The 111197-nt window shown below is 46.3% G+C and overlaps 8 protein-coding genes across 17 annotated transcripts; 6 read left to right on the plus strand and 2 right to left on the minus strand.

The window, feature by feature from the left end:
- The first annotated feature begins 206 nt into the window (after window positions 1-206).
- LOC117901047 lies at window positions 207-12253 on the plus strand. 4 transcript variants are annotated; one of them, XM_034811654.1, is made up of 19 exons: window positions 207-1144; window positions 1258-1304; window positions 1844-1981; window positions 2038-2219; window positions 2272-2451; window positions 2991-3128; window positions 3443-3517; window positions 3579-3853; window positions 3915-4227; window positions 4285-5785; window positions 5843-6069; window positions 6131-6309; window positions 6705-8333; window positions 8392-8526; window positions 9834-10246; window positions 10305-10510; window positions 10571-10734; window positions 10792-10933; window positions 10993-12253. In XM_034811654.1, exons 1-19 carry the CDS (start codon window positions 1054-1056, stop codon window positions 11042-11044), a joined length of 6087 nt encoding a protein of 2028 aa, XP_034667545.1. In that variant the 5' UTR covers window positions 207-1053; the 3' UTR covers window positions 11045-12253. The 4 variants fall into 4 exon arrangements, with proteins under 4 accessions (XP_034667545.1, XP_034667547.1, XP_034667548.1 ...); XM_034811656.1 differs by having other exon boundaries at window positions 6131-6255; window positions 10993-11133; XM_034811657.1 differs by lacking the exon at window positions 2991-3128 and having other exon boundaries at window positions 10993-11133.
- Window positions 12254-14617: 2364 nt separating this feature from the next.
- LOC117902401 (protein bowel) lies at window positions 14618-28810 on the plus strand. Of its 2 annotated transcripts, none has more exons than XM_034813737.1 (4): window positions 14618-14699; window positions 15438-15751; window positions 24749-25603; window positions 26763-28810. In XM_034813737.1, the coding sequence occupies exons 3-4, from the start codon at window positions 24777-24779 to the stop codon at window positions 28159-28161; spliced, it is 2226 nt and encodes a 741-aa protein (XP_034669628.1). In that variant the 5' UTR covers window positions 14618-14699; window positions 15438-15751; window positions 24749-24776; the 3' UTR covers window positions 28162-28810. The 2 variants fall into 2 exon arrangements, with proteins under 2 accessions (XP_034669628.1, XP_034669629.1); XM_034813738.1 differs by having other exon boundaries at window positions 15438-15748; window positions 24747-25603.
- LOC117902402 (proteasome subunit alpha type-3-like) lies at window positions 19468-20656 on the minus strand. The gene is made up of 3 exons (XM_034813739.1): window positions 20585-20656; window positions 19947-20515; window positions 19468-19889 (listed from the first exon to the last, which is right to left on the minus strand). Exons 1-3 carry the CDS (start codon window positions 20612-20614, stop codon window positions 19781-19783), a joined length of 708 nt encoding a protein of 235 aa, XP_034669630.1. The 5' UTR covers window positions 20615-20656; the 3' UTR covers window positions 19468-19780.
- Window positions 28811-30297: 1487 nt separating the features above from the next.
- On the plus strand, window positions 30298-46709 carry LOC117902400 (protein bark beetle). 4 transcript variants are annotated; one of them, XM_034813733.1, is made up of 12 exons: window positions 30298-30412; window positions 34635-35308; window positions 36778-36956; window positions 37016-43275; window positions 43331-43542; window positions 43597-43952; window positions 44016-44141; window positions 44333-44356; window positions 44421-44518; window positions 44582-44952; window positions 45020-45244; window positions 45336-46709. In XM_034813733.1, the coding sequence occupies exons 2-12, from the start codon at window positions 34766-34768 to the stop codon at window positions 46404-46406; spliced, it is 9465 nt and encodes a 3154-aa protein (XP_034669624.1). In that variant the 5' UTR covers window positions 30298-30412; window positions 34635-34765; the 3' UTR covers window positions 46407-46709. The 4 variants fall into 4 exon arrangements, with proteins under 4 accessions (XP_034669624.1, XP_034669623.1, XP_034669626.1 ...); XM_034813732.1 differs by having other exon boundaries at window positions 30304-30406; XM_034813734.1 differs by lacking the exon at window positions 30298-30412 and adding an exon at window positions 33752-33783.
- Window positions 46710-47145: 436 nt separating this feature from the next.
- LOC117901083 lies at window positions 47146-53941 on the plus strand. 3 transcript variants are annotated; one of them, XM_034811707.1, is made up of 4 exons: window positions 47146-47295; window positions 52061-52148; window positions 52564-52889; window positions 52958-53941. In XM_034811707.1, the coding sequence occupies exons 2-4, from the start codon at window positions 52139-52141 to the stop codon at window positions 53660-53662; spliced, it is 1041 nt and encodes a 346-aa protein (XP_034667598.1). In that variant the 5' UTR covers window positions 47146-47295; window positions 52061-52138; the 3' UTR covers window positions 53663-53941. The 3 variants fall into 3 exon arrangements, with proteins under 3 accessions (XP_034667598.1, XP_034667596.1, XP_034667595.1); XM_034811705.1 differs by lacking the exon at window positions 47146-47295 and adding an exon at window positions 47966-48179; XM_034811704.1 differs by lacking the exon at window positions 47146-47295 and adding an exon at window positions 51747-51982.
- Window positions 53942-56499: 2558 nt separating this feature from the next.
- On the minus strand, window positions 56500-59363 carry LOC117900783. The gene is made up of 4 exons (XM_034811264.1): window positions 59241-59363; window positions 58452-59165; window positions 57375-58398; window positions 56500-57316 (listed from the first exon to the last, which is right to left on the minus strand). Exons 1-4 carry the CDS (start codon window positions 59280-59282, stop codon window positions 56796-56798), a joined length of 2301 nt encoding a protein of 766 aa, XP_034667155.1. The 5' UTR covers window positions 59283-59363; the 3' UTR covers window positions 56500-56795.
- A 16608-nt stretch (window positions 59364-75971) lies between these two features.
- Window positions 75972-77355, plus strand: LOC117900365 (fork head domain transcription factor slp1). The gene has a single exon (XM_034810713.1). It carries the CDS (start codon window positions 76058-76060, stop codon window positions 77099-77101), a length of 1044 nt encoding a protein of 347 aa, XP_034666604.1. The 5' UTR covers window positions 75972-76057; the 3' UTR covers window positions 77102-77355.
- A 10141-nt stretch (window positions 77356-87496) lies between these two features.
- Window positions 87497-89382, plus strand: LOC117901857 (fork head domain transcription factor slp2). Its single transcript, XM_034812811.1, has one exon. The coding sequence runs from the start codon at window positions 87759-87761 to the stop codon at window positions 89142-89144; it is 1386 nt and encodes a 461-aa protein (XP_034668702.1). The 5' UTR covers window positions 87497-87758; the 3' UTR covers window positions 89145-89382.
- The last annotated feature ends 21815 nt before the right edge of the window (window positions 89383-111197 follow it).

Raw genomic sequence — 111197 nt, forward strand, 5'->3', positions numbered from 1 at the left:
CGCTTTTGCAGTCGCTGCTGCCACGCACCCCACAGATGCCGAACATCTGTTTAATGTTTGCCTCGCTTCCAGCAGGAGTCTCTCGCTCTCTCTGCGAGCGGAGAGTCCAGACTCTCTCCAGACTCTCTCTCGCACACTCTCCTGCTCTCGTGTGCGTCGCGTATGCGAGACGTTATCCTGCGAGTGCCCAGCCGCACATTTCGTTTCAGTTCCAGCATCAACGCCGCGGCGCACGGAGCCTGTTTTTTGGATACAATTTGCCATTCCGTAACGCTGTGTCGTCTGTCGGGGGTTACCTAAAGCCACACGCAGCGCACCACACACACACACACACACACGCACACATACACAAGAAAAACCTTTACACGCAAAAAAGCAAAGGACTACGATATGGAAATAGCTCCAGATATAAGGAGAATTTAAACCCAAAAAACTACCAAGGAAAACGCACTTTTTGGTCCAAGCAAAAGACAACAGCAGCAGCAGCAGAAGCAAAGGAAAATCTACCGGAAAACGGAGTCCAAATTCTTGTCGGTGCTTTTTCGCGACGGTTCCCCCTTTTTTTTTTGGGCAGCCAACGCGAAAATCGATTGCTGACGAGGACGAGGACTGCCTTGCATAAGTCCACAGGGGAGATAAGTGTACAAAAGGCAGAAGCAGCAAGAAGCATCCACAAAAAAAAGGATAACAACTCAAATGAAACCATTCAAGTCGAAGACAACGAAGCGCAGAACTTGTAGGAATTAAGTTTTCATTTTAATTATCAATATTGATGCCACGATGCTCAGGACGACTGCGAAGATGCCTCAGATGATGATGTTGCAGGAGGAGCAGCAGCAGCTGAAGCGAGAGATTTCCAACAATTGACAGCAGAAATAACAACAGCAACGACAACGAAGAAGATTTTACACACATCTCTACATAGATTTCGATTTGTCTACGCTCTCTCCGTGTGTGTGTGTGTGTGTGTGTGCCTGCCCTTGTTTCGCTTTTCCTTTTCCTTTCCTTTTTGCTTTTCTTTCATTTCTTTGACTTGTGTTTGTTTCGCTGAAAATGGATATTGCCTTGCGTGGCACGGGCACAGCATCAACGACTGGAACTGGCACTGGCACAGGCACAGTCGCAGGTCCTCGCAGCGGCACTGGTAAGTCCTTGAGTTGCCCACTAAAACATGGCCCATAATCACATATTTTATGTGTGTTTTACGCCATGTTTTATGTACTTCTCTCTCTCTGAGAAATTGCACTTCATTTGCAGGTCTCCATCATGCTGTGTCATTGGGCAACATTGAGGTCTCCGCCAAGGTACGTAACGTGTGCCACACGCAGGCAATTAATTTGTGGCAGAGTGGGAAATCACAAGTGGCAATTGGCTGGAGGCAGGGGGAGCTACTGCCACTGCCATTTGCGGATGATTGACACAATTATTTCGATGGAAATCTTACTTCGGGAGTCAAGCAAAACGCTTGAAAGGGAACTGGGGAAAAGGAGTGGATGGGTAGAAGCAGGTTGGAAAGGATTAGCAAAGCAACGCAATGAAGCCCTTGAAATGGCAGTTGAGTCATTAAAAGAGATTATAAATGAAGGGAATAAATGGAGCTAAGGTCAGGGATTGTGGAAGAGCAAGTGCAGAAGTCTTTGTGGAAAAAGAACTGTGAAAAGGCAGAGAGAAAGAGTTAAAGATGGAGTATGACAGAAAAGAATGAAAAGTGCTTGGAAAATAATCAAATTAAGACACAAACTTCGGAGTAGTTCAAAAGAAATGCCAGAAATATGCGAAGAAATCCCTCTCGATAATTTTCCCTCAAAAATGAGTAACTAAAACTCACTCTAAATTCTCGCAGGCCACCTACTCCAGCCACATGGATCGCAGCTATGACTCCGAGGATGAAAACACAGGCCGAAGACGACTGCGTCACACGCTTTCCACCGAGCTACAACCACGCGCCAGCGTCTACTCGCGCGGGGATATCAGGGAACAGGTGAGCAACAAGCTTTAACTATTTCTTATAAATATTTATATATATTTCTCTCACAGTACTGCCTCACAGATCGACAGCTGCACAGCATAGAGCAGCGTCCGCGACGAGAACGCTTCTTTGGTTGCCTTTCGCGACGCGGACAGACGCAGTCGGGCAGCTTTCTGGGCGGCTGTGTGGGTCGTCGCGTGCCCTCCGATGAGAACTTGGCAGCCTACGCGCCCTTCGAGAAGTATCCACGGTGAGTAGAACTACACAAATGAAGGGAAAAGTATTTAAATTCCCTTGATTAGATATCAAAACAACTACACGGACACACACGAATTGGATAGTTCCTATTTTCGACGACAGCCAGCCTCGATACTGAGCACGGGCAAGTCGAGTGAGCCGGATCTGGGCGGCAGATACACCTGGATAGGACAGCAGCCGCAGCAGCAAAGCAACAACAATAGCGAGTACCGAACGAATCATAGGTATGTGCTCCGATATGCTGATGACTGAACAGAAAACATAAACAAAAATAAATTAAAATCGAAAAACTGTTAAAAACTGCTATGCCACCAACTGTCTCGCTAGATCATGCTTTCACACTGTCTCGCACTATCCGTAGACTCGTAACTCTCTACCATAGCTCCACTGTAACCCTCGTATGTATCGTATGACTATCGCTTGCCAATGCTTGCCCCCCAACAGACAAACTCCTTCAGCGCTTTCCACTCTTTCTAATCACAAATCCATTTTGCTCGCCGCTCGCTTTTTGCTTCCCAAAAAAACAACAACAACAACAACAAATATTCAATAACTTCTGCCCGAAACCTGAGAACTAAAAATGCTGTATAAAAAATACCTTTTTTCGTATACTCTTTCGTTATTCATTCACCTATCCCTTCTCTACCCAAAAATCAATCGAAAAACCAAAAAAACGACTGTAAAAAAACCAAAATTCCAACCCACAAATACTAAAAAAATAAAAAACAAAACCAAAAAAAATGATGTAACAAAATGTGTAAAGGGCAACTTGTTGTACAGCACCACTTGAATCCTTTTACCAGGATGTTTTGCTACGGAATTATTATGTCGAGCTTTGCGCTCCACCAAATCCTACACCACCAACATCACACACCAATCAAATCGCTAATCTAAATGTTTGGTATGTAAAGTGATCCTAAAAACTAACAAAAAACTAAATACTTAAATTAAACAATAGCTAAAAAGAAGAAAAAGAACAAAAACCAAAAGAAACTCTAATTAAACCATAAAGAAAAGTGCGCTAAAAATATTTTAATTTTATGTTCTGTGTCTGCACGTGATCGAAAAGCAAATGAGTAAAAAAAAGAGAGCAAAATATAGTTGAAAATTAAAGTTGAATATAAAAACGAAATGTAAATAATAGTCCCACGAGCAAGCAACAAATGGGAAGAGTTGTGCTAATAGTTCTTTGTGTGCGATTTACTTACTCCACAGCTCGTATCACTGCCCCACATATGCCACGATGCCACACACACATCATCATCAGCAGCAGCAGCAGCAGGCGGCAAGGTAACCCACGGATCGACCCACTATATAGAATCATTTTTAATCCTTAGACTTTCTCCTGCAGAACCAAACACGTGAGCTTTGCTCGCTCGCACACGCTGACCAGCTTCGATAATGTCAACGCGGGTTTTCGCTCCTCGGGCCGCTTGAAGTCGGCCAGCAGCCAGGAGCGTCTGATTGGTGGCAAGAAGCCCATCATTGCCTCTGGCTCCATGTACGAGACACTGCAGCCCACTGCACAGAGCTCCACGCTGCCCAAAACGTGGCTGCCACCGCCGGTGCAACTGCAAACCTGTCAGCATCATCATGCGCCCATTCATCTGCATCAGCCATTGGGGGGTAAGCAGCCATCGATCAATCAATGATGATTATTATTCAACACTTTTCTCTCTTCCGCTAGACAACATGCTGGGCCTCATCATACCACAGCCGCTGCCGCTGGCCCTGCCGCCGCCCAGTCCTGAGGTTCTGATTGTGGAGAAAAAGTTTCGCAATGCGATGAAAACTCAGGCCACACAAACGGAGGCGGCGGCGCGACGGCAGGCGGGGTACAGCACCCAAGTCCTGTCACTGAGTCCCAGGCCGCCACATCGCATTAAGGTGGTGTCCCAGGGAGCACAAACCAATGGCCTGCAGAATGGCAAGAAGCTGACAAAGAGTCTCTCGGAGATACCCAATGGCAAGGAGGCGCAGGCGCAGCATTATCAACAGGGGTGAGGCATAGATAGCCCATCCAAGTTCATCGATCTAACGAACTCTTCCCCTTGCAGCATAATCTACCCACATGAAATGATCTACCGCACCCAATCGCAGGATGTGACGCCGCTGCAAACCCTCTCGGATGCCCAGAACAATATTATGTACTACAAGCCACCGCCGCCGCTGCTCGATCCCCACAGCTATGGCCTGGGCATGGAGCACTTGAGCCGGGCAGGACGTCCCTCTGCGGCGGAGCAGAACGTGGAGTATGTGAATGTGAATGCCGCAGCTGTGGCACTCAACGAGAGCTTCGACTACGAGAGCAACAGCTTGCCGCGGCGCACGCGCACCGAGACGGATTATTACTCGAACAGTTTGCCCCGACGAGCGGACACCCTGCACGGACACATAACGGAGGTTGTGGAACTGGACTTTACGCGTCCGCACCTGCTGCCGCCGCCCAGTGAGTACTGCAAGAACGACGACGAGCCGGAGGATGTGGAGGAGTACTACGACGATGAGGAGGAGGAGGATGGCCCCTCGCATCCACACGAAACGGAGAGCTACAGCTCGGAGGTGTGCATGGAGCAGGCGGCGCGTCGCATGTCCATGCTGCCACAGATGATGGACTCCCCGTTCCGCAGGGACGATCTGCGGCGCCAGTCCATGCCGGTCTATGGCCAGACGGAGAAGCTCATCGACGGCTTTGGGCCGCGCACATCCTTCCGGCGGCGCGACAAGGTGAGCTGCTTCCCGGATGAGCCGCAGGCAGGCGGCGGGCTGCGACGCGATGAGCAGGAGATTTTCATTGACTTCAAGCCGCACGTGTCCCCGAAGCCCAGTCCCAAGCTGCAGCTGAAGCACCGGAAGCAGCACAAGGCGGAGATTGCCATGCGGAAGATGCAGCAGCAGCGGATGGCCCAGGCCGCTGCTTTGACTCTTCCCAAGCTGAAGTCAGTCGAGGTTGAGGCCAGAAAAGTTGAGCTTGTGCCCAGCGACGAGGACGAGGAGGAGGACGACGAACAGGAGCAGGACCCCGAGGAGGATGACGAGGAGGAGGCCGAATCGGAGCGGAATCGCACGGAGAACGAGCATCCCGAGGATGAGGATCCCATCTATGAGAACATAATCCCCTGTGGCTGCAAGGTGGAGCCACCAGCAGCACCACCGCCACTCATCCTGGAGGACATTCAGGACAAGCGCTCGCAATTCCGCAAGCGTTCCGTCAGCCTGGACGATGATTATGCCGCTGCCGCGGGCATCTTTCCAGCGCCTGGACCTGGTCTACGTCTGCCCTCCACCCCAGCCAGTCCCTGCCGCGAGGAGCTGCTGCTGGCCAATGTCTCAACTTATCCCTCCTCAGACTCGCTGGCCAACGACACGACACGCGATCACTCCGATGGCATTTGGAACGAGTCGCAGGTCACCGTGCTGACCGCCGATCAGCACATCTCCGATGGCTCCTACAGCTCCAATCTGCTGCTGACGCCCTCATCGAAGCGCAAGAACCTGCTGCTGCAGCATCAGCAGAGGAGTTCCGTGGATACGGATGCCTTGGATTTTGAGGAACAGGTGGGACGCAGGAGAGTTGGTTTGGGAGTAATTGCTGATCTTTGTTTCATCTTTTAGAGCCCCACCTATGGCCTACAGACACTGCCAAAGATCATCAAGACGCCGACGCCAACCACTTCCAGGCCTGCCTCCACGCTGCCGCTGGTGCCGCCGCCAGCCATAGCCGTGACCCCATCCAGCATGGACTCTGCCTCGCCGCTGCTCAAGCGTGCCATGATGCCCCGGAGCTCCGTGCCAGATGCGCGGCAGCTCATGTATCCGAGTGGACCAGCAGGGAGACAAAGGTAAGCCACACCCAAGAGCTCAGTCTTGCTTTTGTTAAGCAAAGTTCTCCTCCCCTTGCAGACACTCGGATGCCTCATTTCTGCCCATGGCTGTGCCGGATTATGCTCGCAGTGCGGACATCTCCGAGTGCAGCACGAATACAGATGAGTATGCCACCTGTACGGATAACTCGAAGCGTACTCCAGGTATTAAGACACCGCCGACAACGACCAGTTCATCGTCCGCGACACAAGTGCCAGGTTTGGGAGAGACACTCAAAAGTATTCTCTGTGTGTGTGTGTGTGTGTAAATGTCCTGTAAGCATCATCAATGTTGTGTGCAGCCTTGTTCCATTCAGCAGAAAGTCAAAACCAATCAATCAATCAATCAACCAAAATGAAAAGTATTTTGTGAACCACCAATCACCGCTCTCACCGCTTACAGATCCTTAGAACTAGTTCTAGTGTTAAACAGCCTATTAGCTCTCTCTCTCTCTCTCTCTCTCTCTATAAATCTCTCTCTCTCTCTCTCTGTCTCTCTAGTTTGTTGTTGTTGCCTGTTGCCTTGCTCGCAATGCTTTTAGCTGTGAAAAACCTCAAAAAATATCTACCGAAACTTTTGTTAAATTCCCATTTCTGCTCTTTCCTCTCCACAGTTTCCACTCAGAGCTCGCAGCTGGATAAGACCCATGCGGGCAGCTCCTTCGAGAGTGCCAGCTCGTTGTACTCCATGCGGGAGGATCTGCTGCACGATGGTTCGTCAGAGAAGGAGAAGCAGATGAGAGTGTCGCAGACGTCGCTCAAGTCCCCCATGGGTGGCTCGGTGGCAGAGCTGACCAGAAAGTCGCCTTCGCATTCGATCAGCAGCACCACCTCCTCGGGCAGTTGTCAGGTTATCAAATCGCCAGCTAAGGAAACACAGTCCAAACCCCAACCACAGTCGATGGCCAGTTCCACTAGCCAGCAAATCAAAGTCACAGATGCAGCGGCAGAGACCGCGGCTATGGCGAAGCCCAAACCCGAATCCATATCCGAGGATGAGCGCAGCGAGGTGCGTTATTCCTCCTCCGGCTACTACGAGAGTCCACACGAGGAGGACGACGAGGAGCAGGTCACAACCACCTGCAAGGCTCGCCGCCTCCGGCACGAGGACAACAAGCGGCGCAAGACCAGCATGAAGCTGGACATTGAGAAGGAGAACATGCGCGCCCTCACCAGTCCCATCAAGAAGTCGCTCGCGGGCAAGCAGTCGCTGCAGTCCCCGGAGCAGCACAGCGCTGGCGCACTGGAGAATGGAAGTCCCAGCAAGATCAAACGTTTCCGTCCCAAGATACGGCGACAGCTGCGCAAGAGCTCCAGGGAGGATGTGCTGGCAGCGGCAGCGGCACGCAGGACGAGGCCCACAATTTACGGACTTAGCAGCGCCAGTGGGGATACGGAACTGCTGCTGGATGGCAGCATGACCACCACAGTGGGTCCCAGTCCCAGGCCGAGCATTGTGCCCACCACGGCAGCCATAACGACGGAAACCACCACCACCACAGTCATTGGCGTGGCACCACCGCCGCCGCAGGAGAAGGAGCTGCTGCAGGACCACGAGAAGATGAAGAAGCCTCAGCCACAACCACAGCCACACAGCTGTGCCACGCCCACATCGCTGCTGTCGCCGAAACTGCCCACTGTAAGCAGCACTCACTCCAAGTCCGCCTCGGAGGCGACGGGCCAGCTGAAAGCCAAATCCATCGAGTCGCTGCGCTCGGTGTCGCCCGGCTCCGATTCGGTTTTCTACAGCGAAGCCGATGGCACGGCGGCCAGTGCCACGGATCAGGGCCACTGCCACCACTGTGGCAAGGAGATGGAGGGCAAGCAGCAGGAGCTGGTGGGAGACTCTGTGGAGTCCATACCCTACATCGAGCAGGAGGCGGACATTGTGAAGCCTCCGTCGGACTTTGCCGACTCTCCCGTGACCACGAAAACCACTCAGCGGCTGTACAAGAAAATGGACAAGCGTTTCCGCTCCGAGGAGCGCTATCACGCCGGGGAGCGGGGCAGGCACTACAAGACACGCCAGGAGAACATCAGAGCCAAGAGCGAGGAGCGTGGCCGAGCGCCCAGTCTGCCCAACACTCCTGTGCTACGTCCCGCTGGCTCCAGTCCCTGCGTGCTGCCCGATATCAGCACGGAACCGAACCAGCATATCATCTACAAGGGCCACTACGACGAAGGCAGATACACGCGGCTCACGGATGATGATTTGTGGACGCAGCTGGATCATCAGTGTTTCGGTGAGAGGAAATCCTAAACGAACTTTGACTGTGGATGCTAAGTTGTTCTCTCCCACAGATCGTTCGCGCGAGCGTCGTGCCTCCACAGAGTCCGAGAAGGGGTTCCATGCCAAGTACCAGGTGATACTCCATCGTCTTGTTCAACGCCGCTGCACGCTGGAGATGTATCATCGGCAGAAGAACAACAATTTCCGTAAGTGAAAACAAAGTAAACAAAACACACGGGAGAAACAGTTACATTGCTGACTGCATTCGGAGAGCGAGCTGCGCCTGTTCGCACACGCAATGAAAAAACAGTTACAAAAGAGAAGCGCAAGAATCGGTCTGTGCTTGAGCGAAGAACGAAATGAGCAAAGAGAGACTCGATCGCCTCTTTTCGTAATGTGTCCGTAGAAGAGAGGATTTATTTAGAGTTATTTGCGAGCTGTTGCTGTGTCGCGGCTGATGTTACAGTTTACTCTCCCACACTCTTCGCTGCACTTTGTTGCTTTAATCTTTAGACACCCTGTTTCAAGCACACACTGCTCCTGTTCGCACACGCAATGAAAAAACAGTTACAAAAGAGAAGCGCAAGAATCGGTCTGTGCTTGAGCGAAGAACGAAATGAGCAAAGAGAGACTCGATCGCCTCTTTTCGTAATGTGTCCGTAGAAGAGAGGATTTATTTACAGTTATTTGCGAGCTGTTGCTGTGTCGCGGCTGATGTTACAGTTTACTCTCCCACACTCTTCGCTGCACTTTGTTGCTTTAATCTTGAGACACCCTGTTTCAAGCACACACTTTGGACACCCTTTTCTGTGTACAACCAAACAATATTCTAATTTTGGCACAACGTGCGCGCTGCGAGAGAGGCGAGCCATTGGCCAGAGCGGGAGAACTTTTCATAGATAATGAATGGTCGGTCGGTCGGTCGATGGCGCTCCGAATTTTCATGACCGGCACTTGGCATAGAGACAGACAGATAAACATATGCTGCAGCACCATTGGACCGAACCCGTAAAAAATAAACTACACACTCGTAGTAGTTTTTTGTGTCTAGTTGTGGTGCGTGCTTTGTTGTGTGCCGACCGTAAAAACGCTGCCCAAATGTGAAATAAAAGTGCGAAAAATTGTGAGAGATTATTACCAAGGCTAAATTCGATATTTACACAAAATCTTAGTTCCAATGATTGGTGGGTAAACAGTGGAGCAGCGGCGCCATGCGCATGGTTTAAGGCCATGATTGTTTAAGCCTTTTTGTTTTCGTTTGTGCCACAGAATTAATAGCGTCTAATTCCACGCCGGATTCCGTGCGTCGCAAGTTGGAGGAGGTCTTAAAGCTAATGCTTTTGGTATGGGCACGTGAAAGTTTTGTGATATCAAAGCTAAGCAACGGCACGAGTGGTAAATAGCGAACGGAACAGATTCCGGAAATAAAATCACACAAATCAAACAAATCTCTTTCGCCATATACATATGTATATAAATTCTCTTGATTATATTTCTCTCTCCTCTCACGCAGGCGTGGACAAAACCGTTGTGGTGAAGAGCGATTCGGGTGAATTTGGTTTCCGCATCCATGGCTCAAAGCCCGTCGTTGTGGCTGCCATTGAGCCGGAGACGCCAGCGGAGAGTTCTGGCCTGGAGGTGGGCGACATTATTATATCGGTTAATGGCGTCCAGGTGCTGGACAAACATCACACAGAGGTCGTGAAGATTGCCCACGATGGCTGCGAGAAACTGGAGCTACAGGTGGCCCGCACCATTGGCGTCCTCATGCACGAGCAGCTGGAGCCCCCCAGCGAGCCCATCTTCAGCGGTTATTTGTGGCGCCAGAGCGGACAGGCCAAGGGGGCGCCCAATGCCAAGAAGTGGGTGAGACGTTGGTTCTCCTTGCGGCCAGACAATTGTCTGTATTACTACAAAACGGAAGATGTAAGTGGAATCCTTGGCAGAGTTTGATGGAACATATTCATAATTAATGTTTTTCCAGGACTCCCAGCCCGTTGGTGCCATGATCATGGCCAAGCACACTGTGGATCTGTGCCCCGTGGACATCGGTAAGCCTTTTGCCTTCAAAGTGGACGCTGGCGAGGGCATACCCATGTACGTGGCCGCCGACTCGGATGACTTGGCCAACAGATGGCTGAATCTGCTGCGCCAGGCTGCCGCCCAGGATAATCAGTGGCTGGACAAGAGGTGTGTGGGTTACTGATCTTTGAGGCTGGGCTCGTTTCTCACATCATTTTCCCCTCACAGTGCGCGCTGCTTGTACCAGGCTCCGACCAGCATTCAGCGGCCCGATTGCTTTGGCTATTTGCTGAAATTGGGCTCAAGGTGGTGCGGCTGGTCGAAACGCTATTGTGTACTTAAGGATGCCTGCCTCTATTTTTACCAAGATGCTAATAGCAAGAGTGCATTCGGTGAGTCAACCACAGCACGATACACGGACAGCCAGACAATTAATTGAATTTCTTTAGGAATGGCCTGCTTGCACGGCTATAAGGTGGCCTCAATGTCCACAAATGCGTCCGGCAAGAAGAATTCATTCGAGATAATACCACCAGAAACGAAATTGCGTCACTATTATTTTTGCACTGAAAGCGAAATGGATAAGAAGCGGTAACAACACTTGAGATAATCCCTATATCCATTGTGTAATTATTATGTATTCCTTTTAGCTGGATATCCGCCTTGGAGTACTCCATTGACCGCTGGATTAAGTCCGGGTAACTAAGGTTAAAAACGCGCTCCAGATCGGTCTTGGGCAGCCGTCGAAAGCGTCGAAGTTTTAGCTACTTCATGGATTAAAATTGATAGAAAAACAAAACACAAAAACCAAAAAACGATTTTCAAACATTGTTCGACACTAGTACGGGTACTACATTACATTACATTACATTACATACATAAATACATACATTTACATAGAGTGTAAGCCAAGGAAAAAACCACAATTAGTTATAGTCGATAGATGATTGCTTAGTCCAAGGAATTTAGTCGGTCATTCAAAGCGGGTTTGAAACTATTTTGAACATAAATGAATACAATTGAATTTTTGGTGTGTATTCTTACAACAAAAATAATATATCTATATACACATAAAAATACTTATGTTTAGTGAGGTTGTCATGTCATACACATATACATAAATATTATAGTATATTTAGCCGCGAGAAATGAGAGAAAATGATCGTACAGCAGACCAAAATTGATTGTCTAATGTATATAGGAATTCGTATAGAAAATTGAAAGTGTTTAGGTATTCAAAGGCTCAAAGTTTAGATAAATGTCTATTTACAGAAAAAGCGTAAACTAGAGACCAAAAAATTCGAAATTACGACAAATGCAAATTAATGCGAAATTTCAAATAAGTATAATGGAAAATAGTTATTGTTACAAATCGAATCCACAATGATTTGCTATGCTTTCCCATATTCCCTTCCCCAAAATAGATTCAAATTATAAATTGCTTAGTTAGACACGCTCAAATATTATGATAAAGATTTTGTATAAGCTTTGACTTTGTTTTTTGATAAGTTGAGGTCTTTTAGGATGACAGAGACATTTCCACAAGCCACACATCACACATACTAATTCATTGTAGAACAAACAATAATTATATAGAATATGTATATTAAATGCATTCAGAATCCAGTAGTTACTTTGTCATTTAAAGATATGATCTTTAAAATGCTGATTTCCCTTTTTTTGGGTTCAGTGTTCGTATGAGTGAAAAAGCTTCATTTTTAGTAACCAAACAAAATAAATACAATATATATTTTGTATATTTTAAATAGAGATTTCCACGATAATAAATGTATGCATTATGATTATATTATATTATATACAACACATACAAAATATACAAGCAGAGACAGCCATTTTATGTTGAAAAAACAAAAAACAACCAAAGACAACAACCAAACAGAAATGAAGCAAAAAGAAAACTAAATAAGAGCTTTAATTATTAAATAAAGAATATACCAAGAACAAATGACAAATGCGTGTACTGCTGACAGCCCCCAGGGGATTTGAAATGCACCTAAATATCATTAATTAGGCTCAACGATCCCATTCCCAGCCCCCCATTCGATTCGATGCGATCCCAGGGCCCAACCCAAAACGATCTTGTGCCGTGCTCCTACCTGCCTGCCTGCCTCCTACCTGCCGCTAATGTCGGGCCAACGAAGCATTTCAAATGCGATCAATGAACCTGTTGCCGGCCCCCACACTCTAGCACTCTTTCCCCACAGCACAGCCGAACAGACAGAGAGGCAGACAGACAGACACCCAGTTGGCCACATGTTTTACACAATTTTCAAGTAATTTATTTTAAAATCGTAAAGCGATGCAAAATATGCACACAGCGCAAAGTAGAGGAACCAACCGTAATGCAATGGAGATATCAGTTGTGGCATACCCTGTAGATTTCATTCTTCTGCATTTTGGCTACATCTTTAAATGTGCATCAGTAGATATTGATCATAGGATTAGCCTATTGGGTCAATATGACACTTAGTTGCTCATGTTCATACATAATTCGGTTCGCTGAGTCTTGCTTCTTCCTGTTATAAGCACACATCTCTTCAACTCCTATATACCCTTCTAATCTACATTCAGTCACTGGGTATCAAAGCAGCAGCAGGCACACAACGGCAGCAGCAGCAGCAGCAACAGTTGCTGATGGGGGAAGTCAACGACTAGCATAACAATTCGCTCGCCCTATGAGGCGGCTACCGTTTTCTCTTCTCTTCCCCTTCTTTAACTACTTCTTCGTTCGACTGCTGCCGCTGTTGTTATTGCTTCTGCTGTTACTTCTGCTGCTGCTGCTTTGGTTCACCGTTTACTGTTTTGCTATTTCTCGAGCAGCAGCAACAAAAACATTTTAGTTCCACTGTGCGCTGTGCACTGCCTTAATTACAGGCACAGCAGCCGCTGCCTCTACCTCCACCCCTGCTTCCACCTTTGTCTCTCTGTTTTTCGGGTTTTTCTTTTCGGTGTGCGCTGGCAATCATCACCATCATTATCATTATCGTGATCATGACGAACGTTACTCCCTCTCTTTTCGGACGCACATACTCCCTCTGTATTTTTGGACCACAAACTGAAGCCGGCCAGCAGCTCACCTCAGAAGCAATGCCAGCGAAGACCCTGACTGTTTTTTTGGGTCTTTTGTTTCCTTCTTTCCTTTTACCACTTGACCGCATTGATGCTGTTGCCTCGAGAGATGAGAGGTTGCACAAGACGTTGCCAGATTGTTGTACGCAAAACAGTTAGATGGGATATAGTAGATCCTATCATAGGTATGTATGATGATCTACAAAAAGAAGAGCCTGTTTTTATCCCGGGGTTAAGTTCTACTGCCAAACACTTGAAAGCTTTTTTATTTTTAAACTTTTCGCAAGGTAAGTCCAGACATCGTATAAAGAAACTATTTACAACCCTTTCCCAGAGTACCTTAGTAGGTACTTTTGTTGATCTCGGAAAATTAAATGATTATAGCGTCTAGATGGAAACCCAACCCCTCCATTCACCAGTACTTCAGGCAATCTTCGTCTCCGATCAACCGATAATATAACCAATAAATATTCATAAATACACCTTGTTGGAAGTGAATCATTTCTTTACAACCCTCTTTTGTGCAAGGAAGGAAGCCTTATCTTCCTTTTTTGGCCAAAATAAATTCCGATTAGTCATTCCCCCAACCATAATCACACATCACACGTCTATAAAAAACAACAAAAAAACTGCCCCTTCAAATGAGTGAACAATAAATGGAGAGGACTACCCGAATTACACCCTCTCCAGTGACCGGAACAGAACCCCTTTACTGCCCCTGCCTCTAACGACCATGAAGCCAAAGCAATCTGGCAACACTCGGTCGGTGCACCACCAGTCAGTCTCCATGCTACCCTCCGTCGCACCCTCCAACGAGCAGAAAAAAAATAAAAATAAGAAGGCAGTCGGTAGTCGGTAGTCGTCGGACGGTAAACTGGTAGCGCTCTAACTGACAATAACTCGTCGTACGAATGCACGTTCCACGCTCCGTAATATCTGTCCGCCCGCTCTGTCCAAGTGTCCGTCCAGCAGCGTGCGACTGGCGGACGGTTTGGGATTTTTGCTTCTTACTGGTTTTTCTCATAGCTACTACCGCGGCTATCGATCGTACCTTTTTCTCTCCCTACTCGTTGGATTTCTGTGTGTGGAGAGTAAACACAGATACAGTTCTCTCAGTATCTCTCTGAGAGCTACTCTCTCTCTCTCTCTGAACGTGTTCCGATCCCTCGTAGCTAGTTTTTTGTGGCTCATTCTTCGACTGTTGATCGTGGTTAAAGCACCTGCGCGCGGATACGTGTTCCACCGGAAAAAAAGTGAACTGCATTTTGTATGTCTTTTTCTCTCTCTCTCTTACCATATCTATCTATCTTTTTCTCTCTGCTTGTGTGTGTGTGAGTGTGTTGCGTGGATGAGTGAACTTGTTGCACAGAGAAAAGCGCTTTTCAACTGCAACTGTTGCCGCTGCGCTCGGCTCCTCGCAGCACCGCCGCTCCTCTCTAGCTCGCGTTGTGTGTGGGAAGAGTTTGGGGACTACTTGAGGAGCGAATTGGTAGCTGCACTGGCTTCAGCTCCTATTTCAAACAAAATGTAGAAAAACACATTTCAGCTGCCGTGTATCTTTCGGTCTGGTTGTGTTCGTTTCGAGTTCGGTTCGGTTCATTTCGTCGCGATCGCTGTGGGGTTCGTTCGGTTCGGGTTTTTGTGGATACGAAAGATACTTTTGTATCTGCCTGTGTGTGTGTGTTGTTGTACGTGGTTTCGGTCGCCGCCAGTCGGCCCCATCTACGTGGTTTTGTGGTAGCTGACTGCCGTTGATGCTGCTGCTCCCGTAACACCCCCTGACTGCCCGCCCCCCACACACCGCCGCCACCGCCAGCGTCTTTCCCTTTGGGGTACTGGGGGACCGTGATCGTGCCGTGATTTGTATCTCCAAAGAGCCCAGCATTTGTGTGCGTGTTTCGAGACGTGTTCGTGCGTGCGTGTGTTGGCTTTGGCATGGAAATGTTTAACGAAAAACCACAAAGATATCATTTGTTAATAATATCTACTATCTTTTATATTATAGAAAATTCTGTGGAAATGCAAACCAATTTCCCATTGAAGTGAACTAAAAATAAACACCCAAAAGAAATTTCCTGAAACTAAATCAAGTTCTGTACGGAAGTTCAATGCGAAAATTTCTTCGTCAATCATAAAACAATGCCAAGCATTTTAGAGCTTAAAAACTAACAAGAAATACCATAAAAAACCCACAAAAAAACTTGTTCAAACTACTTCGGATACTTGGGAGCTAAGCCACCAACCACCAGCATCATCATCATCATCGGAGCCAGCAGCATTTGAAAGCTTGTAGAGCCTGAGGCTTTCTTCCCCCAAAAGGTAAGACGGAGTACCAACCCAGACGACAGGCCCTGCCCACTAATATGAACACTGAAATTCCTTAGTAGTTGCTGTGTTTTTTTGGTTGTTTTTCTTAGCTGTTTCTTAGGGCCAGCTAATTATTTTCCGTTTTATTTTTGTGTTTTTGCGTTGGCCAAAACCAAAAGCCAGCGAGTGGCCAAACCAACGAGTAAATAGCGAGAGAGAAAACCTGCTCCCAAAGAGGCAGACAGAGAAAGAGAGGTAGAGCGAGAGAGAGAGACAACGTTGGAGGCAACTGTCGACCGTCTGCCGCAGCGGCTTCCACTACAACTGCATGTGCCACTGTCATTGCCACCGAACTCAGTGTGGTGCCACAGCAGCAGCAGCAGCAGCAGCAGCAGCGCTCTGCCCCAGCCACAGCCACAGCCCCAGCGTTTCCCCCATTGACAGCGCCGCTGTCTGTGGCGCTCACCCGGCTCTGGGCCCTGGCTTTGGACCGGGCTCGGGGCTCGGGCTCTGACTCGCGTTCGGGCCTGGCCCGGACTCGAAAAAACCTTCGCTTGGAATTCTTTGGTTGTTTTTTTTCTTCCACTGCTCTGTAAACCAGTTCACTTGTAGCCAGTGCCAGTGGCCAGTGGCTCTCTCTCTCTCTCCCTCTCTGTGTTCCATCGTGCTCGTTTCGGATCCGGTTTTAATACCTTTGGTTATTCGTGGGCTGCAAGGGTATGCCGTGTTTGCGTAGATCTGTGCATTAGGCAAAAGGAATTGATTCCCAAGAAATATAAGTACATTTTATTCCTAATCAGCATTAAGACTTAATCATGGATCTGTCATATTTTCTGTGTTATCCACAATTTGAATTGATTATAAAATGTACCAAACAAATTATCTGCATTAGCGGGTATCTGATAGTCCGAATATCAGGAGCTATAGCCATCTCTCACTGGTTTGGGTTTGGTTGTTGTTGTATTTTTTTTTGGTTTTGGTTTTGTTCGTGGTCGCGGTCTTGGCTTGCTCTGCTCTGCCCTGCCATCCATCCCCAGCCCTGGCTTCAGTTTCAGTTTGCCGCGCGCTTTAATTGTTCAGAACGTGTGTCCAAAGAGGAAACGCAATTGCCGCAAGCTTCTGTTGGGTACGGCTCGCTTCAGATTCAGATTCGGATTCGGTCTGTGGCTCCAGCCTCCAGACTCCGCTACAGATTCAGACTCCCAGCCCCAACCTCAGCTTCAAATTCATTCCCAGCCTCAACCTCAGCTTCAGATTCAAGCTCCCAGCCCCAGCTGCGGCTTCATCTTTGCTTCAGTTTCGGACCCCGATCATCATCATCATCATCGTCATCTACATCTCTTGATTTCTTTTAAATGCTTTACTTTTTTTTCCCCATCTTCGGTTTTCCTCCTTTTTTTATATTTTCTCTTTTTCTTGTAGTAAAACGCCTCCCGCGCTCTCACAGTCGGGTTTTTTTTAAACATTTTTTTTGTTAAGGTTTTCTTGTTGTTGGCTTGCGGTTCTATAAAGTTATTGGCTTTTGTTTCGCTTCAGTGGAGGAGATCTATTTTGAATGTTCATTGTGTCTGGTTTATGGGCCATTTGGTGTGTGTCCAAAACAGATTTTTAGCATAAGAATGGACCGAGCCATAACATTTTATTGCATTTTACCTCTTTGGGTGGGTTTTTCTTTCATTTCGATCTTCGGTTGCCAGTTTAAGTTTTTTTTTTTTCTTCTCTTGGCTATTCGGTTGCAACTGCTTCAGTAGGGGGAAATCTGCTTAATTGCCTTTTGGCAGGAAAATCGAAATTAATTAAAAGACGTTACAAAATCGTGATTAAAAAAACAGACAGACAGACAGACGAAATCCATAAAGCGACTGGAACAATGGTCACTCAATTGATCGTTTGGTTTTTTTTTTTTTTCCATATTCGAAGAGAGGAGACACGGCAGACACGCCTCGGCTGTGGCACGTGTCTATAATTCACTTGATCGATTCAATTTATTCGATGTTCTTCTGCTTGGAGGACAGTCGTAAACTTTGAACAGAAAATTAAATGCTGTCTGGTGGGAATATGAATAGTTACAGGTTTTTGCTAGGGCCACAAGATTGATCATTCAAGATCATTTTTGGGCATTTCATTTGGAAGAAAATATATGCTAGACTTATGTATCTTTTGGTTACATCTTTAGTCTAAACGTTGCCCAAAATTATTAACATAAATTTCATTATATAAATAGGAATAACCTCGCATAGAAATCGCCAGACAAAAGAGTGTCTGGAAAAAGTAGCAAAAGAATCTTAAGAACTCTATTGATGGGTGAAATTGTTTGAATGGATTTCGAGTTCGAGTGAAAAGAGCAGCACAAAGCAGCCAAAGGAAATGTATGAAGAGATCCGCTTAGCAAGCAGCAAAGTAGATTACAGAAAATGGGTGTCGGCTTAGACAACTTCTCGAAGTCAGACTTAAGTCAAGTGTGCATCAATTGGCAGAGCGTTGACAGTAAGAATCAATCAATGGGAATTAAAACTAAAAATACATTTTAGAGTTTCTGCAAATAGCTCTTGGCTGGAACCATCTTTCCTTTTAGAAATAACAAAGCTGATGTCATAAGTTTAAAGCATTTTCAATTTCGACTAACGACAGTATCAATCCTGGTAAACGCAGACTGCAGCTGCGTTCCCGAACCCATAAAACTTCATTAGCAGTTGTCCATTTTCCCACTCCGCCCCACCCATCAGGCAGGCAGCCACAAAACATGGCCGCGAAATTAGCAAAGCTTTTAAATTAATGGCCAGCGCACACATAGAGCCGCAGAGCAGTTGGGTTTGGGGTGGGGAAAGCACTCCAAATGTGTAAATCTTATGGATATTAATCAAGAAAATTATATAGACAAGGCAGTGGGCTCAGAAAACCAAGCAGATCGGAGGCAGTGGCAGTGCGCAGAGCGCAGAGCGCCTCAGAAAAATAGCAGCAGAGATCGGAGGCAGGAACTTGTTTTTCCATCTCCCTGCTGCTGCTGCTGCTGGAGCTGCTGCTGCTGCTGCTGGGACCTGTACACAAGGCAATGATTATGCTAGATTTTTAATAGCTTTGACTATAATCTGTGATGCCAGAGCATTCCCCCCACCATCCTCCAGCAGCAGCCTTCTAGCCGAAAGGGTTTCCAGATTAACGCATGTGAAGTGCAGGTCTCTCTTCCCTCTGCTTCGACTATAATTATAAGTCTGCCGCGCTGCCTCTGCCCCCCGTCTCCTCTCTCTCTCTGCTTGTTGTATCTTTTTGGTTCGTTTCGTTTTCTTGATTATTAGCTACCTCGACACACACACACAGAGAGAGAAAAACGTATCCCGAAGGGATTAAAAAATGCTTGCCCAAGAGCATTCCTTCGTGACCCTTTTCTCCCCCGACCACTGGCCTGGTCCGTCCCTTCTTCATGGGTTGTCTGTCGTTGTTTGTTGTTGCTGTTGTTGGTATTTTGTAAGCAAACTAAAGTGCATATACTTAGAGCTCTCTCAACTCAGAAGATATTCGGCTGAACTACAGGGATACCCTGCATGCTGATCGTGGAGAAAGCTGCACACGAAATGTGAACACTTGATAGAATATTGCTCTAGCCACTTTTCTCATGTCATTGTCAAAGTTAGCACCCATTTTATCCCAAGCAGTTAAGCATAGGAAAACAATCGCCACTCTTCGCAGATGATTGTTAAAGCTAACACCAATTTATTTGAGAGTTATTCCTGGCTGCTTTTTATGGTTATAACTTATAAGGATGTTAAAGTCACGTTTTAGCAGAACATAAAGTTGTATTAGCTGTTAAACAGAGTTACGTCTGCGCAGTTAAGGAAATGTTTCTGAATTTATGGAAAGTAATTTAACTAAAATTACATGCACAAATATGTATATGGGGAAAACACGCAACGTTCAAGATAGCTGCAGATTTCAGTGCGTAAATATTTCGTGTAATGCAGCAGCGCACTTCTGTTGGTTTGCATATTTTTGTTGTGTGGCTTTCAAGTGTGATTCTGGCAGTGATCTTTCTGCTCTACTTTTTTACTGCTGTATCAATCTGTATTCAAATTTTCCTTTGGTTTGACCACCGACTATGCCCACATCCAAGCGAAAGTTTTTGTCATTGCGTTTATCATGAACGCCGTGAATGCTGAAAGTACAAGAGAGCCATCAATATTCGAGTCATAGGAGACAAAGGGTAACACACATTTCAGCAGCCGCTTTGACCAGCTGATCCGTAGGGAAATCCTTAAACTCAAACTTCTCCATTTCGCTTAGGGCCTGCTCTGAGCCCTGGCCAAAGGAGCAACAAAAGTGTCCCGTGGTGGTGCCTGATGGCTCAATTTTGTAGAGTCTCGGTCCATTTTTGTTATCCCAACTTGCCATCATAATGCTAAGTGCAAAGGGACGAACGGCGCTGTACAGAGTGTAGGCATGCAGGAAGCTGTCCACGCGTTCGCAGAGCAGCTCCAGGGTAATGCCTCGCTCATACTTTTGCCGATAGCTCGCGGCCTCCTGGCGGGCGCGATCCACCAAGATGTTGCAGTCGCCCAGCAGCCCACCGACGGCCATGCCAATGTTGCCATCTATATTGAAAATGCGCTGATTGGCATCCTTTTCAAATAATTTGTTTATGTTTAAGTTCTCAACGGCTATAAGCACAGAATCCTTGCCACAAACGCCAATGACAGTGCCACTATTGTCAGCAGCTCTGGCGGCATATTCGAGCTGCAGGAGACGACCATTTGGCGCGTACTGACTGGCGCACAGATCAAACTGCCAGTGGGGAATGCATTTGAGTAAGGGATATTTATGATTATTTAAGGAGATTTTTCTTGTACTCACACCAGCGCCTTTGGAATATTCATCCGACATTTTAAGACTAAAACTTTAAGTGAACGACAATGAGCAAATGATTGACAAGTTGGAGGCTTTAGCTTTGACAGCAATATCTTAGATATGTGTTGGAAGTGTTTCATTTCCTTTGCCTAACCGAATATACCCTTTCCACACCTCGACGCATCGACATTGCCGAACGCACCATCGTAGGGTAGAGTAGACCACCATCATCATCATCAGGGACAAAACTTAGCGTCTACTCTGCTGCCACCAGCACTCCTCTGACCCTCCTCCATACACTATTTATTCCCCTCTCTCTCTCTCTCTCTGTTTCTCTGTTTCTGGGTTTTCTATACAAACATCAAATCCGTTTGCGCAGTGTCCATGTGTGCCCGAGCCTGCGTGTGTGTTGGTGTTTGTTTGTATATTTTTCTGCTTTTTTTTTATCAACGCAACCAAGAAGAAACCTTTCCACTGGGCCCTGGCTCGAGGTCTGGCCTGGCCTCAGATGTGTGTTTACACAAAAACCCAGCAAACGACGCGATCCCGGACCCAGAGACCAGACACAGAGTGAGGCAGCAGCAGTGGCAGCAGCAGCAGCAGCAGCAGCAGCAGCACCAACAGAAAGAAAGAGGGAAAAAAAGTGGCAGCCAAATTGCTCCTCGATATCTTTTATTTTCCTGCAGCAGCAGTTGGGTCTTCTGGCGGGTTTTTATTATATGTGTGCATATGCCCGCGTACCGTCCATACCCTCAGATACTCTCCCATACACACACACACACACACACACAAAAGATACAATATTTAAGCCTTTGGCTTCATTTGGTGGGCAACGCAACCGTTTGCGCAAACGTTTCTGGGCCCAGACCCAGACCCTCTGTCTGTGTATGTCTACAGAGAGCTATGGATGTATCTGTAACTCTCTCTCTCTCTCTCTCTCTCTCCCTCTCTCTCCCTTTGCTGTACTCGCACTACGTGCCGTCGCTTTTGCTGATGATGTCCATTATTTACATTAACTTTATTTGTTTTTCTTATTTGGCTTGACGTTTTTTCAAAAGTGCCGATGTTTCAAAAAGATAATGAACGCCTGGAAATCGTACATACATTGTATGTACACACACTCACAGTGGGGCAGGGGGATGGGGCAGGGGAAGTATCGGTCAGACGACAGTCATAAATGCAAAAGTGAGATACCTAGAAAAAAATAATAAAGTACAAAACCCCAAAACGGGTTACACATTTTCGAGGTTTTCGAGGAGGCTACCAGAAAATGCTACGTGAGATTATCGCCCTGCCCTGCCCAGAGATATGATGGGCAATCGCTCATCTCTGGAGGAGGGGGAGGAGTAGTGCTCGCTGATTAGATCAGCATTCTGCTTGTGTGTGTGTGTGTGTGGTGTGTGTGTGTGTGTGTGGGGGGATTTATTGGATAATAAAGAGATCAGATAAGTTTTTTTTTATGAAATTCAATCTAGGCAGACAGAAAGGAGAATATTGGTTATTGGTTCCATTAATCAAACACTAAATGAATTAGTTAATTAATAACTTTTACCAGTTGGGATTAGTTGGGAATGTGCTAATGAAGATAAAAGAGATAATTTTTCAATATTATGATTAAATGTTAGTTAGATGAAAAGTTCACTGATCTTCGCATAAACGCATTCTAATTATTACCATAAACCAGCCAAATTCCCTGCTTAGCCACTCCCCTGCTCCCAATATCCACTTCCTCCAGTCACTTCTGATAAAGCCATTAACCATAATAAGAGCAGACTTATCCCAGTCATGATGTCAACTACTTTATAGGGCTAATCTGACAGCGCACTCTTCAGTCAGTCAGTCAGTCTGACAATGCCAAAAATCATTTCTAAAGATAAGAAAAGATTTCCATGGCTAGTCACCGCCTAAGAGGAACGGTAACTCCAACAATGGGGCGCCTCTTCAACTGTCCCAAGAGATCCAAAGCTGAAAGAAATCTAATCTGTGGAGCAGCCCAAACTCCGAAGAGCGCTGTGGATGGAGGTTACCTGAGCTATGATGTTCACTGCTTTGGGTTGGGGTTTGGATGGATGTCGGTGATCATGACGCTGCAGCATTTTGCATTACGATCCACTTTGCCAGACAGAGAATGATTCTGGCAAAATGATAAGCAAAACTGTCATTGCACACAGGGACCCAGGAGACAGTGGAGACTCCGGTAGAAGAGTCATTCGCTGTGCTTTTGCGCAACTGGTTTTATATTTAAATGAGGCTTAAGCAAAACGGCAGAGACAAGAAGCGAAGAGTTGGTTGTTGGTAGTGACTATTTAAATACCCTGTGGAATAAAGTTTATCCTTTTCTTTATGGAAACAGCAGCAGTAATAAGTATTTCGAGTGATAGCTACTGGAGTTTAATTACTTTTTTTCGCTGTATGATCAACTCATGCGATCCCATACAAACCGCAGTACCCTTCCCATAAGAGCATAAAATCCCCAAGCGTCTGAAGTAGTTGGGTTGGGCGGAGGGGGGTTATAAAGCGGGCAACAAATTTTATGGTTCAGCCATCATTATGATCATCATTATCTGCATTATTATTTTGTTATTATCGTGATGATCACGTTTCCCAGTGCTCCCTCCGCCGCCGCCGCCAGCTGCTGCTGCTGCTGCTGCTCCACCAATCTCCTTCTCCTCTTTCTACTTCTCCTCTTTTGCTGCTGCTCCTCTGCCGCTGCCACTGCCGCTGCGGCTCGGCACTCAGAAGTCGCTCCTGTTGCGTAAATCCAGTAAGCAGTCGGTCGAGGTGGTGGGTTCGGAGTCATTTACCAAAGCAAAGCGGACGGCACGGGCACGGGCAACTTGGGCCGCGACTCGACTAGAGTTTTTCTATCTTTGTGTCTGTGTGAGTGTACCTCTCTCTCTCACACTCTCTGGGTGTGTGTGTGTGTTTATATCATTACTACTGTGCTGTGCTGCTGCTGCTGCTGGCTCTCCTCTATGGAGGTAGTAGTCAGGTTTTTTTAGACGCACAATCTTATCTAACCTGCCAGCAGCACCGACAACTGCGACTCGTTTTCAGTTTAGTTTCACTCGCCATCGACTTTGCCGTCGCCGCTGCCTGCCTGCCGTTCCTGATAATAATTTAACTTCAACAAAATTCATAAGAAATAACAACAACTAAAATCCAAGTACAACAGCCCACGCGTAACGCGAATGTGATGAAATCTTTGAATACCCTGTGATAAAAACAAAAACTGTGCAAACATATGGGTAATGCTTCTTGGATGTGAATCAGGCGGATGTAAAGTGTCAGATGGATCAAGTGTGTGCTTAAAGTGCCATTAAATGTACAAAATCTCCTGATGTATGGATAAGATTCAGTTTATTGCGTGATAAGAAGTGCAAAAAACAAATTTGAAGATCTTAGAACGTATAAAACCAGAGTTACAATGGGATCTGATAAGGGAGAGACCTTTATGATTTTTGTGAATAATCAAGGGAACAAGATATACGGAGATAATATATATTTAAGCAGTGTAGGTCAGAGAAGAGAAGAGTTAAGTGAGGTTTAGTTTGGTTTACTTGAAGGAAACGAGTGGGTGAGGAAATAATTATAATTTATATTCAATAAGGAAGGTAAAAAATGCAGTTTGAGGATTATAGTTACACCAGAAGTCAAGTTACTTTGGGCTTGTGTGAATAAATTTACGAATATGTAAGCCGAATATAAATAAATCGATGTTTTACCTGCCAAGAAGTCATGATACAAAATTTGAGCAATCTCAATTCTACAGCAGCTGAGTTACTTGAGGATGGTAGCTTTGTTTCAAGAGATATCTCTGCAAAACATATCCAATTTGTGTTCTTAGCAATAATGACACACACATAGTAAATTTCAGCGCTTTGGCTACCACAGAAGCTGAGTTACGCTTGGTTAAATCACATAAAAAACTCTCAAAAGAAAAGAACCCACTCCGATTCCCCTTGCGCTTATCATGCTCTGATATACCCTATGTGTATGGCTCATAAAAATACACCGCAAAATAGCTGTTTATTGCACTTGAAACGTAATTAAGATAAGCCCCATTCCCCTTCCCCTTCCCATTTTGCGTCAATTAACACGGCGCAAAGTTTTAGCTAATTGTTATTTACCACCCACTCAACCCCCTTTCTATCTCTATCTGTCTTACAGTTCTAACGGAATGTGAAAAGCCTCCATTATGCCCACGGAAAGCTCATCCAGCGATGTCGGTGGCGGCGGCGGAGGAGGGGGCGCCATACCCATGCTACGACCCTCACGCATGGACCAGTTCATGTCCACGGTGGCTGCAGCTGCAGCGGCAGCAGGCGGTGGCGCCTCGGATGGCTCGAGTGGAGGCGGCGACTCGCGGAGCTCATCGGCCAGCAGGATCTCGGCGGCAGCAGCCGCCTACGAAACACAATTGGCCTACCAGCAGCATCTGGCCGCGGCCGGACTGCATCCTGGTCCACCGCCACACCATCGCGAGATCTCCGCCTTTGTGCCCGTGCTGCCCACGCGACAGGCACTGGAGGCCAAGGCGCGGGCCGGGAGCAACTCCAACTACGAGATCATTGCCATGATGGCCGACAAGCGGAAGGAGTTGGCCCTGAGGGAGGCGGCCGCTGCGGCTGCCATGCTGGGACGTGGTGGCCCGGGGGGTGGTCCACAAGGTCCGCCACCCGGTGTCCTGTACGCACCGCCACCCCCACCGCCATATCTAACCGGGCCCGGGCCCTCGCCCACGGGTGCGGGCAGCTTTCCCTTCCCACCGGGTGCCGCCGCAGCAGGACTCTTTCCCCCTGGCCTGGGGCCGGGCATGCATGCCGGTCTGGATCGTCGCCTGTTGCGTGCACCCGGTCGCGCCTCGAGGCCCAAGAAGCAGTTCATCTGCAAGTTCTGCAACCGACAGTTCACCAAGTCCTACAATCTGCTGATCCACGAGCGGACACACACCGACGAGCGACCCTACTCCTGTGATATTTGCGGCAAGGCGTTCCGGCGACAGGATCACTTGAGGGATCACAGGTGAGATTCGGAACAGAGAGAGACTGTGTAGTCGGGGGGAGTGTCTGCATTGGTAATTGCTGTCATGCCCACAGAAATAATGGTTCCAGTAGTGGTGGGGGCTGGGGCTGCTGCTCGAATGTGGGAATACCCTAACGTGGTAGCAAAAGGCAGAGCAGAGACGCCGAAGAATGAAGCTGATGCTGGAGATGCTTAGATGGGAATGAGTAGAGGGTTGGAATGGAATGAAAATATACTCTTTTAGATCTTAACTTTGTGATATTAACATTGGGATTATTATAAGAAGTTTCTGATTTGACTTTATCCCTACCACAAGTTTAACTGATGATAGATTTATCGAGTGGCAGATACTTTCCTCTAAGTTTTGTTACTTAAATTCCGTTTTTATTTACTAGAATTTCAATTGACGAAAACACAACTAATCAGCCACCAAAAAGAGCATCTGTCGTGTACCTCCATCGTTGTCCGAGTGCCACACTTGACGCTGGATCTCCATACAGCAAAGCAAAGTTAATTAACTTTGTTGGTTTTCCGTTTGGGGTTTTCGACCAGCGTCGCAGAGTCGGGAGGGAGGGAGGCAGGGAGTGTAGGATTTAGGCAGCTCTGAGAGACCTCAAGTGTCGGCCTGTCCGAGCGGAGGAGCGGAGGAGCGTGGAGCGTTCTGTCTTTTGATCGTTCGGTATCGGTCCATTTGTCGTTTGTTTGCTTTCTGCCGCGGGGCTAATTCCCTCTCCGCTCTTTCGGGCTGCGCGTCGAGCATCAAAGCAGAAGAGGCCAGGCAGCAGGCAGCAGAAACGAGAAGAATCTGGAGATCGTGGAGAACCTGTTTTTTCGGTCTCTGAAGCAGCAACAGCAATGGGCAACAGCAGCTGCTGATGGTTTAGGTTGAGGCTGGGGACAGCGACTGTGGGACTGTGGAGACCGCGGACTGGGGCGGCTTATGTCCAACAACAAGTGGACGCCATTGCCAAGATGGCGGCCATAAACATAAAAGAAATAATACCCAGCAATAATATCAGTGGGAGAGCAGTTGTCTGGCGGAGCAGAGATAACTGTCAAATGGAGCTACCAACTTGGGGCTTGGTAGCCGCCACACACGCCCACGCATTCCATTCCTCAATGTCTCACCTTGCCTTCCCTTCTCTTGTGTTTTCTGCAGGTACATCCACTCCAAGGAGAAGCCATTCAAGTGCACCGAATGCGGCAAGGGCTTCTGCCAGTCGCGCACTCTGGCGGTGCACAAGATCCTGCACATGGAGGAGTCGCCGCACAAGTGTCCCGTGTGCAGCAGGAGCTTCAACCAGCGCTCCAACCTGAAGACCCATCTGCTGACCCACACGGACCACAAGCCCTACGAGTGCTCCTCCTGTGGCAAGGTCTTCCGCCGCAACTGCGATCTGCGGCGACACGCGCTGACCCATGCCGTGGGCGAGGTTAGCTCTGGGGACTATGTGGACGTCGGGGAGGAGGATGAGGCACGTCATCTCAGTGGGGATGAAGAAGACTCCCTGCTGGAGGTGGACTCCCCGCGGCAGAGTCCTGTCCACAATCTAAGCGAATCCGCAACGAATGGGGAGAAGGATGAGGCGGAGCGCATGCGTCTGAAGCGGAAGGCGCCCATCGATCAGGAGGAGAGCGACGAGGAGTTCGATGACTACGATGAGGAGGAGGAGCTGCAGGAGGCAGCAGGCAGTTTTCCCAGGGAAGAACTGCGCGAGGAAGACGACGACTTTGAGGCCGAGGATGAGGTGCAGCCAGAGGTGGCTCTGGTGGCGCCAAGACAAACATCAGCAGCTCCAGCTGCTGCCACAGCTACGACGACTGGGAAGCCGGAGCGTCAGGGTGTCACCCACTGCCATCACGAGGGTGGAGAGACCTACACCATGCGACCACATGGCGAGAAGCAGCAGGAGGAGCCATTGTCGCTGCCACCCAATGGACCACCGCCACCGCCCGGGTTTGTGGCCAATCTGAGGTATGCAGGAGGCGCACCACCACCTGTTGTGCCGCCCCCACCGCACCTGCAGCCACATCCACATCTCCTGCCACCCAATGGAGATCCCTATCTGCCGATACTCCACGTGCGTCGGGATCTGCACCACAAGAGCCTCAATCTGAGCAAGGGTGCTCCGGTCCCAACACCCGCCACACCGCCCACCATCATCACCCAACCACCGGAGACGAGTAAGCCACCGAATCAGCCGCTGCACTCGCCCCACGAGGCAATGCCCAGCTTCCTGGGCTCCATACCCATGCGCAAGAGGATCCTGCCGCCGCCAACGATCGATCTGATGGATCATCATCCCCATCCTCATCATCATGCCCATCATCAGCGTGCGTATCTGGAGAATCAGAGCATCTATGCCCTGAACATGTCACGGCATCCGCCACGCCAGCTGCTGGGCAAACCCCCCAGCACCGAGACGAGTGGCGCAGCCACAGAGAAGGGTCCACCTGCGGTGCAGTCGGTACAGTCCGTGGTGGCACCACCGCCAGTTGCACCTCCTCCCGCTCCCCGACGCACGGGCTTCAGCATTGAGGACATCATGAGACGCTGAAGATCGTTTTTAGTACACTATGACAAGCTTGATTCCCCCGGGGGACTGCATTCCTATACCCCCTGAACGCTATTTTAGAGACAAGTGAACTTTTTAGTACATTTTTAGTACAATAAACCCGCTAGACTAGGGCCTAAACATAGTGCTTAACTAACTGTTGTTGCATTTTATAGCCAAGTATGAATATCCACAGCCTAAATATACATCGATTTAGCTCAGTTTTAGTGCGAGAGTCTATCGATAAGTAATCGATTTAATCGGCCAACACTAAGTGTTTGCTGTACCAACATTTCCTTTCCAAGCGAGTGAATTCCAACCTTTAATTTATGTTTCTTTTTAGCATCTAAGATTAAGCTTAATGAGTGAATAAAATAAAGATGTAAACAAAATCGTTCGGCGATTTTGTCTGTAGGGAAAAAAATGGTTGAAAGTAAAAGTTGTCTAAGTGAAAAATCAAAAAACAAAAGCGGAAAACAACATTCCAGTTGCAGATTTTTGTCTAAATTAAGTTTAAAATTTAAGCGTAGATTTTAAGGATTTTTTGTAGTAGCCTTAGAGAGTATCCACAGCATTCCATTCCATGGTCTTCCTTGAATTTTAAATGATTTTATTCAAACTATTTCAAATAAAGTTTGCCTATTATGAAAGAGATCTCTCTATGGGTTTGTTATCGGGACTCGGGGATCAAGTGAGTCACAAGAGCGTACGCGTACACGCGCATAAAGGCCATCAATCACAGTCCGCAGCCACACATCAGACTTCATAAAAAAATAATAATACTTCAGGCACGTTTTCGCATAGGTCTTTCCCGACTCTGCCCCTCTAGACACGACACTTTGCGGTTTTTGTGGCAACGCCTTTAACATTGGACTCCACTCTCCGCTGTCGAATCGATTCGATTCCAAGGCAAGCCAAGAGCAAGGGAGGAGGCACCTAGCACACATCACACATAAACAAGCACAAGTACGCCACTCAAACACGTAGAAAGTTCAATTAAAATGCCACGTAAATTGTCGTCATCGTCATTCAAAACCAAAATGAAGTTGCAATGTGGATTTCCTGGAAATCTGTTGGTTGCCCTGATGATGGCCGCCCATCACTCTGATGACATCAATTTCTGGCTCAACTATAAAATAATTCCAAGTTTCTCTTCTGCCGGAGATGATATCATATCATGCGGGGTCCATGAGGAGCACGTGATTTGAGTGCAGAAATCTTTACCCCGCAACAAAACTGTGAGAACATTTGAAAAAAAGTTTAAAGTTCCCGGCAGACTTTTTAATGGGGTTTATGAGTGCTGAATTTTTAAGCGGAGTTTGCTGAAAGTTTGATTATTATTATCGCTTTTAAAATTGTAATTGGTATAAAATTATTATTGCGCGAAAAACAGTTTAAAAGTCCTGAGAACCGTTTTCGTTCCATCTATACGTTACAATCCACATTAGCCTCAGTCACGGTCCTCACTACGTTTCGCCGCTCGAAAGTATGCAACAGTTTCACATAATTTATGTAGTGCCAAAATCAAACGCTATGGCGCCACTGTAAAGCAAAGAATTCTGTTATCGAAATCGATGTTAATATTTGAAAAATGTTATCCGTTGCAATCAGCAAAATTTAAAAAAATAAAGAAGAAATATTATAAATCTAGGCAGCATTTTATGCGTTTATTGCTGCTGTAATTAATTAAACATAATGCTCACTTTTTGCTTAAAATTGTATTTAACTGGTTTGTAGATACACATAAGACACGCCTTGTCCTTCCATGTGTCTGCCCCATAAGAATTTTACTTACAGCCACCAAAAATGCTAACAATGCAACAGGTAGAACCCCTGATTCTGTAACGAATCCCACCAAAAGCTGCTTTGCCGCTGCGACTGTTACTGGTTGCTGCTTGCTGATACTTTACTGCCACTGCGGTTGCCACTGATGACATTTCGGCCAAGGTAACTCGAGAGCAGAACGCCAGCAACCTCTCTCACCTCAAACCTCAAGCCCATTAACATTTTGCGCTCTGGCTTTGGTACGAAAGCTTCGCTGGCGTCTCTCACGGCGACTCAGCGTGCTCAGCGACGCTCTGGACAGCTCTAGACAGCTCTCCATGCAGCTCTCCCAGCCAGCCCCCAATTCAAAAGGTGTACGACGGCGCGGCCGAGAAGACGTGTGCGCTCTGGACATATTGATCTCAACGGTGCTTTTCATTGTATTAGTCTGTCGCGTATACGTATACGCGAGCTGTGCGCAAGTGTAAGTGTGAGTGTGAGCAAAAGATCGCTGCTGACCGCGCCTTAAACGTCAAAGCGAACAGCGTCGCTCGCCAAAGCCCACAAATCTCATCGAAATTGTGAATAAAAATACAAAATAATGAATTAAAAGTGGCTAAACTGGATGCATTTGCAACAAATTGAAGAAAATATTCAGTGCACACATGTGAAAAAGCGTTAAAGCTTCCAAAAAGTGAGGTTGTGTTGGTGCTGGCTTGGCCAAAAAGTGTTACCAAACACATACACACACACACACAGCCATATACGAGTGCGCGGAGTACACAAAGAAAACATACAAGAGGGAGAAAAAAATAAACGCAAGGCGGCGGGTTCTCTGGCCAAAAGAGATTGGGTTCTTGGCTTTTGGTTTTCGAGATATTTTCGGAGGGGAACACTATGGATTGTTAGAGCGCAGATGCAGAGTGGAGTGGGTCTCGGATCAGCCATGTGTAAAGATTGCTTGGAAGCTTCAAACCGCCAACTTCAACTTCGAATTCTGGTGTGCTGCCAACTGCTTTTGCCTCTTCTTGCTGCTGCTGCTGCTTATTGCACGCTTTCTTGAGTTTTGTGTGCCTCTTTTTTGTTGCTGCTCAGTGCTTAATTGCCACATCCGATCCACAACATCTATGCCAATTTCTGTGGCCAATAACACTGCAACTTCAACTGTGCAAACTGTGAGTTCAGCCAGCCGCAACGCTTTTGTTGCACTTGCTGCGCTCCCTTTAACGCATACCATGCCCCTCTCTCCCCCTCTCTCTTTGAATATCCCTCTCTTTTTTCTACATAGCGACAGGTTGGTCCCCTGTAAGTTCCTCTGTTACTTCCGTTATGCATTACTCATCGGAAATTGTGTATAGGAACCCGATGACGCGTTGCCCCTCTACCGCTCTCCCTTCGGTTGGTTACAGGAATTAAAAGTTCATTTGGCTTACGTGAAAGGAAGTGGAACATTATCAATCACGTTCGTATAGATAAGGTGACCGACCAGCAGCGACGACAAAGACTCTGATAGACCGTGCAATAGATATTCTCAGTGTATTCTGTGCTGGGGCTATAAATTCGCCTAGATAAAAACAAAGCAATATAATAAAACAAACTAAAGGGAGTGAATTGAGTAAATAAAAGCGTTGCGACCAAAAGATATCCCTTAGTTGCGGATTTATTAAGTCAAAAAAGGTAAAACTGTTACTCCATCGATGAAGGATTAATTTATCTGGCAGCATTTTTTGTTCCTTTCACCAAATTCTCTAGCTTTTCACATCCAAATTGCAATATCCAGTGGAATACCATAATTCTCGACTTTCGAGGATCACAAATTAAGCAGAAAAATAGGATTTTATTTCTTATAGAGTCTCCCAAATCTTTTCAAACTGTTCACATCGAAGAAACCAGAAAAATAGAAACAGAAAAATGATTCCAGATTTCCTGTACCTGCACAATCACCGACACAATATGCACCGCCACTGCAGGGTATCAAAAGCTTGCTGGTCAAACTTATCACCATTTTAAGCATCAAGTCACATCATCAATGGCTGAATGAAAGTGCTAGACAGAGCGCATACTACGCCGATATAGATAGAGATAGCATTAGGTGACTCCTATTGTGGGTTGTATTAGTCACTCCGGCGTTCATCTCATTGATGCCGGCAAATGACTAACAAATACTAGATGCAAATGCGAGCGAAATAAAAAAACACAAAACGAAAGCAAATTGAACAATGATGAGGCGAGGAATCAGCCGCAAACTACCATAAAATTGTTTAGGTAATTGAATGGGTTGCCACAAATGTGGTCTAACGGGTTGTTGAACCGAACCTCTCTGCAAGAACGGAAACTAAATTAAATTGCTGTAAAATTGGTCAAAAAGCAGCCGCACAGCAGGCGAACCCCTTCAAATTGTTGGCCACTGGAGTGAAAGCTTGAACTAGAATCGAGGAAAATAAACTTGGGCTATGGGAATTTTGAGGTTTTAGAAGAATGTTTCCAGTTTGAAGTTGAGAAAATGGGTTGTACAATTTGGTAGAATTTTTATATAAAACAAAACCATTGGCAAGGCCATAATTAGTGAAAGAAAAAGGTTGTGATTAAAGCTAATTTATGGCAGAAATTTATTGGGTTTAAGCAGATTCCCAGCCATCTTTCAAAAGCCTCTAAAAGCCTTGTTCCAATGCATTTCCATCATAAAATACCAATCAGCAGCAAGAGCAGGCCTAGTCGCAGTTCCAGCTACAGCCCCTGGCCCCCCGTTTAACATTCACTTGGAACGCAAAATGCCAAACCAAACTAAAGTTAATAAACCCATAAAAAGGCAGACAATAAACTTTTGAATGCACTTCAAAATGCAGTCACTGCAACGTTCAACGTCAACGACTTGCATCGCTTGCAGTTGAGTCACATCCAAGACAAGATACAATCCACACACGCACCGCTTGGCCCCCGGTACGTTGCCTGTGCCCCACCAAAGCCACTTTGCATATTCGATAAATGTAAAATGCTGGTTGCCTGTCTGCCCCAAAAGACACTCTGGAGGGGGCTGTGCTGTTAGAGTTGGGGGAGTTGTCAGAGAGGTGGAAATGCTTTCTTCTTTCTTACTATGCACACAAAACCCCACACAGAAGACGAAGGTGAAGATGCAGAAGAAATAAGAAAAACAGACAGAAACAACAGAGAACCGTTAGCTGCCGAGAACGAAGCTTTGGATACGCTTGCAGTTTGATCTTAGCATATGAGAGGGGAACGGGGCAATCGTTTCTACACATAACATGTGAGCCGAATTTGAGACCATTTAATTGAATGTTCTTCAGCGGCAAACTTTACATATTCGATCGCTATTTTCAGTGAAAACTGCGTCACTCCGTTTGTTTATTCTGATGAAGACTGCATTCTTCTCTCCATCGCAAACCCCTTCTGAAAATCTGAATACTCTCCTCGTGCAGTGTAAACCACGAAACTTGCAGTGCGTGCGTCGCTCTCGCTCTGGCTACTCTCTTCGTGCCGTTGCTCTCTTTCTGGCATGAATGAAATGCCTACACATTTACAGTTATTTTACAAAAAGCGTTCGCGAGGAGCGGGAGCGAGGTACAAACAACTTCGAATATTTTACATGTTGTTGTTTTGTGTTTTGTTCGGTTGCTTGGCGTCCACTACGCTCTTTCGTGCTCTCTCTCTGCATGCTGCTTTCTCTGTCTCGCTGCCCAGTTGTCCCCCCACTCAGTCGCTCGCTCTCGCTCTGTCTCTGTGTGTAATGCACGTAATATAATATATGGAAACCCTCTTGGAGCTCGCTCGTCACAGTCGCTGCTAACGGTTCTTTGCGTATAGACGTGTTTTTTTTCCAAACACGAAACAAACAAAAGCTGCGTGAGTGGGTTAGCGGGGTGAGGGCGGAAGGGGCATGGGGGAGTGCACTGGTATTTGTGTGTTGTGTTGTGGGTTTTTGTTGTTATTCTGTTGTTGTAAAGGTGTTTCTTGTTGTTGTTTTGTGGGATTGGTAATATTTTCGGGCCCCGTTTTTCCGTTTGCGGCTTATCAGAGTTGTTAACAATGCAAGAGACGGCGGCCACAAAATTCTCAGGTTTCGGTTGGGAAATCTTCGAGAGGAAAATAGTTGAACAGAGCCCAGCAGTGAGTGTTGTGAGGTGTTAACTGATGGAAGAATGCATGAAAAAGCGCAGGGAAACCGAAGTTTGTTAACGTAAAATTAATATACAAGTTTCGATAGTTGTGAGAAGAGTGAATTTGAAAGGTTGTGATGAAAATTCAGTGAAAAAGCCAAAAAGAAACCGAAAATTCAAAGAATTGCTACGCAGAAGTGATGTTAATTGATTCAAAGACAATTTTTGTTGTCAGTTTAAACAAACTTTCATTGAAAATGTGACTTACTATGTACATTTTACAATTATTATGAAATTATACAAAAAATTTTCAGTGTGACATAAAAGATAAATGTCCTAAGAAAATACTCAAAACACAATGGAGAAGCAATTAAATACACAATTAAACAATAAAAACAAACAATTACATTAAAAAAGTGCACTAAAAAATAAAAATATGAACAGAAATAATTCACAAACAAATTAATGAACAATAAAGTGTCTAAACAATAATAAAAATTTAACATTTCAGTGAAATTTAATCATAAATGACCAAAAAACACGAAAATAAATTCCTTTAAAATATTATCTAAATAATAATTCATCTGCTTCATTTAGCTTTTTAAACAAAAATCCCACTGCCATGGAAAATATGTGAAAACTAAGTTAAGTGCAAGAAATAATTTAGCGAGAAATCAACGATAACGATATTCAACGATAAGGAAAAGTGATACAAAAACAATGCACAAATGAAGCTGCAACGATATAAAACGACATTCAAGTGTCACAAATCAGAGAATCAACAAAAACACTGCCTGCCGCCCACTGCCCCACAATGGGGCAACATAAGGTTGCTGCCACTGGCGGCCCTGCTGCTGCTGCTGCTGCCATTGTCCTCGTGCCAAGTGGGTCGCGCCCAACAGCCACAGCCCCAACAGGGGTTGCCCCCTGTGGCAGACATGGATGTGGAACTGCTGCAGGAGAATGATATCGAGTTCGCCAGTCTCGATGGCGCCACACAACTTTTGCCCGCCACACGGCACTCGGCAGACGCCACCATGACGCCGCCGCCGCCCCAGCTGTCGACAACAGCCCCGCTGACATCATCGTACACGGAGCTGCAGGGTGGCGAAATCCTCAGCGAGCGCACTCTCCGGCGCAGCGAGAGCCCATACCTGGCGCGCGACGACCTCGAAGTGATGCGCGGAGCACGCCTGACCATCGAGCCGGGAGTCACCATTGAGTTTGCACCCACCAAGGGCCTCAAAGTTAGGGGAGTTCTACAAGCGGTGGTAAGTTTTGAATGAAGTAACTCATGAGAAAGTAGTGGGGAATACCCTTTGGCATTGGGTACTGTGGGGATGATGGGATGGGGGAAAGCTTAAGAAGATTTTCTGACAATTTCTACTGAAATTTCAACTGTTCCACGATCGATAAATTAATTGCAATTTCCGCATATTTATTTCTAAATACATTTTCTAAAATTACCCACAGGGCACTCCCCCAATCGACTATCCACCCATTTCCCTAGGCACCTGTAGGCACCTTTTTGGCGAATGATTAAGCGAGGGGGCACCTGTTGCTTTCAGAGCAACCTGCTCGGCGAATGAGTAACCTTAATGATAGATAAGCCCCAGCACAAACACAACCAAGAACGCCACTACGAGCTCTCTCAATGTTGACTTTATCATTGGAGCGATAAGATTGCGATTGTCTGATTTACACATTGCGCGAGAGAGGGGAGAATGCCCCATTCTGGGGATCCAAATTCCATATAGAACGAGAGTGGTGGTAGGTTAGGGCGTCAGAGCATGCGCAATGATTGGAGATGTGACTGTGGCTTGTGGCTGGTGGCATGTGGCAAGTGGGTCACCAAGTTCAGACGTCGAACGACTAACTTCCTTCCAATTACCGTTGCCGACATCAAAGAGCGACGGTTGCATTCACTTTGCATGTTCTTCCGTTCCGTTCCGTTCTTTGAGAGTCGCTTAATCAGCGGTCAAGGGGTCATTAGGGGTTAATTAGATTTAAGTGAATGTCGGAGTCGCATAATTGACAAATTCATAAAGCCATAGACCCAACCTCAAGCCCAAGCCCAAGCCAAAGGGAAATTATTAAATTAGCTCTGTGGCAGCTCCTCCCTTTTCTTGAGCTAATCTTCCCGTAAAATATTGAACTAATTTTTTGACACTTTTATTTGTGTTTTTTTTTTTGGGTGAATATGCAAAACAGCTGTGAGTCAGTTGGGTTAATAGTTCATCGGTTTCTGTCTTTAATTAAATAATATTTACTTGCTGCTGGAGTGGGCGACTGTCTGTCTGTTTGAGCATCTTCATCATGGCATAGACACTGCTTATGTGTTAATTGATGATACTCGCAGCTTTTTTTCAAGATGATTTTCATTGGCAAACGAAGGCCAAATGGCGCGGCAGAGCATCATAATTGAAAATGAAAATAATTGCATGAAAAGCCACGAAACGTGAGAGCTGAAAAGCCAAAAGTGAAAATGCGTGCGAAGTGGAAAATAAAACCACAGAAAAGCGGCGAAAGAAGCGGGCTAATAATGGGGAAACAGACACAGATTTTTCATCATTTTATGAGCTAATTTACTAATTTTGGTAGATGTTTTATGGGTTTGTTTCTGGGAAGAAAATGTATGGAAAGAAAGTTGATTTTAAGCTGCATAAATCAGAGCTAACTATCGTTTTAGCTTGCCAAAGAATTGTTCCGAATAAATCTCTATTAAATCTCTTTTTTATAGGGCACACCCACCGCTAGAATTGTGCTGAAGTCCCAGAGCAACACAGCAAACTATAAAATGGAGCTGCCCGATGATCAGGAGAAGGGCATACGTCTGGTGGATGGACCCACGCCTGTCGAGGGCCGACTGCAGCTGTACCACAAAGGTGCTTGGCGTTCCGTTTGCTCCAATTCCAGAAAGTAAGCAACTAAAAGATTCCCCAAATATCATACTAAATTTATGCAAATCCCTTTTCCAGTTGGACCCTGGCGGACTATGGTGTTGCCTGCAAGCAGTTGGGCTATCGAGGCGGTCGCTTCTGGAACTGGGTGGAGCGGACACCGGGCTACTATCCGCGACTGCTGTACGAGCAGCCCAAGTGTCGTGGCGGAGAGAACCAGCTGGTGGATTGTGCTTGGACCTCCCGGCAAATGGGCGCTGGAGCCTGCGACTACCACAACGATCTGGGCATTCAGTGCCAGCCCGTGCACGCGGAGCCACTGGGACACTGGCGTGGCATCTACTTTGACAATGCACCGTCCACGAAGGCACTCGGCAGGGACAACACGGTGTACGCCGCACGATCCGAGTCACGACTGAAGTACGTGGACATCATACGAGCGGGAAGTGGCGAAGGTTTCAGTGCAAAGTCCGCCGTGGAGGTGCAGGGTTTGCCGCCTCAAATGGAGCACGTGGTCATCAGTCATTCGGCGTACACGGGATTCAACAGCACCCTGCCGTGGGCTGGCTTCCAGCTGCAGAATGTCACCGTGAGGAAGTGCAATGGCATCGGAGTGTTTGTGAATTCCAGCCAGGGAATGGTGCAGCTCGACGGCTGCTCGATTGTGGACAATGCGGCAGATGGTGTCAAGTATGTGGGGCACGATCTGCGCGGCACGGAGCGCAAGGATCGAGCGAGCATCTACGACTTTTGCACACTGCCCACCACCTCGGGGCAGACGTATCCCATTTCGCTGTCTTTCACACAGAAATACTACGCCGGATCGGTGAAGGAGTGTGGCAAGTACTTCTTCACGCGTCCCGGCTACCTGTTGACGCTCCACTTCGAGCACTTTGTGTTGATGCAGAACGAGACGGCCACCGTGGAGATCTACGATGGAGCCTCCACCAATGATCGGCTGCTGTTTCAGTGGCAGGCGAGGAACTACACGCGACCGCAGAGTGTGACCACCACCAGGGAGAAGATGTTTGTTCGCATTCGCGCGGATGCCAGGCAGGAGATGAATGGATATTTCCGCATCACCTCGGGCGACTCGGTGGCCTACGATCTGCGCGTGTCCCAGTCCACGGTGGAGGATAATGGTGGCCGCGGTGTGGCCATTGACAACATTCGCTCGAAGATCCACGTGCATGGGAGCTCTGTCTCAGGCAACGGCCATGTGGCGGGTGTGCATGTGACGAGTGGTGCGGGGGATGTGAACATAACCAGCTCCAACATAAGCTTCAACAATGGCGCGGGTGTAAACATCACTTATTATGGTGGAAATCGAAACATTTCCCGCTCCGCGCTGACTGCCAACAAGGGCTATGGGATGGCCACGTGGCTCAATCACACCACGGACATCGATCGCGTGGAGTTCATTCCCTTCAATCAGACCAGCGTCGTGGAGTACTCGCAGATTGCCGGCAACCTGGAGACGGGCGTGTTCCACGGCAACTTCTGTCGCCCCATCTGGGTGAACATCACGGGGAACAGCTTCAATGGCAGCCAGCAGAATGACATCTTCATCGAGTCCTGCTACCAGGCCACAGCCAATGGGCAGCCCAACATGCAGCTGCAGCTGGGCCACAATCAGTTCAAGTATTCCCAGGCAAACGCCATTCACCTGAGTCCCGCTTTGAATCTGCAAGGCAGAATCGAGTTCAATGTCTTCCGCTTCGGCAGCTACGGATGTCTCTACGTGAACAACGATTACATTTATCCGGAGTTCAACTACTTCCCCGTCAAGCTGACCATTCAAAGCAATTACTTTATGCGGAACAGCGGTGTCCATGTGGTGTCACTCGGTCTGTCCCCCTACAGTCGCGCGGAGGTGCAGTACATTCTCTTCACGCGAAACTTTGTGCGGAGCAACAACATCACCGAGGCCTTTGGCCCGCTGATTGCTGGCAGTGAGGGCTCAGACGGGGCAGGCAGACTCAATCCCCGTTCCAGGGTAGCTGCTCCCGTCGTGGTGGGTTCCAGCAACGTGGACATCTATCGGAATATTCTCCACAACCTGGACTCCATGTACGAGATTGGCTCACAGCTGACGGACCAGAGCAAGATCATCAATGCCACCTGCAACTGGCTGGGCCACACCGACGAGAACCGCATCTATGCGCGACTCTTCCATCGCAACGATCGCTACAATCTGGCCAAGATCAACTACATCCCCTACCTCCTACACAGCTCCAATCCGGGCTCCACTGCCATGATCACGGTGTCCACTGTGGTGCCGCGTTTCTTCCACGAGGGCAGCGACATCATTGGCGGCGAGGTGGATGGCCAGGACATGGTGCCGGCAGGCACCTACACAGTCACCAAGGACATCAACATACGACCCGGCGGCAAGCTCATCCTGCAGCCAGGCACAACGCTGCGGTTCGAGCCAAGTGTGGGGATGATGGTGGCTGGGAAGCTGGAGGCCAGAGGCCGTCGGCCCGATGACATTCTCTTCACCCTCAAGCGGGAGACCATCATTGGGGAGCACAACGACACGGAGACAATCGATTTGGACAGCGAAACGGAGGCCATTGACATGGACACGGAGGTCATACCCTCCGATGGTGTGCCCAGGATCCCCGTGCGCCTGGTGGGCGGTTCGGGCGCCAACGAGGGCCGCCTGCAAATGTACATCAAAGGCCGCTGGGGCACTGTCTGTGACTACGGTTGGAATGTGCTGAATGCCGCTTTGGTGTGCCACCAACTCGGGTACTCGCTGAACCCACAGGACTGGCGTTTGCTACGCTCACAGCTGCCCAATGCTGGCACCTCCGAGGACATCCTCGTGGCCAATGTGCGCTGCACGCTGCAGGACAAAGATGTGACCAAGTGCCGGGCGGAGTACGAGTTCGAGAACACCTGCAGCCACGAGAATGATGTGGGTCTGAGGTGCTACGAGGGCGCCTGGGCGGGTGTACGCTTCAGCATGCTGGCAGAGCGCGCAGATCTCCAGTACGTGACCGTGGAGAAGGCGGGACTCTTCGACTACACCACGAATGCGTTTAAGCCTGCCGTGCAGATGGATCACGCGCGACACAATCTGGAGAACGTGCGAGTGGTGAACAATCTGCAGGATGGACTGGGCATCATCTATGCGGACATTTATGCCGGCAAATCGGTGAACAACATCAAGAACTCAGAGTTCTCCGGGAACCAAGGCAGCGGCATAAGCTTCAAGCAGCTGGATTTCCGCATCTCTGGCTCCATCATCAAGGAGAATCGCGGCAGTGGCATCTCCCACGATGCGGTGATCTCAGCGCTCGACCAGAAGGAGATTGGCGGCTGGTTCAACATGGCCCGGGACTTCAATGCCTACGAAACGGACTACGATCCGTACTTGCTGCCCCACGAGATAGCCAACATCGATCTGGGCACCTTTGAGCACAAGTACATCCGCACGGAGGAGCTGCTGGGCGTGTCCATCAGTCGCAAGATTGTGGTGCAGTGCCCCGCGGGCTATGTCATCGGCATACAGCTCCTCAATCCCATCCACAATCTGTCCACGGAGAGCATCAGCATCCTGAATGCGCGCACGGAGAACATTCGCAGTGATCTGTGGCAGGTGAAGCGCGATCTGAATGTGTTCCCCGTGACGAGCAGCAGCTATGGCATCATCATTTACTACGAGAGCGGCTGGGAGGCCCTCGGGGGAGCTGTTCTCATGCTGAGTACAGTCACCGCACCCGTTCAAAACATACGAAATCGCATTGTCAGCGGCCCTGTGCCCACACTCGTCGTACGCTCCACAAAGATCCAGAAGAATTTGCGTGGCATCACTGGCAGCTACTACAACAGATACATCGGGGATAATGGAGAGAATTATCTGCGCAAGGCCAACGAGTCGATTCGTTTGATCAACTCGGAGCTGAGCTACAACGAGCGGGAGGCGATCCTGATTCGCTCGCCCTTTTGGGATGTCATTTCCAGCAATCTCTCGGAGGTGACCATCCACGTGAATGGTTCGCTGATTGCCCAGAATGGCCATGGCATACGGCAGATGTCCAAGGATCTGCGCTCGTCCAACAATCTCTTCCACTATGTCATCCAGGACACCACAGTCGAGCAGAACACCCACGGGGGCTTCCAGGTGGCACTGCCCTACGTCTGGCAGTACAACGAGAACTTCACGCACTCGATTTACTTTGGCAACAGCACGTGGCAGCGGAATCGCGACTTTCACATCTCCATCCACGGCCACTACACCGTCTTCAACATCACTTCGAATGTCTTCAGGGAGAACAACTGCCCGAATGCCCTCATCGCACTCGATGGCATGGAGAAGCGTCTGCGCTTCGACAACAATCGCTTCGAGGGCAATAATGCCAAGTTTGTGCTGCTCTTTAAAGCGGATTCGCTGAGTGAGATCATTGGGCAGGTGCCCGCCAGCATAGAGTACAACAGCTTCAAGGGAAATCGCATTGTGAGCCTCACAGCGGACTACCGACATCACTACCTGAAGGCGGTGCGGAAGCTGCGAAAGCAGCATCGACTGCCCACGGCAGTCATCCGCTTGGATGGGGTACAGAATGTGCGACTCTATCGGAATTTGATAGCGGAGAACGACATGGACTACAATCTGGTGGCGGGTGTGAGATCCGCTCGATTGAACAACTACTTTGAGGCCAGGGAGAACTGGTGGGGCACCAAGGACACGGCGTACATCGAGTCCAAGATCTTTGACTTTGACAATTGGAACGATCACGCGGATGTCATCTATCAGCCCTTCCTCATCGAGGACAGCTACGATGCGAGTGTGTCAGTGGTGGTTCCCTTCAATCAGGATCAGGAGATCGATTTGTACACCTACCGCGGAGGCAGAGTCTACAAGGATCTGACGCTGCTCAAGCAGAGTTCTCCGTACTACATCACCTCGGACATCACCGTGATGCCGGGCAAAACGTTGACCATCAATCACGGTGTGACCATGGAGTTTGAGCCGAATGTGGGCATCCTCGTGCTGGGCACTCTGATGGCCATTGGCTACAAGGAGTCGCCGATTGTGATGCGTCCCTTCCGCAATGCCACACGCGAGTCCATGGTGGAGGCACAGCCCCGCAAGCGTGCCCTGGAGGACATGAGCGCGGCCCTCACCGACTTTGACTCCATTCGCCTGTGCACCAGTGCCAACAATTGCACGGGCGAGGCGGATGGGCTGTTCGGGTTGAATGAGGGCTTCCTGGAGTACTTCAATCACACGACGCTGCAGTGGGTGCCCATATGCGATGGTCGCTTCACCGAACGCAATGCCCAGGTCGTGTGCCGGGAGCTGGGCTTCGATCCGCTGAACGTCTACTATGGCCACGACAGGCGCATTGAGTTCCACACGAACTCGTTGACTCGCATTTGGTCCTGGGTGCAGCCGCTGGAGTGTCGTGGCGATGAGGAGCGCATGGAGGACTGCGCGGAGCGACTCAATGGCCAGCTCTACGGACATCGCCACGAGTGCAAGTGGGACGATGTCTACGTTTTCGTGAGCTGCAACAGCGTGGCCGATGATGAGGTCTACTGGGGAGGGATACGTTTCGCCAACTCAAAGTTTGAGGAGATCCAGTACGAGCATCGCCTGCACAACACTCGCTCCCATGCAAGACTGCCGCTGAGGGAGAGCCAGCTGGAGTACCTGAAGATCGAGCAGGCGGGCATCCTGCACAACCACAAGGCAGCCGCCATCCAGGCCATCCACAAGAATCCCACCATCAGCTCTGTGAGCATCGAGAACTCGGCCAATCATGGCATCAATCTGATTGCGCCCAGTGGCAAGCTCAATCTCAATCATTTGAACATCAACAAGACCCTCGGCACAGGCATTAGCATTGTGTCGCTCACTGGCGAAGGTCGGGACAGCGATGAGTCCAGCTTTTCGCCCCTGAAGAAACTCGATCTGCCGTACAAACTCTTCTCGCTGGTGGACATCTGTGATCCCCAGAAGGTGCTGGACATTGAGGAGCGAATGCTCATCTACTACAAGTACGACAATAATCCCGTCAACTGTGTGAAGATCTTCACCTCGGCATTCCGTGCCAAACCCATTGGCTTCCGCTTGCTGCAGTCCAATCTCTTCAATCACTCAAAGCTCTATGGCAGAACGGACTTTATCAAGCTATACGACGGGGATATCTACAATGTAACGGCCACATACCTCGGCAAGATCGAATCGGACACGGACAACCAGCGTTCCTTCTTCAAGACCAAAGGCCCCACGATGAGTCTGCAGCTGGTGGCGAGTGGTGCACCCGAGACGCACGGTTTTATCGCCGAAGTGGTGACAGTTCCCATCTCCACTTTGGGACAAAGTAAGCTACAGAATACCCTAACATAGAGGCACTTTTAACACCTAATTTTATGTAGATCGCGATGCACTGCACAACATTACGGACACACACATCTCGGGCGCCATGAAGGGTGCTGTTAGCTATGCCTCAGCTGGTGAGGTGACCCCGACATTGACCCTCATTGGCAATCGCATTGAGAAGAACTGTCGCCAGTTGTATGGTAACTTTTCCACCTGCGCCTCGGCACTGAATTTGGATGTGCAGAACATGAACTCCATGTACTTTATGGTGAGTAAAATGAACCCCTTAAAATCTCTTAAACTCAATCCTTCGCCCCTGCAGAACAATCTCCTTGTGGAGAACCAAGGTGGCCTTCGCATACGCGCTGATTCGAGAGGTTCTGCTACTTCCCTTCGTGGCTTTATACATCACAATCTGTTCATGAGGAATCGCAATCGTCCTGCTCTGTACGTGGAGGGACGTCAGTCATCGCCGTACCAGGAAGTGGAGCTCTATCGCAATTACTTTGCGCAGAACAATGCTGGCTATGAGGATGTCATTCGGCTGTGCCAAGTGGTCTCCAACTTCAGCTACAATTATGTCCACAGCAACATGGGTGGACGCATCATGGAGGTGTCTGGCTTCGAGAAAGTACGCCTGCAGATCTATCAAACCACAGCGCATAATGGGTTCTATAGGTAAGCGATAAAATGCTGATAAAAGTGGAATAGTTTTACTTGAATTTTATTCTTTCCTTGCAGAAATGTGGCCACCAATTGGATGTCTAGAGCCACAGTTGTGGCTGGCACAGCGGGTCAGCAATACGTGGATAATATCTTCGAAAACTACGAGAATGATTATGAGCTGCTGACTGTCAATAATTCCATGTAAATATGTGATTTTATTTAAACTGTAAACAAAGATTTTAGGGTTTAAGTCTCGCTTTTCGATTGCTTTTTATTTCTCTATGAAAATATCTTTATGCCTCGACTCCTGAGCTCTTTCTTGTGGCTCTTTCTTGGTTAAGCTCCAACTAATTTCTTGACTTTCTCTATTTTTCCTGTACATCTATTTGTAGTATGAGTTTTGACTATGAAAACAGGTAAGATGTGCCTATGAAAACACTTCCAAAAACCTCTGCTAACCCATAAATCTCTCACCTGTAGGACCTTTGAAACGTGGAGCTCGAGAATCGATGCGCGTCACAACTATTGGAGCTACAACAATACCATTTCGGTGCAGTCGCGCATTAAAGATAAATCGGGTAAAAGTTTACACCAAAAATATCCATAAAGAAAGACTTTTAACGCTCTCCTAACCCTCCCAGATGATCCCATGCTGCTGGAAGTGCTTGCCGTGCCCTTCCAAATGAACAATGAAACCATTTTGGATGGCAAATGTCCACCGGGCTGGGCGCTCGTCCATGACACTTGCTTCATTTATGTTGGGGCACCCATGACCTTCCACGAGGCGCGCGATTTCTGTCGCTCGGAGAACTCCACGATGCCGTTTTTGAGAACAGATAAGACCACGCTCTGGAAGTATCTGCAGAGTCAAATGCGGCATCTAAAGTATCCCGAGAAGGTGTGGATACAGGACTACAATCACATCGAGCGCTGCACGAGCTTTGTGTTTGGGGAGATTGAGGTGGAGGATTGTGGCAGGGAGCGGGGTTTCATCTGCGAAATGGATCCAAGAGTAAGTCTGCAAATCAACAAAAGGAAAAGCCTTAGTTTTAATGCATAAATCTTTCTGTTACCCCTAGGTTATCATTGATCCCTTGTCGTGGCGTGCGGACATTTTTGCCATTAGTATTATCTCGGCCTTTGTGCTGGCCATCATTCTGCTAATTCTGGTGGCCTTCTGCTGGTTCGCCAAGTCCAAGCATCGCCATGTGCAGCGTCTGCAGCGGCGGAACAGCATCCGGCAGAGTCTGCGGAGTCTCAACAGCATCGATCCGCAGGGCTCACTGCGCCGGCGACCCAATTATGTATGATTTCTGCATTTATTTTCGTTTAGTTTTGAATTTTAGTTGATTTTTATTTTGTTTACCCTTTGCTTTCCTCATCATCCTCCCTCAGAACATGTCCAGCAATGGCACGCTGTCCAAGAGCCAGGACTACAAGCAGATGGTGGCCAATGGCTCCATTGATTCCATGGACAAGAGCGTGCTCAGCTCCGAGGCGGGCAGCTTCGAGGGCTACGAGCAGAAGCCACACTACAATGAGTATGTGAATCAGAATGCCCTGCGGCCGGCACAGGCGCCAGGATCACAGGATCACCAGCAGTCGTCCTCCCCCCACAAGGTGGCGACCATTTCCAAGGCCACGGGCCATCGGGCCAGAGCAGCAGCTGCCGCGGCAGCCGCCCTCCCACCCACGGATGCCTTTGAGTTGAGTTACCGGAACGAGGGCTTCCGCGATAACTCCACCTACGGCGGCGGCACCAGAGCCAACTCGATCAGCACCAGCGTGGCCGAGGACACGCCCATTATCCATCAAACGGATGCGGAGGGAGAGGAGGTGGGCTCCGATTACTACGGCAATGCCAGCACCCTGCCCCTGAGAACCGACACGGGTGGCAGCAGCACGGGCGGCGTGTCACGCGGCAGACGCGGCCAGCCCGGCCTGGCGTTCCTCAGCGAACTGAAGCAGAATCTGCCCGAGTATCAGCGGAGCTCCCACAGCAGCTTCATGCCACAGAGGAGCAGCGGCGAGTCGCTGCCCTTCGATCAAAAGTTGGATCAATTCAACTACTCCACAGAGTCGTCGCTGTACCGCCCGGCGCCATCGGTGCCTGCAGCTCAAACCCCGCCGCAGCAGCAGCAGCTGGACATGCGACGTCCAGACTCGTACTATACGGCCGTGAGGAGCAGCAAGGCGCCCACATCACACTACCGGACACCACGTCCGTTGGCCCAACCGCCGGCAGCGCCCACTGTGCAGGCGCGACCCAAGACTGTCTATCAGACGGCATCCGAGGAGTCCTCGCCCACGACGCCCTCGCCGCTGGCCGTGACCAATGCCTATCATCGATCCAAGTCGGAGGCGTTGCTGGAGACCGATTTCGATCACGATGATGGCGCCGGGGGACTGCAGCCGCTGCAAACGAACGGTCGGAGTCACAGTCAGCCCCTGGAGACGGCTATGTGAGCGGGAACGGGGAGTTTCCACTCCATTTCATACTCTAATTAACACTCACTTTACACTGCACGACACTACACGACACAACACTTTCTAGTTTTTTAGTTTTGCATCATCCAAACCGAGATTATGCTAGCCGACACGATCGATATTGAGAGACGAACACGCCCGCCCGTTGTTGTTTTTTTTGTGGTATACTTAGATCATTCCATCCATTAGTTATAGTCCAAATTGAATTAGAATCGAAAATACGAATTAGCTGTAAGTTGTTGTAAATAAACATATGAGAAATTGACTACAAATTAAAAGAAACCCGGAAATCAATTCCATACCCTAAAATTCAAATACCGATACCGATAGCGATTTCTTGTGCGCAATTGCGACGTCAGTTGAGACCAGAGATGCCACATTCTTGTCACAAATATAAAGAAAAAAATACCTGCGCATCTTCTTTGCCGTAATTTGATAAATCTTATTTGTCTGGCAGCTTAGCTATGAGTATGACGGCATGCACAGTACAGCAAAAACCGAGTGCACTTCGGCACGCGCCAAATCTATCGGCTAAAACGCTGAGCTGGCATCTCTGGCAGCGGCACAGCATGGCTCTGCCTCAATTGTGACGTCATCACCGCTCGTCCACACTCTCTGTTGTTACATACTTTTGTTTTTTTGTTGTTGTTGCGCTTATAAGCGGTCCATTAATTTGTTGCTGCTCTCCCATCTATCGCTCGAACGTGTGGAATCCAATTTAATTGCAAAACGCCAAACAAATGGGAACACAGCACAAATAAAAGATGTGATTGTGCAGTGAAACAGTAGCTGTTAAATGTTAAACAAGTCTCAAGTGCCGTGGAATCACTATTAATGATGACGCGCTCCAAGGCAACAACAAAAGCTGGTGAGTATGAGTGGGGGTGTGTATAGATTGTGTTGGATGGTGTGACGTGTACGACTTGACATTGAAAAGTTAATTGCATTAGACGATTGCAAAAATGTCTATTGGGTTCACTTTTTATGCAATGCACGCACAAACATGCACAGAGAGGATTTATATGGAAGAGCGTAAGAGAGAATAAGAGAGAGATTTCCAGCAGTGTTTGCCTTGCTACAACTTGTACATGAAGGGTATGATGTTTTTCAGTAAATGTTTGCCAGAGCCATTAGAAAGTCAATAAAACTAGTCTTGGAACGTAGCCCAATCACTTTTTGTTGTTCTTCTCAGCGTATCATTTTAAATCGGTCAACGTCGCATTTCTAAATACCATATGTGCATAAACATCAGCCACGTTATCTTTACAGAGTATCAAAGCATAGACCCGAGCAGCGAGCATTCCTTTTATGTGTAGCGTTTTTGTTGCTTTTTCCTTGTGTAGTTTCTGGCGTAAAAGCGAACGGAGCGAGAGAGAACAAGAACTGCTCTCTCATTGCGCTTGTTTTGTCAATTCTCCAAAACGCGTCGCGTGCTCCACACACACATCCACGCTCACGCCACCCACCCACCCCCACGGCCTACAGTCTGCTGCTGTGGGGCTCCGTTCGCAGTCGCTGCCGCTGCTGGTAAATTGTAGTAAAGAGAGCTCCAGTCCAGCCATTCATCGTTCGTCACTCACTGCCTGCTGCTGTTGCCTGCTGGCCCCTGGCTGTGTAGAAGTTTTTCCATTTTCCTGTCGTGTCGAGGATACAAAATTTTTGTGCAAAAAGCAGTTGCAACATTTCGTAATTGTGCCCCCTCCGTGAACCTCTGCCCCAGGCCCAAAAGGAAAGGAGAAGCAGGCGACCCAAGTAAGTGTAAAATGGATTAACGGTGAATTCTCTGTCCACTATTTTTTGGGCATTGCATTGCGTGCAGCATGCCACTATTTCGAGTGTTTGTGTGCGATTTGTGTATAAAGTGTAAGTGTGCAAAATGTTATAGAAGGAAAAATTGGAAAAATCCTTGTGGAGTTGCAAGCCCAGTGCTAAATTTAGACCTGAAGCAAGGCTGCAACACGCAGTCGCTGCGCTGCCTGTGCCTTTGCCTGCTGCCTCCCCGAAGAACACCCACACCAGAGTGGAAATTGTCGCCACATGCATACGTCAGACGCTGCTCGCTCTCTTCTGTCTTCTGTTGTGTATACGTGTTCGCTTGTGTGTGTGTGGTATGAATGGAACAAAAGTACTTGCTGCTGCTGATTCTGCTGCAGTCGCTGCCTCTCTGCCAGACTTTGTTCTCTCTCTCTCTCTATCTCTCTCTCGCTCTGAGTGTATATGTTTGTTAGGGGAGGGGGAGCTTCGGATAAACGATGCTCTGCAAAAGCCGTTTACGTTTTGTGGCACGTAGTGTGTCGTAGTATTTTCCCCGTAAATTGAAAGCAAATTGAAAGCGGATTGCACAATGGAATCTGGAGGGGGCAAAGGGGTAACAGAAATAAATAGAAAAATGTGTAAGGGAATACCAAAATATATGAAGAAATACACCATACAGGAAAAGAGTAGAAAAATATTTGGTGAAAATACACGAAACCGAACAAAATTGTAGAAAAACTACACAACAAATGGTAAAAATGTGGAAAAATACACAAAATATGGGAAAAATGTAGGAATGATAAAACAAAAAGTAGCAATAGTACCAGAAACCAGTCTCCTCCTCGTTGCACGTTGCAAATTTCAGTTGCAGTGGCCTAGCCGCGGCGGCCATGTTCGTGCGTAGTTTTCCATGCCATGTTTCCACATTCGGCGGATCGTTGTATTTTTTTGGTTTTTTGTTGTAGCTGCAACTCAAAACAATTTCTCATATCATCATTGCAACGAGTTTCGCACGCTTCGTTTTATTTGGCTTTTTTGTTGATGTTGCACGAGTAGAGTACTCGTACTCTTCTCTGGGGCTCCACATTACTACGAGTCCCCGGGTATGTGTGTATGTGCCTGCCACAACCTGCCCGCTGTTGCTGCTTCTGCTGCTGCCTTGGCTTCTTCTTCTGCCTATAAATACTAAGGTGCGGATCAAAAGTTTAAAGCAGTACATAATAAGAAAATATATTGTATATTTTTAGGTTTTACGATTTGATTATGTTACTAATCCGATTCCCCCGATTGCCAAAGAAATGAACAGACTTCAAGGTCAATCTGTGAATCAAATCTCCCAACGCAGAGTCCGATTATATTTTTAGAGTGACTTCTGTCACTCGCGGCTTAGTACACTTTATTAGTCCCTTTGTTCGTCGCGATTAAGAGCTGTTTATTTATAATTCCCACAAGAATCAAATTTAAAACTTCTGTATGTGAAGCTTTGTAATGCCAGTTTTTATCAAAAGTTAGATATTTACATGATTATACAGCGCAAACATTATACACATTGAACTGAAATTGGGTCTTAAATGTGTCATTCATTTCGTATTCCTATCAAATATGTTTTATAGTCGTCGAGATAAGAGTAGAAGTAAACAACCTTCGATGCGAGAGTGAATGAGTAAACATTTATGGTTTGTATTCTTTGCAAAACGACACCACAGAAATATACTGACAAGTTTCCCGCAACTTGAAAGTGTGCTTTTCTTATGGCACGCACCTTATGAGGTTGTTGGGGGCACGAGTTGTGCGCAAAACCAAACACGATGCCTCTGCTCTGGCCTGGTCGGGCCCCACAAACCAACCTAACCCTACACACCCCCTTCTCATAATCTTATTTCTCTCTCTCTCTGTCTCTCTCTCTCTGTGTTTCCATCTTCTCCCTCTCACACACTCGCATTCAAGTAAGTGCACTGTAGTGTGCCCGGCAGCGTTACCAGACTGTTGCAATTGTGGGAATGGGAAAAGAATTCAATGAATGGGAAAACAATGGCATACAAATGGGTACAATTTCAAAGAAAAGTATACCAAGAGTGATAATTTGTTCAATTAATTACGAATAGTATGAATGCATTATCAACCATCAATTATTGTGTGCAACTTTGTTGGAACTATAAACAATGGTTTCATTTTAATTTGGTCAAAGTTCAATTGCCTATAATCTATTATTTCGTAAGGAAAAGATTAATGTAATCTATGAAGTGGCATTTTGAATAAATTATTCTCAAATGGAGAATAATTAAATGAATTTAAAATGAATATGTATTTCCTATTTTGGAATCACATATTTATATATCCTAAAATTTGTCTGGAAGAACATTATTCGCACCCATCTGGCAGCCCCGTGCCATGCCGCTGCATGCCGCCTACACACACCAACACAAACAGCCGTGCACACACACAGACAGAAACTGCAAGTGAGAAGAGAATCAGCGGATGCGCCAGGGGTAGGGCTCTGGACAGTGGGGGGGCTTGGGGCAAGCTCCAGCGCCAGCGCAGAGATTTCGAGAGACAGTGTTGCCCTGCCACATTGTGACCATAATTTTTCAGTTTGAGCGCAGCACTAGCCGGTGACGGGCGAAGCGATAGTAACACGTAGTAACTATAATCCCAGCCAGCCAACCAAGAATCCTGGCGTGGGCGGACACAACCGTTACAAAACCGTTTTTGCTAGTGCAATTTGGACGCTGTTTGTGGCATAGAAAGATGGACAGAAGGCGAGAGAGAACAACTAAAGAAAGTGAAAATGGAAAATAATGAACTTTTCTGATTGCTGTGCGAAAAAAAAACAGAGACACCACACAGTCAGACACGGATACGGATGGGACACGCACACGTTGTCCCTTTTTTTTGGATTCCTGGTCGTCTGGCTTCCGTTATACGAAAATCAATAATTCCGTGCTGTATAACTTACGGCGAAAGGTGCGCGCTCGCATCGGACTCGCGTGGCGTTCGGCTCTTCCCGTTACTGCAGTCGGGTCGCCATCGCAGTCGCAGTCCCCTCCGGTGGGGGTGGGTGGCGGGTGTTACAACAAAATTCGTACAACCCATAGTCCGCGTGGTGGAGGCGGAACGTGATTGAAATATTTGCACAAAAAGGAAACGGCGCTTACACTTTACACGCGCCAAGCGCCCAACAGCGTAGGCGGCAAACGAAAGAGAGAGAGAAACAGCAAGAGCAAGAGAGAGAGAGTGGGGAGAATTGGAGCTCGTACTTTGGTAGAGAGAGTGCAGAAAGAGAGCTGGAGCTCGTGCTTGACAGAAGAGAGAGAGATTGAGCGACTCTCTGCCGTTCGTTCTCGTGAATCAGGAAGCAGAAGACCAAATACATTCTGCCCCATGTGTTGGGGACATAGTGGCCAGTGGGAGCAGCAGGGAGGGACAGACGAGGCATAGAAAGAGCGTGTGAAACGTAACGGGGCAAAAAAGTTGTAGTATGTAGTAATAGTAGAAGAGAAGCAGAGAAGAAAACAACAAAACACATATACGCGCTGCGCTGCCCGCTGCTAACGTTGAAGTTGACGTAGACGCTGACGTCGACGGTGACTGTGACTGCGACTGCAACGTAGTCGTAGTAAGTTTTTTCGCCGTAATTGTGGGAGTGTGTATGTGTGTGTGCGTGAGCGTGTCGGTGTGCGTGTGTGGAATGTATAATATATACCATATAAAGCACATAGCGAGAAATCATGATAAAGTTTGTCAGGCAGAAAAATCGCGAGAATCCAATAAAGGCATCGCAAAATTTTCTTCGTAAAAAGGTTCGATATTGGAAATACCCTTCTGAATACGCGACATCTAAATAATTGGAACATTTCTCCCCGTCTTATTCCCCGCAGCGTGAATCGAATGACTCTGGCACCGAATCGGATGGTGAACTCCTCGATGTGGAAAAACAACGTCACTTAGACGTGGATATGGAAACTAGTAAGTGCGACAGAGCAAACCCGTTTCTGGAAAGCAAATTTCCAAATTTTTGGACTTAAAATGTTTTGAAATGGCCGAAATAGACACCGTCTCGTAAAAACCGGTTACGCACAATTTCGTAAGCTTAGAAATGCAATCGTAAAACCAATTTTGTCACTTGTTTTTTTATTTTTACCGTGTTCCACACTGTTAACAATGAAATCAACAACTAATTACCAATACAAAATATTTTAGAATCACTTTAAAAACACATTAGATTAGGATAAAATTCCCTTTAGATGTTGGTTTACTGTTGGTTACAAATGATGTATACATTTTTCAACACTGGACATTTTCAACACGTGTTAGCTATTATCATAAATTCGCGAATTAATTTGTATATAGATTTTAACAGAAATGTCTTGTACTTTTGTAGCTGTCGCTGGCCAAAAACCAATTTCTCCTGCAATGATGTGTCACCACCAGACAACGTCATCATGCGCCCATCTCATGTACGATCAGCACAGCTCCGAGGAGGAATTGGAGGTGATCAATGGGCCATCGACGGTGGCAGGCCATGGCACCACGACCGTAACGGGCGCTTCGTGTGCTTCGCGACTCTCCAATCGTGGGTGCACCTCCTCCCTCGACACGGAGGCGCCCTACGAGGAACGGGCCACCACATCCAACTCGAAGCGTTCCAGCTCAACGCTGATGGTGGAGAACCGCAAACGGTCCCTGGCCCACAGCTCCGACGATGAGGTGAGTATGTGTGAGAATATTGCAAGGATTCTGATGTCTGATCTGTGGTCTTTGCATTTGTTTTATAGTTACGCAATTCGCTGGAGCCGATATTGACGCCCGTGAATTTTCGCACATCGCCGCCATTGGAGGCATTCAAGCCAAATCGTAGCCATATGATGTTCCGCTCCACAACGCCACTGATATTATCGGAGGCCAGATGTGGCATCGAAAATATTAAATTATGTGATAATAGTGTAAACGAGGAGAATGGCGACAACGGCGGCGGCGGCGCCAGCGGCGGTGGCAATGGCAACCATAGCAAATGCCCAAAGTTGGGCGGAGCTGTGGGTGGTGGCAACGAGAACGAGCCCAGTGTGATCAAGGCGTGCAGCAGCTCTTTGAAGATGAGCAACAGCAGCCACCACATCTATCAGCCGCAGCCCAAGTATAGTTTCCACTACAATAGCTCGCGGAGTAGTCCGGCCAGCACCACCGGCCTGGATATGGAGGTGCGCTCGGTTAGTCCCCCCGCGAAACTGTTCCACTGCGCCATTTCGCCCAGGCGTCGTCCTAGTAATAATTCGGGTGGTGGTTCGGCTACAGTGGCAGGCACAGCAGTCCCAACCACATCATCATCGACGGGAGCAGCAGGAGGCACATCATCATCCACAGCAGCTACATCTACACACAATGCTGCCAATGCCGCAAGCGCCGCCGCTGCCACTCAGAGACTGCAGCGACCGCATCGGCCGTGTTTAGATTTTGATAAGATGCAGCAGGTGAGCCTCTAATGCAGAGCGCGCTAACAGCGAAGAAAAGGATCGAATGGAAAGGGGAAGGGAAAAGGCAAATCAAAGACTTTTTATACGAAACAACAACCACAACCACAGCTACAGCTACAGCTACATCTACAACAAGAACACAAACTGCAAATAGAGACAGCAACTGTACCTAACGGTTAAGCGCGGCCCAGCTGATGCTTGGCAGCACTGGCCGCACGATTAGGAGCGCCCTCTACACGATCAGACATCGCGTCTCAAGGCAAACACAAAAAAATACAGAAAAGAAAACAGCAACAGAGACAGAGGAGAAACCAGCAACACAACAGCAACAGCAAGAATAAAAATATCATCAAATCAAATTATATAAAGCTAAAGGTAATTCAAATTTTAAATGCAAACAAAACCTAAAATTTACAATAGATGCAGCTATTTTTTCACAATTTTAAACTGAACAAGAAACAAGAAACAAAAAAATCGTATGAAAAGATCTGGCAGCAGAGCAGAGCCGCGCAGAGAAAAGGAGGTGACAGCAGCAGTCGGGGCTGTGTAAAGAATGATTTAAGATTTAGATGTAGCAACTACAAAAATTGAGAAAATCTGCAGAATTCTGTAAAAGAAAAAAACCAAAACTGTAAACTGTAAACTGTAAATATTGTATTTGTGTGGGAAAACCAAAAAAACTTTTGAAGAAATTGGCAAGCCATGAAAAGAGAAAAGGAGAAAAACATTTTATGAACTGTGGAAAGATGAAAGTATTTTAATTTTTTTAGTAACCAAGAATCTATGTGGTGATGTAGACAGAAGACTCAAACTTATAAAACAAAAGAAAAGAAAAGAAATGAAGAGAAAAAAAGAGCAAAATTATATTTCTATAAATTGAAGAAGGAAAGGAACTGTGAGCGGTTAGAGGGAGCAGAGAAAGTGAGGAAAAGACAGATTGGGGAGTGGGGAAATAGCGTAGCAAACACTTGGGACGCAGAAAAATAGTAACAGTAACAGCAACAATGTGAAGCAACAATAGCAACTAAAAGAAAAATCAGTAACACAAATACAGAAAAAAACAATGAAAAAACAAAATAATAATGAACAAGGAACCTTTTGTATGATGTATGTATGATGAAACCGAAGGCCGATACAAACTGTCCAACCACGACGGTTGTAAAAACAGTTAAATATGTGTGTTAATGTACAACATAAAATAGCAAGCTATTTTATAAAACAATATTCTAATTATCCACAATGTAAGAAAACCGAAAAGAAGAAACAAACAAAAACAGAAAACAGAATACAAAACCAAAAAGCTGCCATCAAACCATCATGCATACGATTAAAGCTCTTCAGTTTTACCAATATGATTGATGATTGATGAGAGGAGGATTGATGACTACAGTAAACGCAACAACACACCACACGAACAATTGGCAACTGTTTGCAGGCTCATATGTGTATTAGTAAAGCATAATTAACATTTTCTTTGTCAACTAAATGAAGAAACAAAAGCAAACGCAAAAGCGAAATGCTGCAAAATAAGCCCATATTCAATTTAAAGAATACCAATTTAAAACAAAAACTAAACAAACAACCAGTAAATGTGTGCATCCATAGCAAAAGCAAAAGTAACGAAAAAAACATAAATTTTTAAGTACCATATATATGTAAAACCAAGACAAACAAAAACAAAAACAAAAACGAAGAAATATTCAAAGTAATGCTAATTTTAAATCATATTTACGAACAACAGGCAGGCAAAATTTCAGTTCACTCCAAAAACGTAGTCGCAAAATGTTTCGTATGCTAATTTTTCAATAACCATACCATCATACCCTCTAAAAGAAAACAAAACAAAAATAATTCACACACACCATAAGGATCCATAGACACACACACACTCAGAACACTCAACCTACCAAAACAGCATAATCCACACCACCAAGACACCAAGAAACCAAGAATATATATAAAGATTAATAAAGAAAGAGTAATGGAGAGAATGAACCATCAGGCAAAGTTAGGATCAAGCTGGGAGAGTGCAGGATACTGATACTAGGAATGCAGTTTTCATAATTTTTAATTAATTATTAATTAACACAAACAGAGGAAGACGAATGGAGAATGGAGAATGGAGAATGTGAAGAACGATCATCATCACTGGATGAAGATGAACGATGAACAGATCAAGAATTATATTATATATGTATAACAAAATGGAGAAATGGAAGATATCATGGACTGAGCGTACATTAAAGCAGGAGAGAAGAGAAGCATGTGAAGCAACCAATACTAGGATTTTAGTTTATAAGTTCTTAAGAGAGAAATATTGTGAAATAACGAATTATGAAAGGAAAGCACACACAAATCTATGGAAATGTATGGCTGCTGGAGCAAGTTTATGTTGAATATTTTTGAGAAACAAAACAAAAAACTGAAGATAACGATGAATGACGAAGATGAATGATAAACAAAAAAGAGAAATACAAATTATGTTGTAAACAAAAAGAATACAAAGATTTCATTGAGTTTAGGGCACGTTGTCAGGCGACGGCCCCAGACACTTGTGTTGTACATAGTTACATTAATATTAACGATATATATTTAATATATATATACATGTATATATATACAGGCATATATATATGTATATGTATGTATATGTATCTTACTCATTAACATCTAAGTCGATGAACGGTACAAGTGCAAAAAGAGAGAAAGAGAAAAATATTAAAAAAAAAAGGAGAAAAACAGTGAAACTTTTGAGTAAAACTGAAAAAGGAAAAATGAAATGAAGAAGACAAGAGAAAAACATGAAAAATAATAAAGAAATGCTCTGCAATAGAATTTCGAGTGACTTGTTTTTTATTCAACTGCCAGCTGGGGAGACACCAGCAATGTGTGGAATGTCTGGGGATGTCTCCGAGCGAAAGATTGGAACATTTACGAGTAAAAGCCATGGCCCTTGTTTACGTATTTGATATTTACAAATTGCGTGGTTTGGTACAAACATCTTAGGATTGTTAGTTAATAATTTACTAGTACAAAAGATTATGCTACTCATAGATGGAGCACACAAAAAATATTGATGCAGCTTCTATGTGTTGTTTATTCTTTGCTAATACTATTTTGAAGAAACCTTGGCACAGCAGGGCTATAAGCCGAGAATTTCCTGCTCTGATTCGTCGCACAGGGCGTCAGACTTATGTTTACGGTTGGCCACCGCCACCACCTCCTCCTCCACCTCATTCTCATTTGGGATCTGGTCTTTGATTTGCTTCAGCTTCTTTTTCTTGACTTTTGTGGCGGGGGGCTGACTGTTTCTGGCCGGATCGTGAATGCGGGAATGCCGCTTGAGATCCCCCGAGACGCGAAACCGCTTCTGGCACACGTCGCATTCGTGCGGTCGCTCTCCCGTGTGCACCTTGACGTGGCTGAGAAGGTAAGAACTTGCACGAAACGTTTTGTCGCAGTACTGGCAGGCGTAGTTCCGTTCGCTGGTGTGGATCCGTCGGTGCAGCACCAGGGAGTACCTTCGGGAGAAGCTCTTGCCGCAGAACTCGCACATGTGGGCCTTGATGTCGCTGTGTCTGGAGATGATGTGGTACTTGAGATCGCCCCACTGTCGGAACTTGTAGTCGCATTTCTCGCACTCAAAGGGCTTCACCCCAGAGTCTGTGGAGGGAAAGCAGATTTAAGATGAGTTTGTTTTTAGTTGGTTACTCTCTCTTACGCGTTTTCTCGTGTGCCGTGAGCGCACTTTGGTTGTAGAAGGATCTTTCGCAGCTTCTGCACTTGTGCGACCGCTCCTGGTTGTGTGTATATTGATGATATTTGAGGGCATTGTATGAATTGAAGTCCCTGTTGCATTTCTCACAAAAGTGTTTCCTCCTCGCTTTGCTCGGGGAGTCGTCGCTGGGACTTGTGTCTATGCTCTCCATGGCATAGCCATCGGTAACGTCTTCATCCTCTCTGTCGATTTCTTCACTTTCAAATGGTGAGGGCGGTGCGCTGTCGTCGGGCATTTCATCAGCCTCCAGTTTGTAGGCGGCTTCGTGTAGAACTAGCGGGGAACGTCGCAGCTGTTCAATGGCCGAGCCAGGCGGCGGCGCAGGAGGTGGAGCCGGAGACGTACAACACATTGGTGGCGCCACCAGCAAAGGCTGTTCAATCCCCTCGATGGGTTTTTCCAGCTTCTCCATTTTGACATCATTTGACTGCTCTCGTTTGCTGGCATTGAGGAAATCCAAATCCATCTGCTCCGCTTCATTGGGATGATCCTCTTTGAGCAGCGGCGTCGGCCCTTGCTCCGCTGATACTGGAGGCGGCTCCCCAGGCAGCAGCAGGCCCGGGAATGTGATGTCACTGAAGTTGTTGTTAAACCAGGGCGCTCGTATCGTGGCAGTGCTTAGCTCCAGATCCACCAGCTCATCGCAAGTGTCCTCAATGGACACCTTGTCCACCACGTTGCGTATGCCCTCGAGCATGTCCTCCGTGTCACTGAACTCCACATCATCCACAACGGGCACCACAACGTTGACGTTGGGCGTGCTGCTGCCAGCACCCACTGAATTCAGTTTGTCTGTGGCCTCGCCATGCATGACCATATTGACACCGACATCGTTGACATTTACAGGCACTCCCACGCCCACGCCCACGCCCACATCGTGATCCACATGACTAATGGGATGAAAGTTCTCAAAGTTCAGCTGAACATCGTGAAAGACTTGATCCAATTTGGCCTGCTCCTGTTGCAGCTGTAGGGGAATAGGCATTAGTCAAGACCTCTATGGGACAGACAGAAACTCACCTTATCCTGTGACGACAGACCGCACATGTCCAGTGGCTCCTTCTGCTGCTCTTGCTGCTGCTGCTGTATGGGCACTTCCAGTCGCTGCTCCATGGCCATTGGTGGCTCATAATGCTGCTTGAGATGTGCAAAGAAATCCAATTGTGTGTGCACGGCATAGCCACAGATCTCACAGCTATAGAGCGCGGCCGCTCCGACGGGCACATGCTGAACGACATGTTTGTGCTGCTGCTGCTGTTGATGCTGCAGCTCCATCTCCGCTTCGATGTTGCCCTTGAGCTTCCTCGAGATGCGCTTCTTGTGTGGCAGCACCTTGCGGGCATTGGTCGTCAGAGCATTGTGCACATACAGCAGATCATCATCGTCGACAGCGTGCAGACCCGTCGAGACATCGATGGGCACTGTGGGCTCTATGGCGAGGGCTGGGAAGGCAGGCTGCGGCACTTGCTGGGACACCACCGGACCCACTACACTGTCCCCCGACGAGGACTCGTTCACATGTTTATTCACAAACTGGAAAATTGTGTTGTGAAAATTCAGCTCCGGCGTCAGGGCATCCTTCTCCACGTAGCCGCCAGTCCCATCATTTGGGGCATTCCCTGTGCTGGTGGTCAGGTTGGTGGGTCCCTCGGCTTTGGGAAACACGCCCGTGTGATCGATTAGATCCATAATAAAGTGATTTGGATCCCGCATTAGCTCCGAGGCCAGCAGCGTCTATTTATAGGATACACACCGGAAAAGCAGTTAAATACAGCAATTACACTCCAGAATTCCATTCCATGTACTCACGTGATCAATGTACTGCTGTGCATCCACTTCTTTGCGCTCCATTTTGCTTGTTTAAAACGATAATTCATTAAATTCATTAAATTCGAAATGTACAAACAAAGTTGAGCAGTGTGACCGCGGAATTATCGATAAAATATTCCGACAGACCCTCGGAAATATACCGAAAAATATTGTCGTTGCGCCAAGTGCTGGCTAATGCAGAAACTTAGCTGGTTCCGCAACCAGCAGCTGGTCGCGGAGTTTAAAATTTTGTTTTGCTCTTCAGTAACTCACCCTGAACGAGCATATCGCTCATAAAATCAATTATGTGCCCATAGATTATGCTCTCAAAGTCCAAAAATATTCCCTCGTAGCTGCAGTCAAGTTCGACTTTAATCAGTGGCGCCCCAGATGTTGATTTCAATGGACTGATGAAATGCGGCAGCTTGAAGGCGTAGAGCAGTCTGATGGCCCTCTCAGTCTTGAAGTTGTTGGAATTAATAATTTTGAAGCCCTCCTCCTTGAGCTCCTTTGGTAGGTTCTTGAAATAGTTGTGACGATCGCCCATTGGGATGGGCTTCGTCTCGTATTCGTATTTTTTTATTAGTTCACGAAATGTCGCGAATTTGCGTTTCCTTTCCTCTTCATCCTCGAATTCTAAGAAGTTTTTTTTTGCTTTGTGCTGTCACTGCTGTTACATTGAATGACAATTCGATTTATTTTTAGTGTTGAGTAATTGTTAAAGAGTGTTGAAAGCTTTCCTATTATTATTAATACGGAATTGGTTCTACCATTAAGCTAAGAGCCGCCTTCATGGATCTGGTGGAAGACAATGAATGGATTAAAGTCAACCTTAATTTATTGTAATTGCAGAACCAAATGTTATCCTCCTGCACTTATTCCAGCCCATCCTACTCCACCAATACCATCCCACCTTTTTTTCATTCGCCAAAATGTAAAGTTTTCGCTTAGTTCCAATCACGCTACATAAATTTCTCTTGAAAAAAAAGAACTTCACCGAAGAGTGCAACATCAAAGTATAGTTCTTTCGCTCCTTGGAAACTCTCACTCCGAGAGTGGCTGTCAAGGTGCCTCTTGGTCGATTCCTCCACAGATACAGATTCCAATGTTATTGTTATGATTCGATGGAATTCGTGTGCGTAATTTTCGGATTTTGATCTAAACAAGAGCCGTGTGATATTTATTTTTACACACCCGCCAGACCACAGCAGAGTCTACAGTCAGTCACTCCAGCGGAGAGCAGATCAAAGATATATTGTCCAATAATTGTTTATTAAACATAAAAAGACTTAAGGCTGTGGCGAAGTGCTAAGCAGCCGGCGGTCGTCACATGGGATTGTCGAAAAAGTGTTCATAAAATTTAATGGAGTTTTTGCGGTTTGTCTGCCCGACAACCGAGCATTCAGAAACTATAAATATCGACTGGAACATGTGGCTCAACCACTGACTGGGCTCCCAAATTGGTGCGCCCTAAGCCCTCTGATCCCGTTTACCATAAATATGTTGATATATCACTGAGCAGGATTAGCTTCCTGTTTGCATCCATCTGGAGATCGCGGCTGTTCATGGGGCTAGGGATGGAGTGGAGGGGAGCATACGTACTTGGGATTATGTGCCACTTAAGAGTGTGGTATACAATATTTATGGAGTGTTAATTTGTAATGGGAGCATTTATGGGTGTGTTCTGTTGTTGAACTTTATGCTGCACCAATTGGCTGGGCAGGGTAGGAACTACTGGGATTTATTTGTGTGGTTTCTTAGAGTTTCTTTCCCTCAAAAAGTAATCATCTAATCCCAAACATTTCCAGATGGTTTTCGTATTCTCTGATCATTTTTTGATCATTTTTCGTGCCTTCCACTGCTTCTATTTCAATGCAATATTTTTGTGTAGCATATAAATATTATTTTTTCATTAGTGGAAAATGCAAATTGTTTGCTTTTTGGCTCACACATTAGTAACGCCCACCAGCTGCGATCCCCTGCCCAGTCCAAGCCATTCCCATCTCTATAGAGGATATTGCTACCTGCCTTCTCCTGACTCTTCCCTGCACATTTTCCGTTTGTTGATTTTGCTTGCTACCATTGAATTTTGTTTGTTTTTGGTTTAACGTTTGTTTAAAATTTTATATAAATAAATAGCAATCATTTTCCATGGTTTTCAAATATTTTTCACAAATACGCAAAGTCAATATTTGCACATGGCAAAATAACACAAAATAATAATAATAATAATAACCTGCCAATGGAACGTAGAAAGGGATTTTAAACCATAAAGCAGAAAAGTATTTCCACTGATTCGTTCCATGGATATTCAGCTACAAATCCTGCACGAACATTTGACCAAATTAAATATATAATTCCCGCTCTTGAGGCCCAAATCCTCTGGCCTCAGCTCTTTAGAGAAGTTTGTGCAACAAAAAGCAAGCAGCCAAAAAGGACTGCGGCTGTCAACATTTTGAACGAATTACATAGTAAATATATGTATGTATGTACATACATATGTATGTATACATATACCATACATAATGTCATTATTATCATAAGCGTGCTTTTTTGTGGATACAACAAAAGCAGCAGCAGCAGCAGCAGCGGCAGCAGCAAGTAAGTTTTGTAAAAAACAGAAGCACAAGGACCCTCGCTCTCTGTCTCGCTCTCTCTGGCCGGAAACAAGCAAGTGCCCAAGTGCCTTCTTTTGTTCTTCGTCACGTACTGCGGTACTGTGGGCCCGTGCCCGCCTCCCCCAAATGTAACAAAACCACCTTAGCCATAGCCAGCGCCATACGGAAGCAGGAGAAGGACCAATACCAGGAGCAACCTACCGCAGCTTCGAGTTTTTCGCTGGCGCAGAAGAGGAAGCGGAAACAGCCACAGGACACACACAGCAGCAGGAGCAGGAGCAGCAGCAGCGACAGAACCAGCACCAGCCACAGCAACAACAACAGACTTCATCAAGTGCTGTTCGATCGGTGGAGAGTTTGCCTGATTACCTGTAAGCACTGCCAGGGAGTAGATTGGGTTTGAGTGTCAGTTGGATGTAAGGAACAATATTTGTAGGGTAAGGAATTATAAACGAATGGTTATAGAAGGAAGCAAGAGTTGGTTTAATTATTAACTCCATTAGAACTTCAATCCATAAACAAGAAAACTATTCCCTCTGCATAAACTTCAAACTTCTGTGGTATTGAGAATCAATTACAGTTGCTGGGTATCTCCCATTCGAATATTCTCCTCCAATCTCCTTTATTTGTTTTGCTCGTTTTTTTCATAATTCTCTTTGCGTTTGGGCTTCTCGAGTTTGTCGCCTTGCGGCTCCAAATTATAAAACAAAAGCTGTAAAATGTATGAAAGTGGAAAAACAAACAGTGGAACAGACAACACCACAAGCTCAGACTCCTTTTGGATGCCATCCTGCTTCCCCTTCCATTCTCCCGCTGACGGGGGTGCCGGGCAGCACTGCTGTTGTTGCTGCTGCTGCTGCTGCTGCATAAATATTGTCAACGACTACAGCAACAGCAAACGGTAGGAGGACCAGCAGCAGTCTGGGGCCCACTGCCACACCCACTTTCCTCCTTCCACCTCCCACAGCTGAGACCATTCTCTGCTCACGTTTTTTTGCTTTTGTTGCTAACAATTTTGTGCTCATCTCAGCGAAAAATCTGTTGACGCAATTGTCACGTGCTGTGTTATTCCGTCAGTTTTTTACGCTGCTGCTTCGTGTCCTGCCAAAAGGATGTGGCACGCTCACTTGTTCCTATAGTTTTATCCACACACATACACACAGAGGCTCAAGTATATGTGCATATATGGAAGGAATGTCTTGCCTCGTGCCACTTTGTCCGTGCCCCTTGTCTGCTGCTTGGGTCTTGGCTTGGCTTGAGCTGCGCTGCGCTGCTGCTCCTCGTTAAGTGCAATGCGGCGGCGTACAAGTGGCGACGGTAATCAGATTTATCCCTCTGAAAAAAGGACACCATACTAGGGGGGGATTCATACTTACAGGGGGTAAGTACCATGTAGGCAGAGGTTTGTTATGGGGGGTTTTAATGGTCTATAATTATTACAATTCTAATCGGTGATTGTCTGCAGTTTGTTCAACAACTTTGCATTGAATTATTAATGGCAATGCATGGTGATCATAGAAATGAACAAAGTTATAAGACAGAAATATAATCTATAGTTCCGTGAATCGAGCATTGGCTCTTCGGTAACCCACCCTACTCGAGCATATCCCTCATAAAATCAATTATGTGGCCGTAGATGTTTCTCTCAAAGTCTATAAAAATTCCTTGGTAGCTGCAGTCGAGTTCAACTTTAATCAGTGGGGGCGCCCCAGATATTGACTTCACCGGACTGATGGTATGCGGCAGCTTCAAGGCGTAGAGCAGTCTGATGGCCTGCTCCCTCTCAGTCTTAAACGCTTTGGAATTAATAATTTTGAAGCCCTCCTCCTTGAGCTCCTTCGGTAGGTTCTTGAAATAATTGTGACGATCGGCCATTGGGATGGGCTTCGTCTCGTATTCGTATGTTTTTATGAGTTCCCGAAATGTCGCGAATTTTCGTTTTCTTTGAACTTCATCCTCGAACTCGAAAAAGTCATCTGCTGGAGGTTCTTCTTTTACAACACTGGGGCGCTCCTCTACGACACTGGCGGGCTCAAGCTTTGCTACGACACTGGCGGGCTCAACTCCGGGAGTGGCTGGCGCCTCTACGACACTGGGGACATTTTCGATGACTCTGCTCACGGGAATCTCAGGTATGGATGTGGGAACTTCCTCGACCGTTACACTTCTTTGTTCTTCTTCCGAGCTTTGGGAACCTTGACTGCTTGCATCTGAAAGCACTGGGCAGTAAGCTGCTTTCACTGGACTACTCTCTGGACCCTCCGTTATGTGGAGAACTCTCATTGCACTGCACAAGCTCTGCGACCCATACGATTCGCCGCCCACTAGCAACATTGGCAGTGAGAGCGTTGTCTGGAAACTTGGGCTTAGCACCTCTACAATGGGCACATTCTCCAGGACTCTGTCTCCCATTCGCACATTCGTGGTGCGCGCCTCTTCTGGGGTGCTGCTCTGTAGCAGCTGCAATTTCAAATCACTGGCGATGGACTCACTAGTGGACGCCAGGAGGAGCAGCTCCCGCAAACTGTTTAATTGCTTGATCTTGAGCAGGCGCAACTCCCAGAAGATGTCCCCCTCGCGGATGTATGGCATGAAGTCCTTTTCTTGCAGGATAACCCGCACCGCAGGATGCACCAGGATCTGCAGCCAAACTTTTCTTGCAGCCACTTGCGTGGCAGTTTTCTTTGTACGGCCTGTCGGAGGGGAAGTTAATACACTTTTGGACACTCAAAACTCACCAATGAGGGTGCTCTACCAACGCCATAGCCTGACATGCCCTGATACTTGATGTTGCAGCGAAATACTAAATTTGATTCCATTACAAATTCGAATGTTGGCATATTTAGCTTCAGCTTTTCGCTGAATTCTTTCAGGTACGTAACGAGATTGCGGGATTCCATTTTGAACAGCACGAGTTATAAATTACAAACTTTATTTTCGCCTTTTTGTTTTGCTTTATGCTGTCTCTGCTGTTACATTGAATGACAATTCGATTTATTTTTAGTGTTGAGTAATTGTTAAAATCGTATAAAAAAGTGCTAAAAGCTTTCCTCTTAATATTAATATGGAATTTGTTCTACCATGAAGCTAAGAGCCGCCTCCATGGATCTGGTGGAAGACAATGAATGGATTAAAGTCAACCTTCATTTATTGAATTGTAAAACCAAATGTTATCTTCCTGCACTTATTCCAGCCCATCCTACTCCACCAATACCATTCCACCTTTTTTATTAATTCGCTAAAATGTAAATTTTTTGCTTGGTCCCAATTAGCAAAATTATAAATTATAAAATTATAAATTATAATTAGCAAAATTATAAAACAGAAATATAATCTTTAGTTCCTGAATCAAGCATTGGCATGCTCAGATCTGCTGAACGTCAAAGATCAGATCAAAACAAATAGCAATCGAAACAGAGCAACAGATATTTGCCTTAAGCGATTCTTATCTCGAAATCGATCAAGCTGTGTGAAGAGAGAAGAGTGATTGCAGCAACAACTTACAAGTGAGAGCGCTACTGCACAGACCGATTAGTGAGCGGGAGAGGAAGAACAGTTACTTGGTGGACGGTGATACACAACCAAAGCTACGAACACGAGCGGCGCAGCCAAAATGCAAAGAGGGGGCGTGCATTCGAAAAGCAACAACGCAAACACACGACTAGCTGAAGGCGGAGTTGAAAGAGGAGCCGAAAAACAAAAACAAACACACGGCACCAGTGCAAGTGCGCATATTGCTTGCTGGCTGAGCTGAAAGCTCTTTTACCGATCAAGGTGTGTAGGCAAAATAACAAGGAAGGGGGGAGGGCTCAGTGCAAAACGAGAGTCTCTTAAGACTTATTACCCTGCAATCTTCAAGCTAAACCCACATTTCTTTTGCAGCGCGTACCTTCATTGAATCCTCTAATGAACATCCAGGGTCAATAAACTTTGAGAACATAATATTTTTCCTTTGCAATTTGCTTGGCAATTTCTGTGTGTGTTTTCTCTTTGTTCAGATAGATTCCCGTCACTCTTTGATGTATCCACACGGCAACCACCAAACTAATTAAAGAAATCGCTGGCTCTAGGTTTTCTTTGAAATGTCAGCTTGCCCCCCAGCAGTAATCAGAGGGGGTAACTGGTAAAACCCTAAAGAACACAATATACTGGGAATGGGACTGGGAATGGGACCTACCCGATGCTACCCGCTAAGCTTGCACACGCCCTGCTCTACCTTTTTGCCAATTTCTTCGATATTCAAACATTTGTGTGACTGTGTGTGGCTCGAAACTGTCCAGGCGGACACACCCCATCTGGAGAGCGAAACCGAAACCAAACCCGAAACCATAAACGACGAATAAATATATTTATACGAACGATTCCCTGCCACGTAACGTAACGTATTTGTAGGACTGTGGAGAGCGATAGTTTTCACATGTTTTGTTCGAGCATTAATTCCGTTTAAATGACTTTAGCAATCGGAGCGGAGAGAACTCGAAAGCAAACAGATTTGAGCTTTGCATGTAATCAAGTGGAAATGAATTTGACCAACACAAGAGGTTTTTATACATTCAGTTTCTTTCATTTATATTTTTTATTTTTGTATTATATGTTTGCTGTGGTGCGCTGCCCCATTAGGTTGATTGTTTCGAACCGCAGCACCGCTTCAGGGCCATTGAGCTGTGAACAGAATGCTGCAAAATAAAATCTGGCAATGGAAACACGCAGCAAACTTGAGATTAGTTGACATCCAAATCGTGACTGTGACTGTGACCAAACAACGCGACAGGATACATGCAAAGGGATCTGCTAGCAAATGGAACTCCCATCTGCTGAAGGTCGTTGCATGGCCACAATTTAGCGACCAACTACTCCGCCGTTTCAATGTCAAAAGTTTTCAACGGTTAACCAGGAGAGGCCAAAATATCCCATTTACTCTGGCCACACATCACCGTCGTGTGGTCAAGGACACGACACACTGTCCAAGGACACAGCCTCAAGGCAGTGCAACAGCAAGCAGCAAGCAGCAGCAGCAGCTGAGTTTTTGGCCTGCTTGTTGTCGTCGTGGCTGTCACCAGGGCCTCGCACCCACAGCGGGTGCATGTCCTTTTCCGGGCCATGCTCACATACAATCAATCCAGCCATGGTACACTCGAGCCTCATCATCTCCTGCCGCGTGCGTCTCTCGCTGTGGATCTCTCCAGCACAGCTCCCTCCGGTGCGCTGCTGGTGCAAATCGTCGACATTTAACACTAACCTTTGCCTACTGACTGCAGGCAGCAGGCGACAAAAACAGACAACAGAATGCAAGAATTCTTGATTTCAATTCAAGCAACACCTGAGGATGTCTAGCCCAAAAACTCCTTTGACAAGAGTCTGCACTGAGAGGTTTTTGGAAGCTGATGGACAGGCTATAAAGTTCAGAGAATGCAAAGGCAGGACAATGGGCCACTAAAAGGGAATCAAAGATGCAAAATGTCTCAATATGGAACTATACAAACAATACACACAATTTATCAGCACAGATCCATCAATCAATCTCCGACTTTTTCCCAGTGTAATCACAACTATTTCTTATGCTTCCCCAACTCCATTTCCCCCGCCAGCCTCAAGGATTCAACCCTACTTACACTTCAACTCCAACTCCAACTCAAACTCCATCGACAGCCTTCCCTTTCTCCCAAAACAAGGAACATATTTACACAATGATAACCAAATATTGTCGATGCCAAGACATTTTCCAATTTGAAGCAATGAAAACATACAAGTCGCTGGCGGCCTTTGATGTTGCACGTTCTGTTCGTCCCTCTGCCACATGAAATTTGAGTGAGTCAGTCAGTGACGGGGGCATCCACCAGCCTCAAGTGTATCTGTGTGTTGTTCGCTCTCTAAGTATATATCGATCTTCGGGGGGTTTTCTTTTCCTTTTTTTTTGTAATTAACCGACTTTCAAACACATCGGCGGCACTGCCTCCTTTTTGTTCCGTGGTCCCATGATGTGCCACGTCCACGCCTAAACACTTCACTTGCCGCATGTGTTTCCCCCTCACCCCGCTCCCCATCCATCCATCCATCTATCCATCTTTCGCCTGCCACTGTATCGTATTTCCTTTCCTCCAATTCTCTCTCTCTCTTCAAGCAGCCACGGCGGCGCTCCATGGCCAAGACATTAGCTCTGAATTTAGAGGCAGGCGCCTCTGGATCCCTCCCCTGCCCGCTGTCAGCGAATTTTGACCGCCTTCGCCTGTTTTTGTGTTAATGAGAAAGTGTCACCGATTTGACGTCCATCTGTCGTCTCGCCCCGTTCCGCGGCTCTTGCGGTAAAACACCAAACGCATTTCCCATCTTGTCATTATGTCAACGAGGTGTGATCTGACTTCCACTCTGGGGAGTGTCTGGTTCTGGGTCTGGGTCTGGGTAGTGATCGAGTTATCCCGGTTCTCGCACCGCAGCTGAAGCGAGCCATAACATGAGTTGACACACTTTGCATGTGATGCGGAAGGAAGTTGTTTAATTGGAACGTCGAAACATGATAATGCTAGTTGATTGGAGAATATAAAGAACTACCTTTGGTGCTTTTAAGACTTTTTACTTTGGATTTAAATATATTTACACATTTAGTGCTAAAGATGGCCATCCTCGAACGTGCTCGGCGTATGTGCTCTTCGAACAAGAATCAAGTTTTACCCATTCGCACGACAAGTTCCAAGTATTGCGTCGAACCAATTTGGCAAGCGAACAAAAACTTACGAGCAAGCGCATCCCACAGTCGACATCCCACACACAACAGGTTCGCCCAGCACAAGTTCGCCGAGCATGTTCGCTTGTAGATTTCCACCTTAATGCAGATTTTAGCTTCACATGCTCCATCATGCTTTTTATATTTTTTGTTATTGGCAGCTAATACATAACTCTTTTTCCCACCTTATGCAAGAAATAAAGTAAAGATTCTACAAGATTTCATTTAATAAATATTTTGACCTATTTTCGCACCAGTTTTGCTTAGCAATTGTTGAAAGATCTTCTAATCTACATCCCAGACTCCTATTTCCTCGACTTAAGCTGCACTGCCATGGCAATCCCTTGCCCATATCCTTGACTCACATATTCTTAAAACACAATCCAATTTCTGACCGCTCCATAAACCGATCATCAGCGGGCATACTTCGATGCCATTAGACAACACATTTTGCCAGCTGTTGCAAGCTGTTTTTTGTGTGTTGTTCCTTGTAGATCCTTTTGACATATCCTGTTGCTGCATAAATCAAACATAAATTCTTGCTCTTTAGCAGCCGTTGTAAAAAGTTAATTGCTGTGTTAACACGTCCAAACCGACACACAAAAGGCGGCAACGGCAACGGCAACAGAAACAGGCCATCGGCTGCTGCTCATTTCAATAAGGCCAAAAAGGAATCAATTTTTAAGACTATTAAAGGAAGAACGAACGAAACGCAGGCAGCAATCCGCTTATGGCTCCTTCTGCCTCTCCTGTACGCTCCGAAATTCCTTCTTTTTGACTGTTTAATTGTGTTGTTTTGTATTTGAATCGGAATCGTTTGTTGTTGGCTTAAGATCAGGCAGCCAGGGGATGCCACGCCACGCCACGCCGCTGTTGCCTCAAACATTTTGCACGCGCTGCGATCATTTGTGGTGATTATATACAGACATACTATATACGTATATGTACATACATATGTATATACAGCCCTTCGATCCATGCGGTGGCTCTGTCTGATCCTTTGATTGCGTGTGCTGCTGGCTGACTGGGGCTCCAGGATCAAGGATCGCCGTCGCATAAATCAAGGATCGCCCGCTGAGGAGCAACGTGCACACAATGTTCAGAGTCATCATCGAGGCGTTGCCTGTTTCCCAAAGTCAGTCTAAAGAAAGAAAGAAAAGGAATAATTGAGACATTTGCTGGCTTGGCGGCTGCTTTCTAGTTCTGTCCGCAATGTCCGCAATGACAATGTGATAAAATGTGTCCTGGCCCCGCACAAAGGCATCAAAGTCGGTCGATCGGTCGATCGGTCGATCGCTCGCTCGATCCATGTCCTTTTTTCTGCTGGCCTTTGGATTGGTCGAACGGCTGCTTCTTTGGCTTTGCTTTTCAGGTGACATTTTGTGTTGGTTACAGCTCTCTTTCCACCTTGCCACCTTTCGGCACGTTGACAACAATGCGCGTCGGTGGCTTCTTTTGGTCTCCCATTCCTCTGTAGCTTCTGCTTCTCCGTGGATCCTTTGGGTGCGGCGGTTGTCATCTTTGCCGACGCCTTGATAATGTTGTCAAATGTTTTTGTTTCTGTACAAATCACAAGATTAGACGAAAATCACGACGCTGATGAGGGAGATGGAGCTACAGCCACTACCCAATGAGATTTCCCTTTCGTCTCCATGTGGATTATGTTGTCACATTTGGCACACAATCGGGTTAATGGGTTTTCGGGGAACAACTCACTGTTGTAAGGGATACTTTTTACACTGTCACTGCAATCGATATGTGGAGATCAGTTAAGAGATCGAGCGATAATGCGATGGCAAATCAATGCAAGAAAAGTGTCCCACAGAGGTGAGAAAACAGTAAAAGGTGGAAAAACATTGTGACAATGGGGTTGGGCTTATTGAGAGATTGTTAGGAGCTGATTATGATTTGGTGGGAGCCAGCGAAGGAAGGAATAATTGAAAATAAATGTAATAATAAGGAAAATATGAGCATAAAAAGGAATAATTATTGAAAATTGATTGAAAACTAAACTAATTCCTGTTTAATTGTTTTTTAATTCAGACTTAATAGTCTGCTTCCCAGCTCTTGCACCCCAATATCAATAAAGATCACAAAACCCCCTATTAGCACTCCCCAACTGCCTTGCCTTTGCTCATAATTTCAGCTGTCAGAACGCACACTTTCCCCTCCAGACATAAGGCAGCCCCTCTCCAGAGCCAACACCTCGTCTTTTCAAGCGTTTAAAATGTATTTTATTTGTTTTCCATATGTGTTTAAGTTGCTCTCAAGTGGGTTCTGGCTCCGCCCCACACATACGACAACAGCTGGCTGCCAGGAGCAATTGAAGAACTTCAGCAACTCCTTTTTGACAACTTTATGGGCAAGCCAAGAAGCGAATTAGTGACAGATCGTAAAACGCTCAGAGCATCGCTAAGGAGAACCACGATCGCAGCACAGTTACTTGCCCGACAACACCCACTGCAACGAGGACTAACACCCATTGGTTCCACATCAAAAATATTTGGCAGCCTTCGCTGCAGAGTGAAACTTATTGATTAAGTTGTCTCTGCGGTCTGCGCCATGTGCCAGACAGGATGCACGGCAAATGGCTGACCAAACAGACACAGAAACAGAGATACATATCTATCCCCGAGTTGATCGAATTATAAAGGCAACTGGTTGCCATGCCCGATCCCAATCCCGATTCCATTTCTCGTTTTTTCCCATTGCAGCTTGCCAGAACTAAATTGATTCGTCACGCAGATTTCGATACATTAAATGCAATCATTTGACAACAGGACGAAAATATTTTCATCCATTGTGTCCTAACAATATGCAGCAACAACACACACACATCTGTATCTGTATTGTGTGTGTCTGTGTTGCAGTTTGACTTTGTATTTGTGTGTATTTGTGTGTTGCCTTTTGCAGGTTTCCATGCTGGATGGACTCCCCCCCAAAGCGTAGCAAATGCGTGATGAGGATGCCTTCTATACAGGATATCTCGCAGGGTTTTGGCTCCGCTAGCTCGCTCTCTCTCTCTCTTACTCACTTTTGAAATCACTCTATACGTCTCTCACTCTCGCTGGGCGTGTGAAATCGTGAAACAACGCCTGGGAGCTGGCGATAATTGCTCGTTAGTAGCAGCACCATGTCCAGCCAGCCATTGGGTTCGGTTCTCTCTCCCACTAACGTGTGTTTGGCCGTGTGTGTGTGCGTGGAGTAAGACGTCGCTCTTTGTATGCGTCAGGATAGGGATTGGGATCGGGGTAGCACTAAGTGGTAACTGTACCAACTGCACCAAAGGGAGGGTTCTCCATGATGGCTCAAAATGTTCCTCAAACTGGGGACTAATATTTATATTAATTTGTATTTTTGTTTCTAAATAAACATATCCATTTTGACAGCTTAATTATATAGCAAATATTCAGACAGATTTAATTAATTTTAAATGCTTTCATCGTCCATAGAATGTACAGCCAAAGCGAGGAATACAATTTTGACGGCAAGATTTTTCAATTAATTTGTTGGGAGGAATATTATCAACCCATAACCATATGCAGATAGAGATTTTCAGCATAAGAGGTGCCCAATCAGCCTTCAGAAGCACCCAAAAATGTTCATCGTTTAATATTTTTGTATAATTTATTTATAGTTTACAAATATTTCAAATAGCTCCCATAATACAGCGCCAGCAGCTCGAGATTTATAACTTTTAATTTCATTATTCGCCTGCCACTCAACGAGCTATAAAATAAATGTATTTAATTCTTCCTTCACAATGGGCTCTTAAATATTTGCACCACACCCTCGACCACTACCTGTGGTGTGCCTTTTGTGCACCCATAAACTTTGCAAAGTTTTCGGCGTACTCGTACCTGAGGCCAGTGACAGCCGTAAAAGTGAAGGCAGATCGTAAAGGCGAAAATAGACTTAAATCCGGTCGGGATGGTGCTACCTAAGAAGTTAAGAAGCGGGGGGATTCATTCAAAATCTAGGATTGTCGCAAGATTTATCAATAAACTAAGATTTACAAAGAAAATACCCAAAAGAGAGGAAAGGAAGGAGGTAGGAGAGAGCGGCCACTGATTAGTGCCAGACATCGCAGCGTTTCGCACTGGATGCATAAAAAATCGCCTGATTTTTGAGGCCTGTAAAGATGGATAGATAGAATAGATAGATCGATCATGGGCATTGTTTGGCCATAAAATGCGAGCCGAGAGCGAGGTTTCGTACCCTGTCGACAGCCAGGCCCACAGGGGACAATGGCAGAAAGGCAAAGTGCGAGGACGAGGACGACGACGGCTACGAGGACTCGCAGAGCGCGACAAATGCCGGTGTCCTGCTGGTGTCCAGCCTCGGGCCCAGCCATGTGACAATCGTCGAGCCTGTTGACAGCGTGCAGTGAGGAGAAATATCGCACATTACGATCAATTATGAGACTCAATGCTGTCCAGCAGTGGAACGAAATGGACGAAAGTTTCGCTTTGGGTTTCAGTTTTTGGCCAAAGAAGTTCGTCGTCGAAGGGAGGAGAGGAGAGGAGAGGAGGAGATCTTGTGGCGTTAATTGAAAATTACATGGACATTGTCTGTGGCCACGGTGTCTACTTGGAATTCGCTTATGCATTTCCCATAGTTTTCTATAGATCTCCTCTATGGGTAATGAGGCAGGCGTAGCAGTCACCTCAAGCGTGAAGCTCTCGCCTAAGCGTGGTTTTGGCAATGAAACCATAATGTCAGCCAGCGTGGAGTCGCAGTCGGAGTCCTTGTCGTGTTGCTGATCACCCAATCAGCGACCACATGCTCTCGGGATTCGGCCACAGATTTCCCCCCATCGACTCAATGTGTGTGTCCAGGAAGCAGAGGCCCTCGGCTTAGTGGATTTCACAAATCAATTAGTTTTGTCGCGGCTGTCAAAATTATGCACTCGCCAGGGAAAAGTCGAAGAGTCGGAGAGTCAGAGGCGGTAAACCCACTTTCATCTACAACTTGCAAAAAACACAGAGAGAGAGAACGAGTGAAATCCAACTCAATTAGTGAGGAAAGAGCAGCCGCCGCCGCCGCACCGAAAATTGAGGCGTTCAAATCTCCATTTATCCCTACGCTTAGACACAAAAAAAGAAGAGAGAAAGAAACGAAGCGAAAGAAGCAAAGAAAACGACAGAATAGATCGGAGTAACTGAACCTGCCGCCGTAACCATTGTTGGGCCCTAGCCGCCGCCTACTTTTTACCAGCTCTTCGTTCCCCCTCCCCCTCCCTCTCCCTCGCTCTCTCTCTCTGTGGACCTGCCTGCGCTTCGGCTCCGCTTTCAACTTTGCCGATCCTCTGAGTGCATCATTATCATCGGCAATTGGACTACTGCGTCAAAAGTGCGCTGCCTACTTTTTTCTTGCCCCTAACCCACGGCACATCCATTGTTCGCTTCTCTTCTTTTTTTGTTTTTTGTTTCGCTGAGCGCAAAAAACAAAATAAGTAAGAAGTACAATTAATAGACAGTCATTTGGAACATGTGCTATAGCTGTTGCTGCTGTAGCTGCTGTTGCTGCTGTTGCTTTGATTGTTTTGTCAAGTTGTCTAAGATATCAAAAGCATCTTGCCGCCGACAAGTAATGTCTCTCTCTCTCCCACATCCATCCCATAATAACCCACAGCGCTGACGTCTTCATTGTCTGTACTTGACTTTCGCCCAATTTATATCTATGGGCTGTATGGGATGTACATATTTGTTCAATTGTTCTAACAAAACATGCCATAAAAACATAAAACACTGCAGCAACCAAAGCCACTTGTACTTCCTTGTTATTGTAGTCGGCGGAGCGACAGTCCATTCCGTGGTCCGATCGCATCCCATGCCCAAATCCCATCCAATTCGGTAGTCTAGTCTAGTGTCTAAGACGCTTCGTTTGATCTCAAAGGACTCTTCAAAGGACACTTTTTCCACATGCATGTTGCATGTGGCAAAGGAGCCGCTTGACTTCACTTACAACCAAATTGTCAACGCTGCCAATGATGTATGCAATTTTTGTGGAATTCTGAAAGCAGAAATTAGTGGCGCATTTTTGTATTATTTTAGGACATTTTATATAAGGAAATTTATGGCAAACAAAAATTACAAAATACGAATTTTTTGTTACTAATTGAATGGCAATGAATTGGGAATTTATACCATCAAAATATTTCAACATTTAATAAATATTTTTCCTGCTAATGTTCATCATTCTTGGCATAAAATAAGTCAAAGATTATTCAGCAATGAACATGGGAATTTGTACAACAAATGGTAGCAAATGTCGCAAGGGAACTCTTAGAATAATTACATAAATAATTCAGTTGAATATTCTGATTTGATATATGTAAATATTTATGTATTTCTTGGCTCTATCCCTCTCCATATTTTCTCTCCCTTCCAGTAATGCGTTTATCCCACTCGCCCCTTCAATCCCAGCCTCCTGTTAACTTCCAAATAAAATCTGCACAACATTAACTTAACTTAAGTTAAACCAATTTTAAACCAAGTGCTGCCAAAAACCTAAGCACAAATATTTATTTTGCACAAATTTGTAATCTGAAGAGCGCTGCTCGAGCGGCTTGCAGCCAGAACTAATTCGCAGATCTGTCGCGAAACTAGAACACAAATCCCGTTGATTTAGGGGTGAAGGGTTAACCCTTCAGCAGCAGGATAGATACGCCAGGGGATTACCTGGCCAACAGACGCTTGAGCTCCATTGAGCTGTTGAAAATCGTGCCGTAAGCCAAGTGCAGGGATCTGCCTCAAGTAATCCAGGACGAGCACCAGGAACCCTTGAACTAGTTTGGGTGGGATTAGGTGGAATATCTCTTGGAACTAATTCCACGAACTCAAAGCACGACAAATGAAATGATTTGGATATTGATTAAAGTGCACACTCCACTCTGCGCTGCTCTCTGCCTATCCCAATCGCAAAATTGTTGGTTCAATTAAGGGTCAAAACAGTGGGCGCGAAAGAGATGGTCGGATGCAACCCCATCTGGCTGTTTGGATTGGATGTAATGGATATTTTGACGCCGAAGCAGCAAAAGACTGCAAATAAACATCCACACAACATCCAAAATATAACAAAACAAAAGCAAAAGGCAAAGCAAAGAGAGAGAGAGAGAGAGAACCGAACCCACAGCCATGTGGAACGTGTGGAACAAAATGGTTGAGCAGCAGCAGCAGCAGCAGCAGCCAAGTGGAGGGCGGAGTCTCTTGCGTCTCTTTCGCTCGCCTACCTAAGCAGCAAGCGAGAGAGCGCGCGCGTCTGTGTGTGTGTGTGCGCTCTCTCTTGTGTAGACTTCTGCCCTCTGCGCCGGGCTGCGGGGCTGCACTATAAATAGCCCGCGTCGGAGCTGTAGAGAATCAGTATTGCCAACAGCTTCGTGCCACAACCAACAACCAACAACCATCCACAAACAGAACTCAAACAGAGCATATTCCGTGTGTGAAAAAGAAAAACTATAAAAACTCTCAAGTAAAATGGTGAAAAGTGTCTGCGAAATGGAATTCAAGAGCAACTTCTCCATCGATGCCATTCTGGCCAAGAAACCCACAAGCAAAACCACAACAATCATCAAGCATGAGCCACATCATCATCAGCAGCAGCAGCAGCAGCAGCAGCAGCAGCAATATGTGCAGCAGCAGCATTATGTCCATCCTTATGGCAACTCCGATGGTGAGCTCTCCGCCTCGGAGGACTTTGACAGCCCCTCCCGCACCAGCACTCCCATGAGCAGCGCCGCCGAGTCGCTGTCCTCCCAGAACAATGACAAACTGGACGTGGAGTTCGACGATGAGGAGGATCAGCTGGAGGAGGAGGAGAGCGAGGGGGAGAGCAACCCGAGCAAGAAGCAAAAGATGAGCAGCAGCAGCAGCGACACCAAGAAGCCGCCCTACAGCTACAACGCGCTCATCATGATGGCCATCCAGGACAGCCCCGAGCAGCGGCTGACCCTCAATGGGATCTACCAGTACCTGATCAACCGATTCCCCTACTTCAAGGCCAACAAGCGGGGCTGGCAGAACTCCATCCGCCACAACCTCAGCCTCAACAAGTGCTTCACCAAGATCCCGCGCAGCTACGACGATCCCGGCAAGGGCAACTACTGGATCCTGGACCCCTCCGCCGAGGAGGTCTTCATCGGCGAGACAACCGGCAAGCTGCGCCGCAAGAACCCCGGCGCCAGTCGCACCCGCCTCGCCGCCTACCGCCAGGCCATCTTCTCGCCCATGATGCCCAGCGGCTATGGTGCCCCAGCGCCTGGCTACGGCTACCCCGGAGTGCCCTTTGCCGGCGCTGCCGCTGCCGCCGCCGCCGCCGCCGCCGCTGCCCTGTACCAGCGCATGAATCCCGCTGCCTACCAGGCGGCACTGCACCAGCAGATGCAGTACCAGGCTGCCGCCGCCGCTCCGCCCTCGCACCAGCAGTCGCCGCATCCTGCCCAGCTGCAGGGCTATGCGCCGCACATGAGCGCCGAGCTCTTCCAGCGCATGCAGTTCTTCGGCAAGTTCCCCGCCAGCTAAGCTGTCTGCCCGCCCCAAGCCGGTGCTTTGGATCCACGGGACAAGGCTTTGCCAAGCCGCCGCCGCCGTCACACAAAAGGGGAGTGGGAGTGGAAGTGGCAGTGCTCCTGCTGCTGCTGCTGCTGCCTCCTCCCCTCCTCCTATGACGTCTAAATGCTGCATTTAGCAAATTCTTTCGGCCATTTACACACACATTTGGTCTTCAGCGGGCCCCCATTGTCGGCCTGGAAAGTCGACAAACGAAAAAAATCCAGGAAAAACTTTTTGGTCCGCTCTGGCTCAGGGCTCCTTAGCCCCGCCCCAACGGGTGCCGAATTGTGCAACGTTTTACGATGGGGGCGTTTGTTGCAACATTTTTGTACATAATTTAGAAAAGATTTAAAAAATAAATAAAATATTTTAAAAGAAAACTTTCAAACTTGTTTCTGATTTCTTAGAGATTTTTTCCAGCAGCTTTGCAGCTTAAATTTCAACGAAAATTTGATGGAAATATTTGGCCTCATAATTAATCATTCCTAAGAAATATTTTGAACACAAACAAATAAAATATTTCATCCTTTTTAGTGGCTTCCTTTGGCTGTCCATCAGCTGCTGTCCATTTGTTCAGCGCTCCCCTCCGTCCACTTTCTTTCATCCTGATGATGACTTAATTAGTTGTTTGCTGAGCCAGCGGCAAACATGAAAATGATTCCCAAAAAAGGCAGAAAACGAGCGAGGAGCAGGAGTCTGAAAAGTAGTTCCAAAATGAGCCATCACCCATTGACTTTGCCCCCAGCGAGTGTGTGTTGTGTGTGTTGTTGTCTCAATTTTGTTTGGGTCTTTACATGCCCAGTGACAACTCCAGCTGTGAGAGATGTGCCGGGCACCGCAGGTAAGATCCCATGACCATCCGAAACGATACGAAATGGGATCCAGCCAGGCCATTGTCTAGTAGTTCTGGACAGCACACTTCTCTGGGCAATTTCTCTTTTTCTTAACTTTTGTTATACAATTTCTCAAACTAAAATGAGCGCAGCGCCTCGTCTTCGGATTTTGGTAAGATGAGAACCTTTAAGGGCACCAAATACTAGAAAGGGCACCGCGACATGCAGAGCAAACCGTAGGACCGAGCGTCTTTGGGCGTTGTTTGAGAAATTTCTCAAACTGTTTTTTGGGTTCTCTCCACAGTCTCCGCTCTCTACTCTGCTGATGGCTTCATTTTCGAAAATTTCACTTGGCTGTTAGGGCACGGAAAGCGGCTTCTGATTCTTTGATCACTTGACATGTGTTTGGGCTGCATCTGTGTTTGTGTGCTTAAGTGCACGTTGGAGTAAAAGATGTGAGAAAAAGGGAGCACAGAGGAGCAGCAGCCTCATCATCATCATCATATCAGTGGCATCAACAAGTTTTCCCCCTAATAACAAGCCCTGAATATATCATAAATACAGCGCTTTGCCCTCTCTCTTTCTCTCTCGGGCTTTTGTGCACGATTTGTAAACGAAATGATAATTAATATCATCGTTACTAGATTAATCTCTCACTCGCTCTCTGTCGCTCCTTGGGGAAGGGAGTGCGACGACGATCGGCAGCAATTATCATCTTTTGTGTGCCCGATTTTTCTTCGTTTCAATAATTGTAAATTATTGTGTGTGTGTGTTGTGTGTGTTGTGGGTAAATCAAGTTATTGAAACGATTAGCTGGCAGTTTTACAAGGTGTCAGATGGCTGCAGGCAGCGGAGATTGGCTGTGGATTGGCTGTGGAGTTGTATAATAGTTCAGAGAGTCAGCTGGCAGTCGTGCTGCCCAATGGAGAGTGGGGAACCTTTACCCGAAAGATGGCTAAATGAAAGTCTCACTGAAAGGCAGATAGAGAAAGGAAAGCTACTGCCCTTTTCGGTATGACAATTACCCCTACCTTCAGCACAACTCCTTCCTGCAATTACAATCCCGAAGCAGTTCATTTATTAATAAGCATAATCTCTGGCTTAGCCATTTTGCTTTTGTTTATGGCAGCATTTTGCTCATTTCAGCAGCAACTAACGCAGAACTCTTTCAGAGCAGAGAGCACAGCTCTACAGCTCTTTCGCTTCCAAAAACAAGCTCCTATATGGTCTGTGGCCCGTGTATGTACATATTTGGGGCTTATGCGCAGCTTAGGGTCCAGCGCAAGAGTTAAATCGCCTTTGGCCCACGCCTTAAGCCAAGCCAGCGAAGAGCAGGCCCAGGGAGAACTTTTGTGGCACAATCCCCAGATCACGGGGCATGAAACAATTCCGCTGCTGGGCATTGTTTTATTGGGTTAGGACAGAGGCCTGGCCTGGTTCGGGCTTAAGCTGGTTTGGTTTGTTATTGAAATAGATCGGATGAGCGCATTATATACTTAACACATTTCCCAATTATATGTTTGCCAGGGATTCGGCTTGAATTCAGCAATCCACTTACCTAAGCCGGGCACTGGGACTTGCACAGGGACTAAGGCTGAAGGTTTAAGTCCAGGAATGTATCCTTGCTCGTGTGGCAGGAAGCGTTCATTATTGGTTCATGGATTGCGGCTGCTACTCTGGGATTTACTTAACTGTATCACTTTAGAATAGAATTGGCCAGAGAATGGGAAACCAAAGGGAAAGGACATGGACAGGGAGTAGCACGCGAGCGAGCGTCTTAACCAGCTCCTTTCTAAGGATATTTGCTCGTACTCCGCTCTCTCCCGTACTCACACAATTGGCTTAAGTGCTCGACATGCAATTTACAAAGATAACAAGCAGAATGCAGGAGCAGCGGATCTGCCTTACTTATCTTATTACCCGGGTTAAGTGCACGGATTACGGATGAGTCGAAAGAGCAACCGGCGTGCCGAGCTCTCCCAAGAGCGCGTAGAGAAAGGCTCAAGCAGATGCCCGAGCACTGATTACACAGCAGGGAAGGCAGGACCTGCACCAGGATCTCTTTTCAGAGTAGAGAGCAGAGCGAGGAGCAGATCTTCTCGGTGCGTGTGCCGTTTGTTACACTTCTTGTGCGTTTAGACTCCTGGTTGCTCCCTGTTGTCCATTAATGATACAAACCCCTCAACCGAGGCTTAGTCCTGTGCCTATCCGTACGCCACATCCTTCTCCCTTCTCTATTTCATAAATATTTGATACATAATCGGTTAGTTCCTCGCTTTGTGTGCGCCCAAAGGCTTAAGGTTTCTGTTTTTCCTTTGGGTTTCAGTTGCTTTTGTGCGAGGGATAACCATGGACTACATTTCTATGGAGATCTGTGATAGGAGCAGGCAGTGGGTACAGCCATATTTATGTAAGTTAGGGAACTTTTCTTTGGGATAGATATCTGCTGCAAGAGGTGTCTAAGTGGTTGGCCAAGGTGTTAGGGATTGAAGGGGAAATCGCAAAGATATTTTGCAGATGTCTCAAGGCAGTTGGGGGATGGAGTTCGGAGCAGTTTAACCCCACAGCTATCAGCTGACACTAAGCTCCGTTCCACGCTTCTGCAGGCAAAGTATTGACATTATCGATTGGGTGTGCAAAGCCAGTTTGATGGCCACCACAAGAGCCACAGCAATGGATGCTCTTCCATGGGAAACCCTCCAAGTATCGGGCGTGTCACCTAGGGAAAAAGTGGAACCAAAACCCTAAACCCCGAGCCACCCCGGCACCACCTAAGTAGCGACCACACAGTGACCACAAAATGTGTTTTTAATTGAAACTGATGTGGCTGCCCAGCACTCGATGACGATGACGATGATGGTTGATGGTCGATGGCTGGGCTCAGATGAGGGCATGGGCATGCCCAGTCGAATATTTATTAATAAAATAATTGTTAGGCCACGGACAATAATCAAATAATGGCAATACAAACACAATTTGGGAGAATGTTCTTCGACAATATTTAAGCGGCGACAAATGCGCAAACCCCGCGACAAACAATAGAGAAAAGAAGAGAAAAATAAAAACCATGTGGGCAGTGGGCAATCGGGGAGTGGGGAGGGGAGGAGACTGTGTGCTCTCCAGTAGTTGTCCTTAATTAGTTTCTTTCATTATCTTGGCCTCTCTGTTGACCCGAATTTCAATTAAGTTAATTTACGCCCGGACCTCTGCCCAGACCTCAGCCTCGCGATCGAAATAACAATAATAAATACTCGTAAATAAATGAATGCATGAATGAATGAAGCTCTAGCTAGTACGCTGCCTCGTCTCGTAGTGCTTTCAATTGAAGAAATGCTAACAATTAAACGAGAATTATGAATGAGTAATTTACGAATTGCACTTGAGGTCTGACCAACACAACGGAAGTGAGTTCATTCCGGGGTTGAGAACTGAAGATGTGCATCTTGAGGAGACAGCTTGCATGATCAGTTGGCATCTGAACTTTTCAATTTTGCACTTTGAGTAGGGGAATTTTGTATGGGGTTTAAAGTTCAAGCTGTCTACTTGGGCGGCTTGGCAAAGTTTGAGCCGGAAATGAGCCCAGATTGTGGGTGTTTCTTGCAGCCTTTAATTCTGCTAAATAACTATAAAAAGTAAGCAACTTTAGGCACTAAACATTGAACTTGCTTCAGGGTAAAGAAGGAACACATTGCCCACATATCCCTCAGTTTTCTTTCGCGCTATCAAAATTCCTCTGTAACCCCGAACTTCCTTCAAGTTTCAACCCCATCGCTACCACCAGCAAACACTCTTTCTGCTTCAGATTTCACACTGATAGACACTGCTAATGGCCACAGCCGCAGAGCAAACACAAATCAACAAATTAAGCCGGGCCAAGGGCCAGCACTTGGACCTCAATTAAATTGATTTAGATCAGAGCAGCGGCAGAGGCCGAGTCAGAGGCAGAGGCAGAGGCAGAACTTGTGTTTTCTTTGCCACTCAACAACTGACCAATGCACTGGCACATCGAGAGGAAGTTGAGGAAGCACCAGCATAATCGTGGCGATTCGATCTCTCAGCTGTAGCAATAAATCGGCAAAGAGAATGCAACACCCAACCCGCAGCATGTCCATGGTCGAGGTTGTGATACAAGCGCGTGGCCAGTGGCTTTTAAATACGCTTTCAGAGGGTAGTACGATTGGGATGAGCAGTTTGTAATGCAAAGAAAATATTTAAATATATGCTTAAGCAATATCTAGAGTAGATGCTGAAGAAAATCCCTGTCTGTCCATGACTTTTCCGCAGCTTCTTTCCTTTAAAACTTTGCCATAACTTTTTTGTTCTTAAAGATTTTCCAAGCAAACTTTTTGGAAATTTGAGAGCAGTAAATTCTCTTTTAACTCTGTAATTCTGTACTGCAGATCGGGCTACCATAACCCATGGTAATCCTAAAGATCGCTCAGTTAGAGCATTACCTTAGCTAGCATTTCCTTCCATTTTTTCCAACTTGCGGCTATTGTTTATCGCTGCTTGTTGTTGTTGCTGCTGTTAATTGTTACGCAGTTCATTAACACACATCAGAGAGCAGCACATCACACCATGCAACACACCACACCGTGCACCACACAGTTACAGTTGAGATCGGGCTCCGGGTCCGGTTTTTCCCCTTGTTGGTTGTGTGGTGCCACCCTCGCGTGGCACACGCGACACGTTCCCGCTCCCGCCACCCGCCACCCGCTCCCAGCAGCGCTAACGATGACATCTAAGCGGTGGCTGCTGCCTCCCCCTCCCCCTCTTCCCCAGCCACTGCCACTGCTGCTGCTGTTGCCCTTAACGATGTCGCTGACGAGTGTCGCCTCGCCTCGCCTCGCCTCAACTCGATTCGACTTTGTCAACGTTTTGTGGGTTGTTAATGTTCGTCGCTCGCTTCGGCTCGTGTTTTGTTGTGTTTTTTGCTGCTGCTGCTGCTGCTGCTGCTGCTGGGTGTTGTTGGCGCTGCGTGAGTTTTGGCAATGTTTCTCTTTTCGTTTTCGTTTTCGTTTGCGTTAAATGCGTGTAAATCAGTTTATAACACATTGTCAACAATTATCAAGTGTTACTCCAGAAAGGGGAGGGGGAACTGGCGAGGGAGGTGGGGGTGCTGTAGCTTTTTTATTTGGGGTGTATTTTGGTGACTGTCGTGATGCGCTACCATGAGATGAGGGAGCAGAAAATGAAAAGATTTTACATACATTTGCATGGCAGATTGAGCGGATTCTGAAGCTCTGATTCATGATTCACAATGTGCAAAAATAGGCATAATTTTCCATTTCCACAAATTTACTCATAGTATAAGCATCAATAATTATCATCTTATAACTTTCAGAAGATATTTTCTTACATAAGAAAATAAGCAAATAAAAACTTATTTTTGCAATAAATAATCATGTGAAAAACTTCATCTAATTCTCCAATATTTTGTGGCTTATAATGACTTAGGAACTCGAACAGTTACCATGAAAAAAGTACTAAAAAAACCTCTTCAATAAGCGAACATTTGTTTACACTCCGAGATCTTCCAATATTTATATGACACATAATTATATGCCACATGCCGCTTCCTCCGCTCCACCATATGGCCACACACAACTATCTCTGCGATGATCTCCCACCGATAACTGCCTTTCCATTACCGATCCAGATACAAATTTCTGTCTGTTTATAGCGCACTTAACAACCACCGCGACTGAAAGTTTTCCTCTTGCTAAATCCTTGTTTCCGGCTCATCATCGCCATCTCCCTGCTGCTTCTCCCCGCTAACCATATGCTCTCACAGCAGCACAGTCCATGGACCATGGAAGATGTTGCTGAGCTCCCTCAACCCTCATGAAATGCGCACTCCGCACTCCGCACCCTTTTTGGCTGTTGTACTCAAGGCAACCTCTAGGACACTCATTTGGCTGTTTATTTGCAAAACGAAACACACGATAATAGCAACAACAAGCAGCGGGGAAACAAGTGTGTCCGAGTCCTGCCAGCAGTCCGTCCGTGAACGTGATTTCAATGAAATTGGGCCAATTTATGTGGGGCAGAGAGGAACCCCCCAGCACAGGCAAAGGCAAGGAAAAACTCATCAACTCGTTTGGAAAACATTCACACAAAATGTTGTTAGCTGGTTAACACGCTTAAAGCAGAATCAGATGTCAGCAGAGTCCAGAGTCCAGAGTCCAGAGTCCAGCCTTGGTGCTTGAGAGAGGTTTAACCCTTTTTCCCTTTTAATCGAGACAAATCCGAAATTGAAAATATTTGCATGGCTAAGCGACGGCGATTAGAGGGAAAGGCAGCAACGCCAAGACAGGGACAAGAACAAGGACATGGAGAGGGACGAACACACAGCTTGAGGTCCACGAAATGAGATTAATACGCGCTAAGCTAAGTCCCCTCCAGAGGATCGATTTAATCCTTGCTTAACTCTTTCGAAACGGTAGCCGCGAGTGTGTGTCTGGTGGGTAGGTACAGCTACTGCGGATCGCTGACTGTGTGGCCATGTAAACAGACAATATAAACAACGGAAGCGAACGCGGCAGAACGCAGCCGAGCCTTAACCCGTTCAGCCACCTCTACATCCACCCACACAGGCACTTAGGTAGCGGCGCAGCTCTCTGGCGATTCTGCTGCCCTCCTCCTACCTTGTTTGCATGCATCGCGCTGATCCGTTGGACAAACAAGCTAATCCTGCGGTTAAACTGCCATTGAGTTGATCAAAATATCGGGCTCCTGCGCATACCCGGAAGGACATACGTGGGCGTGGCAACTTTACGGCACGGGAACGGGAACGGGTTGAGTTCGCTAGCCCGAAAAGGGTTAGCCTTGCCCGCGGATTTATCTCTCCCAGTGCCGCTGCAAATATCAAAAGTTGTGCCCCTGAAACAAAACTAAATGCCGGCTATAAATCTGGCTGATTAGTAAAGTACTCTCGCCCCCCGACTCGGCGACTGCGACTCTCGGGGACTCTCTCTGTCAATCCGCATCCAAATCCCCTGCCGGATCAGACACTCAACTCGACTCACATATTTGATGTCCTACCGATACGGTAGCCTTTGCAAATCTGTCGCCTTTTCAGCGTTTTAATCAATGACAAGTCGGTTTTTTTTCTCCTTATCCTTCTTTCGTTTTTGTCGAGGTTTTTGTGGGATTTTTGTTTGCACGTGGTAATTACGGTCTGCCGGCTGTAGTTTCCGGATTGTCGGGAAGTTCTAACTTCTAAGGATGGTCGCCGTGCGGTTTTGTTTGTTATTCGGTTTGTGGTAAAATATTTATACTTTTGCTTAAACTCTACTCCTTTTTTTTAGCTCCTCCAGCGGTCTTCACGTGGCCATTTAATTCAACTACAATTACCATAAATATCCATCAATTACCCACTTTAAAACATTGATAAACGATGTGCCCTAATATTTGTAATAGACCGTTTTGTGTGTTATTATCCAACATTCCTTAAAAACCCCACACACTATTCCCTCACTCTGCGTATAAATATTAAATGCCCAAATGACATCCTCTTTTCTCTCTAACATCTCTATAATGCATAAAGAATAAACGTTCAATTTTGTTAGGCAACCCATAATTATTGTTCCCCTATAATTCCTGACCATTCGTTTAGTTTGAATAGTTTTTCCACACAAAAAGGAGAAGCAAACCCCAGCAAAGTTTTATTCAAAAGCAAACCAAAACAATTACAAAACAGGGAAAAACAAGGAAAAAATAACAATGATAAATAATTTAATTGAAAGACGGGGCAAACAATGGGGCAACAAAAAATCAATTGAACAAATTGCTGGCGGGGGCAATAATTAAAATGCCTTTGAGGTGCGGCGCCATTTTGTTTTGAGTCCCCAGTTGGCCCCGCAGTTGATGTGTGGAAGCTCCGCTCCCCCTCCCTTTCGCTTTGGTTGGGGCTCCGCTCTCACGTTCTCTTTATCCCAGAGAGCTTTCGGCGCTGAGAGCGCATGTCTCCACTGGTGGGGCGTCCAATAAGTTGCGGCCGCAGCAGCAAAAACACGAGTGGAGACCCCACACACACACTCGCAGAGATACAAATCCAACCACATTCCGTTAGGCCATCGATACGGCATACAAACATGGCGTCTTCGTCTTTTGGCTTCGTCTTTCGTTTCGGCTGCACTTTTTATTATGATTCAGGTAAAACAAGTTTTTCCCTCCTTCCCCTTTGTATGGTTTATAGAGATATATTGCGGATGGGGGCGGGGGAGACCTCCAATCCGGGCTGGCTGGCACAACAACTGCGGACGTAGTGCACGCCCCCAATTTGTGAAAACAATTATTATGATTACAGAAATGATTTCGATTTTGAGTTCGGTTCGCTTTGCTTCGTTTACGATTCGGCTGGGGAGTGGCTCTCTTATGGCTGTGGCATGTGTGTGTTGCGCGTTCGTTTTTGTGGCACATGCGAATGGCAGCAGCTGCTGTTCATTTTGCAGTTGAGTTCTGGAAAATTCCCTTCTTCAATTGATTGCAACAAATTACACTTAAACGTTCGGCTCATGTTTGATTTACCAAGGAAAATGTGGAATTATGAAGAATTTGAGGGAAATTGTTAAATTACGCGGAATTGTTGGCTGAAAGTTTGAAAGACAAACAAATTTGTTATGATAATTAAATAATTAAAGCAATTTTTGAGAATTAAATTACTGGACATGGGAATTGATAGATAATTCAGGAAATTGTTTGAACAATTTTAGGAACATTTTAGAGCTATTTTTTATGTTAAGAAATTCTTAGACTTTATGCCAGCGTGTTCCATGTGGAAGATTTGCAGAAGAATCTATGAACTAAATACAAAATAAACCAAAAACCAAATTTACAAAACTATCACCACAATCCATCATCAAAATATTCCCAAAAATCAATTCTGCACAACAATTTGTGAAGAATAAATTTGGAACCCTCAACAAGATCCTTCCCTTTGTAATGCCAACTAATGAACATCAGTCTGCTGCCTCCGCCCTGCAGCCGAATGTCACAAATCTGTTCCAAATTTAACTCCGATGTCAGCAACCCCCTTTTAATGGTCCGCCATGGACACACAATACGATCCATAAGTTTGCAAACTGGCGAAAAATTAACGGGGGCAAACGGGCAAAGCAAACTGAAATCTGGCATGGGATACAATTAATAATGGAAACTGTGTGTAAAAACAAGAAATACATTAACACCAACAACGGCTGAACTGACAGAGCGGAGCAGACACAGCAATAAACAGCTGCAAAGAGTATGAAAAGAGGGGGAGAGAGAGACGAAAAACCTAGCGTATCAAAATGCAACCCACAATGACACAAACACAAACGCGAACACACGCGTACACGCGCTGCTTCGCTCTCTCTACGCCTCTCTCTCTCTCTGTAAGCAGCGCTCTCTGCGTGACCGTTCCACAGCGGCGATTGGTTGGCTGGCAACATCCCCCGACCGGCAAGCGGTGAAGCAAACACACGGCACGGCACGCAGCAGTCCTCCTATACGCAGCCAACGCAGTACAGTGGATTGGGTTTATTGGGAATTCTTGTTTTTAGTCTACACTAAACCCGACAGAGCAACGGACGTGAGAGATCTCAAATCTCAAACAGAAACGACGACGAACCAAAACGTCGTCTCGCGTCGGCAAAACTGAACGTAACGAAATCTCAGCGACACAGACTTAACGAAGCGTAGACCCAATTTGAATTTCAATTCCGATTTTGTGTGCATAAGAATCCGAAATAAATAATGACATTGTTGTCCAACGTTGGGTAATACTGGTAGCAGCAGGCTGTGAAGCAAAAATGGTGAAGATCGTTGATGGTCTCCCCGAGATCAGCGCCCACAATCTCACTCATCATCACCACCATCATACGCCCACGCTTGCGCATCATCATCATCATCCGCTGACGCTCTCATCGCATCCACATCCCGTCGGCATTAATCTCACGAATCTGATGAAAATGGCCAGAACGCCGCATCTCAAGTCCAGCTTTTCGATCAATTCGATACTGCCCGAGACGCTGGAGCATCACGAGGACGAGGAGGAGGATAAGCCCGAGGATCAGTCGATGCTTCAATCGAAATTTCTGCCCAACCACAACAACAATAACCCCGTTGATGCCACGCATTGGGGCAACGACGAGCACGATCCGGAGAGCGATGTCGAGTCGGATCTGGATGTCACGTCCATGTCCCCGGCGCCGGCTGTCACCAACAACGAGAGCAGCGACGTGGACGAGGTGGACGACTGCGACGACGTGGACGAAGACGTGGACTGTGATGCCGATGGCGATGGCGAGACCACCGACGGCGATGCCGAGACCAAGTCCAGCGATGGCAAACCCGTCAAAGACAAGAAGGGCAACGAGAAGCCCCCCTACAGCTACAACGCGCTCATCATGATGGCCATCCGCCAGAGCCAGGAGAAGCGGCTGACCCTCAACGGCATCTACGAGTACATCATGACCAACCATCCGTACTACAGGGACAACAAGCAGGGCTGGCAGAACTCCATCCGGCACAATCTCAGCCTCAACAAGTGCTTCGTGAAGGTGCCGCGGCACTACGATGACCCCGGCAAGGGCAACTACTGGATGCTCGATCCCTCGGCGGAGGATGTCTTCATCGGGGGATCCACTGGCAAGCTGCGGCGACGCACCACAGCCGCCTCCCGCTCCCGGCTGGCTGCCTTCAAGCGTTCGCTGATCGGCCCCATGTTCCCCAGCCTGGCGGCCTATCCCCAGTTCGGACAGTTCCTCACGTATCCCCCCTCGGCGCCCAGTCTGCTGGCCAGCATGTACCAGCGCTACAATCCTTTTGCGCCAAAGAGCGGGCCCGGCGGAATGCCGGGCATGCCGCCGCCGCCGCCAGGACCTGGACCGGGTCAGGGCTTGCCGCCGCCTCCGTTCGGGGTGCCGCCGACAGGCAATGAGCTCTATCAGCGCCTCCAGTACCAACAGCTGTTGCATCAGCATGCGGCAGCCGCCGCTCTGGCGGCACATCAAAGACAGCTCTCTGCGGCGGCGGCGGCGACGGCACCACAGCCTCATATGACACATCTGGGGCAGCCGCCCTCGTCGCCCAGTCACCTCCATGGCGGTGGCAGTAGCGGAGGAGGAGGCGACTCACCAGGTCCCTCACCACAGCCGCTGATCAATCCGGTCACCGTCGTCTCGCGCAATAGCTGAAGGAGCGAGCGAGGGAGCGAGGGAGCGGGTTGCGGCATGGCGTTTGGTAGTTGATTTAGTTTAAGTATTGATTGTACATAGAAATAGCCGCGACTGAGGCGCCAGACGCTTGTATATAGAGAAACCAGGATGGGTGCCAGCAGGGATTCCATTTGCAGAGTCGAAGATGTGCAGGCAAGTGGGAAATTATGAGAGAAGAGCGTAGCAGAAGTAATAAGATTTTTGTGGAGGTAATTCCATTCAATAAGAATAGTTTTTCGGTACAAATTTCTTTTGTGATCCACAGAAAGAGCCATCTTGTAGAGGGTTTACATTTGGATAGCATTCTGGTAGTAATATTTCCCTGAGAAAGAGATTTATAGATCTTCTGGTAATGCAGAAAATTATATAAACTCATGAGGAAAACCTTTCTAGATACAGAAAAGATTCAGCATCAAATTCTTAATAAATTTTCACAAACAAAATTTGTCAAAATTCTCTTAGACATTCCCTGCCTCACACAATTTCCTCTGCATTGGATAACCCACCCATCCCAGTGAGTGTTTCACAGAGAGTTGGATCAAAACTGTTGTCACATATCTACGATATAAAACGCTCTACGATTAACTATTAACTATTAACGATACTTAAGCGCTGCAGGCAAAGAACTAAGCACTATTTAATTTATATTTATACATATGTATTATTGTATATTTAGACACTGAACGAAACGAACAACAACAATCGAGAAAACAATTAAAGATTCTATTTGAAATAAAAAATAAAAGAAACACACAGACAAATCCAACATGGAGGGGCAGCTGGAGAAATATTTGTGTGTGCGGCGGGTGTTAAATTGAACTGCAGTGGCCGCTAAATGAATCTGTTGTCGCGACAAAGTTGTCGACAATCGGCCAAACAGGAAGTCCTTAATAAGTGGGAAAGACACACACACACACACACACACACAGCCAGACACCCAGATGCTCATGGGTTGGTGTTGTAAAAGCAGCGCTAAAAGCCACTGCCGAGTGTCAAATCAAATGAATTTTTAGCGCATGTCCCACACACGACAAGCGTGAAGAGGGGAGAGGCAGGCAGCGTGGCAGAGGCTGTGGCTGTGTGGCTGCTGATGAAATTGTTTTACCGACTAACTAAGTGCAGTTTTAGTTGTAACGATGTGGCGCCAGAACAGAGGACTTTACGCTAGTCATAAAACAATTCAAACTAAATAACTTTAAGGAACATTTTAGCAGTTTAAAGAAGGAGAAAAGCTAAAGGAAAGCAGCTCCTAAAGAGCAGTTAGTCTGTCATCTCCTACCAACTGCAAATCGAGAACAGACCCCTACACTCATTCATCTAATTGACACACTTCTTGGCTCCACATCCACCTCCAACTGGTGTGTCTAGCACACCTTGAATGCTGCTCAATCTTCCAACTCGATTCACTTGCTACACTCATAATTCATAGCCGATGATTCATGCGCCTGCGAGGTGAACAAACTGCAATCGCTGGGCACCTTTATGCGAGTCGTCGTCTAACACGGCGAATGCGTGATATCCATCGCATCCATCTAGTTGACAATTGCCGCCTGACATTTCTCAGTTGCACATTTCAATTGAAAGAAATCTTAGACAAGGCAAGACAAGACAAGCCAAGAGGCGACAACTTGGCGTCCAAGTGAATTCTCCTGTTGAGTCAACAGTCTGCGATTTCAGAGCATAAGAACGAGAATGAGAATGAGATTATCCAATTCACTTAGTTAATACGAGTAGCCAGGCAGCAGGCAGTACGGGTTCTACTCTTGAGTGCATTTTATTGTTAGGGTTTCCCAATTGGGGTTTTGCCTGCTACTCAATTCCATTCAAGTTGCCAATTATGCGACCATTATTCAATCAAACTAAATTTATTTGTTTGTCTCTTTTCCACGTAAATCTCTCTCAGCTCTCGTGTGTCTCCAGACACAGATTTCCACAGATACACTCGAAAATCTTTCAATTTATTCGCCTTACGCGACGGATTATTGTCTGTGTAAACATTTCAAGTGAATTATCCTATGTGCAGCCGTACTATTCACTCAATTAACATCACATGTGAGTCTGAGTGTGGCTCTGGTCGCGGTTCACAAGTTCAAGAAACTTTCAGAGCTGTCTCGGATTTTAGATTGAATGTGGCGCCAGTTTGTTGTGCGGTTTTGTAATACTTAACTCGGGAAGTGTGTGTGAATGCTGATTAGCGGGTTAGACCAGTTGTAGTTAATGTTCTAAATGGAATATTTATAGCGTGCACTATGGAAATATTACAATCATTTTGCCTCATCCTTTTCGCTTTCAAAACTTGCATCCTCGAGGCAGCAGCAACCCACTCGAACACATATAATTTCGGGTAACCTTTAAGGCAGTTGCACTACCATCTGAAGGGGTCTCTGACGGCAGTGAGAATCTTTTGTTTGACTTGTGGCAGGGCTAAACTGTAATAATTGGATGGGGCGAGACCAGGGCAGAGCCCGATGAGCATGAGCATGAGGATGAGGATGAAAACGATGACGAGATGATGTTGATTATGAACATGACTGCCTGTGACTGGCATGAAGAAATCATTTTATTCATTTCTGAATTTCCAAAATTATAGCATGCAACATCGATACACAACAAGCCGCAACTAAAGCGGCACCGATACAGGGAACAATGCACTGACAGAGGGGTTGGGCAAGGGTTGGGGGGAGACACTACTAATGACGATAATTGCACACAACTCATATATGACTTCGCTTAGGTCATAAATACAGACATTAACACCTGATCCGAATGGTCAGAGGAGCGACACAAGTTTTCTTTACATTTTTCTCTACACTTTTCAGCGTGTGTTGTGCCGCGAGCTAAAGGTGTTTTCCCTGCCGCACCCCATTGTTATGGTAAATAGTATCCATCCCCCTCCTGCCCCATTATAACACTCTTTCTGTGCCGTTCCGCTCTTAATTATAGTCGCAGCTTAATCTGGAGCGAGGCAGCTGTAGTCACAAGTCGATGCCTGAACAATTGAACAATGGAATTGGAATTGGAAATGGAAATGGGGATGTGGCCTGGCGCTTTGTAATGCCGCCAGGGCGGGGGGGTAGGCAGTTGGCAGGTGGTAGCCCTGTAGCCCTTCTCCATTATTCGTTGTTGGCCAAAAAGCGCACAAGAGTTGCCAAACAAATTCTTTTGTTATTTAATTGTAACCAAATTATTTCCACACGCTCTTTCTTTCTTTCCTTTGGAAGGGAACCTCGCACTTTATTTTTACCACCATTGTTCCACCATGTCCACGACTGTCTCTCTGCTCGCTCATTGGTGGCGGACGCCATTCCTCCTCCTCCGCCTGATCTTTATCGCCTTAAGTTTACAAATTTTAGTTCCTAATGAGCGATTTTAGGCATTGTAATTCATGATGGAGTGGTGCCAGGTCGGGTCTGCCGCTTTTTATGTGGTTTTTTCGTTGGAATTTCTCTGCTTCTGTTGCTGTTGCTGTTTTTTTCTTTCAGTCATGCCGCCCCATAAGTCCAGCACGTTGACGTGCTTTTGGTGGGTGTGGTTCCTGTTGAGGGCGTGACTTGATGGCTTAAGTCGTGTTTGGGTGCTAAATATGGAAATTCATTGGCGGGGGGGACTCGATGCAGTTGGAGGTTTACGCCCGGGCAGACATCAATTACAATTTGCCTCGAGGTCTTGAAATGTTTATAATCGCGGAGTATATGTACATAAATAAAGTATTAAGCGGAAATTACTGCAGTGACTATTTAAGTATAATTTAGGTGTAGTTTTTAAGATACGAAAGTCATATCTAGCTACAAGCAATTAAACACAACGTAAATTGTGATACAAATTAAAGAAATAAAATCTTGAAGATTTTCTGGAAATAAATATACAAAAACGATCATTTGAGGTGCTATCTTTGAGAGAAGTTTTTGTTGTAGAAATGGCGAATTTGGATTTTCTCTAATATAATGCAACTTCTTTTAAAGATCTTCGCAATTAGTAGGGAAAATACTTACATTTATTATAATGACTTCACCCTTATCTCTTCCACATTTACCACAAAAATCTTAAATATCTACCCACAGCAATTTTCCCTCCAAAATCTCTTTTTGCTACAATTTTGTAATGATCTTTTGCTTCAATATGCTGAGCACTGCACCCTTTTGTTAGGGCCCGAACACAATACTTTATATGATGATCTGATGATCTACTTTTCCATTGAAGATCTGGCATATTAGACAACAAATGTTTGGCAGCATAATCTACTTTCTGCTCAGATATCGCTTACTCTCGGAGGGCATTCAATGAGGGGATAACTCACTCCTACGCTGCTGCACATTGCTGCACTGTCTAAGGATTATGCCAAAAATGGCAACTAGCTGTATCCCTTTGGCACAATGTTGCCCAATGTTTTACAACAATTTATCTAGGACATCTGTGTGGCAAGAGAAAAGGTCAAGGGATCAGTGGTAAGAGTACACCTCAAAGAGATTCGCATTACATGGACCATTGTTTTTTGGGCAGCTGTTTGAGCTGTGGAACTGGACTTTGCCAAAACCAAAAAAAAGTCCAAGGTAATCCGAAGCGCAAACATTTTGTTAGGCAAAACAATCGACTCGCTGGACGAGATTGCATTATTGCGGTTAGTGGTCAGGGGTTTGGGGTTTTCAGGAAGATGACTTTCATTGTTTGTTGCTGGTGTTCACTTGCAGCTGCATAAGTACATCCCATGAGCATATCCTGTACGTAATTTCCTGGGAAAGCTTTCAGCCACACAGCGACCATTTTCGGGGCAGCCAAAACACTTGAGCACTTAAAAAGGCGCATGAACTCGATCCTGGTTTACTCCTCCTCCTCCCGTACTCCTCCTGCTGTACTCTTCATATATCTCCCTCTGCCATTGTGTTGTGTGTGTGAAACAAAACCGTTTGTTTCAATACGTTTCCTTGCATTTTAGGTTGTTGGGAAACAGACGAAATGGACTCATTGATTCCAATTGACTGATTTCAATTGAAGTTAAGTGTCTGCCACTGCCACAGACGCCGTCACAGCCGCACTCCTCCCAGTCCCAGTCCCAGTGCCAGCCGAGCCGCTCCTTCGCAGCCAAATGCCCGCGTTCGTCCGCAGCCAGGTCGAACGCCGTTGCCTTGTTGACTCTACGTTTTTGGTACTCATTGGGGGGGAAGTGCTGCAGCGGGGTATGTTGGTTTGAGAACTGTTTCGACGAAGTCTGGGAAATACTGGAAGATTATCGAAGATTTCTAGACATAAAGTTCTGATATGAACGAAGATTCATTAAATTTTGTAAGTTATGTGGGCAGCTGTACTTGCATAAATATTGCGACTACCTGCTTTACCTCCTACGTTTTGCTTATCTTTGCTGAAGCTTTGTTTTTGCTTGCACCGCTGTGCGCTCTCTCGATTTTCGCTTTCTGTTTGCGCCGCTATGCGCTCTCTCCAATTTCGCTTTCTACCTGCTTGCGCTGCTAAGCGCTCTCTCGAAGCTCGCTCTTCGTTGTCTACGCATCTATGTTGCCGTGCAAAGCAGCGCTCAGCGTCATCGGATCTGCAATACAGTTATGCAAAAGGTAAGCACTCACTCGCATGTTTTCTATGTTTTGCATTACTCCTAGCTCTCTGCATATTTACTGGGTACTCTCGAGTCTCAATGCCTAAATCATATGTGAATATGTTCAACACTTCCTTGAGACTTTTTTTGGTCACGGCAGCTGAACGTCGCTCACGTATTGGGGGTGACTGTGACTCCTGCCCTGCCTTGTCCTGCTGCTGCTCCGCGGTCGACCTTGTCAAGTGCCTTGTTAGCTGTTGGGCAAATGTGCCACACAAGTGGCTCACATCAGCGGGATCGCAACCGAATGAAACGTGGATTGGATCATCGAAAGCTTCCCAAGAAAATGCCACAGCCACCAGCGGAGTCAAAGTTGAGAAAATGCTGCTTCCGTTTAATTGACAATTGAACTCGAACCCGAACTCGCGACTCGAACTCCTGGGCAGCCAGAAAACCCAGAAAATAAGCAAAAGAGAGGAAGAGAGATGTGTGGAGGTTCGAGTCATCTCAAGTCCATTCCAAGTCATGCACTTAATTTCCCGTTTAAAACGCCATTCATTCAATTAAGCGAATGAATTTGTGGCACGGCAGCCGACAGCAGCCGCCAGGCAGCCACAGCCTGCAGCCACATGAAGATCATCTGAGTCTCGGTCTGAGTATCTCTCAGCATCTCTGAGTAGATTGGAGCATGCGGGCACTGGTCAGGTCTGCCCTGTGGTCCGATCTGATCTGATCTGATCTTTTGTCTGCCCTCCGACGGTTGTCGACGCTGTGCTGGCTGTGGGCTTTCTTCACTAATCAGACGCGGGTCAAAATATTTACCACTTGACCCTATTGATTTAATTAAATAGTTTCAAGACATTCAACTGTTTGTTGGCCGCGCAAAACAAATTTGGTGGAGCTTCACTCTCGCGCTCTCTCGGAAACGCAGGCAGAATGAGAGCGCATCTCCAAGTGCTTCTCCCACTCTCTTTCGCTCTCTGTGTCTCTGGAGCTGTCAACACAGATTGCCGGCTGCTGCCCAGCGAACGACGTGTTAATTAACGAGAGAGTTAACTAATTGTTGTTAGCAAAATATTTTCGTAATTTGATACTAAATTAATGTTCCGCTCGACTTGCCTGCTTGTGGGCTTTTGTGTTCAACAGTGCCCCAAAAAAGTCTGAGAAACAGTGGTTGAAGGAAGTTCGAATATTAAAGTGGAATATGGAACACTTCGTTCTCCATTTCTTCTTTCATTTTGGTATATTTTGCCCCACTGTGCGCGATCTGTTTCCTCACTGTTGCCGCCTGCCCATGTCGAACCATGTTGGAACCACTTCGCGGGAATTGGATACCTGGCTGGCTGCATGAGTCCCTGAATCTTTGTGAGCCAATGAACACAAATTCTGTGGATTTGCATGTTTGTTTGTGCATTTCGCGCGCGCCTGAAACGAGGTCCCAGGCCCCAGGGACTGTTCAAAAAAGCGAACAAAAAGTGGACCATAATCAAAGATGGTTAACAGTCGGTTGGGCAACGCCTAAAATGTTTTATTGTTTTATTTGTTGAGAGGCGGCGCTTCATAAGATAGATTTGAAAGTTGTTTCCCGAAAAATCAGGACTCCATAAATCCAATCTTATAACCTTTAAATATTCATGAGCCAACGACAGGACAATGTGTGAACGCGAACAAGGAGCAGGAGGTTGAGATTGCTTCCAGAATGAGGTATGAAATGCGTAATGTATTAATATCATTTATGGCCATATTTATTCTCATGACAAGGATGGGTCGCAGCGCTCGGGATGGTGGATGATGATGGTTCGGGAATCGAACGGAATGGGATAACGGGAGCGGGAACGGGAGCGGGAGCGGGCGACATTGCGACATATAAATGACAAGGACACTCCCATATTTAGCACGTTTTAACATAAGGCCAACACAATGGCAACTGTGGCCAGGCGGTTGAGGCCGATGCCGGGGTTCTAATGGTGGTGCAGACCCCGTCGTCCGTCCAAAAGGTGATGGTGGTGGTTCCCTTTTCTCATGGCACCCTAAAAATCACAATCGGCAGCGACAATTGCAGCGGCAAAGCGCGGGTTAAATGAAATGGAGAATGCCATTCCTAATTATGTGTGAGTGTAACTGTGTGTGTGTATCCTGGATGCAACTGTATGTGTGTGGGCACCCTTTATTTCCTGTATGGATGGCATTTAGCCAGGGCTGTCGTCGCAGCCATTGTTGCCGAGCAGCCGCCGCCGCCGCAGCCGCAGGATGAAGGACGATGCGCAGCGATATATTCGTGTTTCTGCCTCGTTTGTTTCATTCGCAGAACGCGCATCCTGCTGCACAGCCGTCGTCCTTTATTTATTTGTGTTTATAATACAACAAAATCAGTAACGCTTTCACCCCCCAACCCAAAACCCAAACTCAAACCCAACCCACCCAGATCCAGAGCCCTGCCGCACCATCCAAGAACTGGTTGCCGGGCTTTGGGCTCGTTCTCGTTCTCGTTCTCGCTCGCCCTGAGCCTGCGCTCGGGGAATATCGCTGCTGTTGTTGATTATGACTGCGACGATGTCGACGTGATGTTTACATTTATGGATTATTGTTTCCGTATGTCCTGGGCTCTGGGTTCCTGGGTAACTGCGTCCTTGCCCCTGCCCGCTCATAAGTTCCGCACAATCATGCTCATAGGCATTTTCTGTGTTCTTTTTCTTCATCTGAAGAGACGCCTGCCTGGCAGCACAGTGGTGCAGGGTTTTGGTGTTTGTTTGACGAGGAAGTTAGTCTTGGTTTTTTGATTGGGTGACAGACTCAAGTGGTCTGCGAGCGGAGGTGTTTGCTTGAAGGTGCTTGAGCATTGCTGGAGTGGAGAAAGTGGAAAACTTTCAAGGGTGCTGCTTTGGGACTTATCGTGGAGGAGTAAAGGAGTTTTCGATGGTAGAACTCTCATGGATAAGACATGGCAACTAATATTAGCTAAAAGAAACAAACATTTCATTCATTAAAAAGTTGTTCTTAAAATCAAACGAATTAATGTACAACTTTGGCTACATTTCTCAGTGTCAAAGTAAGTTGGTTCTGGCATTTGTCGCAGTCTCCAGCGAAGGCCAACAACTGGAATTAGCATGGGTTAAGCGGTCGTTAAACGTTGTAGAAATGCACATAAAAATGTGAGTCAGGGATTAGTAGAATGTACATAAATATATCTATGGACATATCAATTCTTGTTAATGCAATTTATTCATATCTTTGCCGATTGCTTTTTCCATTTCTCTATAATAATAAAAGAACAATAATTGACACTTGGTCTTTAAACTTTGTTCCCAGCAGAACGTCATATCAAGTCTTACACTATCCATACATTCAAAGCAGGGCTAGAGACGCGGCGCTATCTAATATGCATAGGTAAAGCTCTGCCGCAGCGCTGTCACTGCTCTGCCGCTTATTTTGGCGTCGAGCATAATTGTTTGTTGTTGCTCTTGTTTTGTAATTACCGTCTCACTCCATAAACTCGCTCGCGCTTAAGCTTCCGCTCTGCATCGACTTAGATCGCTCTTGCGGTTGATCTGAGCTTTTGACTGCTGCTGCAGTTCTGAGCTTGCAGCTCCGACGGCAAACATACAATAAAGTTCATTGAATAAACAGACCAAAATTAATCTATTCTCTTGTCATTATTATATGTGACATGATTCTATATCCTCCTCCAAACAAACCTATTTCTCATTATAGTTCGCATATTTTTCTTAAGAAATGTTACAGATGTCCACACAATCTGCACATTACGGAACCTAGAACACATTTATTTTACCCATTAATATCCCAACTTTTGTCCCACTGTTTTTCGTCTGTCACTTCCAATTGCTTAGCCACAGCTCAGCCACGACAATTGTGGAACTTCTCGATTGAATGCTCTACCTTTTGGCTTTGCGTTCGCACTCCTCTCTCTCTCTCTCTCTCTCTCTCTCTCCCTACCCCTTCTTCCGCTCTTTCTGTTTTGAAATACCAAATTGGGAATTATTTGTAAGCATGGCTGGCAGTGTTTTGTTTCAGTTGCTGGGCCAGCAGCATTCAGATTCAAATAAATAAAATAATATTTGGAAATTCGCACCCTAAATACGCGAACTGAAGCCTGGAGAGCGAGAGAGAGAATCAAAATCCACGGATGAGCACTGCCATGAGGATGAAGCTGATCCGATCCATTGAGTGGAGAGGGGTTGTGGCATTAGTTCGGCTTTGGCACCGTTAAGGAGACCTTGACGTTGAGGCAGTTGTTAATATTTTTCTCTTTCTCTCCTGTTTTTTTATGACTGTTGTTGCTGTTGTGATTCGCTACGATATTACAGGGGAAATACTCGCATGTAGAAGTGTTGGGGGGGAAACTCGAATACAAATTGAAATGGAAACCGAAGGCCTGGCCTGGCCTGTGCGCTTGAGGTCTTAATCTAACCGAAAAGGCAACCCCCTAGGGGATAACGGGCCAAATCATATGCAACTCCCAGGGCATATGTCCTGGCTGCACTCTCTCTCTCTCTCTCTCTCTCTGTCTGTCTGTCTGTGAGTATTACACGGATTTATATTACGCTCTATTGACTTTTGTTGCTTGTTGTTGCTGCCAAGTGGCCTTCTTTTTGGGTAGAAGTGGGCTTAGCCATGGTCCTCGTAGTCCCCCCATGGCTGGCACAGGGGTGTTTGCCATATTTTCAGGGTGTTTGCCATAAACGGAGATTAAGACATTAATTTAATTGCTCGTTCCTGGGGATCCCAACAGAAAGAGAGAGACTGAGTGAAAGTGAATGCAAAAAGAAAAGGATATTCCCGTACCTCTGTTTACCCATTTGATTAGTTCTGGTAGCTGGGGAATGTCTGTGATTTATTCACTGTTACTCCATGTGGATTTTCCCATGGCCTAGTATGAGTCCGAGTCCGAGACCGAGACCGAGGAGTGGCACTTGATTAGCCGCTGGCTGCTGGCTGCCACTTTTGGATGCTGCTGCTGTGGGAACAGGTTCTCAAGGAGTTCCAACAGAGATTGACAAAGTTTTGTGAGAAGAACTTTTCGAGTGAGCGTGAGGAGAATTAAGAGTGGAAGAGATGGGCTACAGCGGAGAGAGAAAGGTGGAGGCAGAGGGACATATTTACAACGTTATTTGCATACTCTTACAGAAGGAATAAATGAGGATTATTAGATGATTTTCCACTTCAAAGTTTACTAAAAAATATATGCAAAATGTTCTTTTTTTTGTGATAAGTTCTTAGAAATAAAGAAATAATTAATTAAGCCAACATTTCTCTTCATTTTCGATCACTTTCATTTTGTAGCTCAAATTCTCAGCCACTTTCCCCTAACGTCTCTCTATCAGCATACGAAAAAAAACCCCCAAACAGTTTACAAATTGAGACATTCACTGTGGCAGCAGCCAGCCCCCGCGCTACCATTTTCCCCCTTGGCGAGTATCAATAACAATTTTCTATAATTTTTCAACAGAGTCATGGCAATGTCCAAATGGTCGCTCTGGTCTTGATTTCGCGAAGTCCACAAAAAGTTGTCTTTGGAGCTGCAACTGCCTCTCGTAAATCGCAACTGGGAGCGAGGAGGAGTCGCGTCGCAGTGGCAGTTCGAGTCCGCGTCTGAATCCAAGTCACAGCGAAATGGAGAGCTTTTGGCTGGGCAAAAATGTTAATTAACTTTTCAATCCTTAAATAATGAATGATCAACGCATCCGCGGCGACATGCTGAGTTCCTTTTTATCACTGGGAATGGCCAATGGAGTTGGTAACTGGGGGAACGGCATGGAGACGACTCTGCGAGAGTGTGTGGCGGGGCATGGGGTTGGGGCATGGGGAGCGGGGAATCGTGGTCTGCTCTCTGCTGATATTGGCTTGCATATAATTTATATTCGATCCGATAAATTTATGCGCTGTGTGAGCATGCGCATGCGCCCGCGTCGACTCCTGTGACTACCGACGGGCAGGCAGTCAGCCACTACCAGCAGCCAGCAGCCAGCAGCAGCCCATGCCCATCCTCCATGTCCCAACTGGAAGTCAGTCGTCTAGTGCAGTGCCTGTTGCAGTCCCCGAGATTGCTCTTAACTCCTCTAGCATGTGTCAGCGGGTGACCCGAGTGTTTACACGCAAATTTACACTCTCATTTGTTGCTTTGAAAATTGTGCTGTTTGGCCAAATCGCGGACTGGCTGGCAGAGGAGGATGCAGATGCAGATGCGGATGCAGATGCAGATGGGGGATAAAGATAAAGATACAAATACAGACTGAAGATGAGCTTGTTGCCTGCTTGCCACTGCGCTACCATAAATAAGGGTTTGTATTATGCGGCACCAAGCCATTTGGCAGCGCATCCCACAACACAGATCCTGCAATTATCGCGCACTGTGCTGAGAAATTGGTTTTTGCCACTTCGCACTTTCATCATTTTCAATCACGTTCAATTTTAATTGAAAATTTTCAAATGCAACACACAAAACACGCTACGACCATGCAACATTGTAAGTTGTGGCACGGCACAGCCCCTGCTCTGCGGAAAGCTTCTGTGGCAGGGCAGGGGTAAGAATGTGGCAAGGATTGATCGTAAATTATAACTCTTTGTATTGACTAATCAGGCAACATAAGTGGAACCATTATTTGTGGCTTTGCTTTGGCTTCGTTTTTGCGCTTGATGATAAAATATATTTTTTTTAGCTTCGAAAATATTTTGATTAATATTTCATGCTTGAGGTAACATTTTTAATATTTTATACATTATGTGTGTAACTTTGAGAATATTTATAAACTAATAGAAATTTAATAAATATTTTTAAAGCTTTGTACACACCTTTTCCTAAGGAATTTTCGGAGCTCCTTGGACTTAACCTTTTTCAATGTTTTTATCCCAAGAAATTATTCAAAATACATTCCAAATGTCCAAAATTTTTCAACAAACCTTTGCAAATGCTAGCGAATATTATTCCCTTGCTTATTCTTCAGATTTTCTTTAACAAAATAAATCATTTTGGGCCTTTGAGCAGTTTCCTCCTCTTTGATGAAACATAATAAAGATATCTTTAGGTTCAGGTTCAGTTCCGATCAAACAAGTCTCAGGATCTTGATAAGCCTTTGCTGTGCTCTTCTCCCTCTCCCGCTTACACTCTCTCTCTATTTGTTGCTCTCTCTATCACGCTATAGCCCTCTCTTTTCCATTTGAAATTTGCATAGTTGTGCCTACAACAATTAAGCTTGCTGACCGCATAGCCATGGCTGGGCCATGCTCTCACACTACCCACCCAAAAACACGCACACCGAAAAACCCTATAAAAGAGAGGGACGGACAGCTAACCCTATAGCCGATTATAAAACATAATACGGCCAGGGATCACAGAGAGAGGGAGCGAGTTGAGTAATTCCGCGTTTGTTTGCCGCCATTCCACGGGGTATGTAAAAATGTATCAAGTTTCGATCGGAGATCGGAGATCGGAGATAGCGATAAGCTGATGGGCAAATACATATATAATATTTATACGCAAACTTGTTCAAACAAGCCCAGCGTGTGTCGTGAGCAGACAAATGTGCAAAATAACAATAAAAGAAAATGCGAATCAACTCACAGACACAGACTCACAGGCATGGGCTACTATTTGTAACGATTTTCGTATTTAACAAGCAAACAGAGCAGAGCCCGATCGGATCACACAGGAGTGGAACTCTCAGATTCAGTCGCTGATTATGTTGTTGCTGCCAGAGGATATCTGTTGAAATCGCTACAACAAACAGAGAACGACAGAGAGAGAGAGAGAGAGAGAGTCCTGCCTGGCAGAGGTGACAGCAGGAGTAGTGGAAATTCCCTGAGCAAATTGTAACAAAATGCGGATTACTAGCTCGAATCGATTCCCGCCCCTTTGCGCCGTTCGTCCTGTGTACACATTAATGAGAATATTGTTAAATTAGTAGGCTTTGAAATGTGATATGCCCAACCACAAGCGATGGACCTGGGACCCTCGCTCCTGCTTGACTTTCTGGTACCAAAAGCGAGCAGCTGTGTCACCCGATCAGAGAGAAGGGTTTCCCCTGGAACATATTTGCACTTTCTGATTGTAAATGTCATAAAAATGTGTGCCCATTGCCCGCTGCTTACTCACTTATTTTTTATAGCTTCCCCGGGGAAACAGTGGGAGTACGGGAGTTGTAGGATTATTTAAGGGTCTGGGGCTTCGGCTGCCCCCCAACACAAAGTAAAGAAAAAGCTTCTTTAATAGGCTTATGATAAACATGACACTTGACTTTTGCCCTATGTGCCTCCATGTGCCTGTGGCAGTGGCAGTGCTGCCCAAATTGCCAGTTGACACTCAATTTGACACATGAGACCCGCAAAATGCTCCGTCTTGGGCCTCATGCGGCTCGTGCGTCAACCTCAAGTGTGCTCCATGGTTACTCGGCTAATGATGTGCTCTGTTGTGTCTCTCTCTCTCTCTCTCTCGGAGAACAAGACGCCCCTTCGGGGCTCAACGCTTACGTTACACTTCTTGCAAAAAGGGAGATCCAACGCCGAAGGGGGCTCAGACATATGAATAGCTAAACATTCGTCATTATGGCAACCGGTCTCAATGCCAATTCAAAGGCACACACACGGCGGCCCACTCGACAGCAGTTACAGTTACAATTACAATTACTGTTGTTGGTGCCGCAACAGCTGTTTGGCTGACCTCAAGGGTGGCTGTTGGGGGCTCTCTTAAGCCGTGTGTGGCCAAAGTTTTAGTTGAAGTTTAATTGGAGTTGTGTGGTGGCAAGACTTAACAAAGGGATAACTAATTGCTGTGGGGGATTTTGGAAGTACTTAGTTGAGGGTGGGAAGCGAAGTGGAAACTCATTGAAATTCCCACTCCAAGTTTTCCCAATATCACAAGTAGAACTTCCTAGAAATCTTTAGCTTAGAGTTCCATTTACTAAGGTGCTTTCAGCATGTGTACGCGTGATGTTTACAAACTCATTTCACACATACATATGTACATACAATCTCCCAATGCTGCTCAGAATATCTGCCTAGAGCTTTTTAGCTATGTCTCTCTCACTCTGCCCTCAGGTTGATCAAAGCTGCATGCAGAATCACAGACATGAAAGCTCCACGAGCAGCCGAATGCATTTCTTTAGCATTTCACCTTTAATTTCGATTTCTGCCATTTTCTTGCACATAAAATACCTCACCATTTAGCATACCCATCATTAAATTCCACCAAACTTTTATATCACTCAACAAGATCAACGAACACATCCCGCACCTAACACGAAACTCGCTCTCTTTCTCTCTCTTGTTTATCCCCCACCTAAATCCCAGCGATAAGCGCTTTATTGTAACCGTTTAAGCTCCCTAAAATAGGTCTTTCTATCTGTCTGTCATCAAGCAAAATCACGCTCCACATTGCTCGCTCCTCTAAGCTCCAGAAACCCAAACCCAAAGACCAAAAGACCAAACGGCACCTCATCAACACATCAGCATTATCATTATGATTCCGTTCGGAGCAATATAATTTAGGCAGAATGCATTTGGAGCTCCACTCCGAGTGCCCACTATTTCAAATACTATCAATAATAATAATAAAAATTTCAAACCTTTTGGGACATAAAAAGAGCAGAGCGGAAAACAACAAAAAAATAATATAAAACAGGAAGGGGAGAGTGGATCTGGAGTCTGGGCTCGGGATTATGGGTTCTCCATTTGTTATGAGGTACAAAAATATTTATGATTATGAGAAATACACGGCAGGCTTATTATAAAATACAGCAACTTTTCCGAAATCAAAAGAAAAGTCAAGGCAATGCCGACAGTCGACCAACACACAGTCACTCTCCTCTCTCTTGGGCCTGTGGGACACATTTATTTAAATACGACTACGACTATGTGCTGATGATGATGATGACTATTGGGATTGGGATGGGAGTAGCGTATGTGTCCCCATCTCTTAAGGGTTCTCTTAAGTAGCCTCGAAAGCGAACATTCGTTCGGTGGTTTTGTTGTCGGACCCCCGGCCATATCGACAGGTAGCCCAAATATTTATAGTGTTCAATAATTGAGATACACATTAATGAGTCGCTGGAGTTGGAGTCGGTAGAGGCTCTCTGGGGTTTTGGGGTCTTGGAGGTTGACTCAGAGTTGTACGTAGTAGCGCCCATTATTTGACTGTTGAATAGATTGGAAATGTGGCGGATAGACACTACATGTTGGAGTGTATTTGAATGCTCTTACTTGTCCTTATTTTCAATCAAGTGTAATGCAATTTTGGATTTATTTTTATAGAGTTTTACATGTAAAATTTACTGGATTAATCACGAGCAGTCTCATGACTATAGTCGCTATATTTAAGCTCACTTCAATTAGTTAACGCTTGTCAGTGGAAAACTACGAATAATTGAAAATGCTAATAACAAAATTAAGAGGATTCTGAGCTACAGAAACTTGTAAATGAGCATGAGGTAATGTATCCTATAACTGCTGATTTTTCTATTGCGATTGTATAGAGTTACGTGTATCTGTTTCATTTATTTGTGAAGATTAAAAATCTATTTGTTGCTTCCACAATTATGAGTACTCTGCGGAGTGCACTGGCTTGCCAGTAAATCTTTTTAAAACCTTATGAAAGTTATGTTACATTACGTTACTTTACTCTAAATTACGATCATTTCTCTCTATATCATTTTCCCACCTCATTTCTGACAAAGTAAGAGCATTCCCGCATTCGTGGCTTACCTCTAGTTGATTTCTCCTGCCCCCTGTCTTGTTTTCCTTTCGAACTGTTTGCCTGTCGCTGCCAGTTGTTGTCGCTGTAAATTTAAATAATAATTTCTTATGCATTTTACAGGCAGCAGCAGCAGCTCCCTCTGACCAACTCCAGCATCTGCTTTGCCCTGTTGTTGGGCCTTTATTTGGCTGCATTTTTCTCACTTGGCTGGCCCACGTAAGGCCCGGATTCAGCTGCTGGCTGCAGCGGCCTTTGCCGCTGTCCCTTGCCTTTTGTCGGCATTGATCAGCTTTGATTGCTATGCAACTTATTAGTTGTTGTTATTTGTTTGACTAGACACAGTCGTATATACACATATCCATCCGTGTGGTGCAGCGTTATTATAATGCTGATCTGTCGAGGTAGCAGTTTACCCTTTTGCCAGTTGGAAGCCGCTGCTGTCTGTGGTGATAATGGGACAAATGTCGGGACGACATAAGAAATAACCTGGCTTAATCTTCAGGTGTCTCTTTTTGTGTATCTCCTCCCAGTGTGTGTGTGTGTGTTTGTAATCATTTGTGCCCTTTTCTTGGTCGTTGTCAACATATCTGGCTTATGTGAGTCAGAATTATGTGACGATCGTTTCGGCGGCGAAACGTTTTTGAGGTTCCCACTCTCGGCACCAGAACCCCAAGTTGTCTGCTGCATCTCGGCCACATGTTGTTGCCACAGCTTTAATAAAGACATCAGCCGCGCATAATTATGGATTTGTACGAGTAGCAGCCGGGCACTTCCTCCTCTCTCTGTCTTTTCTCTCTCTCTTTGCATCTCAATTCTCACACGAATGCAATTCGTTCTGCTTCGTTTTTCAGCTCCAAAGCTGCAGCGCTCTCTGCACCGCTCTCTCTCTGCACCGCTCTCTGTGTTTCTGTCTCTCAGTGTCGCTGTCTTTCTTTTCCATAAGTCGTAGATTGGCATTATTGTCATGCCGACAATCCCCTTTTGGCCATATCTTAATTCTATTGCTCTCCGGCCTGGCATTCCTGAATCAGACTGAATCTCTTCTCGGGCTTCCAGACTTCCAGCTGGGTGCCACATGCAAATGAGCCACAATTAAATTGATATCAAAATGTTTTCCATTTATTTTTTGTAGTTTTAGTTATATGCTACTGGATCGTGACTTCAGCTCTTAGTAGCTGGCACTTAAAATCGTTAAAATAAAAACTGTTGGTTTGAGCTAACAGTTAAAGCTTCAGAGAGCTCCCGCTATAAGCTTTATGGAGAGCTTTTCTGGCTGGGCGATTTTCTGGCTGTCCGTAATTGAGTCTCAGCTAGCGTTCTTCTGGGGAATCTCATCAGAGCCGCAGATCTCCTGCTGCGTGTTTCATAATAATACTAAAAGTAATCCCATACCAAACCCGTTGACAATCCGCCAGTCCCACAATCCGAGAGTCCCCCAAGTCCCAACAGAGCTGTCACAAATGGCAAGCCCATCAAGCTCTAATCCCACATCTAATGGGAATGTAAACAGCAACACCTTCTCAGATAAGATCACCGACTTGCCTTGTCCCCCCATGCTGCAGCAAGTAGAGAGAGAGAGAGAGAGAGAGAGAGAGAGAGAGAGAGAGAGAGAGGCAAGCGGACACATGGGGGCAGGGCGGGACAATACAGTTTGTGCAACCAGGCTGAAACCTATTCAAATTAACAAATGTGTTTTAATCTCCGACAACAAATTTGAATTGTATTCGTGTGTATTTTTTTTGGTGGAATTTTGGTTCGTTGTCTTCGGATCACCCGCTGCTCGAGGGCAGGTACAGAGTTGGTACAGGGATCCCTCCTGTGAGTGCCACTGCTGCTACCCAGTTAAATGTTTCACAAAAATTACTCGCTGCTGGCTGGCTGGCTCTCTCGCTGTTGGAACAGGTCGATCGATCTATGACAGATGAGATCATGTTGACTTGGCACAAAAGGCGCACACCATGCCCCCGAAACAACAACTTCGTCTCTGACTCTCAGTCTCTGGTCGCTCACTCTGGACTCTTGAGTCCTGTTGCTTTTGCGATGATGTATCGTTTTGGCTTGGACTTGGACTTGGAGTTGGGCTTGCCATTTGGCTTCACGCTACGCTACGTCGTCGTCGTCATCGTCATCTCTTGTACGAAATGCATATTCAAAGTGACATTTATGCCATGCTCTACACATTCCAGGCGATATGATTTGACTGCCTTCAAGCGAAACCCGTACCTTCCTTCCAACCTTTTTTGTGTGTGTTTTCACTGGATGGATGGCTGGCTGAGCTCCCTTTTTTGTCCCTACTTGATTGAGGATGATGGGCTCCTCAGTCACTCACACACTCGATCTGTGCACGACAATAGTCTGGTTATTATTGCTGATTTGTGTTTTATTTGTTGACAGTTTAGGGTTTTTGCTCATGAATTGTTTCATTTAATCCTACTGTAGGAATTAGCATTGCGAAGAAATGCACTGGTAGAATGTTTTGAGCGGAATTTGGTAGGGAAATGTTTGTATTTTTATTTGCAAGGGATGGTAGAGAATATTAAGAGTGATCTCAGTACCTTTATCTTGATTGGAAGATCAGAAATATAAGGAAGTGGAACCATACAAATTATTTATACCTCTATAAGTGTGTTACTTCCTCAATAAATGCATCCCTTCTCTACTTCCCATCTTCATTACGAACCTGAATCCCTCATTTAACACACCCCAACGAATTTAAGTCATTATTTCTCTCAGTGTGTATGCAAAGGCTCTCCCTCTCCACCGGATTAACACGGACTGCAGGGAGTGTCTCTTTCCTCTTTCAGATGCACAAATTGAGTGCAAAGTGTGGGCCATTCCATGTGCCATTTAGTTCGGACATTTGCCTCTCATTGTTGCTTCCGCAGTAGCCAGGAGAGGCGCAGCAACCCGAAGACCCCAGGATGCCCGGGACACAGGACACAGGACATATCCAGCTGACAACAAGCAACTGCAATCGAGTTGTTCCTTTTCCTTAGGGTCTGCTTGCAACTGCATCTTCTGTCATTTTGCAACTGCCATTTTCTTGACTGCAACAGCAACTATCCCTCGTACCCCTCCTGCCCATCGTTGACTGCAATTGTGGGCCAGTTTGACGTATGCTCTGTCCTGCCCATCTCCGCTTTTTGTTTTGTTTGGCCAAATCGTGTTGACAGGCCATGCTAGAAGCCGGACAGGCCAGAGTCCCTGTACTCCTCTGAGGATCATTCGCTGCAATCAATACATTGGGCTAGCAGCAGCATCAGGGCCGGTCTCCGTTTTCCTTGTAACTGGAATGACTTTGTATGGGACCCATGGGGAATTTCATATCTTGATCGCTTACTTGGCTCGATCCGCCTCCTGTTCGAGTCCGGGGGGGGCCCAGTCGTGGTCATCTGGTAACCGCATTCGTCGTAATCAATTGTTTTGGCCACACTCTGTTCCATGGGGAGAGGCACGCGTTTTGCTAACAAAAGATTCTAACGGTGCCACAACAACTGCCGCCGACTCGTGGCACAGAGAGCGCGCTGGATTTGGGAGCTGCAGCAGATCCATGAAGCTACGAACATCACACTCCATATTCCAGTGCCAGTACCATGAGTAATTACAATTTAATATAAGAGAAAAGCAAAGTGTAGCCGAAGGTTTTGATACTCTCTTGCAGATGCACTGAAAGATTTCTTCTGATCCACAAACTTCATCTCCCATTCGTGGTACCCTCTGCTGCCAGGGTATACACAACTATTGACTCCCCCTTTTGGCCACAATCTGTGGTGCGGTGTGGGGGTAAATGAACAACACAACTCATATGTGAGACGCGCCAAGCCGCTTTGATCACCGCCAACAATGCTTGCCACAACAAAACAACTTCTTTGGCTTTGTTGCTGCTAGCCCAAAAGAAAAATCTCTTTGCTCTCTCTCTCTCTCTGTCTTTCTCTGACGAAAATCAAGACTGAAAGAAAGAAATCCATCTTCATGGCTGCCTTGACGATGATCACAGACACACACACACACAAAGCAATTCCACTGAATGCCGTGGAGAAGCCTCCACAATGGATGTTTGAGCGGGGGAGTGGGGGATTTGCATTGGAGAAACATTTTCGTATTGACGCTACTACTTGAATCACGATTTGTAAACATATACAAACTCCCCAGCCCAAGATCGAGAGAGAATAACAGCGACAACTACAAAGAGAGAACAACGAGGAGAGCCAGAATCCAGAACAACGGTGCTTGTAGCCACCACGCAAGTACACCGATTGCCTCTTGCCGTTCGATTCCGTGCCAGCGCGTAATGGTAAAGGTATGTACAGTGAGGCAAATCAGAGGAAAAGTGGTGCATCACATATGTTATAATAATTGTGTGGACAATGTTTTGTGTCCACAAGTGACCAAATTATTACTACCATTAAATAATGACACTGCCCAGAAAAAATAATTAAAATATATATTATTTATGACAACCACATTGCGAGAATGAGTCTTGCTTGCCCTTTGCATAACTGCATTGTCGCTGAGCGCAGCTTCGCTCGTCAGCATAGAGGCGTAGACAACGAAGAGCGAGCTTCGAGAGAGCGCTTGGCAGGGCAAGCAGGTAGAAAGCGAAAATCGAGAGAGCGCAAAGATAAGCAAAAACGGATGCAGCTCAATAATGATCTTTGAAACGCAGGTGGTGGTTTTGCGACATTTAACTGTAAACGACAAAGAGAGATTGCTGGCACATTGTCAATTCGTACCCTACCATTCTCATATTAATATTTTTCCATATTCATAATGTTCTCTAAAGTCGACACCACTGTGCGGCATATGAGCAATGGGCTATATGGCTCCCAAGTGCTTTGGCCCAAACAATTCAATAATACAATAACAACAATCATAATAATAACACAAAAACACACCAGCAACAACAACAAAAGCAACAACAGCGGCGGCCACAATGAGCAGGGTATTACAACAAGCAAAAGCGCAAGAAAGAACCCACCCGCACCCGAAGCCGCACCATCCACACACCATTACCCCCCGTTATACGCTCCCCCCGCGTACGAACACCCTATAGAATATCCATACACCATATAAACATACATCATAACGCGCCGCAAAGCGTTCGGTACCGACTGACGACTGACGAACGACCTTATTCCACTCACAATCAGTCAAAATTGAAAATTTATTGAATAACCCACGAAGGCAGCGATGGAGCGAACAGGGAACAGGGAAAGAAAAAAATAAAGTTTAAATATCACGAGTGAATGCGAGTGTGTGTTTGTGTAAAGATCAACAAAAGGATTTCTTACCAAAATAGCTCGTGTCAAAAGACTTTGATCCATTAATCAATATGCCGCAGCCTCCGACACAGAGTCTCCGCTGGCCTCTCCCTCAGCGCAGGAACAGGGAACGGTAACCCATGGAAGCCTCGTCTTGGGCTGTGTGTTTGCTGTAAGTTGAGCTCGAACGATGATGATGATGGGACGACCCCCAGCTCCCAGGTCCCAACAATCTCAGAGAGAGATCTCCTCCACAGTACAAAAGATCAGATCAGGCCAAGCCACGAACGTATACCCCACAGCTGGGGTATTTACCCGTTTTGTGCTCAGTCAAGATCATGATGAGGCTGTTATTTGACGACGATGACGCTGAAGATGATGTTGTGGCGCGGTCTGGTCCGGGCCGTGGCCTCCTCCTCTGGTCATATTTTATTGTCTTCCGTAATGCCTCGAAGAGCATGTGACATGTGTAAGTGATAGCGTTAATGCCGCTTTTAAGTAGTAATTATGTCTTCAATTGG

Source organism: Drosophila subobscura, chromosome U (genome assembly GCF_008121235.1).
Source record: "Drosophila subobscura isolate 14011-0131.10 chromosome U, UCBerk_Dsub_1.0, whole genome shotgun sequence".
Lineage (NCBI taxonomy): Eukaryota > Metazoa > Arthropoda > Insecta > Diptera > Drosophilidae > Drosophila > Drosophila subobscura.

Excerpts from the sequence above, each read along its gene's own strand:
- LOC117901047 (XM_034811654.1), top strand. The coding sequence starts at position 1,054 with ATGGATATTGCCTTGCGTGGCACGGGCACAGCATCAACGACTGGAACT. Across the intron at positions 8,334-8,391 it reads GCTGGATCATCAGTGTTTCG|ATCGTTCGCGCGAGCGTCGT; the intron begins GTGAGAGGAAAT and ends TCTCTCCCACAG. Across the intron at positions 8,527-9,833 it reads GCAGAAGAACAACAATTTCC|GCGTGGACAAAACCGTTGTG; the intron begins GTAAGTGAAAAC and ends CCTCTCACGCAG.
- LOC117902402 (XM_034813739.1), bottom strand. The coding sequence starts at position 20,614 with ATGTCGGATGAATATTCCAAAGGCGCTGGT. Across the intron at positions 20,516-20,584 it reads AATATTCCAAAGGCGCTGGT|TTTGATCTGTGCGCCAGTCA; the intron begins GTGAGTACAAGA and ends CCCCACTGGCAG. Across the intron at positions 19,890-19,946 it reads GTCAAAGCGGCTGCTGAAAT|CATTCACGGCGTTCATGATA; the intron begins GTGTGTTACCCT and ends TTGTACTTTCAG.
- LOC117902401 (XM_034813737.1), top strand. The coding sequence starts at position 24,777 with ATGCCCACGGAAAGCTCATCCAGCGATGTCGGTGGCGGCGGCGGAGGA. Across the intron at positions 25,604-26,762 it reads GATCACTTGAGGGATCACAG|GTACATCCACTCCAAGGAGA; the intron begins GTGAGATTCGGA and ends TGTTTTCTGCAG.
- LOC117902400 (XM_034813733.1), top strand. The coding sequence starts at position 34,766 with ATGAAGCTGCAACGATATAAAACGACATTCAAGTGTCACAAATCAGAG. Across the intron at positions 43,276-43,330 it reads CATCTCCACTTTGGGACAAA|ATCGCGATGCACTGCACAAC; the intron begins GTAAGCTACAGA and ends AATTTTATGTAG. Across the intron at positions 43,953-44,015 it reads GCGCATAATGGGTTCTATAG|AAATGTGGCCACCAATTGGA; the intron begins GTAAGCGATAAA and ends CTTTCCTTGCAG.
- LOC117901083 (XM_034811704.1), top strand. The coding sequence starts at position 51,911 with ATGATAAAGTTTGTCAGGCAGAAAAATCGCGAGAATCCAATAAAGGCA. Across the intron at positions 51,983-52,060 it reads AAAATTTTCTTCGTAAAAAG|CGTGAATCGAATGACTCTGG; the intron begins GTTCGATATTGG and ends TATTCCCCGCAG. Across the intron at positions 52,149-52,563 it reads AGACGTGGATATGGAAACTA|CTGTCGCTGGCCAAAAACCA; the intron begins GTAAGTGCGACA and ends GTACTTTTGTAG.
- LOC117900783 (XM_034811264.1), bottom strand. The coding sequence starts at position 59,282 with ATGGAGCGCAAAGAAGTGGATGCACAGCAGTACATTGATCAC. Across the intron at positions 59,166-59,240 it reads CACAGCAGTACATTGATCAC|ACGCTGCTGGCCTCGGAGCT; the intron begins GTGAGTACATGG and ends TCCTATAAATAG. Across the intron at positions 57,317-57,374 it reads CACGGCACACGAGAAAACGC|ACTCTGGGGTGAAGCCCTTT; the intron begins GTAAGAGAGAGT and ends TTCCCTCCACAG.
- LOC117900365 (XM_034810713.1), top strand. The coding sequence starts at position 76,058 with ATGGTGAAAAGTGTCTGCGAAATGGAATTCAAGAGCAACTTCTCCATC.
- LOC117901857 (XM_034812811.1), top strand. The coding sequence starts at position 87,759 with ATGGTGAAGATCGTTGATGGTCTCCCCGAGATCAGCGCCCACAATCTC.